Source organism: Peromyscus maniculatus, chromosome 2, assembly GCF_049852395.1.
Source record: "Peromyscus maniculatus bairdii isolate BWxNUB_F1_BW_parent chromosome 2, HU_Pman_BW_mat_3.1, whole genome shotgun sequence".
Taxonomy (NCBI): domain Eukaryota; kingdom Metazoa; phylum Chordata; class Mammalia; order Rodentia; family Cricetidae; genus Peromyscus; species Peromyscus maniculatus.
Genome location: NC_134853.1, coordinates 151462377 through 151603032, shown reverse-complemented (window position 1 = coordinate 151603032; position 140656 = coordinate 151462377). Strand labels below are relative to the sequence as shown.

General features: G+C 53.6%; 2 protein-coding genes and 1 non-coding gene across 14 annotated transcripts; 1 reads left to right on the top strand and 2 right to left on the bottom strand.

Moving 5' to 3' along the window:
• Nucleotides 1-15722: 15722 nt before the first annotated feature.
• Nucleotides 15723-15829, top strand: LOC121827713 (U6 spliceosomal RNA). Its single transcript, XR_006070026.1, has one exon. It is a non-coding gene; the product is annotated as a U6 spliceosomal RNA (small nuclear RNA).
• Nucleotides 15830-34675: 18846 nt separating this feature from the next.
• Ahdc1 (AT-hook DNA binding motif containing 1) lies at nt 34676-101439 on the bottom strand. 6 transcript variants are annotated; one of them, XM_076565331.1, is made up of 7 exons: nt 101416-101439; nt 100647-100742; nt 57405-57586; nt 50929-51145; nt 50765-50802; nt 45555-50459; nt 34676-35121 (listed from the first exon to the last, which is right to left on the bottom strand). In XM_076565331.1, the coding sequence occupies exon 6, from the start codon at nt 50383-50385 to the stop codon at nt 45598-45600; it is 4788 nt and encodes a 1595-aa protein (XP_076421446.1). In that variant the 5' UTR covers nt 50386-50459; nt 50765-50802; nt 50929-51145; nt 57405-57586; nt 100647-100742; nt 101416-101439; the 3' UTR covers nt 34676-35121; nt 45555-45597. The 6 variants fall into 6 exon arrangements, with proteins under 6 accessions (XP_076421446.1, XP_076421445.1, XP_076421450.1 ...); XM_076565330.1 differs by lacking the exon at nt 101416-101439 and adding an exon at nt 100979-101348 and having other exon boundaries at nt 50929-51040; XM_076565335.1 differs by lacking the exons at nt 57405-57586; nt 101416-101439 and adding an exon at nt 100979-101348 and having other exon boundaries at nt 50929-51040.
• Nucleotides 101440-111081: 9642 nt separating this feature from the next.
• Nucleotides 111082-140188, bottom strand: Fgr (FGR proto-oncogene, Src family tyrosine kinase). 7 transcript variants are annotated; one of them, XM_076565324.1, is made up of 13 exons: nt 140023-140188; nt 126112-126174; nt 124324-124532; nt 123505-123607; nt 121933-122031; nt 117027-117130; nt 116726-116875; nt 114832-114987; nt 114560-114739; nt 113824-113900; nt 113389-113542; nt 112400-112531; nt 111082-112312 (listed from the first exon to the last, which is right to left on the bottom strand). In XM_076565324.1, exons 3-13 carry the CDS (start codon nt 124517-124519, stop codon nt 112104-112106), a joined length of 1560 nt encoding a protein of 519 aa, XP_076421439.1. In that variant the 5' UTR covers nt 124520-124532; nt 126112-126174; nt 140023-140188; the 3' UTR covers nt 111082-112103. The 7 variants fall into 7 exon arrangements, with proteins under 7 accessions (XP_076421439.1, XP_076421443.1, XP_015849976.1 ...); XM_076565328.1 differs by having other exon boundaries at nt 124324-124529; nt 140023-140120; XM_015994490.3 differs by lacking the exon at nt 140023-140188 and adding an exon at nt 135727-135864.
• Between the last annotated feature and the right edge of the window lie 468 nt (nt 140189-140656).

Below are 140656 nucleotides of genomic sequence, written 5' to 3'. Positions count from 1 at the left end.
GGCTCTTCTCATCCCAGCAGGCACAGGGACAAAGGCCTTTTCTCAGGCCTGTTCCTTCCGGCCCCCTAAGCCACCTCCTCACGGACAGGCCTGCTAAGTCACTGTCCTCTCTGGGCCTTAGTGTCCTTTCTGTGAAATGGGGGCAGTGTGTTTCCCTCACCTACTTCTCAGCACTGCTTTGAGGTTCCAAGAGTCACAGTGACAGAAAGCCTAACATTGCCGGTCTCCCTGCGGCGCCTACCTCTGCTCTGTCCCTCCAGCCACCAGGCCTGGGCCCTTTCCTGCTTTGCCCGGAAGCCCAGTCCAGCCTAGATCAGGCGGCTGTCACTCCGGGAAGCCTGCCCTACCTCCAGCCCCTGCTGGCTCCGTCAGGATATTTATCACTGTTGTAATGAAATAGTTAAACTGTGTTATTGGCTCTGTCTCCTCTCGAAGAGGGGAACAATGACGGCTAACGCCGCCGAGCACTCACTCCATTCCGGGCGTACAGGTGCCATTAATGTCCCCATCCTACAGATGACAACAAAGAACACAAAAGGTCCTATCGTTGGCCTTAAGTCATGGTAAGCTGAAGGTCGAGCCAGGACTCACCGCACGTCGGCTGCAAACCCAGACTTGCAATCCATACCCAGGGCTGTAGCAGTGCACCGCTAATGATGTCTCCCCAGCTCCCAGCCCAGCAGCCAGCATCCACTCAGTGATCCATTAAGTTGGCTGAATGCATGCACAAATGGCTGGGGGGATGTACAATGAACGTCTGGAGAATAAAGTATCTTCCTGGGTGAGCTGGGCAGGTGGCGGGTATGGGTCCCCACTCTGGACTATTATAAAGAACAATTACTAGATTCTTTCGGCGGTACGGAAGCCACCTGGGGCTTCACCTTTGGCTCTTCCCTCCATTTCATCTGCCAGAGCCAACCAGTCCCCACCAGAACCCCATCATCTGCTTGGTGTCTCCCCAGTGTACCCTTCCTCCACACCTCTTTTTATTTTATTTTATTTATTTTATGTGTATGGGTGTTTTGCCTGCATGTATGTCTGTGTACCATGTGCATGCAGTGCCTACAGAATCCAGAAGAGGGCATCAGATTCCCTGGAACTGGAGTTACAGACAGCTGTGAATTGCCATGTGGGTGCTGGGAATTGAACCAGAGTCCTATGGAAGAAAAAACAGTGTTCTTAACCACTGAACCACCTCTCCAGTCCCTCCTCCCCACCTCTTAACCAGCTTAAATTTTCTAAGTAGCAGAGGGAGGGTGACCTTGACTTCTCTTCTTCCTGCCTCCACCTCCAAAGTGCAGCAATTAACTCCATCAGGCCTAGCTCTTTTTTTCCCCTATAGGCATGTTTGTTTGTGAGGAGAGAGAGAGAGAGAGAGAGAGAGAGAGAGAGAGAGAGAGAGAGAGAGAGAGAGAGAGATGGGGGCATTGAATATGGGTCCATATGCATCCATACATGCCGCAGCACAAGTGTGGAGGGCATAGGATTATCTTTCAGGAATCAGGAATCAGTTGTCACACCGGGCGGTGGTGGTGCATGCCTTTAATCCCAGCACTCGGGAGGCAGAGGCAGGCGGATCTCTGTGAGTTTGAGGCCAGCCTGGGCTACCAAGTGAGTTCCAGGAAAGGCGCAAAGCTACACAGAGAAACCCTGTCTCGGAAAAAAAAAAAAAAAAAAAAAAAAAGGAATCAGTTGTCTTTGCACTGTGGGTTCCAGGCATTGAACTCAGACCTTTACCTCTTAGCCCTAAGCACCTTTACCCTACAAGACATCTCATGAGCCCCAGGCACAGCTCTTTCTCTTGGATTTTTGTACCAAGTTCCTCACAGATTGCCTGTCTCTAACGTGCTGTGCACCTCTAAACTGGGCGGTGGTGGCACACGCACGACTTTAATCCCAGCACTCGGGAGGCAGAGGCTGGAGGATCTCTGTGAGTTCGAGGCCAGCCTGGTCTACAGAGTGAGTTCCAGGATAGCCAGAGCTACATAATGAGACCCTGTCTTGAAACACACCCACCCACCCAAAATAAAAATAAGTAAATAAATATAGTGCACCTCTGAAAATAGACAGCTAATTATGTCACCTCTTTATCTGCCCACCTTGAATGGCCCTCCAGTGCTCTCTGTGTAAAACCCACACTTCTGGGGCTGGAGAGATGGCTCAGAGGTTAAGAGCACTGCTTGTTCTTCCAAAGGTCCTGAGTTCAATTCCCAGCAACCACATGGTGGCTCACAACCATCTGTAATGAGATCTGGTGCCCTCTTCTGGCCTGCAGGGGTGTGTGCAGACAAAACACTGTATACATAATAAATAAATAAATCTTTTAAAAAAAAAACAAAAAAACCCACATGTAGTGGGTAGCCATTCCAGCTTGGATCTGGAAGTTCCAACCCCCATTGAGACTCTGGCAACTGTCACGCCTATGAGGTGGGACGAGGGGAGGCGCCTGGAGACCCCAGAGCTGGATGGGCCAGCGCTCTCTCTGTGCCGGGACGCTGAATGGTGAAGGTAGACTGTGCAGAGCTCCGGAGAACACCGCTGGACTGAAATACACCTTCCCCAGACCCTGCGACCTACCTTTCACTTAATTTGTGAGTTACGCCATTAAATAAATATCCTTTTAACTACGTGGAGTGGCCAAAATAATTTCTCCAATACCCACACTTCTCACCAAAGATTCCACACCCATAACCCTGGGTGCACCAACCAGTCTTACCTCCTGCAGTTTCCTCATGGCCCACAGGTCCTTTGCCTAAGCTCCTCTAAGGAACGAACAAGGCAACTGACAAAATGAGGCTGGAGTACCCCTCCTCCACCTGCCTGGAGCGTGGACAAAATCACAGCTTCTCACAGGGTCGGTGTGAGGGTGCCGTGGTTGCTGTGGTCCTGAGCAGTTGTTGGCTTCTTAGACTTTGCTCTGCCACCGAGAGTATGTCTTCTAAAACTACATTTGATTATTTAGTCTGTTTGTGTGGTATGTGCCAGAGGACATGGGTGGAGTCAGTTCTTTCTCCCTACCAGGTGAGTCTCTTGTAGCCCAGGATTTATTGAAACGGGGTCCATAACCTTGAGTCTCTGAACCTTCTGCCTCCATCTCCCAAGTACGGGGATCATAGGTGGGTGCCACCATGTCTGGCTCATGTGCTGCTGGGGATCTAACCCAGGGCTGTACTAGGTAAACACTCTGCTCTCTGAGGTACATCCTCACCCTGTTTCTTATTTATTTATTTATTTATTTATTTATTTATTTATTTATTTATTTATTTATTTTTCTCTGTGTAGTTTTGGAGCCTGTCCAGGAACTTGTTCTGTAGACCAGGCTGGCCTCGAACTCACAGAGAACTGCCTGGCTCTGCCTCCTGAGTACTAGGATTAAAGGCGTGTGCCATCACCACCTGGCCATTTTTCTTATTTTTTAAGGACTTATTTATTTATGTATTTTACATCTATAAGTGTTCTGTCTTTATGCACACCAGAAGAAGGAATCTGATCCCATTATAGATGGTTGTGAGCCACCATGGGGTTGCTGGAATTGAACTCAAGACCTCTGGAAGAGCAGTCAAGTGTTCTTAACTGCTAAGCCATCTCTCTAATCTTATTTATTTATTTTTTGAGACGAGATTTCTCTGTGTAGCCCAGGCTGGCCTAGAACTCACCATTTAGCTCAATCTGGCCTCAGACTACAGTCCATCTCAGCCTGCTGAATGCTGGGATTACAAATGTAAAATACCATGCCTGACTTCACCAAGGACATTTTGTCTGTCTGTCTGTCTGTCTGTCTGTCTATCTATCTATCTATCTATCTATCTATTTATGTTCTTTGACATTTTTGTACATGGATATAATGACGTTTGTTTCCTTTCACACCACCATGACCACTTCCGGGGCATCGATGAAATGACACCATTTCACAGAGTCATTGTGAGGAACCAATGGCTGCTTTGGTCTCAGCAATCACTTTAATTCTCTCTCATCCTCCTTCCCTCTTGTGCTGAGACCCTTTGTCCCTAAAAGTCTCCTCCTACCTTCTCATGTCTTGTGTGTGTGCCACTGAGCTTGTTAGAGTTGCTTACCTCAGCATGGATGAGAGGATGTTTACTGGGGCCATACTACTAACAAAAATAACATCTCTCCCCATTAGCCATTAACTGTCAGAAGTTCCTCAAAGTGTGGTCTCATGAGCTAATCCCTCATGCATGATGAAATGACCAAGAAAGCATTTTTTCAATTTTTATTTATTTATGTATTTTTTTTTCAGTTATGAGTATTACATCTGCATGTATTCCTGCAGGCCAGAAGAGGGCATCTGATCCCATTTAGATGGTTGTGAGCCACCACGTAGTTGCTGGGAATCGAACTCAGGACCTTTGGAAGAGCAGCCAATGTTCTTAACCACTGAGCTATCTCTCCAGCCCGATTTTTTCTTTCTTTTTTAAGATAAAAAAAAGTTTGTGTGTGTGTGTATGTGTGCGTGTGTGTGCGCGCGCTCATGTGCACACGTGCACATAAGGATTTGTACAAATGTGAATGTAGGCACCTGAGGAGTCCAGAAGAGGGCATTGGATCTCCTGGCCCAAAAGTGACAAGTGGTATTGAGGCGCTCCATGTAGGTGCAGAAATACTACTACTGATTTTCTGCCTCAGCTTCCTGACTGATGGGGGTTACAGCTGTGAACCATTATGCCTGGTCTCCAGGAGCATTTCTTACTGGCAATCTTCCTGATTTCTTATGGTCCAGCTCACATGGCCCCCTGTGGAGTAAATTCTCCTTGATGTCCACATACCACACCCCAGACGAAACCAGCCTTTCTCTCTAGACTCCAATGCACTTTGTACCTCTATAAAACATACGGGATGTTGCTGGCTATGGATATTGTCCTTTGCAAATGATACAGGGCCTGGCATGCAGCAGGTACTCAACAGATGCTAATTGGGTTGGGTAGGGTCACCATGCCACTAACTTTACAGTTTTTTGTTGATTTGAGACAGGGTCTTACTGTGTGTAGCTATGGCTAGCCTTGAACTCACTATATAGACCAGGCTAGCCTTGAACTCACTATATAAACTAGGCTGGTCTCAAATTTACAGAGATCTGCCTGCTTCTAACTCCTAAATACTGGGATTAAAGGCGTGCTGCCATGGAGCTATAGAGATGGCTCAGAGGTTAAGAGAACTGGCTGCCCTTCCAGAGGACTGGGGTTCAATTCCCAGTACTCACATGGCAGCTCACAACTGTCTGTAACTCCAGTTCCGGGGGATATGACACCATCACATCAATGTGCATAAAACAAAATCAAATAGCCAGGTGGTGGTGGTGGTGGTGGTGGTGGTGGTGGTGGTGGTGGTGGTGCACACCTTTAATCCCAGCACTGGAGAGGCAGGCAGATCTCTGTGAGTTCGAGGACAGCCTGGTCTACAAAACAAGTCCCAGGACAGCCAGAGTTGTTCCACAGCAAAACCCTGTCTCAAAAAAAGAAAATGAATTAAGTGATTGATTTAATTAACTAAATTATTTTTTTTAAAAGGCAAACGCCACCACACGCAGCACCGTTTTTGTGCTGTGCTGTATCTTGGTTTTGTTTGTTTGACACAGAGTCTTACTCTGTGCCTCTGGCTGGCCTGGAATTTCCTATGTAGACCAGGCTTACAGAGATCTGCTTGCCTAGCTTCCTGAGTGCTGGGATTGAAGGTGTGTACCACCATACCCAGCTTTTTTTAAAAATTAATTTATTAACTAATTTATTTTGGGTGCATTGGTGTTTTGCCTGCATGTATGTCTGTGTGAGGGTTTCAGATCTTGAATTTACAGACAGTTGTGAGCTGCCATGTGGTTGCTGGGAATTGAACTTGAGTCCTCTGAAAGAGCAGTCAGTGCTCTTAACTGCTGAGCCATCTTCCCAGCTCCCCACACCCAGCTTTTTTTTTTTTTTCTTTTTTTCTTTTCTTTTTTTGAGACAGGATTTCTCTGTGTAGCCCTGGCTGTCCTAGAACTCACTCTGTAGACCAGGGTGGCCTCAAATTCACAGAGTTACACCTTCCCCCTCCTCCCCAGCCCTGGGATAAAAGGTGTGTGCCACCACCGCCCAACTGCACCCAGGTTCCCCCCATGCCCCGTTTTTGTTGTTGTGGATTTTTGTTCTGTTTTAAATTTTATTCACTATTATTATTGTGGGTATACATGATGTGTGTGCAGGGGCACGTAGAGACCAGAGTTGGTTCTCTACCCCACACCCTACACCCCAAAACAGGATTCTGTAGTCTTGGCTGTCCTGGAGCTCACTATATAGACCAGGCTGGCCTCAAATTCACAGAGATCTTCCTCTGTCTCCTAAGTGCTGCGATTAAGGGCCTGCACCACCTGGCTGGTTCTCTCACCTTTATGTGGACTAGGGGGATTGAACTCGGGTGGCCAGGCGTGCATAGCAAACAACTTTACCCGATGAGCTCATGCCAGCCTTGTTGTTTTATTTGTTTGTTCTGGTGACAGGGTCTTGCTGTATAACCCAGGCTGGCCTCGAACCCTTAGTAATCCTCCTACCTCAGCATCCCAAGCACTGGGATCACAGGCATGCACCACTTCACCCAGTTCTGCCAGTGCCTCTCCTGAGTGCCTGGCAGAGGAGGGGATTCTGCGGGAACCTGGTGCCTGGTGCCCTCTCGATCTGGTGCAGGCTCTGTTGTGTGGGAGTGGGAGTGGGTGGAGGAAACTCCTGGCTCCCGGCTCTGCCAAGCTCTCTCTTCCCTAAGAGGGAGATTGGGCAGAGGAGGGGGAGTCCAGGTGCTGAGCACAGCAGGTGGGGCTGGAGCAGGAGTTGGGGCGTGGGTAGGAGCTGGCAGGCTGCAGCTCCTCTAAGACCAGGGCTAGGCCCTCCCTGCAGGACCGGGCCTCACAGCCAGTCCCCACCTGCAGTGCCCCACCTCGTCCTGGCACCTGGATTAAGTGACTTTTCAAGTTGTAAAACTGCATCTTGATTGCAAAGGGGTAGAATCCAAGCCTGGCCCTGTCTCTGCTGAGCAAGGAGAAGGGGGCGGGGTTTCTTTCGTGCCCCTTTGTGTTAAGGCAACACTGTGCAGTCTGTGCAGTCGCATGCACAGCAGAGAAGGTGAGCAGAATTCATCCGTAAAGCCTGGGGGGGGCGTCACGTTGTCCCCAGCCTTTGCTTCCGCTGCGGTTCCCATCACCCCCCTCCTTAAGACCCCCCCCCCATTTCTATCTCTCTCCTTCCTTCTTTCCTTCCTTCCTTTCTCATTTTCAAGACAGGGTTTCTCTGTGTAGCCCTGGCTATCCTGGATCTCACTCTGTAGCCCAGGCTGGCCTCAGACTCACAGAGATCCACCTGCCTTTGCCTCCTGAGTGCTGGGATTAAAGGCAATGCCGGGCTGGTTTGTTGTTTTCACATAGGGTCTCTTGTAGGAAGACAAGGAGTTCAGAGCCATCCTGGGTTCCCAAGTCATGGGATTTCAGGCATGTGATATCCTAGCTGGCTCTTGTTTATCTGAGACAGGATGCTGCTATGAAGCCCAGGCTAGGCTCAAACTCCTGATCCTTGTCCTCCAAGTATTGAGATTACAGCAGGCCTGTGCCTCTGTCAGACTGTGGTAAGTGCGTTCGAAGCCTGCAAAAACCTTTGCCTATCCCAGGTCATGAGGTTCTCCTAAACGGTTCCTTTTTCTTTCTTTCCTTTCCTCCTCTCTCCAGCTCCCCTTTACCTTGACCTAGGCCTTTGCACGTGCTAGGTACAGATCGTATCACCAAGGCCTTGGGGTTTTGAGATGGAGTTTTGTAATCAAGCCCAGGTTGGCCTCAGACTTAGAATCCTGTCCTCACCTCCTGAGTGCCGGGACTGCAGTCACGCACCGCCTTTCCTAACTCCATCTGTGGTCTTACAGCAGCCATGTCACGCTCACACCCGTGACTCATGGTGACTTCCCATTGGGGCAGCGTGAGGGAGGGGCTGGAAATCACTCCTACCCTGCACACCTGCTCATTTCTGCCAAGTTGGGAGTGTACTTCCCCTTCTCTAACAAGCTTCCCTTGACCACTCCCACGCCGGATCAGGTCCCCTGACCCCACAGTCCACACACCTCTGCTTTAGCATTCTCCTTCTCCCAGCTGTAATTAGACAGTTTTCAGTGTCTTTTTTTTTTTAAATTTATTTTACAACACCATTCAGTTCAACATAACAGCCACAGATTCCCCTGTTCTACCCCTCCCCCCAGCCCACCCTAGTTTTCAGTGTCTTATCTCCCCTACTACACCTCTGTAAGCTCAGTTTCTATGATTGGCTTTTTTTTTTTTATCCCATGCTGAAGGTGGAAGCCATATACCCAGCCCCTTATAACTGTTTTTTTTTTTTGGGGGGGGGGGATCTTTCAAAATGATTTTTTTTAAAATTTTTTAATTTTATTTTGAGACAGGGTTTCTCTGTGTGGCCCTGGCTATCCTGGAACTTATTCCATAAACCAGGCTGGCCTTGAACTCAGAGATCTGCCTGCCTCTGCCTCCTGAGTGCTAGGATTAAAGGTGTGCACCTGCTTCATTTTATTTTTATTATGTTTATTTATTTATTTGTGGTTTTTTTTCAAGACAAGGTTTCTCTGTGTAATAGTCCTGGATGTTCTAGAACTCACTTTGTAGACCAGGCTGGCCTCGAACTCACAGAGATCACCTGTCTCTGCCTCCCAAGTGCTGGGATTAAAGGCATGTGCCACTGAGCCCTGCTTGATTTTAAACTTTTATTAAAAATTAAAAGGTGTGTGCATTTGTGTAAGTGTATGCCTTGTGTGTGGGTGCCTGTGGAGGCCAGAACAGGGTGTCAGATCTGGAGCTGGAGCTACGGGCATTTGTGAGCCACCCAATATGGTGCTGGGAGCCAAATTTGGGTTCTCTGGAAGAGCAGGAAGTGCTCTCAACCACCAAGCCTAGTCTCCAGGCCTCAGAAACAGTTTTTAAGGAAAGATACATACAGAAGAATGCGCACATCCACTGCACATCAACACAAATCTTGATCAATTGTCACCAAGATACCTTTCCTCATTTCCTGTGCCCAGAAACCCTTCCCTGTCCTTTCAGCTTTGACTGCTTTTTTCGTTTTTTTGTTTTTTGAGACAGGGTTTCTCTGTGTAGTTTTGGTGTCCTGGATCTTGCTCTGTAGACCAGGCTGGCCTCAAACTCACAGAGATCCTCCTGGCTCTGCCTCCCGAGTGCTGGGATTAAAAACACGTGCCACCACCGCCCGGCTGTCTTGTTTTTTTTTTTTTTTTAATTTGTTTTGTTTTGTTTGAGACAGACTCTCATATAGCCCAGGTTGACCTGGAAATGACTAGGTAGCTGAGAATGACCTTGAACTTCTGATCCTGTGGTCTCTACCTTCCAAAGGCTGGGACTGACAAGGTTTGCCACCAGGCTGGATTTATTCAATGCTGGGGATTGAACCCAGGGATTCCTGCCTGCTAGATAAGCTCTCTACCAAAGAGCTACATTCCTAGCCCATATCCCAGTCCTTTTCATTCTTGTGTTCTCAGTACCAGCACAGAGCCAGGAATCAGTCAACTTCCACGGTTTGCTGAATGAATGAATGAATGAATGAATGAATGAGGTAGAGATACTGTTACTGCTTAGGGATCTTAATCAGTTATTTTCTCTGCCGTTTAAAGAATTAAAAGACGGGGAAATCTGCCAAAGAGAGGGGAGACTACAGAAAGCCAAGGTCTGATCTCTCCTTGGGGACTGGGCGTTTTAAGGGTGGGGTGGGGTGGGGATGGGGTCTTCCTTTCCCCAATTGAGGGTTGGTCAGTTTGAAAAAACACAGGGAGGGTAATAGGTCTGAAAATTTGGGGTAACCACGTGCTGATCTGGCCTTGAACTTGACAGACTGGTCCACAGGCAGAGGGGCCCCACTGGTGGCCCTACTGGGTGGAGAAAGAGCCCACTAGGCCTCTGCCTCAGGACAAGATGGTGAAGAAGAAGCTGGGCATTTTGGAAATCCAGCATCTTCATTGCCTGCCTGTGCCCCTCACCCTGTCTGTCTGCCTCTCAGAGACTCAGTCTAACTTCTAGTCCCTGGATACTTAATTCATCAAAGAAGGCCACATGGAATTCGGTGTTCTTCAGTTGGAGTCCCAGCTTGGTGTGACCCCAAGGAGGTTTCCTCTGCTTTCTGGGTCTCAGTTTGTGGGAGAAGGGAGGCTGGACTAATGATCTCCTTAGGGCTTTTCCAGATGTGGCGTCTGGAGCAAGATTAACCCCTGGGGTTCGGGCCTTACACCACTGGGAGTTATTCTGGTTTCCTGCTTGAAAATGAGGCCCTGAGGGGTTTGGAAACTTGATCTACATACAGGGTCAGAACCTGGGCCTGAGAGTCAGGAGACGGAGGATTGAGGCCTGGGTCGGCCTCCGGGTGATCTTGGCTCAGTCCCTTCCTTCCCCTTCCTGGGCCTCCCGGGGAACTTCACCTGGTACAGAAAGGGTGGCTCCAGGCCTCTCAGCTCTAAGGTTTGGTTTCTGGGGAAGGGCAGCTTTCTGGCTCTGGGTTCCATTCTGCCAGGCCACAGGGAGCGGAGAGGGAGAGAAACACATGGTGTGATACCGCCCAGGGGAAGGGAACTCGCAGTCTGGCCAGGGACCCAGTGTTCAGCCAGGAACCAAATGGAAAATGGACTGACGGTCCAAGTGATTCTCAGTGTGGGGAGTTAAAGGAGCGGACTGGGGAACTCTGAGTGGGGGTAGAGAAGACCCCAGGGGTGGTTGTGGGGGAGACAGAAATGGCTTCCTGGGGGGAGAAGATTTTTGAAATTGGCAGGGCCATCAGTCCAGTGGTGCTTCCCAGAGATGGGAGGAGGCAGGAAGAAGGGAATTGGGTCCAGGTGACCACAGAGCAGCAGCTTGGCCTGGTATGGGGGAGGTGGGGCCTGCCTGTGGGAGCTTGGACAGCAGCCACAGCTGGGCCGGCCACAGAGGGAAAGGGGGAGGGCCTGGCCTCCACTCTGTGAAAGCACCATCTTCTCAGGCCACAAACCCAGTTACAAACTGGAGGGGCCTCACTCTGGACAGCCCAGGGCCCTGCCTGGCTATCCTAGGACAAAGGTGGGAATCAGGGTTAAGCTCCGGTCCCCAGCCCCTCCCTAGCTCCTAATATAGGCGCCATCGAGACACCTTCAGTTTGGATGACAGACCCTTTCTGGCATTCCAAACCGGTCACACAGAGCATGTCTGTGTCTCATTCCTCAGGCAGACGACTGTGACCAGTGGCCGCTAGCCAGATTAGGGGAAAGTCTAACTAAGATAATGGTAATGGGCACCAGAGCTCGAGTTAAAAGCTTGACTGCCAGGGTTTGACTATGTTACTCATAAACTGCGCGACCCCAAGCGAGTCTCTCAACCTTGCTGGGCCCCTCTTTCCTCATCTGAAAAGCGGGATAATAATATTACTTCCGGGGCATCGTGCGAGTTAAAACAGGAGCTAGGTGTGTGACACCGCAGTGTGAGGAAGCCCTGTCAGCTCCGAGGCAGCTCAGTAAACAGACTTCAGAGTCACTCTAGTCTGAGCACAGGTTCCTTTATCTCCAAAATGGAGCTGGTAGTTCCTGCCTTCCGAGGCACTTGTTACTCAGAAGGACAAAGTGTTCCTTACCAGAGCACATTGGAGGCCCTTCTCCGGCGCCCCGCCTCCCTGCCCCTTGCTTTCCTCAGCACCCCCTCCTGGTGAACAGCTGCCTTTGGCTACCCCTCAGGCCCAGGAATCTACCCTGGCAGTGTGGTTTGGACTAGGGAAGGGCACGCCCACACGCTGTCAGCTGGCTCAGGGATTCCAGGATTCTTGGTATCCAGAGCTGTTTTAGAAGGGAATGAGGATGGATTCTTGTTGGGCATGTGCTCCTGGCCTCTCTGAGTCTTCATTCTGGGGGGGAAGAACCAGTGGAGGAGGGCTGGTGTGACCTTTTGAAGTATTGAGGACCCATGTCCTTGATTGCCTGGATTAAAGGGTGGTACTAAATATGAATAAATCAGAAGCCAGGGTTACACAGAGAAACTCTGTCTCTAAAAAAACCAAAAACCAAACAAACAAGCCAGGTGGCTCACACCTTTAATCTCAGCACTTGGGAGGCAGAGACAGTGGGATCTCTGTGAGTTCGAGCCCAACCAGGTCTACAGAGCTAGTTCTAAGACAACCAAGGCTACACAAAGAAACCCTGTATTGGAAAACAAAAACAAAACAAAAGAATAAATCAGAGCTGAAGAGATGGCTCAGACTGTTTTTCCAGAAGACCCAGGTTCAATTCCCAGCACCCACATGATGGCTCACAAGCATCTGTAACTCCAGTTCTAGGGGATCCAGCTCTCTCTTCTGAACTTGTGGAATAAACCAGAATTTTTGTTTAAAAGGGTAAATGACCAGGCTAGAAAGATGGCTCAGCAGTGAAGAACTTGGACTGCTCTTGTGGGGGACCCGAGTTCAGTTCCCAGAACCTGTGTCAAGAGGCTCATAACCTTCACGTAACTCCAGCTCCAGGGGATCTGATGCCCTCTCCTGGCCTTCACGGGTGCCTGCAGACTCATATATGCACACACCCACCCACAGATACACATAAACACACACAGTTTTAAAAAAGGATATAAGCTGGGCAGGATGCCTCACACATTTAACCTTAGCACGCAGGAGCCGAAAGCAGGAGGTCTCTGTGAGTTCCGGGCCAAACTGGTCTACATAGTGGGAACCTCTCTCAAAAAAACAAATAAATAATACAATCAATACTTTTTTTTTTTTTTAAATGAGAAAGCTCAGCACTGCTCAAAGACACTCGGGAAATAGCAAGAATGACAATTATTTACCTCTACGGCAGTCCCAGGGAGCAGATACTTCCCAGCTCATCCTGAAGATGAAGAACTGGAGACTCAGAGATCTGAAGGTTCTCACAGAGGTGTATCTAAAGGCAGGCAGAGCTGAAGTTCAACACAAATCTGTCTGATTCCAGAGGAGCTGCCGGACAAGGGATAGAAATACCAGTAGATCGCCGGGGGCCTGATTCAGGAGCCAGGTCCTGGGCTGGACACTGGGTCAATCCCAGGATGATGACCAGGTCCACTCAGGGTGCAGGCTACCTGTATACACCAACTTGTGGGTGCAGCCATGTCTGAGGCTCTCAGGAGCCCAAATGCATCAGCCTGGGACTGTGCCCTCCCAAGTGCTGCTAGTTTGGTGGAAGGTGCTAGAAAACTTTCCACGGGTCTCAGTGGCAGCAACCAACCTGGGTTCAAGTCCCAGCTCTGCCACTAATAACCCTTGGGAACCAGCACAGGCACTCTGGCCTTTCTGAGCCTCAGTCCCACCTGAGTAGAGGTGACACCGAGGAGCTGGCAGGGTTTTATTTTACTTTTTAGTTTATGTGTGTGGGTATTTATTCTGCATGCATGCCCACGGAGGGCAGAAGAGGGCATCAGATCAAACTGGGCTTTGAGACCATTGCTAGCTGCCATGTGAATGCTGGGACTTGAACCCAGGGCCTCTGAAAGGGCAGGCAGTGTTCTTGACTGCAGAGCCATTGAGTTAAATAAGACCATCACCATGGGACACATCTATAAAGTCCCCCGCAAAGCAGCCGATGAGCACCAGCTGTCCGTTATTCTGTGCACACGACCCCGGTTTGTGGTAGGAAGAAGGCAGAGAGGAGGATCTTACTGACAGGTCACGGAGGCTTCCTGGGGGAGGGGCACCCACGCGGGGCCTTTAGGGGTAAGTGGGGGAGAGCATTCCTGGAGACAAAGAAAAGGACCTGTTTGGGTGTGGCTGGCTGGGAGGAGCAAGCAGAAAGTCCGCTGGAGGAGCCTTTGGGGCGCTTCAAGGGCTTGGACTGTGGGTGCGGAGCCCACGCTCACTGTGGTGTGGAGCGTGAACCGGAAGGGAGAGGCTGGAGGTCATGCCTGGGAGGAGATCCTAGCATACTCCCGGTGGGAGCCCAGCCACCCCCTCCCCCCCCCCAACCTCTGGTTCAGCTCTGACCTCTCCTACTTCCTGCCTTCCCAAGTGTGTACTTGTTCCTCTGCCTGGAACATCTTCCCCTCCCTTTGCCTGGCTCACTCCTGGCCCTTCGGGTCCCAGCTAAGCAGCTTGTCCTCCTGGAATGCTGCTAGACACCCTGTCTAGGTCAGGTTCTCCTCTGCACTCACAGACCCACGGCCTTCCTGACTGGACTCTGGCCTCGGGCAGGGACCACGCACCTGCCCTTTGCTGTAGCCACAAGGTCTGCTGGGGCTCGGTGCCTGGCACCCAAGGCCCCCCCCGATCTAGGATTCAAGAGCCTGATGGGGACAGGCGGGAGCGCACGTGAGGAACGCCGCCCGGAGAGCAGAAGGAGATGGGCTAGAGCGGACAGGAAGGAGGGCTGAGGAGAAGCAAGTGAGCACAGGGGAGAAGAAAGAGGGACCATGACTCAGAGGTTTGGGTTGTCCCCTCCTCGTCCCCACCCCCACTCACTTGGATAAGCCCTGCCTTTAACCAAGATAGGAAGCAGGAAGGAGGGGTTGGCAACAGGGAGGGAAAACAGAGGAGGCCAGAGGGGCGGGAGGCTGGGGCCTGGGGCCTGGCACATGCTCTCTAGAATGCTCCTGTCTGCCCACCGGTGGAACCATATCAGGACCCGTCACTCTATAAAAATGTCTTCGGCATTATGGATATAGTCAGTTGGTGGCCTGCTTCCCTAGCAAGCATGACGCCCTGGGTTTGATCTCCAACACCGTGGTAAATTCAGTGTGATGGTGTGTGTGCACCTATAATTCCAACTCTCACAAGATGGAGGCAGGAGGATGAGAAGTTGAAGGTCAGCCTCAGCTACATATGCAGTTAAAGGCCAATATGGGGATACATAACACCAATGATTAATTAAGAGCTATTTGCCGCTGGGCGGTGGTGGTGCATGCCTTTAATCCCAGCACTAAGGAGGCAGAGGCAGGTGGATTTCTGAGTTCAAGGCCAGCCTGGTCTATACTCTGTCTCAAAAAACAAAACAAAACAAAACAAAAAAGGCCATGACAGATGTGGTAGCACACACCTATAACTCATCTGGGAGGCAGAGGCAAGGCAGATGTCTGTAAGTTTGAGGCAAGCCTGGTCTACATAAGCAGTACTAGGCTAGCCAGGGATACATAGTGAGAAGATGTCTAAATAAATAAACAGGAGGGGCTGGAGAGATGGCTCAGAGGTTAAGAGTACTGGCTGCTCTTCCAGAGGTCCTGAGTTCAATTCCCAGCACCCACATGGTGGCTCACAACCATCTGAAATGAGATCTGGTGCCCCCTTCTGGCCTGCAGGGATACACACAGACAGAACACTATACTTAATAAATAAATAAATCAAAATAAATAAATAAACAGGAGCATTTACTGCTCTTGGAAAAGACCCACTTCAATGCCTTCGGGCATCTCATAACTTATTCAGTCTCCAGCTACAAGGGCTCTGATGCCCTCGTCTGGCCTCTGTGGGCACCTCCCTATGTGTGGTGCACATAAACTCGTACAAGCATACACATAAACATAGATAAATAATTTAAAAGGGGGATGTGGGGAGATGGCTCAGCTGATAAAATGCTTGCCACACAAGGAGCAGTGAGAGTCTATAATCCCCGGGAACCGAAGACAGGAGGAGCCTTGGGGCTTGCAGGCTAGCCAGTCTAGCTGAACTGGTGAACTCCAGACTCAGTGAGAAACCCTGTGTCCAAAAGCAAGGTGCTGTTAGCTTCAGCAGCACACTGAACTTGGAATGATAAGGAGAAAATTAGCATGGCCCCCGGGCAAGGATGACACTCAAATTCTCTTGAAGCATTCCAAAAGGGGGAAAAAATTATAAGGCGGAGAGTGATGGAGAAAGACGCTTGAAGACTGAGCTCTGGCCTCCATGCCTATGAATGTACACGTGGGTACACATACACTCGAATACAAAACTGCCTCCTTAGTATTGGCAGCCTGAACTTGGCTGACTCCCGTTACTTTGTTTTGTTTTTGGGAAAATCTCACTATATAACCCAGACTGGTCTTGAATTCATAATCCTTCTGCCCCAGCTGCTCAAGTACTGAGATTATAGGCCTATGCCACCTTGCCAAAAGCTCTTTTTTTAGGGGAGGGGGTTTGAGACAGGGTTTCTCTGTGTAACCCTGGGCTGTCCTGGAACTTACTCTGTAGATCAGGCTGGCCTCGAACACATGGAGACAGGCCTGGCAAAAAGCTCTTGATTTGTATTTTATTTATTTTTATGTTCATTGGTGTTTTGCCTGCGTGCATGTCTATGTGAAGGCGTTGGATCCTGGAGTTACAGACAGTTGTGAGCTGCCCTGTCGATGCTGGGAATTGAACCTGGGGTCCTCTGTTTTGTTTTTTTCTTTTTTGGAGACAGGGTTTCTCTGTGTAGCTTTGCGCCTTTCCTGGAACTCACTTGGTAGCCCAGGCTGGCCTCGAACTCACAGAGATCTGCCTGCCTCTGCCTCCCGAGTGTTGGGATTAAAGGCGTGTGCCACCACCGCCCCAGCGAACCTGGGGTCCTCTGATTATTTGAGTTAGTGCTCTTAACCACTGAGCCATCTCTCCAGCCCTGTATTTTATTTAAAATGTATTCCCCTCATAAGATTGGCAGGTTGCCTTCCTCCAGGAAAGCAGAGAACTTGCTTGCTGCATTGACCTTGTACATCTGGCAAGCTCCTTGACCCATAGTGGATGCTCAAAAACCATTGAAGGCCTGTAGCTTAGTTAGAAGAGTGTTTGCCTACCAAGCACAAAGCCCCAGCACCACATAAATTCAGTCCCCAGCACCACATAAACTGGAGTGCTTGTGGACATCTTTAGTCTAGGGCCTTTAGTCTAGAGTGACTAGACTCTAGGCACTTGGGGGGTGGAGGTAAGGGGGGCAGTTTAGCATCATCCCCGGCTACACATCCAGTTCAAGGACATCGTGGAATACTCGGGGACACATGAGACCCTGTTTTTCGTTTTTTTTTTTTTTTTTTTTTTTTAAAGAAAGACGAGAGAGAGAGAGAGAGAGAGAGAGAGAGAGAGAGAGAGAGAGAGAGAGAGAGAGAGAGAGAGAAAGTCGCTGAACTCAGCCTCCAGGGTGTCAGGAGCCATGGAATGCTCTTAAGCAAGACAGTGTCAGGATTCAGCTCGTGTTTTAGAAACCTCACCCTGGTGGCTGTGTGTAAGATGGATTATGGATTGCGGAGGGAAGGCAGGCGACAAGAGGAGGGGGAACTGAGGAGCCACTGGGGGAGACAAAGACACAGCACCTGAGGCTGGGCCTGAATGCCCCCTGCCTGTGAGGCTCTGAACCCCCTCCTAGTCCTCCCCTCCACCCCCCAGGCCTGTTGTCTTGAGCAGCAGTGGGAAGGGACAGGGCTGGCAAAACTGACACTCACTAATCACGGCCCTCACCCCAGAGCCGCACTGACTGTCTGGTCTCCATGGAGACACGGCAACCTCCGGCCACTTGTTAATGGCAACTCAACAAGGCTGCAGCAGTGGGGACGGGCCTGACCAGTGTGCCCAGCTCTGCACCATTCATCCCAGCTTGTGCCTCGGCAGAAGACCCCAGGGGTGCCGGAGTTGGGGCACAGGAAGGAGGTCTGGTGTCTGGGAGATGCTGCACCCCTCTGCTGCGGCCCCGCCTCCCTTGGCACTGCCAAGCAGCGAGGGCAGAGGCAGTCTCTGCCCTGGCTGACTCCTCCGCGGGGCTGCTGGGAAGCTGAGCTCATGCAGGTCACCCAGGCAAGGCCAAAGGGCTGGCGGGGGATGGTGAGGAGTCCGGAGGGGATCTGCCTGCATCCCACACACAGCAGAACGGAGGGGGATGAGCTTTTCCTGCACCAACAACCCTCTGCTCCGCTAGCCTGAGGCAGGGGCCCAATCGGGAACCATCTGTCCAGAACCTCTTCCCAGAGCACTGTCGCTACATCGGAAATGCCACCATTAGCAATTCGTTCCATCAGGAGGCAGCATGGCTTAGCACACAAAACACTGGCTTTGCAGTCAGGCCAGCCCAACCTGGGTATAAAAGCCTGGCTCTGTCCCTGCCACTGAGCATTGATTTCTCCATCTGTAGGATGGGGACGATAATAGCGCATGTGTGTTCGTGCACAGCCGGAAATGCTAGGGATGTTTCCTGGAGACCGGGTCTCAATACCCGTGCCTTCCCCTTCACCAGCCTTTCCTTTTGCCTCTTCCTTCCTTTCTTTTTTGAAAACTGTTTTTGAAACAGAGTGTGTTGCCCAGGCTGATCTTGAACTAGCTGAGAATGACCCTGAACTCATCATCCTCTTCCTTCGCTTCCCAAGTGCTGGGATCGCAGGCGTGTGCTACTTCGGCCGGCGACTCCAGGCCTTTCTTTACACCACAGACCATCTGGGTCCTCTTCCACACTTCCCAGGATGATCCCACAGATGCTCCACCCTCCTGTAACTGTCCCACATTTGAGGTCCCCATAGACTGGGCCGGGTAGAGTGAGCATCAGGGACAAAAGCGGTGAAATAAACAAGCCGGGGGAAAAAGGGGAGAGATCTCTTGCCTTTTCTTTTTTTTCCGTCTTTCTTTTTCCTGCTAAGCATTCCATGGAGGTCTCTTTCCCCTCTCCTCTTCATACTGTTGTCCATCTGTCTATCCCCCCACCCCCACAAAAAAAAAGGACTGAACCCCTCCTTTATATGGGGCCCTTAGAGATGCAGATACCACCTTAGCCTCAGATGATGCAGGAGCCAGGCTCCCGGATACCAGGCATCCCACAGTTGGCTGGGGGCCTGGATACGGCCACCTCCCTACACGCTGTGGTTTTCCTTGTTCATTGCCTAGGTAATGCTACAAACCGAGAGGGTCCTGGGAACTCATCTAGTCCAATCCCTGGCAGCCATCAGGATGAAAAAACTGAGGCTCAGGGTGGCCCAGGACCCCACAGCAGCTCCATCTTGAAGCTGACAATGTGGGCCTGCTTAGGAGGTGGATTTTGGCTCTCTGGACCCTGCTGACAGCTGTGGTCCCAGCCAGTGGCAGCTGGAATGCTGGTGGGAGGCCTGTCTGACCTTTGCACCCTGACTCTCCAGGGCAGAACCAGGTGGCTCTGTTGGGGCCCAGGGTGAAGAGGTGGGGTAAGGGGCTGGCTGTGAGTGAACAGGGAGGGCATGGGATGGCGGGAAGATAAGAGACACAGCGTTGATTCTGATCCTATCTCAGCTCTTGTAAGCACTGGCTGGGTAAACCTGGTGTTTCTTCCTTTTTTCTTTAAAACTTTTTTTTTTTTTAAGATTTATGTGTACAAATTTCCCCTACATGTATATCCATGTACCATGTGCATGCCTTGTGCCTGCAGAGATTAGGAGAGAGCATGGCGTCCCCAGAAAGGGAGTTACAGATGATTCTGAGCTGCCCTATCAGTGCTAGGAACTGAATTCCCGTCCTCTATAAGGACAGTAGGTATTCTCAATCTCTGAGTCATCTTCCCAGCATCCCCCTTTTCCTTCTTATTTGAGATAGAGTGGGCCTTGAACTCATGGCAATCCTCCTGCCTCAGTCTCCAAAGTCCTGGGATTACAGGCATGCCTGCTTGAACATGTTCTCTTCTTATTAATGAAATGGCATTACCAATGCAGAATGAAAAGGATATGTCAATGGAGGCAGCTGTACAAAGATAAGGAATTTTTATTTAGGGGCTGAAAGAGCTGGAGGCCACAGAGTGAGCCTGGCTCTCCAGCCTGTGAGTTGCCTTTGTAGAACTGGAGACGTGATTTGTCCAGTCCAAACTGCGCGTTTGCTAAAGGAGGAAATGAGACCAGAGATGGGGAACAAGTTGCTCAAGGTCACACAGCCATTGTGGGACCCATGTGGGCCCAGAGCCCAAGCTGTGCACAAGGTCCCCTGCCCAGCTGCCTTGCTTGCTCATTCAGCCCCTTGGTTTTGTCTCCCCCAGCGAGTGGGCGCAGAATGGGCCCAGCTTCCTTCCTGCCGCCCTGCCCGCCGTCTGCCACGTTGGCAGCCGCCTGAAGCCTTCTCGCCCCTGCCCCTGCTGCTGCTGCTGCTGCTGATGCGGCATCAGCCGAGACCGAGACCAACCAGCCGAGAGTTTGCCCAGAGCAGCCAGGGCTGCCTGCGCCTGAGCCTGAGCTGGGGCAGGGCTGGCTGATTTTGCCAGATGGGAGGGAGCGAGGCAGCTAGCGGAGAGAGGGAACAAGAGCTGGGCCCTCTGCTCTCACCAGCCAGGGGAGGGAGGCGGAAGGCTGAGGGTGGGGGCGAGGAGGCTGGAGTAGGTGACAGCTGGGTCTGTCCCCTCTGGAGCATGCACACACACACACACACACACACACACGCCCGAAAAGGCACATTGAGGGGTGAATTTATTTGCTTCAAGTGTGCAAGCTCTGCCGTGTGTACATTTATGCTGCCCAGAGACCCACTGTGTGTTTGAATAAGCACAAGGGAAAGCCGCGTGGGTCCTGAGTTTGAATTCAGGCTACGTGCAAAGAAATGCTGTGTCTAGCAGTGTGTGCCCCTCACAACCAGTGTGTAAGGAATCCAGGGGTACACAAAGGGGTCAGTGCATGTGCCTGACTTTATATATGCCGTGTCAGGGTATGGCAGGCCTGCCTGACACTTGTTACAGCTGACAAGGGAATAATGAGGTGATTATGAACAAGACATAGCGGGATGTCTGCATTAAGAGATGCTGTGTGAGGCTGCGGTGTGTGTCTGGGAAAATGCTGTGTAGCTGTGTGGGCTGGACCAAATGTCCAGGGGTAGGCATGCAGCGTCTCTGTGGCTACTGATGGTGGCACAGGGGAACACTATGTGTCGTATATATCTGGATGAGAGTGTAGGAGGCAGGACAGCAGTGATGGCAGTGGTGGGGGTGATGGTTGGTGGTGCTGTGCAGGGCGACGCTGCTCAGGGTTTGCACTTGTTTCTCTGTATGGCGGGCCTGTGTGTGCCTGTGTGTGTGAGTCTCTATGTACTGTGTGATGGAAACCACGTGGGGCTGTGGTGAGCCGAGCTTGGAAAGGGAGGGAGTCCACGCCTGGGTTCATATTTGTCTGTGCACCCGAGGTCAGATTCGCCCCTGCCTCGTGTGTGCACGGGTGGCCGCTGTGGCCGACCGTGGCGTCTTTGTGTGTTTCAGGTTGCCCGAACGTGCAAAGGAGGAGGACATGGTGAGAGGATTGGAGTGTGTGCCTGTGCAGGCCCCTTTAACGTGGCAAGTCTAAGAAATGTCGGCCTTCTTGGCAGCAGATCTGGGCTTGGATCCACTGGGGGTGTCTGCAGAGAGGGGCTTAGAAGGGACGTGCTTGAGCGAGAGAGACAGGAAGGGAAGAGGGGGGGGCAGCCCAGCTTGGGGTTTCCAGGAGGGAAAGCCAGACATTGGAACTTGTCAACGCTGCTGCTACCTCCTTCCCTCCCCCACCTCCTTGCTGCTGCCTCCCCTCCTGGCGCCTGAAGGCTGTTGGCAGACAGACAGACAGACAGACAGTGCACACATAGACTGGCTCCATGGCACAGAGCCCAAAGCCGAGCCCCTAAATACACAAGCCTGGATACGGAGGTCCAGGGAGAGCAGAGGAAGTGGCTGAATCTTGGAAGAGTACATGTGTTTATGTGTATTGGGGAACAGGGGGTGCTGTTGGCCTCTGGTGCTTTAACCTAAACCAGCAGGCCTGGAGGGGGGGTGGCTGCTAGGGAAAGCCTCTGGGGAGGGGGCTTTTACGGCTTAAGCCAGGCTCCTCGCCCGCCCGCCCGCCCGCCCTGCCCCCTGCTTATACAACTGCTGCAGTCTCAGAACGCCAGCGCCTCAGGAATCACTCTCTGGCACTGTCTGTTTTACTGAAGCAGAAGAGGACTAGGCAAGGCCAGCAACTGATCCCAGGGTCGTACAACAGGAGCAGCATCGGAACCCGGGGCGGCTTCTCGAAAGGAGCCATGAAGTGCGCGCGGTCCATGGTCCAGTCCGTCTCACTCTTCTCATGGTTCATTTAGTTCTTTCTCCCCGCCCCCCCCCTCCCGCCCCCTGCCAGGTCTTCAGGTTATGACAATGACTTTGTTGTTATTGTTGTCTCAAGTGATGTGGAGGTGTCTATCTGCTATTAGTCCATCTGCTGATCACAGAGGCTGTTACACTTTCTAACAGAGAGCGTGGGCTCTGTACCAAGGTTACTAGAGGTTGGGGGTGGACTAGGGAGATGAATTCAAGAAGAGAGGGAGGAGGACGGAGGACAGAACCGAGGAGGAGGGGGGCTGACCTGAGCAGCAGGCTTCTCCCTCTCCACCATCAGCCTCCAGATCAAACTCTGTTTCCATCACCCTGTTTGGGGGTGTCCCCTAAGTCCTGGGGACAGAAGGGTGGAATCTTAGGGCAGCACTCCAGGCATACACCTATGCTGTATGCTGACCACACTTGCCACCACGAGAGAGGGGAGGGGCTGCGTGGGCATGTGCTGAGTAGGGGTGTGGCCTCTTGGAACCTGGTCATGGGTAGGTGTATGTGAGGTGGGGACTTTGAAAGGACTCTGCGTGCATGTGTGAGCATGTGACAAACAGGTTGGGATTGCAAAGGAGGCAGGAAGCCTTTGGGAATGTTCGTGACAGGCAAAGAATGGCTGTGTGTGTGTGTGTGTGTGTGTGTGTGTGTGTGTGTGTGTGTGTGTAGGGCTGTGAATCTTTGTTTTTGTGCTGAGCATTGTGTATGTAGACGAGTAATTTGGAAAGCCATCTATAAGAGTGAGTGTGTGCCTGGGCCTACATGTCTCCTGAACTGCATGAGTACATATGAAACGTGCAATTGTATGTGCGTATGGTGGTGTACATGAGTCTGAGGTACATGTGTTGCCTGTGTGAGTCGTTACATTTTTGTAAAGTACGTTATTTATTATTGTGTGTGTTGGGTGTGTGCCTGTGCGCTGCGGACCATATGGAGGTCAGCGGATAACTCTGGGTCTTGGTTCTCTCCTCCTTCCCTGGGATAGGATGAGCCGGCTCAGGTATTCAGACGGTCCCACAAGTGCTTTTACCCATTAGCCATTTTACTGGCTGCTCTATAACTCCTGACTATGGGTTATGAGTGTAGTTCATACATATTTGTAGGGTACTGAATATGAAGGAGTTGTCCGCACACATGGCTATATATTTTGGAGGTCTGAGTCATATGTGGATCCGTGGTCCTTTTCTTTTTGGAATTCTGTGGATTCACTGTAGCGCCTTGGGCATGCTAAGCAAGCACTCTATCACTGAGCTACACCACAGCAGTTCTTTTTGCTGTTGTTGTTTTAATGTAGGCAGAGCATGGTGGTGCACTCCTTTAGTCCTAGCACTATGGGAGGCAGAGGCAGGTGGATCTCTGTGAGTATGAGGCCAGCCTGGGCTACAGAGTGAGTTCTAGGACAACCGGGACTACATAGAGAGACCCTGTCTCAGAAACAACAACAACAACAACAACAACGTGTGTGTGTGTGTGTGTGTGTGTGTGTGTGTGCGCGTGCGCGCGCACTCACACACTCTCAGACATCAGGGGAGGTAGTTCTCTCCTTTCACTGTGTGGGTTCTGGGGACTCAATTCAGTCACCAGACGTGGTGGTCAGTGCCTTTACCTGCTGAGTCTTCTCACTAGCTTCCCAGCATTCTCTGACTTCTTATGTTGAGACGAGGTCTCACTCAATTGCCCAGGCTACTGGGGAACACATTCTGTAGCCTTGGCAGGCCTTCAACTTGCCATCCTCCTGCCTCGGCTTTCTGAGGAGCTGGGATTACAGCTCTGAATTGCCAGGTCAGACATATGTATGGCTCCCCCCCACCCCACCCCGAGACAGGATTTCTCCCTGTAGTTTTGGTGCCTGTCCTGGAGCTTGCTCTGCAGATCAGGCTGGCCTTGAACTCACAGATCTGCCTGGCTTTTGCCTCCCGAGTGCTGGGATTAAAGGCATGCACCACCACTGCCTGACTTATTTATTTATTTTTTATTGCCAACCTCCCACTACCATCGACTCAGATTATGAAGACTGCAATTTTAACGTTTCATTCAGTCTCTTGAATGAGTAGGATCCAGCTCATAGTAGGCACTGAGTATGTACTTCTTGAATGGATGATGACTGAGGATGGGTTTGGCTAGGTGTGAGAAATAAATACCCACTGTGTGTCTGGGTGTGTAAAGTGACACTTTATTGTATGTGTCCAGATAGGTGAGGTTTCTGTCATGTGTGACATGGGCACCAAACCTGTGCTCAGATGCACGTGTGTGTCTCACCATGGGACAGTATACCTGAGGCCGTGCCACGACGTGAGCATGGCTGGTGTTGGGGACATGGCTGTGTGTGCACAGTGCTGTGTGCGTGTGCGTGGGGGCGGGAAGTCGCTGTCGGCTTCTCCCAGCCTTCAGCACTCACTCAGCTTCACCCCAGGTCGCCTGCTGCGAAATGTCAGTGGCAGAGGAGCTAAAAATATCCTCTCTCCTCCTTCTGCTCACTGCTTGGGCTGATGGGACTGTGGGGCCCCAGCCGGCCCCTTGGGCCCTGGGGGAGGAGGAACTGCTGGATGAGGGGCAGGAAAAGAAAGGAGGCCCTTTTCAAGGCAGTACTCATCCTTCCCTCTTCGTTCTAGGTTCCAAAGCCAGACCCCAAGTTCACCTCTTGCAGGAAGCCCTCCGGGGCACACAGTACTGCCACACCACAAGCTCATATGTGTCTCCGTGTGTGTGTGTGTGTGTGTGTGTGTGTGTGTGTGTGTGTGTGTGTGGTGTCTGAGGTATCCCAAGCTATCCACGAGGGAGATACGGTCCATCAGACTCCAGGCTTCTGGGGCAGGACCTTGCTTCCTCTGTCAGTCCTGGGATTTCAGAGGATAGAGTTGTGCCTCCTCATCCAGATCGGGGCCCCCAAGGGAATTGATGACATCGTCTGCTCCCTAGGGCTGAGGATTAGGGGTGCAGCAGCCAACACATGAGTTCATCCAGCCCTGTCCCTGGGACTAGAACCTTCTGACTTGGAGGCAGACGTGCTGTTACAGAGAGCTTGTGGGCAAGGAGGAGTCTCAGCTCTGTCCACACCACACCCTATGCTAGCAAATGTTTGTGCCTTGAGTACTTGTGTGGGTGCAGGTGGGACATGCCAGGGCCTGTGGTCCTTTGGGGACCATGCCTTTTCATATGTAGGGCTCCTGGGTGTGTCTTCCTGTGTCATGGTGTCACCGCTGTCTGTCTCGGGCACTGTGGGCAATCAGTAAACATTTGGTGGGCTGTGTTTCCGTGGGTGCTAGTGTGTGCGTGTGGGTGACTCCGTATGCGGGCTTTTGTCTTTCACCGCACAGACCTACAAACACTAGGAGCTGCTGTGCACGTGGGCGTTGCCGGTGTTGGCGTGGGATGGCTTCTGTTCGCCTGTCTCCGGGCTTGAGTGCGTCTGCTGGATGGTCAGTGCCTTGGTGTCAAGATATCTGCAGGCATAGCTGTGTTCGTGTCTCAATCACTTGATGACTGTGTTCCTGTGTTTGTGCGTGTGTCATCATGCCTAAGGGGATTTCTGTGATGGGCTGTATTCCTATGTCACTTTTTTTTTTTTTTTTTTTTTTTTTTTTGCATCTTGTTTTGTGACAGGAGCTCATGTAGCTCAGGCTGGCCTCGAATCCTCCATACAGCAAAGGCTGACTATGGACTCCTGGTTTTACAGCCTCCACCTCCAAAATGCCAGGATTTACAGGTATACACCACCTCTCGGCATGTGCCTCCATCACTTTGATTTGGAGAGGCTGTGACCAGGTGTCCCCTGTGTATGCTGGTGTTCTCTGTGGCACTGGCATGTGGTTTCCTTCTGCTTCTCTTTTCTAAAGATACATGGTTTTAAATGTGAGTGTGGGTCTGTTCTGCCTGCTTGTGTGTATGTGTACCGTGTGTATGTGCGCGCGCACAAGCGCATATGCGCGCATTTCTTAGCGCTGTCATACGAAGGCATGCCAGAAGAGGGCGTCAGATCTCCTGGAACTGAAATGACAGGCAGTTGTGAGCGGCCACGTGGGTGCTGGGAACCAAACCTCCTGTGTCCACGGCTGGAGCATCAAGTGCTCTTCACCACCACGCCATAACTCAAGCCCCGGTTTGCTTTTCTTAGTCCCTTCCTGTTCTGGGTCGAAGGCTTCAGGGTTGTGAGGGTGCACGTACCTCTGCCCTTCCCAAAGCCTCCAGCCCTGAGATTTCTTCTGCTCTTTCCCTGTGGGACTTGAGACCTGAGACGGGAGAGAAGCCAATAGAGAGAGCAGGCAGTCATGGAGCCCACGACAGGCAGGGTTGGGGCCAGGCTGCCACCAGGGCCTTGCTTCAGCTTTGCTCCAAGCCAGCGCTAAGCCAGAGCCTCGGTTACATGTAAACACCAGCTGTGTCAAGACAGCGCTGCTTCTTCTAGGTCAACAGACAGCTGTGGGGTTGCTAGGCAACCGCCTGGCTCCCCTCCACCCCACCGGGCTCCCCCTCTCACTGCCTCTACCTGCAAACTCTTTGCTGGCACCCCCACCCCACAGGGCCTCCGGTCACCCCCAGGGCAGTTAGGAGTCAGAGCAGCTTGGGGATGGGACTCCAGCAGGAGGTGTGAATCCTTCCAGTGTGCTTTCGGGCCCAGGCCTCGGCCCTCTTCAGTTCCCACCTCGCCCTATTAGGAGATGGAAGACCTACCTAGCCGTGGTGGTAACCAACTACTCCCTACCCCAAAGCCACGCGCGACTATTTGGAGAGGCGCTAGAAGCCCATGTTGGCCGTTGACCAGGTCGCATGGGAAGACAGACGGCCGGGCCTGGGGCTCCCTTTCTTTCGCCCTGTCCTGCCTTCCCTCCGGGTGGCCGCCTTATTGCCAAGGCTGACCCTCGCTTCCTGTTGCAAAGTCCGCTTGGTGGTGCCGGCACCCGCCCAGGCAGGGAGCCCCGCAGGGCCAGGCCATCGCCCTTGGGCCTGGCTGGACCCATTGCCGCAGAGATGAGACGGTGGTGGCCAGGGACCCAGGGCCCAGGATCCGTATGGAGCGCGTGGGCCGAGGGCGCGCGCCCGAGTGGCGGCGGAAGCCGGAGGAAGGAGTGGGAGGAGAGAGCGGCCAGTGGGGGGCAGCTGTGGGGGCAGTGCCCGTGGCCGCCCATTAGTATGCGGCCGCGCTCGGCGCGCCATGGCAACCGCTCCCCCCCCCCCGGTCCCCCCACCGCAGCCCGGGGCGCAGCGCGCACCTCTCCTCCCACAGGTGGTGGCGGCGCGCTCGGGCGGGCACGCATGCACGCACGGGCACGCATGCTCGGGCCGCCTGGCGCCTGGGGGCGCGCCGAGGGCGCCAGGTGCGCTCCGGCCCTAGTCACCTCCCGTCACCTATGGGCGTGTCCCCAAGTACTCCAAAGTGAGCCCTGAGGGAGGAGTGTGTATCTGGGACTGTTCTGTCTGGGTCCCTCGGGGGTCCCTCCGTGTGCCTCTGTCTCTGATTGCCCTTGAGGGTTGAGGCCCCTGTGTGCTTTTTCCCTCCTTATTCCCGGGTAAGTGTGTGATTTTGAGTGTGTCGAGTGAGCCTGTGTGCCTGCATTTTCTAATTTGTGTCTTTGTGTGTGTTGTGTCCCAGTGCACGTCCGTGGCTCTGGGGTTTTCTCTGTCTCTGGCTGAGGGTTTTTTTTATGAAGCATATCTGTGTGAGTCGTTAATATCTGCATGTGACCCACTGTGTCTGGCATCCTTGTGTGCTCCTGGGAGTGACTGTTTAGTTTTGTACCTGTGTGTGTTCCTGTGAAAGTCCTCAGGAACCATCCTTGTACTTATAGGTCATTGTGTGTTCCTGTGAGCACTCAGAATGTGTATCCTGGAGTGTGTGCTTGTGTCCAGAGGCTGCTGGCTCTTGGCCCTCCTGGGCTTCGCTCCCTGCTGCCTGAGTGAGCCCACACCTGCTCTCTGAGTGCTGGGCCCCTCCCCCCACCTGGCAAGGACAAGGAAGGACAGAGGCAGACATGGAGGCAGAGACTGAGACATCGAGGGGACACAGAGCCAAGTAGACTGGAGAGGTGGAGACCCAGAGTCACATGATCAGCCTCCTAGCCCAAGACCCAGAAGAGAAACAGATGCCAAGATCCTGCCATTACAGAAAGGGACACCCAGAGCCACACAGAGACCCAGAGCACCAAGTCCGGAACTACTGAAACAGAACAGAGATCAAGGATGTGGCTCCCCAGCCTCCCTCCCTTCCTCTCTCCCTCCCACTCTCCAGTTTCCAGCCCCAGCTACGCCTCCCCCACATACCAAAGCATAGCTCTCTCTCCTGGTTCCAGTGGAACCCAGACTCCTCACAGCTGCGTGTGTGTGTGTGTGTGTGTGTGTGTGTGTGTGTGTGTGTGTGTGTGTGTGTGTGGTGTTCTGGGTTGGTGCCTACCTTATGCATAGATCTTTCCTATCACTCCTCCCCACTATCCACATTTTACAGGGTCTGGATTATGCACACCTTCACACACACACACACACACACACACACCCACACACACACACACACCACATAGCCAGTCAGCCAAACCCAGGCACGCACTATAAGAGTGCCTCTCTTTATCACATCTGTTTGTGTGCTTTGTGACAGGGTCTTACTATGTAGCATTGGCTGGCCTGGAGCTCGCTATATAGACCAGGCTGCCCTCGAATTAGGGACAGATTCACCTGCCTCTGCACCACAACATCCTGTTCTTCACATCTGTACAACGGGCAGAACACAGCCACAAGAGCAAATCTCTCATGTCCAAAGCTCTGCCAGTCAATCCTCATGGGGTTCCAAACCCCCACCATTCACAGGAAGAGACAACACCAAATATAATGACTCCTGGGCCAGTGTCTGGGAACGCAAGAGTGAAGGATGCTTTGGACCACTGCCGTGTACACACAGGAAAAACACCGTAGACACACTTAGGAATACATATTAAGTATGGGTGTGTGTGCACAGGTGGATACATGTGTAAATGCTCAGTACAGTAGCTAGCCTAGAGACTATCAACTCTGGCTACACACTGAGAATACTCGAGGAGCTTTAAAAAAAGAAAACCCATACCCAGACCCCACCCCAAGTTTTGACCACCACCAGCATTTTTTGTTATTTATTGAAAAACAAAAAAAAAAAACAGGATCTCACTCACAGTCCAGGGTGGTCTCGAACTTGATATCATCTTGGCTCTTACCTCCTCAGTGCTAGTTTTTTTTTTTTAATGATTTATTTTCTTTATGTACATTGGTGTTTTGCCTGCATGCATATCTGTGTGAGGGTGTCTGATCTCCTGGAACTGGAGTTCAGACAGGTGTGAGCTGCCATGTGGGTGCTGGGAATTGAACCCAGGTCCTCTGCAAGAGCAGTCAGTGCTCTTAACCTCTGAGCCATTAGTACATTAACCGCCTCAGTGCTAGTATTATGGACCAGCCCCTCCATCATGGGGCACAGGCATCAACATTTTGATGTTCTCTGTGTGGCTTCTCTCAGACATGGTCAAGAACCACCGATCTGAGTGGGTAGATTGGAGAACTGTGATACAGGCTTGAGAGGTCCAATTAAAGCCGTTTGGGGGCCTCTTCTTTCATGCTGGAGATTGAACTCAGGGCCTTGCTTTGGCTAGGCAAGCATTCTACTAATGAGTAAGACCCCAGCTGCTGGGTTTTCACTTTTAACAATGGTACAGTGAATTGTAGACTCCTGAACCACTAGATTGCTCAATTCTGGTGTCACCAGTTACTGGTTGGCCTTGGCAAATTCCGTACCTGCACTTGAGGGTTTCTTGTGCATGTACGTTCTTACCAAGGTGTCAGAGGACAACTTGCAGGAGTCGGCTTTCCTTCTACCGTGTGGGTCCTGGGGACCGAGCTTCGGCTGTCAGCCTTGGTGGCAGAGGCGTTTACCTACTGAGCCACCTCCCTGGCTTGGGTTTCTTTTTTTTCTTTTCCATGACCACATTACCTGGGCTGACCTTGAACTCCCTATGCATCCGAGGACCATGTCACCACACCTTGTTTATGTGGTGTAGGCGACTGCACTAGGGTTTCACACATGCAAGGGAAACACTACGATAACTGAGATACATACCTAACCCTAACATTATTTTCAAGTGATTGTTATTGAACCCATGGCCTCGTGCATGCTCCTAGGCAAGCGCTCTCTGGCTGAGGTATATATACCCCACCCTGTACTTGAACTTCCTGTATGTAAGATGGGATACAGTGACAGTAAAACCTCAGGGCACTGTTGTGGAAACCGTGTGTATATGTGTAAAGTGCTCAGAAAAGCGGACATGCACACACACACACACACACACACTCTAATTTTATCAGCTCATCAGCTGTATCTTGGCCTAAAACCTTTTACTATAGACTGGACTAATTTGTAGCTTTTTTTGTTTTTGTTTTTTTGTTTGTCGAGACAGGGTTTCTCTGTGTAGCTTTGCGCCTTTCCTGGATCTCTCTCTGTAGACCAGGCTGGCCTCGACCTCACAAAGATCTGCCTGCCTCAGCCTCCCGAGTGCTGGGATTAAAGGCGTGCGCCACCACCGCCCGGCTAATTTGTAGCCCCTCCCCATGCTATGGATCAAACCCTGGCCCCGTGCATGCTAAGCACTGTGATCTTCTATGTCCCCTGTGCTGAACAGATTTGTTTTTTTTTTTTTTTTTTTTTTTTTTTTTTGGTTTTTTCGAGACAGGGTTTCTCTGTGTAGCTTTGCACCTTTCCTGGAGCTCACTTGGTAGCCCAGGCTGGCCTCGAACTCACAGAGATCCGCCTGGCTCTGTCTCCCGAGTGTTGGGATTAAAGGCGTGCGCCACCAACTCCCGGCTCAGATTTGGTTTTTCATGCAGTCTGTACAAAAAAAGCAAAGACTTAGAATCAGTCTTCAGGCTGATCTACTTCTGCCATTGTCCATATGACCTTGGACAAGTCACTCCAGGGACAAGTCACTGAGAACCTGTCTTGTCATCTATAAATGACGGATCTTTTCTCGATTTCAGATTCCCTTGAAGAATGGACACCCTGGAGAAGTGTTAGCAATGGTAACCACGTAGGCACCGTCTCTATTGTTTTACTTGGTGCTGGATATTGAATGCAGGCCATCTTGCCAGGCACTCTACCCCTGAGCTATATTATATTCCCAACCCTCTTCTAACTTTGTACATTCACGTGGGCACACACTTGCGAATGGGCCTCTAGAGGCCAGGCATCAACTTCAGGTGTCTCTCTGCAGGCACTATCCATCTTGTTTTGGAGACAGGATCTCTCAATGGCCTGGAACTCACCAAGTAGGCCTGACTGGCTGGTGAGCAAGCCCCAAGGTTGTCCCTGTCTCCATCTCCTTAGTGCTGGGATGACAAGCATGTACCACTATGCCCAGATCCGCCCCCCCACCTCCCCAAATGTGTTCTGGAGATGAAACTTGGGTCTTCATGCTTAGGTGGCAAGCATTTTAGACTGAGTTACTTCCCCGGCCCCTATTTATACCACCGTGTGTTTGTGGAAGCCAGAGGACAACTCATGGGAATAAGTTTCTCCACGTGGGTTCCAGAACGAGAGCTCAGGTAGTCAGGCTTGCCACCAAGCATATCTTCACTGGTAAGTCATCCTGGCAGCACCCCACCACCTCTTTTTTTTTTTTTTAAGTCAGTATTGCTCAGCTGCCCATTTGGCTCTGAATTCACTTTCTAGCCTAGGCCTTGAACCTAAGATCCTCCTGTCTCATCCTCCCAAGTGGCTGGGACTAAAGGCCAGCACCATCAGGCCCAGGTAGGAACCATGTGGTTTTGATGCATTCTGGAATTGGGTGTGATACCTTGGCCGTGGTGAAGCTCCAACCTCTGAAAATAGAACAAAACAGGATGACCTCCATCACTACCTCACTTACCTGGGCAGAGTCTCTTGTCCTTCCCTCAGGGATCCTAGGGCCTGAAAATCTTTCCAGCCCCAGAGCTAAAGTCTGGTCTCCGAAACACACTTGGAGTCCTCACCCTCAGCGCCCAGCAGAGCCCCGGAGGCGGCTCATCCCCCCTTCCTCCCGGACACTACTTTTTGTTGTACTGGTGATCAGGGCTTGTGTAAGCAAGGCAAGAGCCCTACCACTGAACTACCCTACCCCCTCGGGACACCCTTCTCTCGTGTCCCCTTCTCCTCTCAGGGAGCACGAGGTCCTCAGCAAGCCCCTTCTCGGGGCCCTGCTCCCTCCAAGCCAAGGAGCCTCCTCCCTGTTCTCAACTCCTTCTTCCTTCACCGGTCTCCCCACCCCAGCTCCTTCAGTTACAGCTTATGCTGCCTTTCACTGCCTTCCTCCCCTTGAGATCCATCTTGTGTGGAGCTGCAAGCCCCCTCCATTGTATAATCCCCCCCAGCACCTCCCCCTCTGAGCCCTCAGCAACCCCCACCAGGCCTTACCCTCTAACTGAACCCTGACTGCCAGAGATGCCAGCTCAGCCCAGCCCCCAGCCCCTGCCAGCTCCACCTGGCTAGACTCCCCTTTCAGGCCCTCAGCAGCCACTAAACACATGCATTTTCTCTCTTCAGGCAGCAAGCGGGCTTCTTTGGGGTTGGTCTATCCCAGCAGTCCTGGGGGTGATTTTGGTTTTTTGTTGGGGAGTGGGGAATTGAACCTAGGGCTTGGGCCTGCTATGCCAGCATTTTGTCACTGAACTACTCAAACAAGGCACCCCCGCTGCCCCACAGCCCCACGGTTTTTTCTGATGCCCAGCCCCTTTCTACCAATTTCCTCTCCACTCCAGAGGGCCCTTGTCAGAGCGCTTCCACTCGGCTCTCGCAAGCACATGTCCTGTCTACTGAAGTTAGGCCCACCTAGGTGGGACTTCTGCCTCCTGCCACCCTCTCCCACCTCTGGCCTTTGTACATCTCTCTTGCTTTGGAAATCACTCATTTTTTCTGTTGCCACCCTAGGTGTGGCTTTTGAAAAGCTTTCTCCTTTGGAAAGCCCCTTCCCTGACCTGACCTCTCAGCAGGTCTTCCTGCTTCCTGCCCCCACTTCCAGCTCCACAGGGGCCTGTCAGCTTGAGTGGTGGTGTCTCCCCACAGCAGGCAGGAAGGCTAGGCCAAGGTCTGCATCTTGAGGATGTGTGGAGGGGGCTGGGTAGCAGATGGCTTTTACATCCAGCAGAGGATGCAGTTTTCAGGGACTGTGACCTGTGAATCCTTCTGCCTCTTTCAGGCAGGGGTATCCGGAAGGTGGGGGCATGCTTGCCTCTCAGTGAGTTCTCCTGATGACCCCAAGGCATGAACCTTGCTGCTAGCAGCAGGAAGGCTAAGCCACATGGAACACAGCCTGGCATCACTCTTGAGTGTCACTGAGGAAGAGGGACAGGGAAGTCACACTCAGCAGAGCTTCAAGGTCAAGTGGGTCACGGGAAAACATGCTCCTGAAAACCCTGAAGACCAGGCCAAAGTGGACATTGTGGAATGAAGGAAATGGAGAGCCAGGCGGCCCTGGTCAGGGAGTAAGAAGTAATCTGGTTAGTTCTTCCGTTAACCAACGCTGGAAGGAAACATACGGCTAGCATTTAGAATTCAGGATGAAGGAAACCTTAGGTTATACAAAAGCAGATAGGTACGTCATAGTAAATGAGGGGGTGTGGGGGGGAGATAGGGTAGACTCCGGACCTGGGGAGGAAGATACACGCAGGGGCTACTCCAGTCATGGAAGGAAGTCATGTACTCTAGTCCGAAGGTTTGTGTTTCAGAGACTGATGTTGCTGGGTGCGGCACATGCCTGTAATCCCAGCGTTTGGGAGGGGAAGGCAGGCAGATCTCTGAGTTCAAGGCCAGCCTGGGGTACACAGCAATCTCCAGGATAGCTGGGGCTACATAGAGACACTCTACCTCAATAAAATAAATTCAATATTAGCATCTTGGAGACACCATAGAAGCCAGAGACCTAGCGGCCAGGGAGACAGGTCAAACGAATAGACTTGGGGTGCTGCCCTGGGACCTGGGGTGAAATGAGGGAATCTAGAGGAAGAGGATGGAGGCCAAGGATTTAGGACAGCAATAGGGGGAATGCGGAGCAATGGTTGTGCAGTTGAGAACACTTACTGCTCTTGCAGAGGACCTGGGTTTCAGTCCCAGCATCCACAAGGCAGGTAGGTTATAACTGTCTATAACTCGAATTCCAGAGGATCCCATGCCCTTTTTTGACCTTGAAGGGCACCAAGCACACATGCCGTGCACATACATACATGCAGCCAAAACATTCATACACATAAATAAAATAAAGACATCTTTAAAGCTCTAGAGAGTAGGGTAGAGGTGCTTAAGAGGTAGGAGAGGCACAGAGTCTTGGGGGGGGGCACCCAGATATCAGGCAAATGGGCTAACTCAGAGGTAGGGAATACAGAACACACTTGGTATTTCAACCTCTCTGGAGGACCAAAGGCTGGAAACAAGGCCCAGCTGTATCCCTGTCCAGGCCATCAACCCTCACATACTCTGTTTTACAAGACACAACGTTGTTTTTTTTTTTTTTTTTTTTTTTGCTTTTTTTCATTTCTTTTTAATACAAACTTGGATCTTTGGGTGTGTCCTGCCAACAGAAAACAACAACAACAACAGAAGATAAAACCCAAAAGAGTGAAAAAGAAAAAAAAAAGGAAAAAAAAAAGCTCCCAAAAGAGGTTCTCCCTCCCCCCCACCATGCGAATTTGCACACCACGGGACCACAGCAGGTTTACAGAATGCAATATACAATCCACAATTTATAATAAAACAGTATATACAATAAATAGGATATTGTTCATTTTGTCAAACAACCTGTAGATAAATTTCTCAGTGCACACTTGCAGGGGCTCTGGACACCTCGAGGCCCCGCTCGCAACCTCTTGCACACGCGCGCTCTCGCTCTCTCGCTCTCTCTCTCTTTTTTTTTTGTCTTTTTCTAAAACTGTGTTTTGTCTTTAAGTTTTGTACATTTTAAAAAGTATTTACAATTGCTGGTTTTGTGCAGAATGGGCTCACCTTCGGCTTCTGCGTGGAGGAGATGGGCAAGGAGGGGTGGGGGGTGGGACATGGGGCTGCAGGGGGTGCAAAGGGCAGGGGGGAGGCAGAGGGGCAGGCGCTCCTGCCAGAGGACGATGTGGACGCTGGGAGGGGTCTTGGCATTGGTTTTCTGAAAGCTGCGAAGAGACACAAAAGAAGAGGCAGAAGTTAGCAGCAGACAGACACTGAACTCCAGGGCCAGGGGGGCTAAAAAGAGGCTTGGCTCAGTTCCCACCAACATTCTGGAGAAGCTAACACTGGTCCTTCTCCAGGCAGGCCCCCCGTGTGACTCTGGGGCTCTGCCTTGTCTTCTCCAAGCTGTGTCCTAATTTGGTGGTACTTTTGTTCAGTCTCATGTAGTCTAGGTTAGCCTCAAACTCACTGTGTGCCAAGGCTAGCTTGAGTTCCTGATTCTCCTGCCTTAGCCTCCTGAGAACTGTAATTACAGGTGGCTTCTCCATTTGTAAATGCCCAAGATCATACCAAGAGTGAAAGATGGGCCGGACAAGCAGATGGATCTCTGTGAGTTCGAGGCCTATCTGGTCCACAATGAGTTCCAGGATAGCCTGAGCTACAGAGAAACCCTGCCTCAAAAAAACTCTAAACAAAACAAACAAAAAAAGAAAAAGAAAAAGAAAGAAAGATGAGCTGAAAGGGTGTCAGGGTCCCAAGCAGGATGTCAGGGCCTCATCATAGAACTCTGGTTGGCCTTGAACTTAGGAGATCCACTTGCCTTTGCTTCCCAGGTACTAAGATTTAAAGGCACCTGCCATGGCACCCAGCTTACTTTACTCATTAGTGTGAAAGGGGTACTAGAAAGCCAGACATGGTGCTCACACCCGTAATTCCAACACTTTAGGAGACTAAGAGAGGAAGTTCTTGAGTCTGAGGTTAACCTAGGCTGCATCCAGACTGCCGCACACCACCAAACAGACACGGGACATATTTCATTTAGTAGAGTGTTTGCCTAACACGTATGAAGCCCTGGGTTTGATTCCCAGCATGGCACAAAGCAGGTGTGGCTGTAGCCTGTCACCCTAGTGCTCACAAGGTAGAGGCAGGAGCCAGGAGACCCCATTTTAAAGAGCAAGTCAAAGGAGAAGAGCGGGGACCACCCTCTAGGTTTGTGGCTGGATCCAGCGTTTAAGCCAGAGAAAGGTTGAACACAAATGTGTCATACATTAAAATTAATTGTCACTTTTATTATTTTCCTGGGGCCAGATGGGCTCTCTAAACCTCCGTTTCCAAATGTTGTACTACTGAGCTTGCTTGGTGATGCCTCTAACCTCCATGGTTGGAAAGAGGGACCAGGGCAGCGCCTCAGCTCAGTACCACACAGGTGTGGAACACTGCTTCTATTTCTTTTAAATCCACCCCCCCTTCCCAGCCCCGCTCATCCGTTCTGCTCCTAGGAGAGATGAGGTGATGAGGAAGTCAGCCTGGATGAAGGAATAAAGAAATCATCCAACACAATGCCATCTGTGTTTGGTGTGAACACTGCCTTCCTGAAGCCTGGAAACTCCCTAGTCCCCATGGCCGCTACGGTACCTTCTCTTGCTAGACAGCTCTGATCATGTGTGCAGGATCACACGTGTGGAACTTATCTTCTCTATCCAGACCACCAGCCTGCCCGCCTCCCCGCCAGACCTACAGCTCTGTAGCTGTAAGGGAAGAGATAGCCAAGACAGGGCCAGCTTAGGGCATTCCCAGAACCGTGGGCCACTAGACTGCCTGCCTCTCAGGGGGCTGGGATTCTGGCTTCCCACCGCCAAGTGTGAGACTATGTCCTCCAGGATCAGGGATAGGGCTGGGGTGCTAACCGCCTCCTAGGTCGCCTCTGGGTGCCACCTGTCCTCCCACACGGCACCAGGAACCAGGCGGCGACAGAAAGCCCCATTCCCTTTGGACTTTCTTAGCATTCCTCTCCAACAGGGCCACATTGGCATTCCACTCGGCCTCAGCTGCTGTCTGCTGGGCAATCAGCCCCAGGGATGACTTTTGTCCTCTGGCTGGATTTGCCAGGACACCCCAGAGAGCCAGGGATACCAGGTGGGCTCCTGCAGGGAAAAGGGAGTACCCCATCTTGATGATTAGGCCAGAAGCATGAGGGAGGCTGAGGGCTCGGGACACTAGATCTGTACCACAGTAAGGGGTACGGGGTGGGGGTGGGGGGGAGGTGAGCCAGGGTGCCTGTGAGGTGGCAGATGTATCACAGTTGGGGTGCTAAGCGGCAAAGGAGCAGGGGTGCTGCGGGGATGAACGTCAGCTCTCTGCAGTCAGGGTGACGAGCACGACCCATTGCAGGGATGAAGGGAAGGGACTTCGGGATGTGGGGTGCCAGGTTTAGCAGGCACCGGAGAAGCCTCAGTCCAGAGGCTGGCTTCACTGCAGGTGAAGGACAGTTGCCAAGTTCTTCTGGGGAACTACTGGAGAGAGCGGGTGGGCTGCTGCAAACGACTTGGCACGATGACAGTGATGAACCCCAGTTCTGCCTGCTCCCCTTAAAGGCCCAGCGCACACATCCTGCATAAATCCCCTTCACTCCCACCCCCACCAGCCCTTAGCCACTGCCAGTGACCCTCTGCAAGCCAGGTCTCCATGGTGATCTCAGCCCAGCAGGCGGTTCCTGCCAGAACCTTCCCATGGTGCCTGCGGCCAGGCAGCAGGAGGGCTTTCTCACCCTCTGCTAAGCTACCCAGAGCACCTTACCTCCCCTCCCACCGCCCTCCCAGCTTCCGGGACTTGGCCAGCCAGGGGCTCAGGCAGAATCTGGGGGAGGCTGGTGGGTGGGGGAGAATCACAGGCTGGGGGTGTTCTTGGTGAAGGGAGAACGCTATACTGAATAGAACACAGACCTAGCTAGGCTCAGCTCTCTGAAAACTGAACCAAGCACTAAGGTGCCATGCAGCCCAGCTCAGGGACTAGGAACACGGCAGAGAACAGAATAGGTCTGGATCACCTAGAAGCCTGCCGAGTGGGGAGCAAAGCAGACAGATCCTATCCCGGCAATCTCCATGCAGGTAGATGGTTGTGCCAAGGGAAGCCCTGTGGGGCTCAGGAAGAGGAGGAGCACTCAGTCCAGTCTGGGAGGGAAGGCTGCAGCTCTAAATTTACCACCGAGTACAGAGCTCAGCGTGCTGGGATGGATGGCGCATGTGTGTGGACGACTGAATGACACCACCATGACTGATCTAAGGCTGGTCAGCATGTCAGGGTGCCCAGCTCAGCTCTCTCTCACACACCTCTAGGATGCCTCCTTAGAATGCCTTGTTGCCATAGCTACCAGTGCACTTGCTGTTCTCCACTCTGTTCTTCTGGAGCACAGACCTGTGTGTGGTACCTCTGAGCCCTGGGTTCCAGTATGTGCCCGACCCCAGGACACTGACCACTTTTTACTAAGGTGCAACCTTTTGTGCCTCCATGAGGAGTCTCAGAGTCACATTCATTACCTGCATCCTCACACTCTAGCGGTTTTAGCAACTGAGGTGCCAGGGACTTCAGTGGTCTTTGCCTGGGCAGAGATTCAAAGTGCTAGAGATGATACAGACACCAGGCTGCCCAGAGAGGGCCATTCTCCCTAGAAACAGAGCGTACACTCCTGCCTCCACTGAGCAACCATGATTCACATCCACTTCCTGCTAGGGTGTGTGCTCAGACGTGACCTCCACTTCCCCCAGTCTGCCTCCAGAAGAGGATTTCAGTGTCACACAAGGGAGAAGACAGGGAGGGAGGCCCTCCCCTCTGTAGGCCTCACTTTTCCTTCTGCAAAGAGTTTGATCAGGTGACGAGAGAGATCTTTAGGTGTCCCGGACACGAGGGGTCAAAGGACAAACCAACTGCATGAAGACTAAGCTACTTCTCTGGCATTTTCAGGTTATCAGGCCTATGAGGTACCTCGATGTACAAGGTATTTCTGTGGGGCTCAAACTACACCTGATAGGCAGAAATACCACTAGGGGGTCAGTGAAGGGTCACAGGAGGTTCCCAACTGGAACCAAAGAGGCCACGGGTATGAGGCAGCTCCTCTACTTTTGAAAATCTGTGCCTTGAACTTGGGCTCTGGAAGCCTCCTCTGCTCCCGGACACCGAGACCTACCATACTTGCTAGTGGGACCACATGGGCTTCTTACCTGTAGACGCCCACCAATCTGCTGTGACTACGCCTCCCATTTCCCATTCCATCTTGTCCCAAGAGAACAAGTCCTCATCCCCATACCCGCATTTGTACACCTTTACACGTACACATGTCTCTCTCTACCCTCCCTGCAAGGAATGTCCTATGTAAGGACAGGCGTCATTGATGATGTAGACACGCAGCCAAAGCGGATGCCAAAGGCAAGGATGATGGAGTTGGTGCTCCCCAAGAGTCACTCTGTTCTGTCACTCAGTGTTTCTGTCGCTCCTAGGAGGAGTCCCACTGCTTGGAGGCCTCCCTCCGAAAGCCACCTGGTCCTGAGAGTTGACAGGTTCACTGACACACCCGTGCGTTTACGCACCACTTTTAGGATTACTTCCTGAAGATTTGGGAACCTTCACTCCTCATCCTGTTCTTTTGTGAAGACAGGGTCTCTTTGTAGCCCTGGTTGGTCTGGAAATCAGAGTCCACATGCTTCTGCCTCCTGAGTGCTGCTGGAATTGAGGGCATGCACCAACCACCATGCTCAGCTGACCTTTCTTCTCCTAGTTCTTCCAGTGTATTAGCTTATTTTTCACACACACACACACACACACACACACACACACACACACACACACACACCCCAAGATGGCTGGGGGTGGGGTGGGGGACGCATTAACTGCTAACCTTGATGTCCTAAGCTTGATGCCCAGAACCTACATGGTGAAAGAAGAGAAGGGACCCCTAAAAGTTGTCCTCTGACCTCCACACACTTGATGTACACGTACACACACACACACCTGAAATACACCCAAAATGGTGAGATACTGGAGTCGGGGAGACAATGCAAAGATGAGTAACTAGCCTAAAAGAATTGATGGTATGCTGGGGACATTCCCGGAAAGGGCTGTCAAGGATGCATAAAGAGCTGGAGATTGATTGTGCCTGGGAAGGATCACGGAACACTTCTCGAAGGAGGTGACGCCTGAGGGAGAGACTGGCAGTGACAGGTGGGAGACCACAGTGGATAGGAGAGGGCAACCCAGGCCAGGGCAAAGCGAAGGGCACCTTCTGCAGAGACCTCTCTGATGTTCCCTCCCGACTCTGCCTGCGTGTGAGGTGGGGCTGAAAAACGGGCGGGTGCCCGGACAGAAGCCTGAAGAGCTTCTGCGCCATACCGGGCCGTTAGGCTTGTATTCTGTAGACAAGAAGGCTGGAGAGGAAGGATACAATCAAAAGGTGTGAAGCACGGGGCTGCAAGAGCAGATGCGCTCTAATCAATCCATCCAATAAATATTTTAGGGGCTCCAGACATCGTGCATCTAAAAATGCTGAACGACCAGCACTCTGGCGGCCACCATGGGCAGAACGGACTGGGGCGGGGGTGGGCCGGAGACCCAGGTGGCTGAGCAGGGCTCTAGCTGCTGAAGTCTCTCATTTGTTAGGATCATTTCCAGCCTCCAGGAAGGCCCTGCTGCCTTCCTTATGTAGCTCCAAAGGGCTGGCAGAGAGGACCCTCGCTCCTGCTGGAGGAGTTGTGGTACCTCCCCTGGACATGGTACTCGAGTAGAGGTTGAAACAAGCCCATTAGGCCTGTGGGTCAGTGGTGTCTGGGGCACGGGGTACTGGCCAGTGCAGAGTGGGCTGCAAGTTCATGTGGACTGGACACAACAGATTTCATCTACGTCCCCAGCCCAGGCACAATGGCACCAAAGACAGCAGGGACACGACAGACCGAGCTACCCAGGGCAAACGCTCTCAAGTTCTAAGGAAGGCTTCTCGGGGGCTTTGTGTCTGGGAAGAGACTGCAGATTGTGTGGACAGGATTCTAGCTGACCCGGCTGTTTGGAAGGTCCTTGGAGTAGAGCTTACTTCATCCCTGTGTCTCCACCTCTCTCCAGGAGGACTCAGCCCCGTGGCTAACACAAAGAGCACCTCGATTAGCCTGTCCCTCATCCCCGAGTTCTGTCATGTGCACAACAGGCCAAGCACTCCTCACACTCAGCTCCACCTCCAGCCCCAGGGAAATCTCAAGGTTTCCAAATGCTCCAGGCCCACAGCAGAATACAAGACCCCTGTAGGAGGGCAGGAGCAAAGGTCAAGCAAAGGTCAGGAACAGGGGCTGGAGATGGATGACTCACACAGCTTGAACTGGGGACCCAGAATTCAGACTGTGGGAAGGTATTCATCCACCCATCTACCAGCCACCAAGTAGGTGCTTTCCTGTGGGCCAGGCCAGGGCTAAGGGCTTTACATGTCAATCCCCTTAATTCTTACAAGAGATAGAGATGATGTGACTCACCAGGTTACGTGAGTCACCAGATCACCTAGCTGGTAAGGGACGGAACCACCTCAGGGGCCTATGTGTGACCACAAACGTGCACTCCTAGCCACTGCCTGCCAGTTTTGGGGCTCTGCTTTTACCAAGGATGTGGGGTGCAGGGAGAGCAGGAGCAGCGGAAGGTATGCTCATAGAGAGATGGTATTTCCAAGAAGTGGGGCCTCTGAACAAGAAGGCATGGCCTAAACATGGCTGCAGGGAAGGCAAGCAGACCAGAAGGATGACCTCAGAAAAGGGAGAAAACCTGGAGCTCAGAGGAAGCAGGGCAGGGCTGGCTGAGCCCTGACATGAGGCCTCTTGCTCAGAGCCAGAGGCAAGATCAAGTGACCTCTTAAGGATTCAAGACTCAGAGAGACAAAGCCCAGAGCAGCCGGGCCTGGCCCAGGCCTGGGCATGCCTGCTGACCCTGGCTGGATGGTGGCCTTGGAAACTGCCTCCTGTTCCCGTCAGGTCCCAGCTGGTGTAACCTGGGAGGACCTGTGACATTTCTCTTGGCCTCAGTTTTAGAGCCAAGAGCTAGCTGGTAGGGAGGGGGGAAGGATTAGAGATTCCTGGATATATGCGGGCCCTTCCCACCTGCTCACCTCTGTTCCCGGGGGCTGCTGTGGTTGATCTTTGGTTCAAGGGTCCCAATATAGAGCCAGTTTGTCTAGCTCTGCTTTTCATTTAAGGGACCTGAGAAGATGCCTGTATGGGCCCGAGGCCCCCCTCCTTTGACCTGTCCCTAACTTGCTATCAGCGACAGCACTCAGGACACACATTCCTTGCTGTCTCCTCTGACCTTTCATTCCCCAGCTCTCCCGGGGATGACACCTGCCTCTGCCCTTGGTCCCCACTGCCTGCAGTGGCCTTCCCTAGCTCCACATCATGTCGTCTCTTCTTCAAGCTCAAGTGCAGCTTCTTACCACACATCCACAAAATTCATCTAAAACGCTAGACCTGCTGGATACAGTGGTACATACAAGCCTGTAACTCCAGCCCTCACAGGGCTGGGGCAGGAGGAAGCAAGTTCCAAGTCAGCCAGGGCTACAACATAGCAAGACCTTGTCTCACAAAAACAACTCCTGGTCCCCTAAAACAAAACTCAGCCCCCTAAAGAACCATAGGTTCACCTAATGTCACCCATCATTTTGCAGCTGCGGAACCAGGGGGCCGAGGAGCCGGACATGTGGGTGACGAGCAGCCACCCACATGTGGCAAGCTTTGAAAGCCAGGGATGGCTCCATGTTTTATAAACTACAGATTCCTGGGCAGATCTTGATTGTGCCTGCTTCCTTACTTCTCCAGCGAAAGCCAGGAACATACTCTCTGCCCAAGGTGCTGTGAGCAGTCCCTGGGGTAGTGTCACACAAAGGGACAACATGGACGTGTACAGAGGAATGACTTCCGATGCACTCTTTGCTTCTCCCTGACTCTGGGCACCTGCCATGTCCTACCCGGTGTCTCCAGGTTCTCTGTGTGCTTGTTTTAACTTCCTGGGACAGATGCTGATCTCCACACAGGAGCCATGTCGGCTTTGTCTCCCCAGCGCCTGCCACACGGGGTTAGTGGGAAAGGGCTCAAGATGAGCAGCTGAACTGAATTACGGCTTCCCAGCGCCCAGCACTAACGCTGCTCACTACCTGTTGGGAGTGAGCACGTCATTCTCTGCTCAAGCCTTCTCTGGACAATGGGACGCCCTCTACTAATCGTACTTCCTCGCCACTCTCCTCTCCGCATCCCCCGACCTTTCTCACTCTCACCATTGGCACGAGAGGGCCGTCCTCCACGGAGGTGCTTGTATGCTATCCTAACTAAGGAGGGGAAACCACCCAGACCACCTTAGTCCAAGCCACCATCATGGCTGGCTGCTCGGGTCTCCCTCCTTTCAACACTTGCCCGGGTTCGCTGTGGCACAGCCTTCTGTGGCTCCCCGTCCATCTTGGAATGATTCAAATTCCTTGCGGTGTCTTACAGGATCTGGTTCTGCCTGCCTGGCCCTTGCTTAGCTCATCCGTCAGCTCTTCAGAGCCGAGTTCCTCCCCTCCTCAGGAGGGTACACCCTGCTTGCTGTCCCCTCTGCCCAGAATGGTCTTCCCCATCCAACAGCTAGGCCCTGCATCTTGCTGGTAGCCGCTGTAAGCTGGTCTGGGCAGCCTGTTGCAGGCTCTCACAAGCTCCCAGTGGGCCTTGCGCCACCCTTCCCCATGGCTCTGACCACCAAGTGCTCTGGGCCATTCTGGGCCATTCTGGGTTTAGTGTCTTTCTCTGGCACCGGAGGCCCTCTCTAAGGAGCAAGCGCCTCGTCTGTGGTGCTTCCGATGCCTGATACGTGGGGAGGGCTGCACAGATGTCTCTGGAACTGCATGTGTCCCTGCTAACTCCCAGTGCTGGGTGGGGAACAGGCTAGAATGTGGGGCTGGATGGTATCCCAGCTCCTCCCGCATTCAAGCCTCACTGGGTGGTTCCATTATGCACTGCACTGAGCTGTGACCTGCCCAAACACCCAGCCCCCACACATTCATTTTCCATCCCAGAGTCTGGGAGGAACGGTTTTGGGATTATTTCACATTTCTGGATTATCCATGAGACATCTCCCCTCCGGTGAGGAGGATCAAGAGTTTGACATTTTAAACCCTAAGCAGCTTCTCCCTGGCCTGCTTCGGATCTGCGGCCCTGCTACTTGCAGTGAGATGCACCGGGAACGGAAGGCCATTTTAATCTTCGCCCGGCTTCATTAGGAAGGAAAAAACACTGCTCCCCTCCCCCCCAAAAAAAACCTGAGGCATTGCCTCTGCCATACAGACCTGTGAGAGCCCAAGGTTACTGAAGTCAGTTTTCTCAAACAGATGGGGAAACAGAGGCCAGGAAAGGGCACGAGCTCAACATGTATCAAGCTGGTGTTCAACCGAGGCAACCGAGGACTGATGTTCCCCGGGGGCCTCCTGGTTCTCATAATGGCTCTTTGCCACCCTCAGGCACCAGGGCAGCTGGGGGCTGGCAAAGTGGGGGGGGTCATAAGTTTCCACTGACTCTGCTTCAGGACCCTGAGTCACCCTGGCCTCGAATGGCCTCTCCAGAGCAGGGATGACAGGCTAGTCCACCAGGAAGCAAAACACCCAGGAGGCTTTGGGGCAGCAGGAGTGACCAGGGCTTTAGTCAAGCTCCAGCTCCTCCACTGCCAACGGCCACATCTGGCCCATCCCGTGGCAGATCTCTTGCCCCGAGTGGGTCTAGCTGTGGCTGTCCTTTGAAATAAACTGTTGTAAAAGAAGATAATTCTTCTAACCCCATGATTCTCTTCCGTTATATGGCAACATTTTCCGCCTTTTATTTTCCTGAAAATACTAAAGCAGACTTCAACCACGAAGGCATAGCACCTGACGGGAATAATGGCCAAGTGTCTCAGACTACTTAATTGAACTCTGGAGAAGCATTTGGCTTGAGGAAAGGGACTGGTTTCTCTACCTGGACAGGTCACAGTTTCCTGGGGCAGAAATGACACTGTTCTGCACACCTCTGTCTTTGTCCCCACGGGGGCCTGACCACACGGACCCAACATCAAGCCTAAGGAGAGTCTGGGCGTGGTGACACCCATCTTTAATCCCAGCACTGAGGGGGCAGGGCAGGTGGCCTACCTGTGAGTGTAAGGTCAGTGAGTCCCTATCTCAATCTTTAAGAAAGGCCTTTGAGGATAAAAGGACAAGAGAGAGAATCCTATGGGCCATTTTGTGAAGTTCTTGCCAAGCAAACTGACTACACCAAAGGAGCATAGAGAGCCCTGAGTGGATGACTGGCCCACTCTGTCCTTCCTCCAGGGTGAGGCAAATGCCCTCTTTCAGAAGAGGGAAGTGGTGTTTCCTACCCAGGCAAGAATGAGGGGGGCGAACGCTTGGTCTTACCCAATTTATGGTTCTACCACTCCAATGACCAGGACTTCTGAATATTCTACTGGGTTCCCCACACAAGCTCCTCACCTTCTACTCTCGAGTCCTTCCTTCCTGCTGGCCAGTCCTGGCCCCCCACCCTCCCTCTCATCAAACAGCTCTCCCCCTGACCAAGCATCCTCACCCCCGCTCCCTACCCCCCCCCCCCGGGTTTCTGCCCTCTGTGCCCACATCCCCCAGACTCACCCAGGAACAAAACCTCGTGGTCCAGTCGGCACTTCAGTTGGCACTACAGGGAGGTGACGGTGAATGTGTCCTCGGGGTGAGGTTCCGCCATGGGCCCCAGGAAGCCACTCTTAGGGCCCCCACCCAGGCCAGGATGTGCCTGTGGCATAAAGCCTGGATACCTGTAGGCAGTGTCCTGCAGGGGCAGCAGCGAGTCCCTTGGCACAGGGGACAGGGTTAAGTCACTAAGGAGCGGGCAGCCATAGCCAGCAGTGGCTGCAGCAGGGCCACGGGGTGGACCCGGCGGCCGGGCCATCTCCAGTGGCTCCTTGTCGGCCTTGGGCGTGGCCGGTGGGCTAGCCAGGTGAGGGGCACTGAGGCATACAGCCTCCGTCCTGCCCAGGAAGTCAGCCAGCAGCCCTGAACCCACCTTGCCCTCATAAGGCGGGCTACGGGCAGCTGAACCCGGTGGGTACCAATAGGCTGTACCCTTGCAGCTAGGGGAATCATAGTGAGGCTGGCCCAGAGGCAGGTCCCGGCAGCTCAGGTGGGCCTGGGCTGCATGGCTCAGGCTAGCCCCCTGAAGACCGTGCTTGAGGGGCTCACAGGCAGTCAGCTTCGTAGGCGGTGGCCGCAGCTCTTCCTTGAAGCCGAGCGTGGGCGAACAGGTGGGTGAGTACGCCTTCTGCAGGCCAGCATCGAACACTGTGGGTGGGTGGGCCAGTGGTGGGAAATGCTTGCCATCAAGCTCGGGAGCGCCGAGGCTGGGAGAGTCACAGTGGAAGCCTTGGCCAAAAGTGCCGTCGGAAGGCGTAGACGGATTCATGGAGTAGGGTCCCATGAAGTCGCAGGGGTCTCGTTCTCCCACGCCAAAGGCTCTTGACTGGGAGGGCAGTGGCGACATGCTGCTATCTCCGCTGTAATAGTCCAGGCCAAGGTCTGGGCTGTCCTGGAACAGTGGATTGACTGGCTGTGGCTTGGGGATGAACTTGGCTTTAGCCGCTGTACCACCTCGTTCCTTCTTGGCGGAGCAGGCCCCGCTACCCCGGCCACCCCGCGGCTGCCGGGGCCCGGTGCTCCGTTTGGACGGGTAGCCAGAGGCAGTGGCCGAGGCAGATGTTGAAAAGCCCAGATGCGAGGCCTCAAACAAGTCCACCTTCTTCCGCCGTCCGCGGCCGGGCTTGGAGCTGCTCTGAAAGAGGACACTCTGGTTCCAGTTGTAACCGGGAGCAGACGAGGCTTCATTCCAGTCCATCATGAGCTTCTCCAGGCTGGACAAGCTGGACTGGCCCTCGCTGCTCGAGGCCTCGCTGTTGGCACGCCGGAAACCACCACCGCCAACGGGTTGATTGAACTGGGTGCTGTCGGAGGACGACTCGGAGAAGGTCTCGGACACGGCGGTCTGCTGCTTCACCTTCTGCGGCGTGTAGTTCGAGATGTCCAAGATCACGTTGGGCTCGCTGACGTGGCAGTCAAAATTGGGATTGTAGAGCTGACTAAAGGCCTCCGAGGCCCAGTCCAGGCCTCCATACCCCTGCCGGAAAGGCCACTGAGAAGACCCCACAAACTGCCGACAGTTCTCGGGTGAGGGCTGAAAGGAGGAGGAAGAGGAGGAGGCGGCAGAGGCTGCAGAAGCCGTGGTGCCCTTGGGCACCATGTAGCCACCGGGGGAGACGGTGCTGGCCCGACTGTCACAGCGCAAGGGTGTGGGGGCCGACCCGGAGAAGGGGCCCCCCTCGGAGCTGTTGAAGAAGGACGCCTTGCTGGGTGGCAGGCAGGGACCCCCAGTAGGCGGCGGGGCGTAGCCAGCGCTGTGGGCGCTGCTGGGCGAGGCAGGAAGGCTGTTCCCGCTGCTGTAGGCAAAGCTGCAGTCTTTGCTGTTAGCACAGTCCTGGCCCGAAAAAGGCTTGGCTGGGGCAAACACGCTTTGTCCTGCCCCATAGCCACCGTACTGAGGCGGGTAGGTGTTGGCAGGCGGGTGGGTCGTCGGTGAGCGGGCCACGGCTGAAGGAGGGGGAGCCAGCTTGGGGAAGGTCTCCGCCGCCCGGCAGTCTGAAGTGGCTGGGGTTATCCCGTAGCTCGCTGCCCGACCTGGTGGGAAGGTCTGGCGGGAGGGCAGGACGGGCTGGAAGGAGGGGTCTGCCCCAGCTCCACTGCTGCCCACGGCCACCGGGCTAGCCTTGGCTCCCCGGCTTGGGAAGGTGGCGAGCCCCCGCTGGGCAGGCAGCCCACCGGAGGGAGGCCCCGCATAGGTGCCCGATGCCTTCCGGGACTCGGGGCGAGAGGCTGAGAGGGCGAAGTCCAAGAGGTCAGAGGAGTCATCCGAGTCGAGCAGGGAGCGAAAATAGCCAGTGAAGAGGTTTTGGCGCTCCTGGCTGAGCTCGGTCTGGCCCGAGGGTGCACCCGCATAGTAGCTGCCGCGGCCTGAAGCTCCACTCTCCAGTCCAGTGGAGGCAAAAGCCCGGGCCTCAGTCCCTTGGAACCCACAGTTTCGGCCAGCTTGCCCTCCTGGGTGCCCGTGGTGAGGGGCCCAGCCACCACCCTTGTCCCCAGCCCACTCGGCACCTGCCTCCCCAAAGCCTGGGCCACTGGGCCCCTGCTCTGGGAACAGAGTCCCATTCTTCCGGGACCGCCTCTTGCGCTTGGGCTTCCCGGTGACAGCATCTACCTCCCCTCGGCCCCGTTTGCGTGGATGCCCCAACTCGGTGAGACCGGGACCCACCACCCCAGCGGCCGCCACTGCCACCACCTTCTTTTTCTTGCCAATGCCCTCAAAGAAGTCACTAAAGGAACAGCGGGCTGCCTTGGCTGCATGGCCTCCGCCCCTGCCTCCAAAGCCTCCCGTTTTGCCTCCCCGCCTCCGGAAGCCCTGCACGCGATGCAGGAAGTGAGAGATGCTCTGGGTGTCTGGGGCCTGGTGCACGGACTCGGGCTCACTGGGTGTCCAGCAGCGGGGTGGCGAGCACCTCCCGGCACACTGGCTCTGGCGGTTCAGAAAGGCCAGCTTGGCAAGGACGTCAGAGTACTCGGCCTTGCTGTCATTGGCGTCCGCCGCGTACGACGGCTGCGGAGACGCCAGCTTCTGTTTTCGCCTCCTGCGTTTCTTCACCTCGGGCATGGCCAGGGTGGCCGCCGCCACCGTGGCAGCCTCAGCAGCGACCACGGTCGGCTCTTTGGGCTTGCCGGGACCCAGCAGCAGGTTCTTGGGAGGGCGGCCGCGCTTCCGCTTGAGAATGATAGGCATCTCGCCTGGTGGGAAGACCACCACCACGTTCCGGCCATTGTTTTTCATCTTCAGCAATGGGGTGGGCTCTGTCGACACTCGCAAGCCCAGCTCTTTGCCTTCCACACTCAGACTGCTGCTCAAGGAAGAGACTTTGTAGGTGGTCTTATTCCTCCGCCCCAGTGACACAGGGATCTTGGCCATCTTCACCACCATGCGCCGCACGCCCCTGCACTTGCCTTTGCGGGTGGGGATCACTGGGGTTTGAGAAGACTCTGGCTCCAGCTCGGGAACTGGGCCTGGGCCTGACAGAGCGGGAGGTGGTGGGGGTGGTGGCAGCGGTGGGGGCTCAACCAGGGCAGCTGCCAGCCCCGTGGGCATGGGCAGGGGAAGCAGGCGGCCTTCAGGTCCTGAGTCTACCTTCCGCCCCCTGCCGGCTTTCCGCCGGCGACATAGGATCTTTGGCCTATCGGTGCGCCTCAAGGCGTACTTGGGGTGGCCCTCAGGCCCAGGGGGACCGTGAGGCGAGCACAAGTCCAGGCGTAAGGGCTCAGCCAGTGGGCAGTGCCCCAGGGACTGCTGGGGCTCTAGACGTCGCCCAGGAACATCGAGCAACTTGGGCAGGGGGTCGAGGGCCTGGGGGTCAAGGAGCTGGGATTCCAGGGAGTCGGGTAGGGTATCTAGGGCCTGCAGAGTCAGGCTCGGCAGCCCCAGAGGATCAGCAAGAGGCTGCAGGGGTGGTAGCTCCAGACCTTCCCCTAGAGGCTCTAGCGCCTGTGGGTCTAAGAAGCGGGGCTGGGGGTCCAGGAGCTGCGGTTCCGGTTGCGGCGACGGAGGCTCCAGGGCCTGAGCCTCCAGGAGCTGGGCCTCAGGACAAGTTAGGGAGGCCAGTTCACTGAGGATATCCGCATCTGCCAGCTCCGAGTAATCAGGCCCATCGGGCTCCGGCTCTGGGGGAAGACCAGTGGCCGTGGCTGCGGCTCCAGGACCATGGCCTTGGCCAGGCTGGGGACTATCCCTGGGCTCGGGCTCAGGTTCATAGAGGGGGTGGCTGGGCCGCTCTGCCTTGGCGTGAGGGGTGACACGTTCCTCGGGGCTGCGGATGCTGTTGGCCAGGCTGGGTGAGGAGAAGAAGCTGTACTGTAGGTCGCCGGGTGGTGGAGCGGGTGGGCGGCTCAGTCTCAGCCCACCACAGTCCAGATGCACACCACTGTGCTGCAGGTCCTGGGACAGCCGTGTCAGGTCCTTCATGATGTCAATCAGCTGCACCACTGGACGCAGGTTCACACGGCCGTTGTCCCAGTGGCGGAGGGAGTTGCTGTCTGGGGCCGGTGTGGGGCAGAGGGCCTGGGGGACAGGCCGGGCTGCCCGAGGGGGTAGCAGGTCGTCTCCTTTGGCAAGGACTGGTGGACGCCGGGTACTGGGGTCCCGGCGTGGGGGTGGGCGTGGGTTCTCAGAGAAGGTGTGGGTGGAAAAGGCCTTGTCAGGTGGGCTGGCAGGGGGCCGGGTGGGAAGCAAGGGCCGGGGGGTTGGGGGACCACCGGGGTAGTACTTGGGCTCTCGGAGGTAGTCAGGAGAGCTACACACGGCACTGGAAGTCACCACCAGGCCCTGGGGCTTCACACGCATCCTGACCTTGTCCTCCGAGGGCCGCCGGGCGGGGCCGGGGCTGACATGAGGGTGCGAGAAGCCGGGACCAGAACCTGCCAGGAAAGGAGAGACAGGAGGTCCTTCCCTGAGCATCTTCCGTTTCCCATATCCTATTCAGCCCCTGGACCATTCTCTACAGTTCCATTGCCCCTCTATGTTCCAGCCCCTGGCCCAAGCCCCAACTGCTTGCAGGTCTCCAATCAGGTATACACAGTAAACTCCTCATGACCCCTTCTATAGGCTATAGGGTCAGAGAGGATAGCATCCCTGTCGTGGACAAGATGACCACGTCACGTAAAACTGACCCATTAGGCACAGCATCTTCCCTTCTCATCCCCATTCCCCAAGGTGCACTCACCCTCGGCTCTGCCGCCTGGGCTGTCACACTGGGTATCTCTGTGGGCAACAAGACACGTAACAGATCTGAATGCTCCGCATGATTTAGGGTCCACACCCCACCCCTGCTACTCGCACACGGCCCCACCCCTTTCCAGATGCCACCCTAGGCCCCTCATGTCTGACCTGGTAAACAGAGGGCCCCCGTGCTTGGGGACTCGGCCAATCGCTGGCTGTCAGCTGGGGATGTTGTGGAGCAACTTCGGCCTGAGCCCAGGCCTTGGGATGTGGACAGCGCCTGGAAAGGACCACCGCAGCTCAGGTTTAGTGAGCACCCACTGCACGCCAGGCACTGGGCTGGAAGCTGTCCAGGCATTGCTTCATTTAATTCTTCATACCAATCCTGTGAGGTAGGGGCTATTAATAACCCCCATTTTGCAGATGAAGAAATGGAGGCTCAGACATGAAGTAGTATTCATTCATTCATTCATTCATTCGTTCATTCATATGTTCATTATTTACAGAATGTCTACTTTGCACAGGGCCTGGGTAGTCAGACATGAACAGATAATCATAAGTGACTTTATAAGTCATTGCACAGGGCCTGGGTAGTCAGACATGAACAGATAACCCTAAGTGACTTTATAAGTAGCAGACTAAGAGCTACAAAGAAAAGTGAAGGCAATACCTAGGATCAAGGGTCCAGCAGCCACCAGGAAGCTGACAGCAAAAGCCTGTACTTGAGGGACACTTTCCTATTACCAACCCCAGGCTGAGCACTTTAATGGATTATCTCATCTAACCTTCCTGCCATACAGAAATCAATTATTATCCTGCCCATTTTCAAAGAAGCCGTCCAGGAAAGGTTCGTCTCCTGATGCGCGAAGCTCCCCAAATCTGCAATAGCACATGTTTATCACACTTTAAACATTTTATTTTTTTATGTTTGAGTGTTTTGCCTGCACAGATGTGGTTGGTGTGTGTGTGTGTGTGTGTGTGTGTGTGTGTGTGTGTGTGTGTATCTTGTGCATGCCCTGGTACCCAGAGGTTGAGAAGAGGGCATCAGATCTCCTGGAACTGGAGTTACAGATGGTTGTAAGCCACCATGTGGGTGTTGGAAACTGAACCAGGATCCTCTGCAAGAGCAGCCAATGCTTTGAATTGCCAAGCTATCTCTTCAGCTATTATTTTATTACATTTTAATTTTTTTAAAATTTATTTTAATTGTGTGTGTGTGGGTGTGTGTGTACATGTGTGTACGTGTATGCAAGGAGGTCAAAGAACAACCTGCAGAGGTCAGTTCTCTCCTTGTGGGTCCCGTGGTCTGAACTCAGGTTGTCAGGCGCCCGAGACACCTCGTCACTCCCCGTCTTTCAAGACAGGGCAGTGGACGGCGGGTGTTACAGACAGGCACCACCGTGTGTGTCTCTCATGGAGTTTTTTTCCTTATTCTTTTCTAGACCCAACAAAGATGCGGAGGGAAGAACAGTGACAAGAAAAGAGTCGGGCCGAGGTGGCGGCAGTGCACACCTTTAACGCCAGCACTCGGGAGGCAGAGGAAGTGGTCTCTGAGTTCGAGGCCAGCCTGGTCTACAGAGCGAGTTCCAGGACAGTCAGGGCTACACAGAGAAACCCTGTCTTCAAAAACCAAAAAAAGAAGAAAAGAAAAGAAAGAATGAAGACCTTCATCTGTCTCTGAAGTCCTGCCTTACTTACAGCCTTCTGTCCGGCCCCTGTCTGGCCTCTTAGAGTGAGTCCCATCTAATTCACCTTCATAGTATTTATCACAACTGTAATCAATTACTTGTGTGACTGGCTATTTAGTGTGTCTCCCTCGAGACTGTGGGTTCTTCAGGGGCAGGGATCACACATGTCTTGTTTACTGCTGTATCCTCTGACCCCAGAGCCTGAGCTATGGATGCTACATAAATATTTACGGAGTGATTCTGAGCTGGTCAGGGCAGTGCTGGGACTTAGACCCAGGCCTATCTGACTCCCAAAGGCGCCTGAAGACTCAGAGCTGAGCAGGAACCAGGACCTCAGTGAGCTGCATGAGCCCCAACTGCTGGAGGGTCTCAGAGTCTAGCCTCGGATCCCTGCCTATTGTTTGGTCCTGAACTAGCGCCGGATCATCGGCTTATGCTCTATGGACAGGCTGCCATATTGCCTAGTACCGGCCCATAGGGAGAATGCAGGGCTGACTCAGGGGGAGGACACTGTGGGAAAGGACACTCTTGTGGGCCCCCGTGGTAAGCAGCGATATGCAATCCACTGAGTTCCAAGCGTCACCAGGGCAAGGCTGTCTGTTCCGCTCACTTCATCTCTCAACATCTGGAAAGGAATGTAGCCCATAGGAGTAGTGGGCAGAAAGAACTTGGCAGCCCACATACATGACCCCCCGAGTCCTCACAGCAACCCAGGAGGCATGCACGGCTTATTATCCTGGAGCTGCAGAGCAAATGGGCCCAGAGACCCTGTGAAACTTGCCTGAAGCCACACAGCTGTTCCGAGGCAGAGTTCCTCCATCTCTTAAGGCCAAGGCCTCTTTCCCATTCTCGGCTCCTGCCACCACCCTTCAGCCACTTCTGGAAAGGCTCCTTCTAGAGCCGTGGTCTAATTTAAGGCTGGGAGGAACACTGAAATTATCTAAGCCATTGGCTTCCAAGCCCTGAGCCCGGGGGAGTGGAGGCGCTGTGTAACAGTCCAGATACCCAGGCCCTAGTCCAGGAGGGCCTGACTCACACATCTGAGGGACATCTGGAAAGCTGTCGCTGTAATCTGCTCCCCCAGTGGGTACCCTGTGCTCTCATGCCATTTCACCGAAGACAAGACCAAAATGGGGAGAGCTTAGGAGTCTTCACTTGAGGCCACAAACGGTGCATGAAGGACCCTTCTGTTGTATATCCAGGTCAGTCTCCAATTCTGTCCACTGTCTTCTGCCTCCACTACACCTGCTAACTCTCCCATACCTAGCTGTGGACCTGTACCCCTTTCAGCTCAGCACTGCTTCTCCTCTCTCTCCCCTTCACACACACACACACACACACACACACACACACACACACACACACTGTAACCTGGAATTCTCTATGTGCATCATGCTGGCCTAACAGGCAGCTGTGCAACCAAGGATAACCTTGAACTTGTAATCCTCCTGACCCCACCTCCTTAATGAGACCACAGGGTACACCACCACACCCAGTTTTTGTGGGTGCTGGAGATTGAACCCAGGCCTTTGTGCATGGTAGGCAAATACCAATTTACCTACATTTCCAGCCCCCTCCCCTTCTTTCTAGGAGACAAGGTTTTACTTGGGAGTTGTGGCTGGCCTAGAAATCACTATGCAGGCCAAGCTGACCTTAAACTTGCAGCTTTCCTCCTGCCTCGGCCAGTGCTGGCAGCACTAGCATGTACCACCATACCCAGTGAGTTTAGCTGGCGTGGCTATTTTTTTTTTTTTTTTTTTTTTTTTTTTTTTTTTTTTTGGTTTTTCGAGACAGGGTTTCTCCGTGTAGCTTTGCGCCTTTCCTGGAGCTCACTTGGTAGCCCAGGCTGGCCTCGAACTCACAGAGATCCGCCTGGCTCTGCCTCCCGAGTGCTGGGATTAAAGGCGTGCGCCACCAACGCCCGGCTTGGCGTGGCTATTTTTGAAGAGAGAACACCTTCAGAGTCTAGGAAAAGCCAGGCAAGGGTGCCCGCCTTTAACCCCAGCACTCAGGAGGCAGAGGCAGGCAGGTCTCTGTGAGCTCAAAGCCAGTCTGGCCTACAGAATGAGTTCCAGGCCAGCGAGGGCTACAGAATACGACCCTGCCTCAAAGTATGGAAGCAGCTCAGACTCTGGAATGGCCCAGCCAGTTTTCTAGCAGTTAAGCTGGACCTGGCTTTCAGAGATACCTACCAGCAGCCACCATTCCTTCCCTGCTGTGGGTGTGGCTCGGCAGGCCTTCCTGCTCTAGAGGCCTCCCACTCGGGGGCCCGAGGGTGTGATCTTGGCAGAAGAGACAAACCTCTCCAGTGGCTGCTTCTGCTCCACCCACCCATGCAGACCTTTGGCCACATCCTCCTGACTGTCCACTGCTCTTTTGCAGCCTTCAGGATCCGAGGGAAGCAGCTGGCTCCCTTCCCCACCACACCCCGACAGGCAGCCATTCTCTTGGCCTCTTCTCCAAGGTACTACCTAGCCCGAGCCTGTGAATGAAAAGTCAAAAGGGTCCTCTGTCTGCGTGTCTGTTCCCGGGTCAGTGTCTGAGCTTGCCCACAGGGACACCAGCTGGCTGGAAGGGGGGCCCCAACCTGCAGAGCACAGTGCCGGGAAGCACCAGCCCACATCCTTGATCCCCAGCCCCACCCTCCCCCGCTGCGGCTGTGACCACCCCACCCCTTCCCCAGCCCTCCTCCCCCTCACCCACCCCTAACCTCCCCAGGGGAGCCAAGCTGCCAGCCCCAGCTCTCACTTCCGGCCTCATGACCCTCTCTCCAGCCTGCATGCACTCCCCCTCCCGTTTCCCTCAGCTGGTCTGAAGGCCCAAGGATGTCCCTGGCCTCCCAGCAGTGGGAAACACTGCTGTTCTGAAACCTTCCTCGGGACCTCTCTTCTCCACTGAGGCGCTTCTACCCAGGATCAGCCCCCTCCCTCTCAGGAACTTGGTATCACCCTCTAGGTCTTCTCTTCTTTTTAGCCTTTTTAGTGCCCACCCAACCTGCAGATCTTCTAGCAAGCAGATTCCAGCCCCAGGTCATAGCAAAACAATGAACCAGTCACTTATTTTTTAAATGGGAGCACAGAGAGGCTTAGTCATGCCCTTAAGGACACACAGCCATGCCATTCAATTTTGCTGTTGTGTAAATTTGGTTTTGTTGGGATCCTCCAAACCAAACTGCTTCACCACCCAGAGATTCAGCCTAGCTCGCCTTCCCTAACTATCTTAACTACCAGTTCTAACCTATCCTAGCTTCTTACCTGTCACCATGATGCACTACCTCCCCTGACCACTAGGTGTCCCCTCGGAGCCACTGATGCCCCAAGGGGAGCTGGTCCTGCCCCGCCCCCCAGCCATCAGCTCCCCCCCACCCCAGCTCAGTACAGCACCGCATACCCCACCCTACCATATCCCCAGCCACACAGAGCTCCTTTGTGCAGCCCCCGCCCACCCTCTTCCTGTCCAGAGTGGGGCACCTGGCAAGCAGGTCTGCTCCTGAACCGCCCCCTGCCAGCCCCCTGCCCTGGGTGCCAGGTGTGTGGACGCCACTGCCAGCTCTCACTGGACCGGAGGGTCACCCCACTGGCAGCCCTCCCTTCCTCCCTCCGAGGTCACCCAGGGACTGAGCTTCCCGCCCACTCCACCCCCATCCCCTCCTGCCCTTGGCCCTTCCAGACTCCTGTCCTTGTCTTTCCTTCTGTCTCCCAGAGGACTCCCTCCTCCGGCACCACTAGCACCTCCTCCCACCTCTCTCCCACCCCCGCCCACGTCCCTCCCCGGAGAGAGCCAGTTCTGCCCCGCCCCTTGCTGCCGACCAGGTCGGAAGAACTCCTCCTCCTGGAAAGTCACACTGTTGGAAAGGAAGTGACTTCAGCAATTTGGCCACAAGGCTGGGCACTGCTGAGCCCAGCTCAGCTCAAGTCCTGCCCAGCCCACCTCCAAAGCACAATGGAAGCCATGTGCTCACGCCACCTCACCTAGCGCTGCGGACCCTAAGTACACACCAAACCCACCCGAGGGTATCTGAGTCTTGACCACACACCCCTCCAGCGGCACCCTGGGTGGTAAAAAACAACCTGGTAGACCCACACCTGCACAGGACCCACATCCAGTACAGTCACCACCACGGTGTACCGCATGTGAAGGAAGCTCTTAACTATGCCCCCAGCCTGGGCCACTTACATAACTCTTGGACACACAGCCTTATGCACTAAAGACAGACAGAGAGCCCCGCACACCTGCTTGCACACAAACTCAGAACCCGTGCACTTACAGGCGCACATCCTCCCATAGCCCTGCCTCCCCACCCTTCCTACCCCTGGAGGCCCAACCCCCCTGCAGACCTCAGGAATGCTCCTTTGGAAGTTGGGTGGGGTTCTCCCAGCAGGCTAAACGCTAAGGAGCTTCCTGGAGCCCGAGGCTTCGTGTGTCAGTTGAGGGAGTTGCCTCTATAGGGCAGGGCAGCCCCACCTGGCCTCTGTGACTAGGAGCCTGGGTGGGCTAGCCTGGGCCAAGAGAAAGATGGGTCCTATCACTCCCCCGCCCCCTAGCCGGCTGCAGTCACACCTGGACTACCATACCCTCCCAGTACCTCATCCTGGCTTCCTAGCTCTGTTTCCAAAGACTCCTGTAAGGGGTGTCATGGGGGTGGGGGGAATCAGCTGAACATATCAGGCCCTCTGGTTTCCACCTCTGCCCTGAATCCCGGTCAACGTCACAACCCATTTCTCCACCCAGTTCTCTCAGGTCATCAAGGCACAGGGAAGAGTCCTCAGGCTAGAGGGCAGGACTCTGAGAGACTCACTGTCTATCCACAAGTCTCCATCCCCTTCCTGGATGATGGGAAGGTCGAGTAAGCAAGACTTAAAGGCGTCTTGACTTCAAGGGTTTCTCTTGCCTCTCTTTTTTGCCTAGGCTGAGATCCCTGAACCGCTGTCCCAGGCCCGCCTCGCTCACAGTTACCTGAGCAGGCTTTGCAGAGGTCTGGCTCAGCAGCAAAGGTCTGTCTCCACCGGCATCAGCTTCCCCAGGGCGGTTTCTGCAGAGGCCCGAGTGGTGGCCCTCACCTGGGACCCTCCGCACACACTCAGCTGGGATGGCTCTGGGGTCCAGGCCGATGAGTAGACAATCGGGCAAGCTCCCATCTGTAGAGGCAAACACAGCACGCCCAAGATAAGCATGGATGCAGGCAGCGGGCAGAAGGCCACCGAGCCGGGAGGGCCCGCTCCGTGAGTACCGGTGCAGTTCTGACTTTGTCCGGCTGCAGAACTGAGTACCTCTCCACCCCCTGGCAATTCTTTAAATATTTAATTATTATATTTTGTGTGTTTTGCATGCCTGATGACCACAGGCTAAAGAAGGGGTTGGATCCACTGGAACTAGAGTTACGGATGGCGGTGAGCCACTATATGGGTACTGTGAATGGAAGCTAGGTCTTTGCAAGAGCAACAAGTGCTCTTAACCTGTGAGCCATCTCTCCATCCCTGAGTCCCTGTCTCTTACAACCCCAGGCTCCTGTCTGGAAGAGGCGTCTTTGCATGTCTAGGTACTCAAATATGTGCACACGCTGCCCACAGGAGAGACAGAGGAGGGAACCACCCCTTGGCAAAATTCCCTCAACCAGTATCCTTTATGCTTCTCCATCTTCTCATCCCTAAAACGGGGAGGTACACCTTACAGACGAGAGGGGGAGCAAGCCTGAGGGAAGGGGGTGGGGCTTGTGACTGTGCAGGTGTGGGCTGCTGTTCTGAGTGGTAGGATGCTCACTTTCATGAAGGTGCATATGCAGCTGGCATTTGCCCATCTCCAGCAGCAACTGGTTACACCTCTTGTTTTCTTAAATCATGGCCTTTCTCACCACTCCCCTGCTTCCTGCCCATTGGCTGGCCCCGTGAGGTCTGCACTGAAGCCTGGGTGTAAGTGTGTGTCTAAGGAAGAAGCCTCACGGAAGCTTATATGTTCTGGTTGCCTGCTAATGTGCATGTGTGAGGCCTTTGCCTGTGTAAATGCACAGCTGTGACTTTCAGTCATGAGTACTTGCACACACCTGTATGAGGACTGCTCGGTCTATTCTGCCTGCTATGCCTCTCTCTATGTGCCAGTGTCGGACTGTGCATGTCAGCGGGCTCAGGTGGAGCCCGGAGGCAGAGCACTTGCCTGGCATGCACCAGACCCTGGGTTCCACTCCCAGCACCACAATAAATAAGTTTGCACACACGTGTGGGATCATGTGTTTGATCGGTAACGACTGGTGTATCGCTGAGTCTGGGCCTGTGTCTGCCAGAATCAAGCGTCTTCGGTTATACTTGCTGATGCGGGCACCATCTAAATTTCTATTCTGTTCAGCTCCCTGTGTGTATTTAGCTGAGCCTGTGACAGGTGTGCCCAGCTGTGAGTGTGCCTGTGTGTGTACACACTGTGCCCGTCTCGCTCAATCTCACTGTGTCAGGAGCCACAGCAGCTCCTGCCTGCCTCGGAGCTCTCTGGATGCGTTTGGCAGCAGGGTGGGGGCGGGCGGGCGGGTGGGTGAGCCTCTGCTGTCCCTGCAGGTTCCCAATCTCCAGGCCTGTGACCGCAGGCGCTGGTGTCACCGCGGATCAGCATCGCCTACCTTCTACCTCTGCCTTCCCTTTCTGTGGGCTTTCGGGGTCGTGGTGTGGCGGCGTGACTGGTCACAGTGTCCCTGCGGGTCTATTTTGCCACAGTCAGCATGTGCGTGCAGGTGTGTCTTTGCATGCGTGGATTTGTGTGACCTTACCACTGTGAGTCTATGCACACCATGTATTTGGGTATGTTGGTGGGGCCCTGGGTTAGTTATCCCATGATGTATCTGTGCCAGCGTGGCTGGGTGTCAGCGTCAACACATGAGAGGTCTACGTGCCCGTCAGCACAATGGTGCCTCAGCGTTCGTGCGCTACCTTTGTGAGGTTGTGTGAGTGCCACTGTTTGTGTGTGGCGTGTGCTGGCTCCCCTCTTCACTCCCTATCTCCTGAGTGCCTGAGTGTGGCTCTCTCTCTCTCTCTCTCTCTCTCTCTCTCTCAGCCAGACAACTCCCCAAGCCTGGATTAGGGACAATTTATCCACAGGCAGAGAAGAATTCCAACCTGCCAGAGCTTCCTTCTGATCCGTCCCCCCCTTCCCTGTGGTGGGGTGGGCACAGAAATGCAGTGTAACAGCCTCGGGGAGCCCCCACCTCCACAGTCCCCCAGAGGCCCAGAAAGGTGGAAAAGGTGGGACTCTGGGTGGCCTGAGCCCCCCAACCCTAGTGACTGACTGGCCCCCATCCAGGACCCAATAGCTCAGCTAATCTTGGCCCTCTTCTCCTACATAGGGTGGGTGGGTGAGAGAAGAGTCCGCACGGGATCTGCCCGGCCCTCAGGGCTGAGGAGACCTAAGGAGTGGCTGCCCTCAGAGCCTCCACATCCTGATCTTCTCCAGTTGATAAACGCCATCCCCAATAAATAACTAGGGAACATGCAACCGAACCCATTCAGGCTGGAGAGGGGGGCTGTGTGGTGAGGGGATGTGGCAAGGGGGAGCAGGGTTGGGCTGGGACTAAGGCTCCCTTCACGGTGCTCCAGGCGCAAGGCAGAGTCACATGTTTCCCATTAGCTGCTTTGGCCTCCTTGTTCGGGGGTGTTGGCTGGGGGAGATTTGTTCTGGTTGCAGACACCAGCAGAGACCACACAAGAGAGAGAAGGGGGGGGGGGTTCTCTAGCAAGCACCAGAGGCAGCAGGGAAGAGAGACAGAGAGACAAGGACAGAAGACAGAGGCCGGTCATGAGAAAGGTGAACAGAGACAGTGGGGGGACAGGGACAAGGAGGCAGGCTGGGCTAGGCCCCAGACACAGGACACAGCAGCCCAGGGAGGCAGCCTGAAGATGATGTGGTGGACAGAGCGGGAAGGCGAGGTGAGGGCCTCATAGGCAGGGAAGTGGATGCCCAGGCGGGTGGCGGGCGGGCGGGCGGGGGCAGCCAGTGCCTGAGCCTCCCGCCTGCTGACCCTCAAGCCTTGGAGATAACAGACCCGAATAGTGCTGACTTGCGGTTCAGAAATCCAATATCCTCCGCGGCGCACTAATCGACTACCTGAGCCCCAGCCCGCGTGAGCTGCCCCGATTAATCCTGCGGCTCCACAGCCTTAATTAGTTTAACAGTTTCAGGGGCAGAAGAGGCAGGCAACAGGGTCCCTGGGCCTATGGGGACACAGCCCTCATGCAAACCCTGTCTAGAGCACCTCCTCAGTCACACACCTGCGTAGGCCCCAGAGACCCCTTCCCACACCACCTGAAAAACACTGGGTCCTTTCTCCTGGGGCACAGTCCCAAGGGCTGGCACTTGGGTCAGAAGGTAGGTCATGTGACACTAAGACGCCCACCTTGTACTGTGCTTCCTTAGTTCCTCTGGCCAGCCTTTTGGGGGCCTTGTGATCTCTATGGGGAAGCTCCACACCACAGGGCAGTATGTTGTCCTTTAGGGTGAGAGACAAGCCCCTAACTCACGGGTCATCCCAACAACATGAGATAATCATACACGCCACTCCCCACAACAGCCGGAGAGACAGGTGTTGGTCACTGACCACCTCCCCGACGGGAACAACTAAGCACATTACCTGTTGCTTACTCGAAAGTGTGAGGATGGTCACATCTGATACCCCCAGATGACACAAGATGGGTGTCCAGCTATCACCCCGCACAACACTGTAACTACCACCAGGCACCTCTTACCCAATAGTAGGATGTGTGATGTGCAAAAAACCTATCCTATACAGTGTCCCGAAACAGGCCCCCCCCCCCCCGCCCCATGGGACAAAACCTGGTCCTTCTCTGAGCCTCCCCACCCCCACCATCTAGACACCACACACACACACACACACCCCCCCCCCTCCGCCTGCTCTGGACAGGTGACAGCCCACCCACATCCCTCCTCCAGCACTGTCGCCAGCCTGGGTGGTGCTGTCTGTCCTCTGCCTGCAGAAGTGTCACAGCTCACAGGGCATGAATGTCACCCCGGCAATGCTAGAACCGGGCACAGCCACACGTTGCCCCAGTGACAAACGCTACTGGCCCCAGGAGGAGGTGGAGGCACACGGGGCTCTGGGTGTGACCTTGCTCCCTGGACACCGGGAGGGGAGGTACCGTGGCCTCCTGCCTGGGTAACCCGGCAGCCAAGCAGCAGCGCTGAGAGACGAGCTGGGGAGGCAACCACCCGGGCACCAGACAACCAGGAAACTTCACCTTCCCAAGCTCCCGTGCCGTTCCTGACGAACTCCAGGAGGGAGCAGGACGGCAGCCTGAGCCCCCCCTTGGCTGGGAAGGCTGCCCCTCTTCCTTATAAAGGCCCCCTCTCCCAACTTCAGGCCACAGCACTAGGGATAGGGACAAGGAGGCCAAAGTCCAGGAGCATGACTCACTTGGGGAACAGGCCCAGCCTGCTGGCCAGAGTGGTGAGGGAGGCCAGGAGCCAAGAGGCCCGGGTTCAAGTCTACGCTCCTCCCAAGCCAAGCTGTGTGACCTTGGAGCAGCAGCTCAGCCTCTTTGGCTTAAGGGAGAGAGAGAAGAGGCCAAGGAAGAGCTGGGGTCAGGAGCAGCTTTGGAGAAGGGAGGGTGGCGGGCCCCATTCTCTGCTGCTGCTGCCTCAAGGACCCTCCTCTCCTTGCCTCTCAGCCCCCCATCTACAAAGCTGGCCTCAGAAGATCACGTGGCACACGCAGAACAACGGGAAGGGAGGGGACTAACTAAGGAGCTGGACACCCCCCTAGCTAGACCAGTGTCAGCTGAACCCTGTTTCCCTTGCCCGGCTTCCCACGGGGACTGTTTCTTTATGGCAGCCTGGAGCTGCGGGGTGGGAGTGTTGAGGTGTTGGTGGATAGAGGACAGATTGCCTTAAGCTAAGACCAAGGAATCAGACAGAAGCCTGTCCTCCCCCTCACCTTTACCCTCAACCTCACTTGGACTACCTTAGAACCCTGGATTTGTGCAACCGCTCAAAGGGAGGGAATGGACTGCGCCTTATCCCCCTGCTGCCCCCAGGACCCGCAGGAGCACCTGAGATGGCAGTGTTCAAGAGACCCTTCACCGTATGCAAGTCCAGAGAGGGACAGACCTAGCCCGAGGTCACACAGCCGGGCTGCAGCAAAGAACTCTTGTCAGCAACATTCTCAGAGCAGAGTCCTTCTAGCCCCTGGGGGTGGCTAGAGCTAGGGGGCCCTGGGGGACTTAGCAAAAAACGTGGTGACAGATGGCCTGCCGAGGCAGCGGCGATCTGGGCGGCTGGCAGGCATGCTCGCTCCCGCGCAGGGAAGCAGCTAATTTTAGCTGAGGCCTCGATGCCAGCTTTGTTCCCCCCACCCACCCGCCAAGGGGGCCCAGCATGCTTTGCGTGCAACCCGCCCCCCTGGCACCCCCCTACCTGACCCCCTTGGTGAGTAGTGTCCAGACCCAGGGTCCTAGAATTGTCTGCCTGACTAGGCCTCATCATACCAAGAGGCCAGGGTTGGGCCCTAGAGGCCTGGCTCACTACCCTAGGACTGATTTGCCCACGACTCAAAGCTCATTCCTTTCAGGATGACAGGAGGAAGGCCAGAGGCCACTGTCCAGACTGGGGCTGCCAGCTTTGAGGAGAGGTGGGCACCGCCCTCCACTCGGCAGTTAAGGAGACAGGACCCTGATTCCACCAAGACTTGGGTTCTGGTTCTGGGCAGCGGTGCACTTGGTGGTGGTGAGCAGGGCCTTTGCTTGTTCCAGGAACTCAAAGTGCTTTAAAGAAGTATCAGGTTTGGAAACTGAGGCATAGCCTGGGGTAGCCATCATATCAGGAGGAAAGGATCAGTAAGGCCTAGGTACCATACAAGATGGCAGGGCTCTTGTCTAGCCCAGCGCCCAGGACTGCTCCACTTGGGCTGGCGGAAGGATGACCAAATAGGGCATGTTCAACCTCTCAAACTGCAAAGGATTCTTCATCTGGTACCCTATTTTCTAAAGACTGCTCATTTCAAGCCCAGTGGGGCTCTCAGGGCGCAGAGTCCCTACTAGAAAGGGGCATTTCTTTGGGGTGACTCTGAAGGGACAGCCTCAGCTCCCTGGCCAGTGGTTACAAGGGAGATGGCCAAGTAGGAAACAGGGGAGGAATCTCAAAGAAATCTGCAGGTTAGAGAATCAGTGAGGACAGAAAGAGGAGGGAGAGATCGAGGCAGAGAGAGGAAGATGCTGGGTGCAAGAAAAACAGCCTAAGGAGAAAGGAGGGGGGGAAGGAAACGGAGCTGGGGAGAGGTAGGGAGAGCATGCCAGGGAAAACAGCAAGAACAAGACTCAGGAAGAGTGTGAAGAGAAGGAGGAAGAAAAAGACAAAGAGAGAGAGAGAGAGGCAGGATGATGCAGAGACAAAGACACACACAGAGGGGGAGAGAGAGAGAGAGAGAAAGAGAGAGAGAGAGAGAGAGAGAGAGAGAGAGAGAGAGAGAGAGAGAGAGAGAGAGAGAGAGAGGAGCTTGCCACAGACAGGCCTAGGCACAGCAACCCAAGGAGCAAGAGACGGGGATTGACACACCCAGAGACTAGCGGAGACAGTCAAGAGGGCGAGATACACTCACAGACTGGGGTGGGAAGAAGGGGGAGACACTAAGTGATGGATAGAGTGTGGGGGGAACAGCAGGAGTAGGCAGGGGTGGAGGGAGGGGCGCCCGCAGGAGGGGAGGAGATGTCGCCAGAACTGGGGGGGACGACAGAGGACAGAAATGGAATGTGGGTCTGGGCATGAGGCTCACAGATGCATCGACTCTGGTTTCAGCTGGGGCAGTTGGCTGCTTGGGGGGGGCAGGGCTTTGGAAGGGGGGGCTTGTTGCCATGACGGCGGGCACGGCAGGGGCACAGTCTGCTGGCACTTGGAGCTCTGGGCATGGTAGGGGGCTGACTAAGGGGAAAAGGGGTGTGTGTGATGAAGAAGCCTCGCCCCTGCCCTCAGGGCTCTACCAGGAAGTTTCCAGAGAGCAACTGGGCTCTTGGGCTTTACCCCACCCCAGGGGGGCACCCTTCCCCAGGTCACGTGTGCCATCCCAGGGTTCCACCTGTGTCTCAGGATGTCCCCTGGGGATCTTCCTCCTCTGTCCCCTTCAGTCTGCCTGAAGATCCCACATGCTGTTGCGGCTGCTGCTGCTGCTGCTTGCAGGGAAAGCAAGATTGTGAATTCAGGATCTGTAATCCTAACGCAGAGCCCAGGCCTACCGGGCTCCAGTTGCCAAGGCGACGGTGGGTCAGAGGGCAGCGCAGGGCGCCCGCTCCTCCAAGTCAGAATCCCAATTGTTAAAGCCCAAGAATAAACAGCTGAAGCGGCCGTGGGGGGGCCGGGGGGGGGGGCCGAGGTCTGCACGGGCTCAGTGTGGTGTTGTCAAGCGAGATGTCACTAATTGTCTGAAGGAACGGGCTGAGGCAGCTCTTAACTGCTTGCGTGCCACCCGAGACACCTTGGCTGCTTGGCCTCATCCCTGGGGCTTCCTTCCCAGCATTCCACTAGGCCAGCCTGTGGGTGTGTGTAGGGGGAAGAGCGCTGGGCCAGCATAATCTCTGCCTCCTTTGCACTGAACCCCCACATACTTGGGCTCCCAACACTCCTCTTTGCCCAACTTGGAACCTCCCACCTGCAAGCTAAATCTTTATGTCCCCAGAACCAGTAACCCCCAATCACTGGGCTCACGATATTTCGTGAAGTCCAGCACTGCTGCTTCCTGCGGCCTGTGAATGCTCTTAGCTTCCCCCAATCACCTCTTCTTCCCCTAAGTCAGAGGGTCTGGTACGGATGTGCGGGAGGCAAAGACAGACAGACCTAATGCTCTCCTGCTCTTTGTGCAGAGGGCTGGGGTTGAACAGTCTCTCTGGTGTGTGTGGGGGGGGGGGGGGGCGCGGCGGCTCCAGCTCTTCTGCCTGTAGCTCTCCCTCCCTCGTCACACTCGGAGCCAGAGGTGTGAGGCGAGCCAAGAGCCTGGCTTCTAGCTGTTCTGTTTTGCTTGCTGTGTGGCTCTGGACAGTTTTCCTTCCACATAAGCTTGTCGCCTCCTTTGTCCCTCGCGTCTGTCTGACTCCTGCCTGCCATGCCTGTAACCCCTGCTCAGGAGTTCCCAGCCCTGCTGTGAAAAGGTAAAATCACAAGGAAGGGGCAGCGTCTAGCACACAGTAAACCGCTTCACAGATAGCTGGGGTTGTGAGGACCTTAGCGCCTCTCCCTCTGTAAGCATGGTGCCAAGAGGAAAGGTAATGGGGGTGGGGGGGGTGGGGGCGTTTACTGGAGGTGAGGATCGATTCTGGGAAGGTTTTCTGCAGAAAATAGTATCTGGCAAAATGTGGACAGGAACTGGAAAAATCAGAGGCCTCCAGAAGTCTTGTTAAGATTTCAAAGGGGAGGCCGGGCGGTGGTGGCGCACGCCTTTAATCCCAGCACTCGGGAGGCAGAGCCAGGTGGATTGCTGTGAGTTCGAGGCCAGCCTGGGCTACCAAGTGAGCTCCAGGAAAGGCGCAAAACTACGCAGAGAAACCCTGTCTCGAAAAACCAAAAAAAAAAAAAAAAAAAAAAAAAAAAAAAAAAAAAAAAAGATTTCAAAGGGGAGCCAGCCCCACGGTCTCAGGATCCCTGTTCAGCCTCTTCCACTGCAGGAAGGGGGAAGTCTTTGAGGTCTCCCTGCCCCAAAGTCAGCCCAGCCTGCTCCAGCATCTCCTGTGACTCCACCCACTGCGCTCCGGGAGCTCAGGGGAGCAGGCAAGGCTCCAGAGGATGGTGGCACCTGGCGCGCCATCTCAAGGAGCGGGTGTGGAGCTGTGGGGACGACTTCAGTCCCTGACCCTCTTTCCTGGGACTTCAGAGCTGGTCTCCCTCTGCCCAGGGTGGGGGAGGGGGGCTCAGAGCACCCGCACCCCTTAGATGGATACCTGTGGGCAAAGACGAAAGTCCGTGGGCTGGGATCTGGACTTAGAAACAGGGGATCCCCCAGAGAGAGCCCGGCCCAGCCAGCTGGGGGCTGAAAGCGGACAAAAGGCTACTTGTTCTGGAGATGCCTGCGCCTTCTCAAACATACCTACAGGCGGGCGCACTCTGGGGACAGTTACACCCACAGAGGCACACAAAGCCTGGGATGGAGGGCGGGGTGCAGCAGCTACCCCAGAGGTCAACAACAGGAACAGCCCTCAGCTGAACCAACCTTTGCCTCACACAGAACACCTCGTCATATTCCATCCGAGTCAGTTATAGACAGCCCCACAGCCTGAGGTGCCTGACTGAGAGACCCAGGCAGTCGCAAAGCTGCCCCCCCCCCCTTCAGCCTCTACAGCTTCCCAACCTCTCTGGAGTTGGCTTGGCAGCAGTGAGACTTATTATTATCCTTTTTATATATTTATTTATTTTTCTTAAATTCTTGGTAGTGCTTGGAATTGAACCCAGGGCTTCAAGCATGTCGAGTAAGTGCCCTGCTCACATTACTTTTTACTGAGTACCTGTTCTGCCTTCCTCTGCGGACAGGTCAACATGCGTAGGTGAAAAGCTTGCTTTAGAGTCATGAGTCTTGATCTCAACACTAAGACAGAGGCAAAGGTCCGAACCAAAGCCAAGCCTGATTTCAGAGCCCAAGTTCTTGCATGTGTTATCTCTGCTTGCCATCACACCATGTCACACCCAGCACCCTACCACATATATGACCAGACAGCAGCGACATGTCTGAATGGAGGTGAAACTCTCCATCCCACACCTCTCCATGCCAGTCTGGCACCAGGCGGGCAACTCTAACTCCTCGGTGTCTACGGTGTCCCTCAGAATTACAGAGGTCTGGAGCATGAATGGGGACAGGAGAGATGGACTACCTCTAACTTCTCCGGCAGGGTCACCTCTGACTCCCCTAACCCCAGGATGACAAAGCACCACACACTGGCTGGGGTGCCTGACCCCTTGGGCCTGGACCCTCCCCTAGCCCACTGTCCCTGATGAGAACAAGTCTAAACAAACTCTTTCCTGGGGATGTCAAAGCACCTTTCTGGGGGAGGTGGTGCTGTGATCCTCCAGCCCAGCTAGGGAGAAGGATCAGGTTACTCTTTCCCTGAGCTGTGCCCTGGACTCCTTGGGGTTGACCTTTCACCTCATCCAGGCCTGGACCCAAAGGGGGAGGCCAGGCCTCACCTCCTGTTAACCCTCTGCATTCCTTATTTGATTCCTGGACTCCTGCCAGGGCCTAGTAGGTCTGAAGGAGCCTAGCCAGGCATGCCAACCTTTCTCCCGCCTCCCATCCTATCCGGCTTTCCAAAGGGCCTTAGGGAAGGCACATCCCTGCCCCCGGCCCAAGCTGCCCTGCTGGGATCAGATGCCTCGCTCGGCCCAGGCAGCTGAAAATGACCTGGGCTATTTTCGCTCCGGTGTCGTGTTACAACTCCCCCTTTGAGCTGGCTGCTGCCCACACCTCTCCAGACCATGGCTCCTACCCTCACTCATCTCTCACCCATAATCACTGACTAACAGGATACAAGGGCTCTTAACTGGCCTAAGCTCTTCATGACTGAGGCCATGGGGGAGCCAGTCATGGGCCTGGGCAGAGAACCAGGCTCCCTGAGTTCCCGCCCAGGTCTCTAACAGCCTGCTCTGTACCCTGGATGCCAGAGCCTCTGACCCAGCCAACCTCCCCCAAGCACCAGAAGTCACATTGGAGGCTACCCATAAGTCCCTGGGCCACTCCGCATGTCAGAAACTGCCCCTGCCACGCTCTTCTCTTTGTTCAGAATTGGTGTCAGGTCTGTACACCTATGGCACAGACACGTGGGCCTACCTGGAAGGTTTGCGGGTGTATGAAGTGGGAGAAAAGACAGGGAGACTGAAGCCTGGATAGGAGGATTCAGACGTCGGTCCCAGCTGCCCCCTTCCATTCCTATCCACTCAACTCCCTCCAGGCCTCTGCCCCTGCCCTCTCTCTGCCTTAAGCTCCAACCCTCCTGGGAAGGAATGTGACTGGTCAGGTCTGAGCTGACCAAGAGTGGTTACAAGGTGACAGACGCCCCCCATACTCCCATGCCCCCAGCCTAGGGGAGCTCACATACCAAGATGGGGGGCAGTTTAACCCTTTGCAGTCTGGTTTTCAGGAAGAAAAGATGGGTTCTCTACTTCCTTTGACCAATGCTATATATAAAACGGCTTCATGGAGGGTAGGTAGGACGTGTTCCTGCACAACCTCCTTGTCCAATAGGATGGGGGCATCTGTCTGCCTGGCTACTCTTTATTAAGAAATCCCTTGACACCCTAAATGTTTCGTCTCATCTCCCATAATATGGGAAAACAGCCAGCGGTGCCGAGGGCAGAGGGGAGGCTTCATGAACCCCAACCTCGGGAGCCCCTAGTCCGATGGGAGAAATACAACCCAGCCCTGGGGAGAAGACCAGGCACAGAGGCTGGGACAAAGAGCCACGGGCAACAGGGGCCCTGAGCTGCCTCCCAAGTGAGAGGAAGCCAGCGCGCAGGACAACCAGCCAGGTGGGGTCAGACCGGGCAGGGTTCCCGGAGGCCCTTGGCCTTACACCCCTCCCCCCAGGCTCTGGAATCTCGGGGGTCAGGGCTGAGGGACAGCTCCACCCCCTGCTCCCCTCAGGCTCAGGAATTCCACCCGCAAATGTGGGGGGGGGCGCGGCAGCGGCGGCTTCGGACTCTGTCCAAGTTGGGCTCCCACTGGATTGGGAAAGCGGCTCCTCCTCACCCCCACCCCCCACCCAAACCCCTAAGGCTGGCCCCCAGCCCTCTTCTCTCCCCCCTGCCTGGGCTGGCATGGTGTGTGCCAGGCGCTGGCAGAAAACAAACCCGCCGGGGTGGGTTTGCAGGGAGCGGGGTAACCTTGACACAGTTGCAGTAGTCGTTAATGGCAGACACACACGCCGCCTGTTCTGGGGGGACTGTTGCCGTTGCTAGGGAACCGGCAGCCGCGTGAATGGAAATGGGTCAGTAAACCTGGGGAGAGATAGTGTGACACTCGAACCACTGCAGCTGCTCCAGCCCACACCGAAATCCCTCCTCTTCAATATTTATCACTCCCGCCTGGGCCCTCAGCTCCTGCCAGACCCTGCACCAGCCTGGCCCTCGGGCCCCCCCAAGGCCTGATAAGGGTAGGGGGAGGAAAAAAAAAAACGATGGATGGGGTTGCTTATCCACTGTTGGGGTGGGAGGTGAGTCGGGATGGAACTGGTTCTGGAGGAGATTGAACAGGAAACAGAATCTAATCCCGTGGTGGGGAAGGGGTTAAAAGGTCAATTCACGCCTGTTCCTGACTTAGGCACCGTGGTAAAATTCCTGGGAGTGAGCGGCCTAGCGGCTGCCTGTTACCTGCACAAGCACTAGAAAAGGCAGACTTCCCGCCTCTCTTCACCCAGTGTTGGGGTCTCCCTCTAGGTGGGGACTAGAAGAGAACATGACCAGGACTGATTGGCAGCCTGAAAAATACCAATCAATAGGCCCGGACAGACAGCATCCCAAACGACCAGGGGCTGCCTACTTACAACACAGACCTCCACTGATACACCTTCCAGATAACTCACTGCTCAGGAAACCTAGACAACAGCCCCACACAGGAACCCTCACAATAGAACATAGCCTGCGAGTCAGAATAGTGTCCTTCAGCTCAACTCCCACCACCAAGGAGACAAACCTAGGCACAGGCTAAACTCTCCTACCCACGAGGCTGTCCAGCACTGACTCAAAGCCAACTCCTCCACCCCGTTTTCCCTCCTCCCCACGGCCAGCCTCCTTGTCTAGAGCACACCCCAATCCACTGGCGCGCTGTGATGACTCTTGGGCACACATCCACAAGTTAGCAGCCCCATGCCCAGCACCCCATCCCTAGAGGCTGACTGGTCCCTGACACACACATTCCTTTCCTCTCGAAGCATGCGGCCTCACAGCCCTGCCTGACACAAGCCCTCATTCTTGAGCACAGGCCTCTCTTCAGATACCAGGAACCCTGGGAGTCAGCAACACTTCTCATTTGGGTGACATGCCCCCTCCACCCACCACGATTTCCGTCAGAATCCCTGAAGGGTGTGTTTCAGCAAGGAAGGCACTCTGGCTTTCTGGGGGGGTGGGGTGGGGGGATACCTTGACAGGGATCTCCCAGCCGACTTGGTTCTCTGTGTGCTATCTCCTAGGATACATCAGTCAACACAGGCTTGGAGCCTGTCAGAGCTAGAAGGTGCCTGAGGGAGTCACTAATCCAGCCTCTGTGTCAGGCAGAAAGGAACAGAGACTCTGAGGAGAAATCACCCGCTCCAAGTCACACAGCCTAGCTGCTGGTCGCAGCTTTTTTTTTTCTTTCATTCAGTCCATTTCTGTGAGCCCTCTACGGGCATGAGAGAAACTAGCCGGATACAAGCATTGTTACCTTCCAGTGGGACCTGTTTTACAGCCTGCTGCCTACTCCTTACCACAGGCTCCAACACTTTCTGCTTCTGCAGAACAGGCTGCCCCTGTGTGCTGGGCAGAGTGGGCTGTGCCGGGCTCCAGACATGGGGCAAGTTCCTGAACTTTGTGTCCGGGATCCCAGGGCACTACCAGAGCCCAAAGATGCTTTCTCTGTTCCCTCTACCTGTCTTCAAAGCAAAATCCCTTGAGTGCCAAGGCATCCCTGTCTTGTATTATTTAAGTAGATCTCTGCCAGGATGCCTCTAGGATGATGATGAGGTATTCAAGGTATATACAGCCACATACATAATACCTGGTGGTGTTGGGGGTTAAATGCAAGCAAGGCTTTGGGCCCGAGGCAAGCACCTGAAGAATCTGCTCCATCTCTGGCCTTTCCTAAGTAGTTTTTGCAGAAAGGCAAAGCGGGGTTCACAGAGGTAGGCCTCGAGTTTACAGTTGAATGGCATGTTTTTTTGCTGTTGTTTTGAGGCAGGGTCTCACTGTGTAGCCCTGGCTGGCTTCAAACTCACAGAGATCCACCCGCCTCTGCCTCCCAAGTGCTAGGATTAAAGCCATGCACCATCGGGGCCTATTGAAATGAATCTCGAACCCCCCCCCCCCAGTACCCTCGTCTTTCCCAGTGGGCAAGGAAGGCCAAGCAAACCGAAAACAGACCTGGGGAAGGTGGGGGTGGGGAGAGGGTGGGAACAACACAGGCCCAGGTGTACTTCCTGGGCTGAAGTGGAGCCTAGGGGAATTTGAATTTGAATCTGCACATCTGGCCGTGGCCGAGTAAAGTGAGCCAGGAGCCCCAAAGGAAGAATCCCACTGACCTTAAGCCTGCCTGGGCCCTACACCTGGAGAAGCCAAGCTTTGTGTTCTGCCAGCCCCATCCCCCAGCGGAACAGTGGGAGCATCCGGAGGAGACCAGCCCCCTCCTAGGGCATCAGTTTCCAGTCCATACTTGGGGAAGGGCTTTAATTTCAAGCATAGTGGCCAGAACTCAGCTCCCAGCACTCTAAAGGTCCTCTTGCCCCAGCGTAGAGCGAGCTGAGACCAACAACAGAAAGCGTGAGTTTAATGAATAAATGAACACTCAATAAAGCCAATCTTTCCCTTCCCATCCTTCCCAAGAGGCACTGCTTACCTTGGGAAGCCACATTTCACAGGTCCGGTGGAGGGAAGGTGGGACTAACAATGCTTTAGGGGTGGCCTCTACTCTCCTGAGCCGGACTGCATGTTACTCAGGTGTGCTTACTATGGGTAGGCATCACACTAATTCGCAAGTGCCAACTGCAAGCTCCACAAGGCCCAGGCCTGCCTACTATCGTCTAGTTTTTCTGAGAGAAAAGAAAACTCAGGAGTGACGAGACTTTCCCAGGGTCACCGAACAGTGAGTGCACTAGATACAGAAGAGAGCCAGCCGGCCTACCACGGCTGCTCCGCTTTAACGCGGTGAGCTCCGTGGGGGCGGGAATTGTAACTGAACCGGGGCCTTGGGCTGGGAGTGGCCAAACGGTTCATCCGTCTCCATCTACAGAGCTCAACCCAACGGTGCTGGAATTAGGCAAAGTTGTGGGAAAACGATCCCTTAACCCTCCCCCCCCTCCCCATCAGTGCCCAGAGTGAGCCCTGAGAGGTCACTTACCAACTCCCCTGGATTTCAGGGCTCCGGCCAAAGGGAGGCCCTCCCTCCGGGGTCCCTTTTCCTGGACTCTCTGACCTGCAAGGTTCAGAGTGGCCCCTCAAAGCAAGCTGCTGCGGGCGCTGGGGAAACGATCCAGGATGTTTCCAGCGGTCCGCCGCCCACTGGCTCGGTCGTTGCGAGAGGAGGGGGGGGGAGGCCGAGAGAGGACTGCCTCGCCTCCCTCCTACAGGGGAGCCCTTCGACGGCTCAGCTCGAGCAGGAGGCGCGGGGCTGGCGGCCGGAGGGATCCGCTCCCGAGTTTTCCCGCCGCTGCCCCTCGAGCTACCTGGCCGGCCCCGGTGCCTGCGCCTGCGCCCCCGCCCCCTCCCCAGGAGGCCGCAGGGCTGGTGACTCTTGCAGAGGTGACGGGCCGAGAGGGAAACCAGGCGGCTGGGGGAGGGGCGTCGCCTGCACCTGGCCCCTGTCCGCCGCCCAGGCCGGGAAGGGCGGGCCTGGACCCCCGCCAGCCCCGAAGGAGCGGCGGGGGAGGGGAGCCTCCTGCCTCGCCCGGGGGAGGTCCGGGACCGGGCGGGGAAATCGGCCACAACCACCGGAGCGGCGGAGACGCGTCCGGGGGTCGGGCGGCTCGGCGCCCCTTCCCGAGCTGCGCTGGGCCGGCTCCCCCGGCCGGCCGCGCTCTCCAGCTGCAGGAAATTCCAGAAGCTCTCCATCATCCGGGCGCAGCGCGCAGCCCAGGCTGCCAAGGCTCCCCGAAGGAGAGCCACATGCCGGCCGGCCGACCGCGGGGCCCGCCCTCGCCCCCACCCTGTCCCACTCGGCCGGCCGGCCGGCCACGTAGCCCGGCCCGCCACCCCTTCCCGCGCCCCGGGGGCCCGGCGGAATGCGTGGCGGCCCCGGCTGGGGGCTATTTTGAGCGGGAAGGGGAGCGGCCCGGCCGCGGTGTTTTCGGCTTTTTTCCTGGCCCCCGGCCCGCTAGCCCAGGCCCTCGGCTGCCCGCGGAGGAGGGACACGTGGAAGGGGAGAGGAGGGCAGCCTCGATCCGGCTCCGGGCTGGGGAGGGCCCCCGGAGACAGCCGGCCCGACTTGCTTGGCTCTGCGGGCCGAGCGACGGGATTACTAATAGCGCCTTGCACGGGCGGTGCCTCCAGGGCGCCCGCTACCTGCACGCCCCTCCTCCGGTGAGCGCCGGCGGCCGGGGCACTCCCTCCCCAGCGGCGGACTCAGGCCTCACTGGATAGCGCCACCGAGCACCAGTGGCCAATCACCGGCCTCGATTTCCTTACCTGTAAGTTGGGATGAGCTATCTGGCTTTATTTGGAGGGTACCATATTCACTTTGCTGTGCGCCTTTCCCCGGGCAAAACACTTTTCTTTTTCTTGGGGGTGAGGGGTGGGGGGGCTTAGTTTTAACATTTACAGAGTGAGCGGGATTTAAAAGCCCCCTTTTCAGAGGAAAAGTTCCCCACACCAGAACAATGTATTTTCATACAATACATTTGCATCTAGCGCCTACTCAATGTTGGTGGCCAACGGCGTGCACACTGGCTCTGCATTATCAGAATGAATTAACTCCATTAAGGTCCCAATAAAGATACAGTGTTTTTGCTCCGGAGGAAACCGAGGCTCGGCTAAGTGACCTGCCAAAGGTTAGACAATGGCCCAGCCCAAAGTCAGACAAACTGGCTTCAGAGTAAGAGGTAATGACTGACCCAAGACAAACCTGAAACAGAGGTGGGAATCACTCAGTTGCTTTTGACTAGCGGCAGAGGAGGTCCCCAATACAATCTTCCAGCTCTTTAGCACCCCATGCAGCCCTCTGAATCTATTCAACACCTACTATGGGACAGCTAGGGGGTCCCCAGGATAGTGTCTAAAAATGGGTACCCAACTGTCCAACAGCCCCAAAGACTGCACACTGCTCTCAAACGCTCATCTCAGACTACTAGGGCCCCGTAGTTCACTAATTTGTCAAATTCTAGACTCAACCCAGCCTCAGAGGTAAGGGGTATGGAGATGTGAAGGGAGATGACACGTGGGGGGGGGGGCATCCTGTGACAGAGTCTAGAGCTGCTTCCTGCTCCCTCCACATCCCCCCCCCAGCAAGGGAACACAAAGGTTGGCAGTCACATAACCCCTCCCCTCCGCCCCGGAAACCTGGCAGTTTATTTCTGTCTCCGGGTCCCCTGTTTCCATAGAGTCAGCCCAGGAAGGCTGGCAGCAGCTGGCTTAGAGGGGCAGAGCTTCTGCTCCAAGGGTCCAGCTGCCACCCTGCCCTGCCCCCCCCCCCCCCCCCCCCCCCGCCAGGCCAGAACAGACTCCAGAGTCAGAGGTGACATTGGGAAGAGCTTAGGCTGGTGCTCAGAGGTGATGGCGAATGTCCTGAGGAGCTGGAGCCACCACGGAGGTTCCACCTGAGGCCAGCTCCTCAGAATTCTGAGGGAGGGAATCCTTTCTCCTCAACCCACCACCCAGGTGCTGTCTCCTGCTGGGCCAGTCTATACCAGTTCAAGCTGGTCAAGGGTGTAACCTAGCACTTCAACCCTATGTATTCCAGATTATTCTGGCTCGTGACTCCTGGACCCTAGTCCCAAAGGAAAGGCTGCTTCTAAATCCATGCTGCCCTATTAGCCAGGTGCCACATGTGGCTTCTGGGCATTGAGAACACCGTTAGCGTGAAGTGGGAAATGCTGTTAAGTGGAAAATACACAGCAGATACTTAAGTCTTACCCTAAAAAAGGAAAATATCTCAGTAGTTTTATAATGATTATATGTTGAGACGATCCTATCTTTGATTTGCTGAGTTAGATAAGATACGTTATTAAATGGATTTTGCTTCTTTTTTTTTTCCTTTGGTGAATGTATTAGAAGCCCCAGTCTGGTGGCACATGCCTGTAATTCCAGCATGAGTCTAAGAGAGGGTCTTGAGTTTGAGATGAGGCAAGCTTGGGCTACATAGTGAGTTCCCAGCCTCCTTTGCCATACAGACACTTGGTCTTAAAAATAAAAAAAAGTGAGTATTAGGCATGGCACACGCCTTTAATCCCCAGAACCAGCCAGAGCTGTACAGTAAGACCCTGTCTCAATTAAAAAAAGAAAGAAAGAAAGGTATTAGAAAATTTTTAATTACATATATTACTTCCTCTGTGCTTTAGTACACCACACTATTCCAGATCAGATGATGCTCTGGCTTACGACCAAAACTCTGCCAACTGCAGATCAATATCTGTGGCTGTCGCTCACCCACTTCCCCATATCCAGACCACAGCCCTACACATGGGTCTAAATCTCAATGCCCCATGCTCCCCCATCTCAGCTTTCTGTGAATTTAGGCAAAGCCAGAGATTTTTTGTTATTGTTGTATTTGGTTTGAGACAGGGTTTTCTCTGTGTAGCCTTAGCTATCCTGGAACTCTCCCTGTAGCCCAGGCTGGCCTCGAACTCACAGAGATCCGCCTGCCTCTGCGTCCCGAGTGCTGGGATTAAAGTTGTGCGCCACTACCGCCTGGCAAAGTCAGAGATTTGTAACTATTTTCAGCCACGATCTAGGTGTTACCACTGCTTCTTTTTGAGACATGACTGTATTCTGTAGCCCAGGCTAGCCTCAAACTCAACATGCTCCTGCCTTGACTTCCCCGGTGCCGGGATGTGCTCACACTTGGCCCTAGTCCAGTTTCTACTCACTAATTCCAGATGGTTAGATCACATTCTAAGTCAACCTGCCCGATACACCAAGTCTGTTTGCTTAGAGATCACTAATATTGGTTTAAAATCTGCACACCCTTCAGAAAGAATAAGGCTTTTCACCAGGAGCTGGCAAATTACAGGCCATGGGCCAAGTCCAGCCTGTTGTCTATTTCATAATTGAAGTTTGACTGGAACCTAGCCAGGTCGCCTGTTTATGCAATATCTGAGACTACTTTCAAGGTATCACAACAGAGAATGAATGGCCTACAAAGCCTTAAAATTTTTTATTATCTGCCTCTTTACAAAAAGACCTATTCTAGACAACCAAGTTCAATTCCTCATAAATCTAGATTTCAGCCTCAGCCAGTGGCCTCGTCTGATCTCTGTCTCTTCCTGCTGTGCTTCTGATGGAGCCTGATGAGACCCTAACATGGGTCCCAAGCAGCGTGGGTTCCAGATGCTACTGTAATCTCATCCGATGGACCCCAGGCCTCTTCTCTGGAATGGAAAGACTCTCTCCATTCCGGCATTCCCCTGGAGAGTCCAAGGCCCGTTGGCCCTTCTCGGTGGCCTTGGGACAGGGAGGGAGGGTAGATTCCAGAGAAAGCACTGGAGGCTGAGTCAAAGGGTCAGGGATAAGCCCTTCTCTGCCAGGCACTGCACATAATCAGGTCATGAAGTTAGAGTAGCCCACACACCACCCTTTCCCGGCAGACTCCAGTGCGGGTCCATTAGCAGTAGGATCCTAGAAGGCCAGGGAGCTCTAAATGAAATCTTCATTCTCCACCCTCACCTTGGATCACCTGATGCCTGACACCTCAGGGCTAAGCAGGCCCTTTTCCCTACCTCCAGCTCTGGCTTCTTCATGGCTTTCTTTAAAAGTCCTCCCAGGCCGGGCCTGTCTCTGCCGTTCCTCTCTCCTTGGTCTGAGAATGCTGGGCTAACCCCAATGGCCAGGTTGACAAAGTCTTTCCAGCTGTGACTCTGAGCCGATCACTCAGCCTCTCTAGGCCTCCTCAGTTTCCGCATCCACAAAACAGAGCACATTCAGTGGTATGGGTTTCTTATGGTTGTTGCACAGCTTTAACAAGACTGTGAGACAGGACCCATCTCGCAGCGCCCGGTGCAGAGTGAGCACTTATTGCCGGGTGCTGTTGGTGCTTACACTGAGCCTCCAGCTAAATTCAAAATTGGATTTTGTCAGGTTTATAGCCTCACAAACTGTTGACCAAACCATTCTTATATTTATCTGGAGAGAAGGTCCTGGCGCTGTCATCTTCTCAGAATGGATCCTTAGCCCCAAAAGTTAAAAATCTAAATGGGAAAACAGAGGTACATAGAAGAAAAGAAGTGACCAGCACTAGGAAGGACCAGTGTCCAAACGTGTCAGACCTCAGGTCTCATTCCTTCTACCAATCTATCTGCCTGGCCTGACCTCATCCCTCCTCAGGATCAGCTGTGGAGGTTCTTCAGTGGGCTTCCCACCCCATCACCGTCAAGGAACCCCCTCTACCTTCTGCCAGATATCTTTTGTTTTTATTTTTTTGTTTTGTTTTATTCAAGACAGGGTTTCTCTGTGTAGCTTTGGAGCCTATCCTGGATCTCGCTCTGTAGCCCAGGCTGGCCTCGAACTCACAGAGATCCGCCTGCCTCTGCCTCCTGAGTGCTGGGATTACAGGCGTGGGCCACCACCGCCTGGCTTGTGCCTGATGTCTTACTCAGATCCCACTCTCATGACACCATGTCTTTGCCTTGCTGCTGCCGACATCTCAAGGCCAAGGTCTCCAGGTTGACATCCGGTGGCCTTCGCAGCCCGCTGGGGCCCGCTGGTCACCTCACCCTTCCCTCTCCTCTGGTCGGTGGGCTGATTTCTTCCTTTCCAGCTGCCTGCGTGCCACCCACAGGCTCGCTCAGGTTGGGACAGTTCCTGCCCTGCTGGCCTGTCACCCAATGCTTCAGGCCTAGCCGGGTGCCCCCGCTCTGCCCTTGGGGTGATTCCTAGGTCCAGTCACTCTCAGTTCTCCTCAACCAGACCGGGCTGAGGCGTACTGACCACACGGCTGGCTCCAGGAAGTAGGCCACTGCTCTAACTATGCGGCTTGGCTCCGTGTCTGGACACTGGCTTACCTGAGGTCTCACTTGTCCTCTCCACTCTTATCTGTCCCCTCGCCACAGCGACTCCCCGGGAGTCAAGGGCATAGCACCACCCTCAAAGTCGGGACGGAGTCTCCAAGTCTGCTTTGAGTGTCAGTGTCCTCATCTGAAGATGGGCACAGCAGTATCTGCACCTCACATGAGCTTCACAAAGACTAGACTGCTTGTAGACTATGTGTGTGTGTGTGTGTGTGTGTTCTGCTAAAATTTACAAAAATTCCAAATAGTCACCACAGCCTCTATCTCTAAGTTTATTTCAAATTATCTGTGCCCAGAGAGGTGCTGTGCGCCCTGACTTCTGGATACTCGGGATGCTGAGTCAGGAGGGTGGCCAGGAGTCCCACAGCAGCCTGGCCAACACAGTGAGACCTTTGTTTCCAAAAAAATAAAAACCTACATCCAGGGCACTCTTGCAATCGTGTACTCTCTAAGCCCACCCTGTTTGCCTGCTTGGTACTTCTAATAACCATCTAACAAACCTCTCTCTCTCTCTCTCTCTCTCTCTCTCTCTCTCTCTCCCTCCCTCCCTCCCCTTCCCATGTGTGCGTGTGTGCGCACACACACACATTTGCTCTTGTTTATTTTGGAGACAGGATCTTACTATGTAGTCAGGTTGTCCTTAAACTCATGACTCTCTTGCCTTAGCCACCCTAGGGTTACAGACATATACCACCATGCCTAGCCAGCTAATAATCCATACATTCTACCTGCCTTTGTGTGAATTATTTTACTCTGTGTAAATTTGCTTGAGGGTAGAGTGTTTTGTTTTGTTTTTTAATACATCAATTCTGTTCACTGCTTTGTGTCCTAGAACAGTCTAACACCAAATATGCATTGTTAGTTGAGGAATGAATGAACGAGTCACGTCTGGACTATGTTCCAGGCACCATCCTGCTCACGGATTGTCTCAGCCTAGGGTCAGGTGCTTAAAAAAATGGGGAGGAAGCAGCTTGGTTAGGCTGTGACTCCAGAGTCTGCCCTGCTAATGACTGTGTTCTATTTCCTTTCCTGGGATTAGCTAAGCCTCATATTACTGTCACCCATCACATGCCCCTGAGGCCACCAGCCTCCCAACTCTCCTCCACTGGGCCACTTCCTCCCATTTCTCAGCTCTAAGTAAGCTACACCACTCACTCTCCCCTTGGGGCCAGTGCTTGAGCCCTGCCTAGAATGTCCTGGGCCCCCATCTCTTCCAGCTCACCTATCTCTCAAGACTCATGTGTGGGAGCATTCTAGCCAGGTTCCACTTCCTTTACCTGCAGCAAGTTCAAATTGGAGGCCAGCCTGAGCTGCACAACAAATCACTCTGTCTCTTCCCCTACTCTCCTTTTTCTGTGTTTGAGCATGAGCATGCCTGTGCACGCACACATGCATGCACACACAGGCCTTGTCCTCTTCTGTCCCTTCTTTGCCATCCCTGTCCCTCTCCTGACCAGGGCGTCCTCCTTCATCTGCTGGATCAACACCCCCGACCCCAGCCCCCAACTAGTTTGAATCTTTTTGATTAAGAAATGTAGCCCCAAGCCGGGCGGTGGCGGTGGCATATGCTTTTAATCCCAGCACTCAGGAGACAGAGGTGCGGATCTCTGTGAGTTCGAGACCAGCCTGAGCTACAGAGTGAGTTCCAGGAAAGGCTCCAAAAGCTACACAGAGGAACCCTGTCTCAAAAAAACCAAAAAAAGAAAAAAAGAAAAACACACCTTTAATCCCAGCACTCAGGAGGCAGAGGCAAGGAAGTTTCTGTGAGTTCAAGGCCAGCCTGGTCTACATAGTGAATTCCAGGACAGCCAGGGCTATGTAAAAAGACAGGAAGGAAGGAAGGAAGGAAGGAAGGAAGGAAGGAAGGAAGGAAGGAAGGAAGGAAGGAAGGAAGGGGCAGCCCCATCCTACTAGCTAGCTTTCTCTTTTTCCTTTATTTTTTCCGTGTGTGTGTGTGTGTGTGTGTGTGTGTGTGTGTGTGTGTGTGAGAGAGAGAGAGAGAGAAAGAGAGAGAGAGAGAGAGAGAGAGAGAGAGAGAGAGAGAGAGAGAGAGAGATTTTCTGATTGGCTGTGTTTGAGGGATGTAACTGTACCTCTCGGAACTCATTTCCTACCTGCAAAATGAGGAGAATACATGCTCTGCCTTCTGAACACACACTTGACACTAAGCACTCAGGGAACACCAGCCCACATCATGACATTTTATTGTGTTGCTCATCTCCATCCAGAGAGCCTCAGCCTGCTCAGTTCTTCCTTTCTGAACAGCCCCCCTACACACACTTCTTTCCAGATTATGATGGAAAGAAGACAGCTACAATGTTCAGTCCCTTACTATCTCTAGTGGTTGGAAACTTGTCTGGTACCCAGCAGGCTCTTTGTGTTACTCGTTAAATAAATTAACTAAATCCTCACCACACCCTATAAGGTGGGGAGAGTTACTATTGCATCCACTTTTCTGACAGTCGAGACCATGCACCATGAGTGGGAGCTGAAGATTTTGGTTTGATTTCTGTGTATGTGTGTGTTCTATGTGTGGATGCCTTCAGAGGCCAGAAGGTGGTGTTGGATCCCCTGGATCTGGTGTTATAGATGACTGTGAGCTGCCCGACACATGGGCTGTGAACTGAACTTGGGTCCTCTGGAAAAGGCACAAGTGTTCTCGAAGACTCTTAACCCCTGAGCCATCTCTCTAGCCATATGAATGTGACTTGAGACCAGCAGTCTGACTCCAGCACTAGGTCTGCCACAGCGCGCACACACCCATGCCCTCCCCAGCTCTTCCCACCTTCTGTGCTCTGGGGTGGGACCCTCCGGAGCTGGAGCTGAACATCAACATTGGACACTCGCTGACCTTTGTGCTTTGGACCTCAAACCCTTTGTATTTGACCTCACTGAGCTTAATAAAACCCTAAAACATCAGTCCTGTAATCACGTTCTCTTGACAAATGAGGAAACTGAGGCTCAAAGAGGCGTCAAGTAACTGCAGACACAGGATCCAAATCTAAACTCTCAACTACATCATGGCGTTTGAGATTTTTCTTTTTCTCTTACTGTGTGACACAACCCTTGCGAACCATTCACACACACCAACGTCATTCCTCCAGTGGGACCAGGAGCTTTCTGAGGCCAACCAATCTCCCATGGCCCCTTCCAGGAGTCACCATGGTAGCCATGGGGCCTGGGGCCATGTCCAAAAAGGATCCCTAGCCAGGGACACCTGGTGCTATCTGTATCTGTCCGTCCGTCTGTCCATCCCCACACACATCCACCGCCTTGATTTGCAGACTCTCTCTGCCCTTTCAAATATTTGAGTTGGTGAAGAGTCTGCCTCTTAACCCAGACAGGAGGCTCCCCAAAGATACCTTTTCTCCTGTGAGTCCAGGGCTCCCACCTCTACCTTAAAGCACCATGGTGAAGTGGAGGGGTGGAGAGAACCTGGTGGTTCAAAATAAGAGATCTTGTCCCAGCATCCCAAGTTCAAAAGTACCAGCTCTGTAGGACCTTGGGCAAGCTCTGTAGCTCTCGAAGCCCTGCTTCTGTGATATAGGAGCCCCCCTCATCTGGGAGGTAAGTTATCAAGACTTGCCCGGGTGAATGCCTGAGACTGGCAAACTGTAACCCCTACGGATACAATGTTTTCAAGTTTAGTTAGTTTGTCAATCACTCACCCTAAGAGATTAGCAACAATATAGTTGAATGCTTACAATATAATAAGTGTAACAAAAGTACTTAAAACTTATTGAAGCAGGGGCTGCAGAGGTGGCTCAGGGGTTAGGAGCACTGGCTGCTCTTCCAGAGTGACCCAGGTTCAATTCCCAGCACCCACATGGCCGCTCACAACTGTCTGTAACTAGAGTTCCAGTGGATCTGACATCTTCACACCAATGCACATAAAATAAACTATTAAAAAAAAACTTATGAATTGTTTATTTCTGGAATCTTCCAGTTAGTAGTTTTGGACCCTTAAGTGACCACAGTTAACTGAAAGAAGTAAAACTGGAGGCTGGAGAGATGGCTCAGTGGTTAAGAGCACTGGCTACTCTTCCAGAGGACCCAGGTTCAATTCCCAGCACCCACATGGCAGCTCACAACTGTCTGTAACTCCAGTTCCAGGGGATCCAACAGCCTCACACAAACATACATGCAGGCGAAACACCAATGCACATAAAATAAAAAAAAATTAATTAAAAAAAAAAGCTGGGTGGTGGCGGCACACACCTCTTACCTCAGCACTTGGGAGGAAGAGGCAGGTAGATCTCTGAGTTCAAGGCCAGTCTGGTCTAGAGAGAGTTCCAGGCCATACAGAGACATCCTAGCTTGAAAACTCCCAAAAAGAGAAGTAAAATAGAGGCCATGGGTGGCAGTGTAAACAAGGACAACAGAGACGACCGCTCTTGCTTGTAAAATTCTAAGTGTTTGCTAAGTAAAGCTGAGGATGTGGGGGCAGCTCAGTGGAACAGCACGTGCTCCGTGTGGAGAGGCTCTGGGTTCAATTCTCAGCACCAGGGGGAAAAAGTACTTAATGAAAGTAGGAAGGCTCCGTCCTGCCATGGAAGGCCTCCTATGGTCGGCCACAGAGCGCCTCAGTTCCAAAGAGGCGAGTGAAGAGCTCAGGAAAATTGAGAGGTGGCAGAAACCTTACCCTTGGGGGAGCCACTGTGGGGTTAGGGAGTAGGGGAGACCTACTCCCCAAATCCTCCCAAGCCAGTGGACCCCATTTCCTGGCCTCATCAGACATCTGGCCTAATCCTCCCACTCTAATCTCCGAAAGGTCTCCCACTGTTAACCCTTTCCACCCAAGACAGGTTACTGCCTAAATCCAGGCCTTGCTTCTCTTAGTTGCTGTGTGACCTCAGGCGAGCCACAGCCCCTCAGAGGCTTTACCTTCTTCATGCTGACCACGGGGTAATCCTGTCCCCTCCCGGTGATAACTGAGGTCATATCCATGGATGTGTCACAGGCACGCTGTCATGCTGGTAACTTAGACCCTTGACCACACAAGGAGCGTGTCATCCGGGCACCAGTAGGGCAGAGAGCTGTCCCTAAAAACTGACATCCTCTTGCCTCGAAAGTTCTCCAACAGTCTTGAAATACCACCCCAAGCAAGTTCCCACTCACAACCCCCAAAACACTGAAAGAGACAAGGGTTCAAGCCAGGCTTCTCAAGGCCACAACCACTAGAGCCCAAGGCCTGAAGCCAACCAGGGAGAGAAAAGGCGGGAAGAGTCCCTGGGGGAAGAAGCAGGGGCTGTGAAGGAAACCCTGTGGTGGGAAAGGTAAAGGGAGAAACCTGCTCCCCAGAGCCCTTCTTCCCACAGAGCGTCACCTGGCCAGACCTTCCACCTCTCTGAGAGGCAAGAGGAACTAGTGGCGGCAAGTTAGAATAAGAGATTAACTCTGTTAATTAATTAAAATAAACAGCAAATTAAATACAGCAAACTTAAAATAGCACAGGAAATTAATTCTCTACTAGACCCACCTCACAGGTGAGATGTTTCAAGGGCCCCTCACAAACCGGATCCAGGGCAGCTGAGGGGCTGTGTGGCGGATCACTTGCCTCACCATAACCCCTCACACAACATAGCTCCCTGAAGGCATTCACCTGGCTCTTCACCCCCAAAGGACTCCATGAACTGTATTCCTGAACCTTGCTCCCCCATCAATGGGAGGAAGGGCCTGACACAGCCCAGGCCGGAGGTTAGACTGTGTCCTCCTGGGCACGTGGCCCATATCCACTGCCACACAAGTTAGGGCAGGACGGAAGAGGGACACAGGCCCTCTCTTTTGGGTCCTTTCTAGGGGTGGAGTCAGGCTTTAGAAAGACCTCTGTCTTCTGGGCTGGGCTCTAGCCTCTCTTCAGGGTGCCGAGGTCCCTCTCTGGAGACCCTCACTTCATTTTCTCAGGACACTCGGGAAGAAAGCACTACCTACCGAGGCCCAGAATCCAAGCCAAAGACGTTCACTCCAGGTGGCTCACCCAACCCTCACATGAGTTTCCTCCCACACAAGGTAACAGCTTATTTCACAGATGAGGAAACTGAGGCCAGGGCAAGCACGTGGTGGCGCCTGAAGCTGAATCTCAACGGCCACACTTCATGTTACCATCAAACGTTCAGAGTTTGAGTGAAACCCAGCTCTACACTGACCCCTCTTTCCCATAACCCCACGCTACAGCTCCATCTCCATGTGGCCTCCCCGACAGTGGATGAAGGACAACAGCCTCTTAGTTCCTGCCCTCCAGCTGTTGATGGCAGATAATGAATGGTTCTACCTGAAGCTCCTCCCCCAACCTCAGCCTGCCCAGATTCTACCCGCATACCCCCAGCTCCATCGGCCCACCAGGGTACCGATGCTTGCCTCCTTCAAGCAATCAGGATTGCTCTACCTCCACCCCTGCCAGAGCACTTCCTACAGTCTGCCTGATAATGTTATCCAATGGCACTGTCCACCCCAGTACCTGGCATGGTACCCAACACTCAGTTGGGTGCTGAGTGGATCTCATCTGACTGATGTCCTCCGCCATGTCCAGCTGATACCTGACTGTAGCGGCTACTATTTACCCGCTAGCTACAAGCCCAGCACCACCTACACTGTCCCATGGTCCCATGATGGCCCTTGCTCATAGAAGCCTTACAGCCCTGGACCTGGAACCACACCGATCCTTGCCTGTACATGAATCTCCCCGTCTATGCCCATGCTTCCAGATGAGCCCTCCAGTCTGTACCACTCAGACCTCCCAGATAAACCACCTGTAATCCCAGAAGGCTGAAGCGGGATGGCAAGTTCCTGGGCTACACAGTGACTTCTGGGGATAGCCTGAATTACAGGGGGAGACCTTGTCTCAAAACAAGGCCAAGTGTGGTGCCTCACACAGAGGCAGGAGGAGCTCTGTGAGTTCCAGGCCAGCCAGGACTATGCAGTGAGACCCTGTCTCAGAAACAAAACAAACAAACAATCCAAACTTTTCCAACTACATGTTTCCAGTCTAATGATCTAATCTAATCCAGAGTCTGATGCTAAAGACTTCCTGTGTCGGGGCTGGAGCGATGGCTCAGCGGTTAAGAGCACTGGCTGCTCTTCCAGAGGACCTGGGTTCAATTCCCAGCACCCACTTGGTGGCTCACAACCATCTGAAGACTCCAGTTCCAGGGGATCTGACACCTTCACACAAGTGCACATAAAGTAAAGGTTAAATAAATTACATTAAAAAAACAAAAACCTTTCTGTGTCTTTCCATGGCTCACTGAACAAAACTCACTTCCCTGAGCAGGACAACCTTCCACCCTCTTCAAAGCTCTCCTCTGCTCTAACTGCACTCCATTCCCTCAGCACGTCAAAGTCAGATTCCCTTCAGGCTTTGTACATGCTGTTCCCTCTGGCTAGAACACCCTTCCCACAGTGTTCCTGTTATGACGTCATACACATCCCCTGATAGCCAAGATCAAGGTTTACCTTCCAATCTAGTAGAAAGAGGGAAGCAGCAAATAGCCAGGTTGGTCACAAAACTTGGAAGGAAAAAGGAGCCTATGGCTGTCTTTGTTATCAGTCTCTCTGGGGCTTCACCCATAAACAATGCTCAAGCCATATGTAGTACGGGAATGAGTGCTCCATATACACTTGTTGACTAGACAGAAAAAAAAAAAAAAAAAAAAGACAAAAGAATACAAGGCCATGGTATGCGGGGCCGGAAGTGGAGGAGAGACTGAGGCTAGGAAGGCCAAGGACACAGTGAAGAGCCGCGACAGATGCCACGAGGGCCAGATCTGCGGCACAGCTCCACTCCTGGCCGCCGGAGTGTTTGCGAGAGGCAGAGGACGGGAAGTGAAAGGAGGCTCAGGAAGTGTGTGCGCATGCATGCGTGTGTGAGAGGTGAGGATGCATGCGTGTTGCGTTTGTCAATTAACCTGTGTGTGAGAACACAAGGAAATGGGGGAGTTGACTGGACTCGGTGCGAGAAAGCCATGAAGGCTGCGGGAATGCATTGGTGTGTAAGGGAGGAAACGGTGCAGGTGTGCATACACACACACAGGATGTTGTATGTACCTGACCGAAGGTGCACATGCCTGCTGGAAGGGGAATGACCGAGAAAGACAAGGGGAGGGGGCACATGACTGAGGGGGTGAGGCTGTAAGAGGGGGCTGCTGTAAGACTGTACAGGGGAAGACGGTGTCCCCGTGAGCGTAACCAATACAGAAATGAAGAGGTGTCAGGGCTCTGCTGAGGGGGTGGCTGGGGTGGCTTCTCCACAGGCCTGGTGCCAGAGGTGGGGGCCAGGGGTTGGGGCTCAGGGAGCAGAAGATTCCTCAGAGCCTCTCAGGTGCCAGATCACTGTGTTCCCAAGCAGGGAGGCTGAGACAGAGGCCCAGATGTGCATGTGCCTCCACATCTGTCCACAGCAAAACCTCTGGGCATTTATTTGTCTTTGTCTACGTCCGGGTGTGCACGCCCGTGCTTGTGTAAGCCCTGCCAGCCGTGTGTCTGCACTTGTCTTTGTCTGTCTGTCTCCAGGGCCTTTGTCTGAGAGTGTGGCTGTTGGTCTGTGCCTGTCTGGGTGGCAGTGTCTGGTTTGCTGTGTCTAAGTTTATCTGTGTCTATGGGGTACCATGTATCCTTGACGCTGCATGTCTGAGGGGTGGATGCAAGAGACCTCTCGGGCCGCTTGTTTGCATCTGCAGATCCGGGTGGCCTTCCTCTGGAGGACACACTATTCTGGAGCTGTGGGCCCAAAGCTCTGGTGTATCTGAGTGTGTGCTATGAGTGTGTCTCTGTGTGAGCCATGCTGTAGCACAGCGATGCTTCTCTGTGTTTGTGACGCTGTGGGTGTGTGTGTGTCTCTCTACCTCTGCATGTGTGTGTCTGTGTGCGTGTTGGGTGTGAGGGGTTTGTCACAGACTGGTGAGCAAGTTAATCTCAGACTCCGTGACACGTGGAATAAAATCACGCTCCCATAATAGGATCATTCGTCTTCCTGTCCAAGGAGAGAACCGACTCTTCACCCTCCACCCTGGGGGAGCCAGTGGGGCCAGGGCCAGACTCCAGCCCCCACTCAGGCCCCTTCTGGCCCCTGGCACCTCTCTCCCTCTCTGCCGCAACAGGCTCATGCGGCCTCCAGAGTGCCCTGGTGCCCACTGTGGACTGGGCAGGGCTCCAGGCCATGTGACTGGGCCTTAGAGGCCTGTCCTGGGCCCCCCAGCCCCACCCACTGCCAAGGAGGGCTCTGCCCCAGATGGGGGGGGGGGTTGCAGGAAGGAATCTTTGAGTCCCTCCTCCTCCCGGAGGGGAGGGATGAGCTGCAGGCCCAGCCGGGATTTTCCATCTCTCAGCAACAAGATTCCTGGTGAGCAGGCTGCGGGGTTTGGCAGGGCGCCTGCTGGAGACCCGCCCTCACCCGCCAGGACGCCTGAGTCCCCAAGGCCCAGCAGCAACGGGTTCCCTGGGGAGCTGGGAGGGCCCCAGCACTCCGGCCTACAGTTGCCCTGGGCCTGTGGGAAAGCCAGACCCCCTGCCTTCCAACCAAAGATGGCTCCCCAGCCCCCACCCCGCAGGCTAACGCCACCCTTCCTCTGGCCTCCTTGAAGCCTGCTTTCCCAGGCCAGCTACCAAGCACCGCCCTAGCCTGACCTCAGCACACACCCTGCTTTGGGTTCTAAGGCTCACCTCCAGGTCTCAGGGATGCAGGACAGGGTTGTTTCTCTTCTCAAGACTTGGGGTGGGGGGGGGATTCTCAGGCCAAGACTATTTATGAGTCTCGCATCTGTGAAATCCTCTTGGTCCCAGCTCTCCTTCTGGACTGAGCTGAGCAGCACCGGCTGGGGAAACTGAGAGAAAGAAGCCCTCTCTTCTCTACCCATCATAAGCCCCTCTACCCACCCATCCAGAGGCCTCTTAATTTTGCCCATCAATGCTGCTGCGGCGCCTCTCTCTTTCCCACGAGGGCAACGTCAGAGGGGTGAGCCTCCATCGGAGTTTGGGGAGGAGAGTGGGCAGGTAGGTGGGTTCTCTCAACCCCCAGCAACATGGGATGAGCAGCTGGAAAGCTGGTTTGGTGAGAGATTAAGGTTGAAGAGGAACCAGAGACTCCCAAGATTTATGAGCCTCATTCTTCTCCCTCAAATTCCCCTCCAAGTCCCCCAGTCCCAGCCTGGTCCCTCCAGGGTTGTGCTGTGGCCCCAGGCCAATGTCAAGGCCCCAACCCATCCATCAGCTGTTGCCAGGGAGTTTCCGCCCCAACGGGTACCAAAGGGAGGGGCCTAACCGACACTGGGGACTCGGATGGATGGGAGGGGGCATGGCCCTGAAAAGTCGGCCAACAACTCTGCACTCTCCCAAGAGCTGGGGGGCTCCAAACCTCCAGGGAAAAGACTAGGCGGTGGGGGGAGACCCAAGAGGAGGTGCCCCCCAGCCCCATGCCACTCCAAGCCCCACCTTTTCAACAGGCCCGAAAGAAGACCTGGGATCCAGAGGCCCTACAGCTCACCAGGGTGTGTGACCTTGAGTGGCTTCTAGTCCTCTCTGGGCCCCAGAACACACTACCGGAAGTGGTTCTGATAGACCAGGTAGGTAGTCTCCATCCAGCTCAGCCCCTTCCACACTAGGCCCCGCCCTCTCGCCAGCAAGGGAGTCAACAGAAACTGGGCCACATGGGGTGAGGTGGCCCAGGTAACTAACTGAAAGAGACTGAGGCCACCCAAGTCAGTGCTAAAAACCTAGGATTATTCTCCCTCCTATATCCATTTTGGGGATCAGTAAAACTAAGACTCAGGGAGGGGGTCAGAGTCAGGACTATGAGGACCTGAATTAATGTACGGCTGTACCGGAACAGGCTGTGTGAATTCCCACACCTTCTCTCCGTCTTGGACTTTGCATCTGTAAAATGGGGTTGCAGCCCTCATAGGAATACTGAATCCAGTCGAGTCAATGCGGGCAAACGCCTTGGCCCAGTGCCTGACACACAGTGACTGCTCTCCCAACTGCTTAATACTATATTCACATAAATCCAAGTGGCCAGAGGTGAAGGGAAGGAGGGAATCCAGATGTGGCTGGAGGATGAAACCAACCTCCTTGGGCCAGGTTGGGACCTCCAGAGCCTCAGACCAGGAGGGCCAGCCAAATTTCCTGGAGGCCCCCCAGCTGTCTCCCCTACTCGTTAAAGGCCTCTCATTAGTGAGCCGGGGCACCTGCCCCTCCATGCGTAATAAGCCTCATTAGTATCTTAGCCCCAAGCTCTGAGCCCAGTGTGTCCTATGTGTGTGCACGCACATGAGGGTAGGGGGCCGCAACAGGCCACCAGCCAGGAGACAGCACCCTCGCCAACCACACCCCCTGCCTGTCATCCACAGAGCCCGTCACCACCCAGCTTGTCACCTGCCTGCCTCACACCCGCACCACCTGTCACCCACCCAGGCTTGTCACCCACCCAGCCCATCACCTGCACCACCTGTCACCCACCCAGCCTGTCACCGAAGCCGCCTGACAGGCATCTGGGTGGGGGGACAGGAGATGGGGAGAGAAGCCCACAGAGGTGTAGAGCTGGGGGCCCCAGAGACCCTGTGGGACCCCCACTTCTGCTCGGCATCCTGCAGTATCGCCATGGCAACCTCTCAGCCGCAACCACTTTCCCAAACATCCCCCGCCTGCCCCCCCCCCCAGGCCCTGCTCTTAGCTGAGCTGAGAAGAGCCTGAGTGACAGCAGAATGCGGTGGGAAGGAGGGGGTTCATCTGCTGGCTGGCCTTGACCATCTTGTCCGCCCTTGGACTCGGTTACTCCATCTGCAAAATGGAGGGGCCAGAAGGTGAGGCCTTGGGAGAGCAGGCCATCCTTCTCCACCGTGGATTGGCTGAGCTGGCTGCCAGTTAGCCTGTGAAAGCCAGGAGGTGGGACAAAAAGACGGGGCGGGGGGGGGGGGGGGTTCTGGGCTCTTCCATACTCTTCTGCCAAGGTCCCAGCCCAGAGTGGCTAGGCCTCTGGCTCAGGCTCACACAGCAGGAAAGAAGCAGGCTAGGGGGGGGGGGGGAGAGGGCCTCGGCTACAGGACTGCTAGCTAGAGGTACCACACTGTGTGACCCAAGGTGACTAGGGGCAGGCTTGGCTCCCACCACTGAGCTGCATTATTTATGAAACTCGGAGGTGAGAGAGGAACAGCAGCTGTGACACTGGCCCTCTGGGGGCTCGTGCCACGGTGGGAGGGTGAACCCAAGGTGGTCCTCAGGAAAGGACTTGGGAGTCCCTGGCTCCCTTCGGGGCTGGCTGGGGCAGGGTTCAGAGGGGCAACAGCCTGTCCTCCCTCCCAACCTCGCCCCCCCCCCCAATTCCTCTCCACTCCTCCAGGCAGGCAGCGATAGGATTACTTCTGCATGACTGCCCGCTCCACAGGGTTCCGAGACCCTCCTGCCTGCAGCGATCTTTAAAATTCCTCCAGCCCAACCTCTCTCCCTTTCTCCCCGCAGTGAATGCTCTGGAGTCTACCGCAGTGTACCTACTGCTGCTGCTGCTGCTGCTGCTGCTGCGTTACAGCCTCCACCAGCACCACGACCAAGCCAGCGGGGGGCCAGGTCCCTCGTGCCCAAGGATAAAGATGAGCCCATCCTCGGGGTTCGGTCCTACATCCCTCAGACCCTCTCCCCGCTTGGTGCTGCTGACCCAATCCCACAGACCACAATGCCAGCCGGGGTCAGGCATACCCAGCAGTACCAAGGCGGATGGGCACTATGTACCAACACATCTGGTAGCACTTGGAGTGCCTGCCCATGTCTGGTGTGCCAGAACCTGGCTGCTCCATCTCAGCTGTGACTCCCCTCTCTCCCCAATCCCTGCTACCCCCCGGGGTGAACAGACAGCTTGGTCAAGCTAGTGCCTGTGGCTCCCAAGAGCACGAAGGCAGGAGAATGTATCCTCTGAATTTTTTAAGAGCCTAATGTAGCCTGCAACCTAGCTAGGACTTGCTATGCTGGGACCTTCTTAGCTGGGCAGTGTTTTGGGGACCCCTCCCACAGCAATATAACTGCTTCCTCTTTTAGGACTTGGGAAGCCCTCTATGAGCCTTCTCTCAGCAAGAGATACCAGGGACCCTCAAAACAGAAGTGAGTTGGGGGGGGGCTGCAATACCCAACAGCCCCCCCCCATCTCCCCATCCCTAAAGCAGGCAGAAGCAGCTCAGGCTCTAAATCACTCCCCTCATGCTGCCCTCTGAGGCGGATTCTGTGCATCTGTAATTAGGGGGTGGAACAGATGGTGGAGATTCCGTTTAAAATCATGCATCTACTAAAGGAACTGACTCCCAGGGAGGCCATGCCCCACAGCCTAGATCTGTGGGGGCTTCCAAGCCAGCCCTCTCCCTACCCCTTCCCCAAAGCCCCGTCCTTCTCAGGTGTGGGGGGAAATCTGGCAGGGCTGAGATGTGGGAGTAACTTCCCCTACCCGCAACATGCATGCCAGAGCCCAGGCAGAGCTAGGTACTCAAAGAGTTCTTGGCTGAGAGTCCGGGGCGACCAGGTGCCAAGTGGTTCTGCCTATCCCCTAAAGGGGCTCAAACCCCCCCCCAAGCTTAGGCCAGAGTGTCCACAGCCCAGGATCTGGGGGGCAGCTTTGAACCAGATGTCCAGCCTCACTGTCCAGGAATGAAAGGCCCGGGGGCAGTGAGGGGTGGAGACGGCTCCCCAGGCAGAGGAGGCTCTGGGAAGTGGAGGAGGGCTTGGGCAGCAGACAGAGAGCAGTGCGTGTGAATAAGGCGAGGCTGTCTGGGGGTAAGGAGCCGGGTGGGGGAGGGTGTGCTGGAATGTGTGGCTGGTGGGAGTGAGGGCTGCAGAAGAAACGGAGCTGAGGCGGGGTGTGTGACAGGGGTGTCATGGGGTGCCGGGGAAGCTGAAAAGCTACATGAGAGCTCAAAGGGGCGAATGGGTCAGGGCGGTGACTAGGCAAGGCTGTGCATGTTGTAGACACGCTGAGTGTTTGGAGAAAGGTGTAGGAGTGTCCCTGTGCCTTTCCAGGGTTGAGCCTAGAATCAGAGCTAAGTCCGGGGAGGTGCTAGGGCTCAGGCAGGGTTGCCTATCTATGGAAGTGTGGGAACCTATGGGAAGTGGGGATGCACGCACATGCATGCTGGCGAAGGTATTAGAAGCTGTGGGGACCTTTGGAGGTACGCTAGAGGAAGCTTTGTCTGCAAGTTTGAGATAAAGGTGGAAATGAGGAGCCTTGACTGCGTGTGTGTATGTGTGCGTGTGTTGGGGGGGGGGCTTATTTGAAAAAGTGGGGATGCAGACTGCCAGGCTTTAGCTGGGGGTAAATGCTTGTGTGAGGGGAGATGTTGGATGTGAAATCTATGTATGTGGGGAGTTTTGAGGGCTGTAAGCAGGTCTTGGGTATATCTGGTGAAGTGTTGGGGTTGGAAAATGTGGCAGAAGCTGTGTGTGTGTGTTGGGGTGTCTAGGAGTCATAAAAATCGGGGTTCGGTTGAGTGCTGGGACTGCGCTGTGTTTGGAAAGACGAAGCGATGTTTCTGGACAGGGTACAGTGATCTTAACTGGGAATGGATATGGAGGAGCTGGGAGGGACAGAGAGGGGCCGTGGGTCTGAGAGTGTGGCAGGAGCTACTGTCTTGTATAGGGAGGTTGTGTCTGGGGAGGTGCCAGAGGCCTGAGAACTACGTACTGGGAGGGCGAGTATGGGTCCTTGCTATCAGAGATGCCGGGGTTATAAAGCACACGTGCGGGGCGGCGGCGGGGGGTGGGGGGGGGTTAATCAGGATTCTAACTGGGCTCCCGGTTGCTTGGGGAGGTGTTGCAGCTTACACGGGTAGCTGTGTGGTGTTTGTATTTGGGGGTGTCTTGGCTATGTGCTTGTGAGACAGTTGGATATCAAGGAGGTGTTGGTGCCGGTGGTTGTGTGTAGAAGTGTTGAGGCTGTGTGTCTGTAGGAATGTTTATCAGTTATTTGGAGTCGTTGAGGCTGTGAGCACATACGTGGGGCGCTTGTGTATTTCTGGGGCACTGAAGGGATTGCTGGGGAGCCGTATGGCGAGAGGAAGGGAATAGGCCTCTAGAAAGATGGAAGGCAGAATCCTAGCCTTTGCTCAGAGGCCCACCTGGGGACTGCCCCCCTAGAAGCCCTCTGCTGTGGGGTACCTGTACTGCGACCACACTGTTGAGACAGGCAGGTCCATCTGTCTCCACTTGTGCCCGGGCCCCAGGAGTAGAGCTCCCTCCTCTGTCCCTGGGGGGGGGGGCAGCAATGAACCTCAGCCCACCCACCTGCCTTCAGATGGTCCAAGCAGAAGCTTCCACAAGGCTGCCTGGAGGGCGTCACTATGTCTGAAGAGGCACTGGCTGGGGATGGGGAGAACTACCCAGAAACAGTCCTTATGGAGGCTCCTTTGAAAAACCACAGCCGCCAGGCAAGAAGAAGCAGGAGGACAAGGGCAGGCATGTCTGTCCTTGGGCTGTCTGTGTGGGTCAGCCCCCAGCTGCAAGCAAGCTCCCTGGTAGCCCTTGTCATGTTTTTATGCTGATGGTCCCTATTCAGTCATCACCAAGGTCTTGAAACCACCCATCTAAGCCAGGGCAACAGGCACTGGCACCTATGCACACCTCCCAAGTTCAGACAGACACCCACACACTTCCACGTACAATGTGCACCACTGCACCCTTACACACGTGGCTCAATCCCGGGCCCCTGAACCTGTACACATAGGCACACTGCATGTAGTTACTCAGCTCTGTAAAACCCTCTTGTCAAGGCAACCTAAAGTCAAGGTTTTCTTTCTTTTTTTCTTCTTCTGGTAATACTAGAGATTGAACCTGAGGTCTTGTGTATATTTGGAAAATGCTCGATCACTGAGCTACAGCTCCAGTCCTCTTTACACACCCTTACCTCACACACATGCATCCACATTGATACCTGCCAAGCAGTTATCTCGATCTCTGTGTCTCTCTCACACACACATACACACACATCTCACCGGTGCGCAGTCTTTCTCACATACTCCACGACAGACTCACACATGTTCATGTCCGTATACACACACGCCCTTACCCCTTCTCAGGTAGCTTTTTCCCACTATCCAATCCTCCACAGCACCTTTGTGTCCAGGCGATTGCCTCGCCTTCCTTGGAGAGCTTCTACCCACTGGGTAGATAGATCCTCTACCGGCTGGGTCAGAGTGGAGGCCCTCTCTGCTCAGGTATGACCCTCGCTATATGTGTCAGAGTTTGAGTTTGTGACACTTCCGAGACCTCACAATAGGCCTGTGTGTCACCACCTGGATAGCTAAGGAGGCACAGGCATGTTATCTGTTACATGGTAAGAGACAGAGTGAATGTAAAGGCGAGGAGGCACCAAGTCATAAAATGTGTATGTACAAGTGGGAGTCCAGGGGCACATTTACACAAAAGAGACATCCTCCAGCCAGTGGGAAGCACGGAGGGACCGTTCCTGAGAGCCAAGAAAGTCACACAGTTCCATGCTGGAGTAGGGGGCAGGAGAGCCCTCTGGGCCATCCCCCTTCCAACAGAAGAGCAGAGAGGCAGGAGCTGTGCAAGGCTTTGCTCTCTCTCTCCCTCTCTCTCCCTCTCTCTCCCTGACCTCTTTTAGCAGCTGGAAACTGAGCCGGGGGAGGAAGGGATGGAGACTTGGCCGGCCGGCCGGGGGTTTGGGGAGGGACGAGGCAGACAACACCTTCCAGATTCTCATCCAATTCCTGTTTGTGGTTTGCAGCCTCAGTCAGTCAGTCAGTCAGTCTCTCGGTGTCTCTCTCTCCTCTCCTCTCTCTCTCTTCCCCCCCCCACCCGGGTTTCCCCTTTCTTTATCTCTTCCTCTTTCTCAGCGCTCCCCATCTTTCTCTTCGCTTACCCTATCTCTGTCTCTCCTCAGCCTTTCCATGTTTCTGACTCTTCTCTCTGCCAGCACCTCTGTCTGTCCGTCTCTCCTTGTCCCAGTCCATCTGTCCGTCTCTCTCGGTCTGTCTGTGCGTGGGTGTCTCTGTCCATCTGTTCTACCATCCATCTGTCTGTGCTAGTCCTCCTAAAGGTACCCACTGGCTCTCTCAACCTCCTCTAGGTCAGCAAAGGCCTCTCCTGGCTCAGGAGGGGAGGGGGTCGAGACCTGCGGCTTCTGCCTTCAGTACCATCTGGGATGCCCTGGGAGTTGAGGCCAGCCAGCTGCAGAGGCAGCCCCCCCTCCCCTACGCTCCCAGGCCAAGGACCCCAGAGCAGAAACCAGAGTGAAAGCATGGCTGTATCCGCAGCTGAGTTCCTACATGGCTTAGCAGGGGTCTCACTTTATCCTCAAGTCACAGTTCTCCCCAAAGTCAGGCCCTGGTAGGAGAGGGCTCCTCAGTGCCCACCTTCCTTACATCCTAGCCAATGAGAGAGACACAGGGATCCTGGGAGAGGGAAAGGCTAGGCCTTGTGGGAAGGAGGGGCTGGGAGCCAGGGCTTCCTGTCAGCTGGGCAGGAGGGGCTCTTTCCCTCCTCCTTTCCAGGCAGTCTCTGGGGACCCCTCCCAACTCCAGGCACTAGGGGTTATACTGGAAGTTCCTGTCAGCTCCATGGAGCCATTTCTACCTCCTGTCGACCCAAAGGGACATGGGGTCGGGGGAAACCACACCAGCATCTCCCCAGAAACAAGCAGAGGACAGTTTGGGTCATGTGTGGACCCTAGTCCAGTCTGGGCACTGGTTATCTTGAGAGGCACAAAGCAAATTATCCACCACTCACCACTGCCAAACCAGAGGCTACCCACCATATACACATGCATACACAGTGTCTCGGTGCCACCGCCCACTCACTTCGTCCCTGCTGCAGTGGCACACACCCAGAGACCTGCTGCCTACCTTGCGTTCCCAGCAGGCTCCAGCAGTGCCCCAGCACCCAGCCATCATCTTAAGACCGCACCCCCACATTCTTCCAGGCAGTTGTGTTCACTCCCTCTCCCATAGCTCAGAGTTCAAGTCCCACACTTGACAGAGAAAATGAGGTACAAGAGGAAGGGGATGGGAAGACGCGATCCCCCCTCCTGAGACCCTGGGGTCAGATCAGCCAGGAGGCTGATGAGAAGAAGAGATGCAGAAGGGTCACACTGTGGCTCCTTCCTGACCCACCTCAGGCAAAGCCCATACTGGCTGCACCCCGCAGTGCCACTGGGCTGGGGCCAGGGGCTGGCTGCCTCCCTCCGCCGCTCTCCTCGCCCCTGGCTGGGCTCTCTCCCTCTCCCCCTTCAGAGCAACCCTCCCGCCCTCTCCCTCCAAGCTCTCTGGCTCTCACATCCTCAGCTCTTGGAAGCCTGACTCACTGTTTCCCCTCCCTCCCTCACTCCTGGCAGAAGTGCCTCCCCCTCCCCTGAGGGGGCTCTGGCCACAAGGGTGCCTGCTCGCTCTTCTCCCCAGGCTCCAGCCCCCCTCTGTGCCGAGGAGCCCCCCCCCCCCGCAGCTGATCTGGTTCTCCAGCTACAGCGACAAGACCCTGGGTTGCCACAGGATCTGTGACCCTGAGCAAGTGGCTCCCCTCTCAAGATTGGATTCCTTCTGTCATCAAGTGGGAAGGGAAGAGATCCCACCGATCCCAACTCGTGAGACAGACACCTTAGGGAGGCTAAGGTCTCCCACTTTTATAACATGGGTGTCTCCTAGCACAGGGTACCTGCCAACCTGTGGAGTGTTCTGCCGAGCCCAGGCCCCGCCCACACGTCCCAAGAACTTAGCTTGGTTCCCAGACACCTGAGAAGGACAGAGAGGAAAAGCTGCTCTGGCTGGAAGCGTTAGGCAAGACCCCTGGAATCCCCCTCTCTCCCTCATCCTGTGGGATTCTTCCCACTTCTTTTTCCCACCTGTCTTTCCCACTTCCCAGAGACACTTGCGCTTATCTTTCCGCCAAAAAACAACCCCAGCGCTCAGTCATAGCAGCTAAGCCCTCAGTGCCTCCTTGAGCCTGGCTACACACAGACAGTGGGATGTGCCTAGGCCCTCTGGGGTTCCTGGAGCTCACCACTGAGCCCTGAGACCCTGGCATCCCTTGCCTGTTTTCTCTCTCACTCTCTTCTGTGGCTATGGCCTCTCTCTCCCTCTCTTCAGCAGCATGTGGCTGTCTGGGTCTCCTCCCCCACCCCACTCTCTCTCCCTGGGGGGGCCCATCTGCTGGCATTAGCAACAATATTATCACCCTTGCTTCAACTAGCCGTCCCCAGCTCCACCACACCTAGGCTTTGCCCCTTCTCTGTGTCCCAAGAGATCCCAGCCACAAGAGACAGAGCTTGGCTTCTTCCCATAATAGTGCATCTGCTTGACCTCACCCAGCCAGACCAGAAGGGCCAGGGCATCTGGTACACAGGCATGGCACCCCCCGGTCTTGGGAGTCTGGCAGAAAATATGGAGCTTGTTCAAGCTCACACACACACACACACACACACACACACACACACACACACACACACACACACTTGCACTTAAGCACAGGCACACAAGTAGACCTGGGGGTGGAGCAGGACAAGGAGGGGAAATAAAACCCAAATCAAGGTTTGCTAGAAGGAAAGCCCTGTCCACTGGGGAACAGAGGCACGCTTCAGGCTGACATTCCTCTGGGGCTCTGCCGGTGTACCCACCCCAACTGTCTTCTGCCAGGAACAGTCTGCCCCAAAGTCACAATCAGGTGGAACCACCACCCCTTAACATCTTTCTGAATCCAAATCTAACCTCCCTACTGTATACCTCTAATTAACTCAGCAAGCAAGAGACATCTTCCTGCCAATATCTAAGCACATGGTGGCGGCGGCGGGGGGCGGGGGGGGGGCGGGGGGGGTTGCCCCCCACCCCACCCCATCCCCAATCAGTTGGGCTGGGGAACATATAATATAATCCTGGAAGCCTCGCACACTAACACTGAGAAACTAAACTGTTCACTCACATTACCTGGGGGTGTCAGGGGTGCTCTGACCCACAACCTTGGTCCAGACCCCCCCAGCCCCAAACCCTAGTAAACAGCAAAGCCTCTTCCTCTCTGACAACAGACCTCTCCAAGCCCAGCAGCTCCCTCCATCACTACCTCAGCCATAGATCACATTAAAAACTCACAGAGGGCAACTTAAACACATCACATTTGTTTCTCTCTATATTATTTCAAAAGTAACGGCATTAAAAATGGATTTTAGTACAGAAAATAAATATCAGCACGTGGGCCCGGAGCCCAGGCAGAGAAAAAAGCCCACCAGGGGAATGTCCCTGAGGATTTAGGCACAACTTAGGCACTGGCCAGGGAGGTGACTGAATGGTCAGACTGCACCCTGGGGATGCCTGGGGAGGGGGCAATGTCTGCCCGACCTGGGCACCTGCTCCAATGCCAGACCAAGTGGGAGATGAGTCATTGGTTTGGGTTGATGCCCATGGACTCCCAAAGCTCAAACCCTCACCAGTCACTGCCACCTCTGAAGGGTGGGAGCTCTGGGGCCAGAAGTTCACCAGTCTCTGGGGGTTACTCCAACTATTGACACGGGGAAATGAATTCAACTTACTATCCAGTCTGATTTCCCATTACTATAAAAATAAATAGACATCTGCTCAAAGGAAGGAGATCACAAGTGGCATGCATGTGCTACCTCGAGGGTCCCTCCACAGCTGACCACCACAACCGAGCCTGCCTGCTCCTCCTGTGCAGGGAGGGGGAGGTGGACAGGCTGGTAATCTTTCACTCACAGCCCTGGCTCACACAGCCATACACACCGGGCCACACTGAACAGGAACAAGTCAACAATAGAAACACCCCAAATGCTCCTGGCAGGACTCTGCCCAGGCCTGGGCTCATGCCCCTTCCCTGCCAGCGGCAACAGCAAGAGCGGACAGAATGTGGCCACCCTGACCCGGAGGCAAAGCTTGTCCTCACACCCTGAGCTCAGCCCAGGGAGCTGGGGCCAAGTCCCGCCTGACACCAACTGGTCCAGCGGGAAACGCCTGCCCAGCCAGACAGGCACAGGCCCCCCAAGGGTCCCTCCTTGTGCTCAGGGACCGGGCTGGTGCGGCCCAACCCTGCCTCCCAGGGTGACGCCTGGGCCCAAATTCAGCTGGCCCTGCCAGTCAGGCACTGGTGCAGAACCGAGGGCACCAGGCTCAGCCCCTCCCAGCCCAGCCCCAGGGCCCCCAAGCTGGGAGGGAGGGGAGACTCCCCACCCCTCCACATCTGGCCCTGGCCCCTAGGGTCTGCGGTAGAGAATTCCCGCCCCCGCTTCTCTCCCTCCTCCTGCTCTGTGCGATCTGTGCCCGCTGCCCGCCTCAGGGACAGCCCCAGCTCCCGCCTCCGGCCAGCAAGGCCCACATCCTTCCTCCCTCAGCTGGCCCCTTTGCCTGGCAGGAGGCTGGGGGGTCAGGCTGCTGGGGAACCCTCCCCCCAGCTCCCACCAGTCCTCATCCCCAGCCCCCAAACTCTGGGTAGCTGTCCCTTTTCCTGTAGAACAGGAAACAAGGTTATTTCCTAGTCTCAGAGCCAGCCCCCTGCCCCTCTGGCTCTGCCCGGGGACCCAGACCCAGCCGGGAAAGGCGCCCTCAGCCAGAAAGCGGAGATTCAGCAGCTCACCCCAGCTCCCGACCTAGGGGGCTGACAGCTGTCACTCAGCACCCCACCCCCTGGGGAAGAGGGGCCGATTCAATCAGAGCCCTAGAGGAAACGTATTGATAGGCGATTATTTATTTATTTATGCAAAAGTGAGCCGACTTTGTTCGCCAGGTAACCGGGCACGCGGCCCAACCCCTCTGGCCAGGCCGCCCCCAAATCCCTCCTCCGCCCCACACCCCCTCCGGGTCATTAGGTCCCCGCCCCTCAACTCCCTGAGCGCCAGCGGAACCTTGGGATTTGGGGGCTGGAGGGGAGGGGCTCCTCCCTCCGCAGTCTCCCCGTTTCCCAGCGCCTATCCTAAAATCCAGCCTTGTTCTCCGCTCCCACGGTCCCCCTACATCCCACCCCCCCACATTCTCAGCAAGCTGGAGAGCAAATTGCAGTTTTAAATCCAAAGGCGGAGGGAGGGGGAAGGAGGAGGGGGTGCGCGGCAGCGCTGGGCGCGCACCTCGCCCCCGAGCCGGGGGAGCCGCGGGGCGGCCAGGAAACCCGAGAACCCCCCCTCCCCGCCCCCCCCTCCCCGTCCACCTCCCCCTCCCCCTTCCCGGCGCTGCCTGCCAGGCTTCGAGCCGAGCCCAGCCGAGCCGCGGGCCCCGGTGGAAACAAAGACCGATCGCACCGCGGGCACCGCAGCCACGGGGTCCGGCGGACCGGACTGGGGGCGCTGGGCCCCCCCTCAGTGCGCTGCACAAAAGAGCCTGGCCGGCCGGTCCCCAGCGGCGTCTAGAGCTGGGCAGGAGGCGCTACTTACCGGAGTGCTGGGCTGCCGGCTCCGTGGGTCCGAGCCAGGCGAGGGGTTTTCGGGGGGCGTCTATCTTCCGCCAGCGGCAGCGACGCGGACGCCTGGCTGCTGGGAAGAGGAGTCGTAGAGGAGCCCTGAGCCGCCTGCCGTCGCTGACAGCATGGCTCGCGCCTCGGCTCACATTCTCCGCCGCTAACTCTGCTGGACACGGCCCCCCGCTCCCGCGACGCCCCCCCCCCCACGATCACTCCTTCTCTATCTGCGCCCCACTCGCTCCCCCAGCCGCGCACACACTCTCACAGCCCTGGACACCCCCGCCCCCAACCCCCCCAATTGCAAACCTGGGAGGGAAGGCGCCCCGCGTAGTCCTCCTGCTCCTCCTCCGCCGCCCTCCTCCCTCCCGCTCTGTCTGTCTGTCTGTCTGTTTGTCTGCCTGTCTCTATTTCTCGCTCTCTCTGCCTTTCTCTGCTCTCCGAGCTGGGTGGGAAAAGGAAATGAGGACAGAAAGCAGACGCTGGCTTTGGGTGGTGGTAGCTGGATTCCCTCTCTCCCTCCCTCCTCCCTCCTCCCCTCCCTCCTCCTGCCTTCTGCTCTCTCCGCTGCGAGCGGGGCTGAGCGCAGCCTGGCGGGTGGCTCGCTCTGCCCGCCCGCCCGCCTGTCTGTCTGTCTGGTCTGCCTCGCTCGCTCCCTCCCTCCGTCTCTCGCCCTCGCCCTGCCTGCCTGCCTGCCTCTCTCCGTCTCCACCGCCGCCGCCGCTGCCTCTGCGAGCTCGCCTTACCTTCGCTGCTCACCATCCGGAACCCCAGGGGGGAGCGCGCGCAGGGCACGCCGGGACTTGTAGTCCCCGCTCGGCCGCTCCGCGCGCTGGGCGGGCGGGGCCGCTCCCGCTGCTCCGACGGCGCGGCCCGAAGCGGACCCTGTGCCTGAGTCTCCCTGGCCGGGATGAGTCTCGGTTGATCTAGGACTGCTGATCCTCCTCAAGGGTTAGGAACATTCCCAGCGTTCCGAGGCCCCTACCCCGGACTCTGGCTGCGCCGAGGTTGCGGGTGGTAGCGCAGGGGCGGGGTCTGAGAATGGAATGAGTGGAATAGGGCATCAGAGGATGAGCCAAGAGGGCTGCGACTTTCTGGGGTGTCCCAAACACGTTGAGAGGGGCCGTGGAGAGAAGAAAAAACTGACACTCTCAATTTTGGGGACGTTTTTCCTATGAGAAGAGGCTTCTGGCGAGAAAGCCGCTCTGGAAACGCCAAAGCCTCCTCCGCACTTAGTGGCCCTTCCCCTCAAACTCAGCCCTGGATTTAATTCCTCCGGCGCCTACTTTTTGTTGTCGTCCAAGGGCGACGAGGGCGCAAAAATCCTGGGCAACTCATAGATACCATGCCTCCTCCCGAATTTGAACAATTGTTTGTAAGCCGAATTCAACAGTTCTCCAGCTCCTGCTGCGGCGTGGGGGTTGGGTTCAGCACTTTCACCTACCTCCTCTTCAGGTCACATCTGTTCTCCAGCCCCTGGCTCAGGGCCCCCTGCCTTGTCTACCCCACAGATGGGAATGTGCGCCGCTGAGGAAGGCTTTGTTACTCCAGGGAGGTGGCTGGACAGCCCTAAAAGGAGAATTGCCGCGGCTGCCATTTAACTGAGCACCCGGGCACCACGGAGTCCTTGAGCATTGCAACAACCCTCGAAGACCTTATTTCAATCACAGAAACAGGAGTTCTGAAGCCCAGGTGTCCCGATTAGAAAGTGGTGGCTCCAGGGTCTGGCTAAGTCCAAAGCTCACATACTTAACCCTTGGGCAATGACAGAGTGGCGACTCCCCATATCCCTCTTCCTGGCTGACCTTTCCGTGTGTCTGTGTACTTGGCACTTCAAGCGTTTGTTGAGGTTTGCAGGAGAAGCAGATGAATAACGCATGATCACTGCTTCGCTACATGTCTGCTGACTGGTCCTGAGCTGATCCCAACTTCATGGCTGTGGCTGACATTCCTCTGCCCAGTGTCTGCTGGCTTAGTCCATCTTGTCCCATGCCCGAAGCTTCTCTGGCAATGTCCTTACGCTTGGTCCTCCTGTTTGTCATATCGTCTTCAGTCTTTCAGGGTCATAGCTAGTCAACATGTATCGAAGATAGATAGTGACAACATGCTAACCACAGCACATTCTCACCACCGTCCCGTACCCCCACTTCCCACAACCCCCATCCTATAGAAGAATTGGAATTTTCCCAGAAAACAAGCGAACAGTTCTAAAAAGCATACCCACTGATGTGGCATCATGTGACCCACTGGGGAGACCTCTATCTAGGGGCAGCTTCTCTGACAGACAAAGTAACCCTGGGAATTGATTATGATCAGGTCAGCCATTAATAAAAGCGATAGGTACTTTAGAGGCCCTTTTGTAGTTCCAAATCCCAACTCTGAGGTTATCACAAATAGATGACATTTTTGGTGTCTTGCCATAGCTGACCCCCCACCCCCACCGCCACCCCCCTCACAGTGTAGACTTTCACACTGAAGAGAGTGAGAGAAACCCAGGTCCCCCAGTCTTTAATTCCTCACACACCCTTACCACCCTGAGGCTCTACTACAGGATGTGAAGACCCTTACTGTTGGAGTTGGAGTTAAATTTAGGGAGAGGATGGGGTGGAGTACTACAGGAGGTAGAGAGCCCCGGGAAAGATGGGACTGACTGGAGTTCGGGAAAAGCATGGAAGGAGGGAGAAAGAATGCTAGGCAGGTGGTGACAGGGCACAGGAGTTAGGTAGGGTATCCCAAGGATGTCCCTTGCACTTCAAGGGGCTGCGGGTGTCCGCTCTGAAGACGTGGTGGTAGCCCCAAAGGGTTGCGGATTACTGGGAACAAAGCGCATCAGAGTCTTCCTGGAATTTGGGGGCAGGTTTATTTATTTATTTTTTTAATGGAGCTTCTCCAAAGTATGTTGGGGGTTCCCCAAACAGCACACATGAAATATTCTGTGGGATGCTGCTGCCACCTAGTGTCCAGTCTACATATCTGCTGCGTCGGTAACTCAAGCTGCAAAGAACTGAGTCTCCCAAGAGTCTCCATCTCTTCTCTTTCTGGGCTCAGCTTCCTCCAACCACTTTTGTTTCAGTGGAAGAAAACCTGGTCTATTCAGTCCCCAGGAAATATTGCTGAAAGTCCAGATAAACCTGTGGGGGCCTGAGGTTTTAGAGGCCCTGTAAACTGGGACCCAGGCACACCTGATCTTGCTGTTATTTGTTGTGTGTTCTTGTTCGAGCGAAATAGAGTCAGGTTGAGACTAACGTAACGTATAGAAGCCAAAGTGATCTGCAAACCACACTGGGGGTCGTGGTATATGTCTATAATCCCAGCACAAGAGAGGTGGATGCAGGAAGATCAGAAGTTCAAGGTCATCTTCAGCTGTAGAGATAAACAAAGCTGACCTGGACTACATGAGACTCTCCCTTGGGAAAAAAAAAATGCTTTGAAAAATGGCAAGGTACAGGAGAGATTATCGAGTCATAAAAAGGATGCAATAATTGACAAATCCCTGGGATTCATGGAAAGGGGAGAAAAGGTGGTGCCCTGTCTCTGAGTACGGAGGTTCTGGGGCTTCTTTAGGGGAGGTCTGGATTCAAGAGATCAATTCAGCCTAGTCCATACAAGAAGAAACTGAAAGCTAACAAGCTTTCCTGAACTTTCCTGAGCCGCTGAGCTGCAGATCCGAGAACAAGAGGCCCATTGGACTGGAGCCATTAGGTCCCTGCTTTACTCCTGCTTCGGATGGAGGAGCCAGAGCTGGGGCCCAGGAGATCAGGGAAGCAGGAAGCCCCCCTCACAGTGGAGACTCAGGGCCCCCCCCCGGGCCCCCCCCCCCCGTTAGCCCTCCTTCTGCGCCCTGCCCCCCTCCCTCCCCTGTGCAAGCCCTCCTACATTCCTCCAGGCAACAGGAAACCCCAGCTGCAGCCCAGACTTCAAACAGCTCCTCCCTCTGGGGCAGGGGGTGTGGGAGGAGAGGCCAGAGGCCACAGGGCAAAGGTCAGCTTTGTTCCTGCCAGAGGTGGTGAGGGACCTGGAGGAGACAGAGGGGGCAGGGTTGGGCCCTTGGCAGCTACACTGCATGCGTGTGAATTCCTGTGCCCACCAGGGTGGACAAGGTCCCGGCTCTCTCCCTGTGTCCAGGGGTAAAGGTGTGTGTCCTTGGTTTGCGTTCAGTTATCTCCCAGACTGTAGGTCAGCACATTGTTGTTCCTCTGTGAGCGCTTACTTAGCCTGGGACGCCACTGATAAGTCTGTAGGTGGTTATCAAGTCTATTGGTATGTGGGATTCACGGGCCTGGTCAAGGCTGGGTGTCCTGTGAGTGTGACCTAGGGTGGTACTGTGTGTTCAGACTGGATATCCTCCCGTCAAATCCCTCCACACTGGTCACCGGGGTTTTCCTCTGAAAAGTGGATGTGGCCTTGTTTACCCTCAGACTCAAAACTCTACGGTGGCTGAACATGCCTGTACACTCGGCGCTCCAGAGCCTGGAGGTGAATTTGAGGCTAACCTGGACTACCGAACCAGCCTGACCTACAGTGTGAGACCCTGTTTCAAAAGCAAAACAAAAGCCGGAGAGATAACTCAGTGTTTAAAAACACTGGCTGTTCTTCCAAAGGTCCTGAGTTCAATTCTCAGCAACCACATGGCGGTTCACAACCACCTGTAATGGGATCTGATGCCCTCTTCTGGCACACAGGTATACATGCAGAGCACTCATACATAAAATATAAATTAAAAAAAAAAAAAAAAAAAAAAAAGCAAAACAAACCAGGGGACCGGAGGGATAACTCACAGGTTTACAGCTGTTCTTTTAAGAACCAGAGTTCGATTCCCAGCACCCACCTCGGGCAGTCCACCACCATGTGTGCCTTGAGCTCCAGGGAATGGCATGCCTTTGGCAACACAGACACTATGTGTATGTGTATGTGTATGTGTATGTGTATGTGTACACACCCATTTGCACAATACACATATACACATATATACATGATTAAAAAAAAAAACCCACAAAACTCTACTTTGCTTCCTGTTGCTCCAGGGTTAGAATCCCAGGCAAGTGTATGGTTGGCCAGACACTAGCTAACTCATCTTCATTTTTAGGCACTAACCCCCAGCAAAGCGAAGTCCCCTCCAGTCAACCCTACCTAATGTAGGTAATGTACTTCCTGGCAGTTTTCATTTCCTGTCTCTGGGTTTACTTAATTCTGTCTCTTGCTTCTTTTTTTTTTTTTTTTTTTTTTTTTTTGGTTTTTTTTTTCGATTTTTCGAGACAGGGTTTCTCTGTGTAGCTTTGCGCCTTTCCTGGAGCTCACTTGGTAGCCCAGGCTGGCCTCGAACTCACAGAGATCCACCTGGCTCTGCCTCCCGAGTGCTGGGATTAAAGGCGTGCGCCACCAACGCCCGGCTGTCTCTTGCTTCTTTAAAAAAAGAAAAAAAAATGTTTTTAAGTGGAGTATTTTGATACAGGGTTTCCAATAGCCCAGACTAGCCTGAAACTCACTGTGTAGCTAAGGATGATCTTGAATTCTCAATTCTCCTGCCTCCACCTCCCAAGGGATGAAATCATAGGCTTGCTGCAGCAGACTGCCCCTCTCTCGTCTCTTTCTTAATGAAACAAGGTCTCTCCTTATGTAGCTTCCGCTCACCTCAGATTCACAGTCCTCAAGGGCAAGAATGTATCACCATGCCTAGTCATCCCCCCCCACCCGCCCCACCCTTTTTACTTGTATTTCAAACAATTTTATGTGTATGAGTGCTTGCCTGTTGTCTGTGCACCATGTACATGCCTGGTGCCCTGGAGGTCAGAAGAGGCCATTGAATCCCCTGGAACTGGAGTAACACATGCTTGTGAGCCGCCCTGTGGGTGCGAGGAATCCAACCCCGGACCTCTGCAAGAGCAGCCAGTGCTCTGAACTGCTGCGCCATCTTTCCATCCCCAGTCCTTCGTCTTTGGTGTTTGTTTTGTTGGTGGTTTTAGACAGTCTTACTATATAGCGAATGTAGTTCCAGGTTGGCCTGGAACTCTCTGAGAGCAGCTTGCCTGTCTCAGAGTGCTGGCCTGATAGCGCTCCACCTGGCTGGCTGGGTTTGTTTTCCCGTCTCCTCTGAAAAGTTCCTGCGGAAGCCTATGGTGCCCAGTTGAGTTTGGATCCTTCCCTGTTCGCCAACACACCTTAGACTATCATTTTCTCTATCTCTCCTCTGAACCCTGTTACCATTAAATTTTGTGTACCTTGAGAATGGGAATTGGAACCTGACACCCCACCATCCCACCCAGATTTAAAAAAAAAAAAAAAAAAAAGTTTTCTTCATTTTTTGATGTAGTTCTCAGAGTTTCCACTAGGTGGGGGGCAAGCATCACCGCGGGGCCATCCTGGCCATGTGCGTGGGGTGGGTGGGACAGAGGGAACGGGGCTTCCTAACTGTACTGGGAAGCACCCACAGGAGTGGACAGGGGAGTCATCCAGCTCATGGGGGCTCAGGAAAGTCTCCTCTAATGTGCCCTGGACTCCCAGACGGTTTCTTGATTTCCTGCTTCTCCTGTTCTGACCGGCCATCTGTACTCTGCCAGCTTCATCTACATCCTCAACCATCTCGTTTGCAGTTGTTTGTGTTTGCCGGAATGAGCCTCCCTCTGCGTGCCTCTGGGCCTTTGCACAGGATCACCTCACTCTGTTATTTCATCTAGCCGATTTATTCCACATACTCCGAGAAATCTCCCCCGGCATCTACACTGGCCTTGCTGTTTCGTGTTGAAATTGTTTGCTGTCTTGCCTCCTGGACAAGACCAGCCTAATGGAGAGAACACTAAATGAATGCAAAATAGCCCAACAAGGTGGCAGATGCCTGTAATCCCAGCCCTTGAGAAGCAGCAACAGGGGATTTTGAGTTAAAGGCCAGCCTGAACGACATAGACCATGTCCATCTCAAAACCAGCAACAACAAAGAGCGAACTAAACCCATCAAAAACTACAAACAGCCGGGCGTTGGTGGTGCACGCCTTTAGTCCCAGCACTCGGGAGGCAGAGCCAGGCGGATCTCTGTGAGTTCGAGGCCAGCCTGGGCTACCAAGTGAGCTCCAGGAAAGGCGCAAAGCTACACAGAGAAACCCTGTCTCAAAAAAAAACAAAAAACAAAAAACAAAAAACTACAAACAGCACAAAAACGGGTGTATAGAAAATTAACAGATGGCTGGGTTGGGGCTTTTGTTTATTTATTTATTTACTATTTTTACTTATGTGTATATATGTACACCTGCACGAGTTAATGTTCACATGTGAGTGCAGGTGCCAGAGGACATTGAATCCCCTGAAACTGGAGCTCCAGGCAGCTGTGGGCCTCCAGATATGGGTGCTGGGTATTGAACCCGGGACCTCTGCAAGAGCAGCAAGCACTCTTAACCACTGAGCCGTGTCTCCAGTCCCAATAGAGGGCAATCGGCAGTGTGTGTGGCAACACTCTGGGTCCATAGCTACACCCATATCCTCCCTGGGTCAGTATTAGATTTTGTCGTGCAGCTCTATGAAAGGGATGTGATAGTGGGATGCACAAGTTCAAACCGGACTCCATCGTCTCCCTGTACGACCTTGGGTGAGGGTCAGAGCCTTTTTTTTTTTTTTTTGTAAATGCTTATAATCTCACATTGCTGCTGCAGAGCCTCGTGGCAAGGATCAAATTAGACCGTGCAAGTGAAACACCCCGCATCAGTCAATTAGGTGCCCTCCCCCAGCGTGAACTTGGAAATAAAATTGCCCTCCTCAAGTCTTAAGCCAGTAAAATCCACACATCACGGAGGAGAAGAGCCAGGTGGGGGAGTGAATGAGGCGAGAGATGGTTTTGTAAACGACTGAAGAGTTTTGTGAACGGTGCAAGCTGCAATCAAGGTGACCCCCCTGTAATCTCGGGGAGGCAGGGCGAGAGGATGTGATTGAAATGGCGAGAGCAGTGGGCTAATCAATTGCATTGTGCTCTATCTGGAGGGAACAGAAGGCGGAACTAAAAAGGGGGTGCCGAGGAGGAGGTTCATCCAGCTGCTCTGGAGGGAATGATGGGGAACCTGGAGACACAGGGAAGCTCTGGTCTGCTGAAGAGCAGCAGGGGCCTGGCGAACTCCAGATGGTTCACCGCACTGCTGGGCCTTCACTGAAACCACACAGGCAGCAGGCAGAGCCCCAGGAGGCAGACAAGAATATCCTGGTTCCAGGAAAGGGTTGTGGAGGCTGAGCACTAAATCTGGGGCCAGAGACTTGGTCTCAGCCCCTGATCCACGGCTTGCGTGCTGGACACCTTCAAAATTTTGACTTAGGCAGGGCATGATGGTATATGCTTATGAGGAACCCGGCAACGTAGAGAAAGCCTATCTCCAAAGTGGGTGGGGGTGTGGTTTGCTCACAGTGCCCCAGTTTATTAGAACAGCCTCCTGTTTTCGGAGGTTATGCGGGGTTGAAATATCAACATGCCCTTAGCAGACACCTGGCAGGGAGTTAACATTCTGTAAATGACAGTGACCGGCAGCTGACTTGTATTCAACATTTTACGTCGTAAGGGAATTAAAAACTTGCATAGAACCCCCTAGCCAGCAAGTGGGAGAGGCAGAGGTCACAACAGGAAGTACAGCTCCAGACCTGTGCTCTCAACTGTTTACTCCATGGCCGGAAGAAAGAAATGCTACCTTCTGGCTTGTACGTCGAGTTCCTGTGAATTCGGTTGATTAGGAGGCTGTGGCCTCAAGAAGCCTTGGTACCTGAGAGTTTGTCTGCAGAGCTAAGGCTGGCATCCTGTGACAATGTCACCTGGATGCTCTCCATCGTTTGATTCCATTCAACAACCCTCAACACAGACTTGGTCACAGGGAACTCTCAGTTAATGCCACCTTTCCTTTGGACCCCCAGCTTGGTGGGAGTTTCTAGGGAATCTTTCTGCCAATAGCTAGAGAACACACACACACACACACACACACACACAGAGGATAGACACCCTTTCGAAAGCCCAGTGGTAATACAGTCTGGTGAAGAGGCCAAGGGCTTTGTATAAGATCGGCTCTGCCACATGCAACAAGTGATCCAGGCACATCATGTAACCCTTGGGCCTCTGTTTTCTTATCCAGTGGAACTAATCATAGAAAACAGTCTCAGCGCTAGATTGCATTGGGGGAATCGAGGCAAAACACATCTGATGTTCAGCAGGCATGTTTGTTTGTTTGAGGCAGGGTCTCACTATGTGTCCCTGACTGTCCTGGAACTCTCTATGTAGACTAGGCTGGCCTCAAACATGGACATCTGCTTGCTTCTGCCTCCCAGGTGCTGGGGCTAAGGTGTTTTTATGTGCCCAGGGTCCCGCTCAGTGAAGGGTCCATCAGAGTCAACTCTTAGCCATTGCCTAGTACAGCAATGGCTCCAACTCCTGGACTCTTTCCTCCTCTACCCCATTAGTAAGTCAGAGGGCCAGTCTGATTGCCTGATGAGAGAGGTGGGAATCCATAGTTCCTGCTCTCCTGGTTTCCAAATAGAGGCATTCAGCTGCCAGGTTCTCCGAGGAGGACTTAAGAGGTGGGGCCATTGTTTGCTATTGTACTTAGGAGGCAGAGGCAGGCAGATCTCTGAGTTCAAGGCCAGCCTGGTCTACAGAGCAAGCTCCAGGATAGTCAGGGCTACACAGTGAACCCTGTTTTTACTCCATTTGAATCCATTTACTCTATCTGAAACCTTGTCTCAAAAAAAAAAAAAAAAGATTGTTTATTATCCCTGATCCCAGCTAATAGGTCCTCCCAGTCACGATAATAAATAAAGATACTTTCAAAGGTCTCCAAAAGCTCCCTGGGGTGGGGAAGAACTCCTCCAGTGAGGTCCCATGAGCTAGGTCTCTTCCCTCCTCCCATGCCCTGTTTTTGGAGAACCTGACAGCTACAGAGGGTCTGTTGTATTCTTCTCCATGCCTCTGCTTGGGAAACCTAAGACTGTGGTGGTTTGAATGTAACTGGCCCCCATAATCTCACAGGGAATGGCACTATTAGAAGGTGTGGCTTTGTGGAGGAAGTTTGTCATCGTGGGGGCAGGCTGTGAGGTTTCCTATGCTCAGGATACTGCCCAGTGTCTCAGTCAACTTCCTGTTGCCTGCAAGATATAGGACTCTCAGGTACTACTCCAGCACCATATCTGCCTGTATGCCATCACTGTGATAACAGACTAAACCTCTGAAACTGTAAGCAAGCAACCCCAATTAAAATGTTTTTATTTGTAAGAGTTGTGGTCATGATGTCTCTTCACAGCGATGAAAACCTCAACTAAGCTGGGCAGTGGTGGCGCATGCCTTTAATCCCAGCACTTGGGAGGCAGAGCCAGGTGGATCTGTGAGTTCGAGGCCAGCCTGGTCTACAGACCCATGACAGGCACCAAAACTACACAGAGAAACCCTGTCTTGAAAAAACAAACAAACAAAAAAAGCCCAAAACCTAACTAAGACAATGTCCCAGTGTGCCTGTGATAAGCAGGAAATTGGCTGACATCAGGTAAGGAGTTAGCTGTACACAGATTCAAAGCCACATTCATCTACTTCTAACTGCCTGTTTTCTGTGTTTCTCAGCTCATGGTAAACTGACCTGTGGATGATCAGTGGGACTTTGGGGTGTTCTGAAACTCCATGTACTGGGTACCTTGAACTTAGTAGGCAAGAGGGAACTCCTTACCACCTGCCCCCCAATAGCCAAATCTATCCTGTTTGCCTCCTGTGGAGTACCATCCCTCCCCAAAGATGGCTCAGGGAATTTTCATGGCTCAAAGTTCACATCATCATTGTTCTGACTTACACATGAATAAACACATTACACAGAGAGGTGGTGAGCCCTCACAGCTCTCTCCCCCAGACCTGGGCCTGGACCAGAGCATCCAGTCTGCAGGAAGACAGTCAAGCAAAGATGTTCCCTGCCCTTGGAACCTGGAGAAATCCAAGAGATCCAAAAGCAGTAATTAAGTTCTTAGGGCCTGGACTGGAGCAGGCTGACAGGAGGTAGGAAAGCAGGAATAAGGGATAAGTGAAGGAAGGGAAATACTGTTTTATAAATAACTAGACAAAGTATGGGTGTTTTTAGGAGACGGAAGAAAGAGGCTAACAGCGTGGAAGAGCCTGGTGGGCCAGGAAAAATGGTGCCTGGGATCAGAGTGTGTGAGAGATGAGTTCTGAGCATCCATTCACTTCATCTGTAAAAGGAGTGGGGTGCCCTAGATTTTTTGGGTGGGGCATAGGTAAGAAGGGAAGACAGATTGCTTGGGGTCGGAGAAGGTAAGAGATGAGCGCCTAGCCTCCATTTGCCTCATCTGTAAAATGGCTTCAGAGCATCTGGCCTTCTCAGCTTCCACAGGATTCCAAGTCTGGAGGCACTGGGACTAGAGAACCCTGGGGATTGGCAAGGGCAAGTAGATACTCCCAGAGGGTCACTGATGTCCAGCCAGGCTATGTCTGGTCTCCAGGCTGGTACTGTGGTTCTGTGGAGACAAAATAGTCTTCCAGGAAAGACTGCAGGTACTCAAAGGTGGGCCTCTCCTCAGGATCCAGACGCCAGGTCTGCTCCATGGCTTCATACAGGGACGCTGGGCAGCCTGGAGGGCACGGCATGTGGTAGCCATGCTCTACTTGTTCCAGTACTTCCCGGTTGTTCATGCCTAAGAGGTGGAGCTCTGTCAGGCGGTGCAAGAGCAGGGGTGGAGAAGGCCCCTCCCCTGTGACCAGACCCTCGGCCCCCAGCTCACCTGGGTAAGGAACGCGGCCCTTGGTGATCAGTTCAGTGAGCAGAATCCCAAAGGACCACACATCCGACTTGACAGTGAATCTGCCGAAGAGGGCAGCCTCTGGGGCTGTCCACTTGATGGGGAACTTGGTCCCTGGAGAGGTCGGGGAAGAAGGCAAGGTTATCGGGGATGGTGGGGTGGGGTCCATGAAAACTGCTAGATTAAGAGAATGGGGACTTTAGGATTAGGCATCTTGGGGACCCTGAGCATAGAATTCTCTGTGCACAGCAAAAAAGACCGGCTGTCCACGTAGTCAGCATCTACTGTGTGTCTAGTGCAGTGCTGGGCGCTTCCACGTGGGGTTACGCTTCTCGTGACGAGACATTAGAATGTCTGTAGCCTTTGCTAAGTTCTGGGCCCAGTTTTGTTTGTCTTGGTTTGGGTTTTATGGTACCGGGAGCAAACTCAGCCTCACTTTCCCCCTAAGCACCAAGTTGTATCCACCCCGCCCCACCCTCCAGGCCCCGTCCCGTTTTAGGCAATCTGCCTGCGTTGTTAACACATTGATCCCTCTGCCATAGACCTCGACTTACCAGGGAGGAAAAGAAGAGGCCCAACAAGTTCTTTGCCCAGCTTCACACAACCAAGTGTCTGGGAGCCACACGAGGCGTTCTGGCTACAGACCTGGCACTATTATACTCTATTGTCTTCTGTTTAAGACTTTTAGAAGGGTGTGGGGACTTAGTCAGCAGCTGGTAAATACTTATTGGTTTACTGTTGTCTAAGTATCTTCATTTGATCGGAAATGGCAAACCACAGAAGTTAGGAGCTCAAGATGCGTGGTAGCAAATGCTTGAACTGGGATAGGAACTCAGAATCACATGTGATTTACATCAGGATGGGGGTGTCTGGGATCATCAGGGGCGGGGGAAGGGTTTCTGACTAAGTGGGCTACATGGCAACCCCTTTCGAGCATTTGATCTCTAGGGAGGCACGGTGAGGCTGGTCACCTTGGCGTGGGTTGTATTCATTATCCTCTATGAGGCGAGCCAGCCCGAAGTCCGCGATCTTGCAAACTAACTGCTCCCCGACCAGGATGTTGGCGGCCCTCAGGTCTCGGTGGATGTAGTTCATGCGCTCCATGTAGGCCATGCCCTCAGCTACCTAGGAGGGGGAGGAAAGGAAGGGAGAGGCAGGAGCAACAGGGACTCGCCACACCACGATTGGACCTGAGGGGCGTGTGGGAGTCTTGATGGAACCCTTCCCCCAACCCGCCCCAGCCCAGGGCACATGGGGAGACTCAACAGCATCCTCCGGCCTCAGGCCTCATAAGGCGGCTGAGGTGCCTTGAGGTGCCGTAGTTTTAGGTATGTGAAGGCACATGGGGTTTCTGAGAGGATAATTGGCTAATTATCTGCGAGATGAAGCCTGCTGGCCTAGTTTACCTGGGCGGCCATGTCCACTAGATGGGGCAGCCTCAAGTTCTGGCCTCCTCGATCCTTTAGAAAATCCAGCAAGCTACCTAGGGAGAAGCAGCCAGAAATCAGCAGCAGGTCCCTGCTCCCAACGCGCCTTCTCTACTTTGGCTTGCCCCTGTCCTGCTAATCTAGCCCCACTTCTTTCTGCTTTCTCACCTCCGTCAACCCTCTGGTTCAGTCTCCACCTCCGAACCCCTGGACACGCCCCATTTAGACTCCTCCCCAGGTCCTCCCTTATCCCAGATCCTGCTCTGGTTTGTTCGCCTGGATCCGTCAGTCAGTCAGTGGGCGAACCTTCAAGCAAGAGAAGACGCCCCTGTCACAGGCCCCGCCTCCTGGCCCCAGTCTCTCTCTCTCTCTCTCTCTCTCTCTCTCTCTCTCTCTCTCTCTCTCTCTCTCTCTCTCTCTCTCTCTCTCTCTCTCTCTCTCTCTCTCTCTCTCTCTTTTTTTTTTGGTTTTTCGAGACAGGGTTTCTCTGTGTAGCTTTGCGCCTCTCCTGGAGCTCACTTGGTAGCCCAGGCTGGCCTCGAACTCACAAAGATCCACCTGCCTCTGCCTCCCGAGTGCTGGGATTAAGGCGTGCGCCACCACCGCCCGGCGCTTGTCCCAGACTCTTGATGGAAATAATACCTAACTGTTTCTAGTACCTTCACGGGTGGTGGCCCGGGCCCCACTCACCCACGCCTCCTACTCAGCTACTCACCGTGGCCCATAAACTCTGTCACAATATAAATGGGCTCCTCCGACACCACCGCGTACAGCTGCACCAGCTTGTCATGCCTCAGCAGCTTCATGATCTGGGCCTCCTCCAGGAAGGCCTTAGGAGACATGGTGCCCGGCTTCAGGGTCTTCACGGCCACCTTTGTGTTGCAGTTCCACGTGCCTGCTCAGCGGCCACATTTCGTCAAGCCTGGCTCTCTGCCAGCCCTGCCCCTTGTCCCAGCCCCCAGCCCACGGCTCCTGAGACCTTCCTACCCAGCCACACATCTCCAAAGCAGCCGGTGCCCAGCCTTCGTTCAAGCGTTATGGAGCTACGGTCGATCTCCCAGGCATCCTTGGCCAGGCCCAGCGTCTGGGGCTTCATGGTGGTACAGGGTGCCGTAAGCAAGTAGCACAGACCGTCATTCACTTCTGGAAGAAGGGCAGAGGGAAGGGGTCGCAGATGGAGGCTAGGATACTCACCCCGAAATCCTAACACAACCCAGCATCAGACCTCAATCGTAGCTATAAATAACCAGGCCCTAGTGGAACGTGGTGGTTCATGCCTGTAATTCCAGCACTCAGTAGGTTGAGGAAGGAGGATTGTAATGAGTTTGGTGTCAGCCTAGGCTACGGTGTTTAAAAAAAAATCCAAAGAAACAAAAGTAGTTCACAAGGCAGGATTTAAAAAACAACAAAAAAATGTTTTTAAAGTAAAGTTTCATAGTTTAGGTCACATCCGGAGAGAAGGTAATTCAGGCCTCTGAGTGGGCAATCTTGTTGGCGCCTAAGGAAGAGGATGGCACACAGGAGAGATGATCCCTGTGGGAACTTCATGGCTATTCCTAGTAGGTGGCCTCTGGCAAGGCCTTCAGGGATAAGAACTGGTTCTGACAGGTGAAGATGGAGGTAAGGTTCTGAGGCAAAACTGTGGACATGCAGCCCACTCCTGCCATGGACCTTTCCCTGGGACAAACCAGTCACAGAAACAGGCAATGATGTTGCCTGGGCTCCAGACGTGGGTTTTAGACCTTGGCTGAGCACCATTGCTGAATCCCACAACCAGGCCTCCATCTGGTCAGGTCCACGCTGCCTCCTGGTCAGTTCAGAATCATTGGCTTCTGCTTGTCTGTGCTGTCACTGATCACATGTGGCCGTTGTCGCTGCCTGGGCAATGGCCACGGCAGACCAGGGGACCTCTCCTTCTGCCTTGTCCCTGGCATCCAAGTAGCACCCAACAACCAGAGGTTCCCCTCAAAGTTCAGACCAGCTTCTACAGCCCGCTGCTTAGAGCAGCAGTTCTCAACCTGTGGGTCGCAGCCCCCTGGGGGGAGGGGTTGAACGGCCCTTCCACAGGAGCTGTGTGTCAGACGTTTACATTACGACTCACAACAGTAGCAAAATGACAGTCATGAAGTAGCCACAGAAATAATTGTATGGCTGGTGGGGGGGGTCACCACCACATGAGGACCTGTATTAAAGGGTCCCAGCGTTAGGAAGGCTGAGAACCACTGGCTTAGAGCCTATGACGGTGACTGCCTAGTAAAGACAACAGGGCCAGCGAGGGAGCTCAGCAGGTAAAGGTGTCTGCCAGCAAGCCCGTCAGCCAGGCTTGATCTCTGAGACCATATTTATGGTGGAAGGAAAGGACTGACTTCCTCAAGTTGTCCTCTGACTTCACAGTGGTGGGGAGAACAACCAAGTCCCCACCAAGTTTCCATAGACTGGAGCCAACAAGACGGCTCCTCAGACGAGTGTCTGCAGCCAAACCTGACGACCTGAGTTTCATCCCCAGGACCCACTTGGTTGAAGGAGAGAACCAAGTTCCACAAGTTGTCTGTCCTGTGCCCCCCACACCCACTCTCTGGCATGCATGCATTCACGAACCCCTCTCCCTCCAAATAAGTTGTTTAGTTGTTTGTTTTTTTTTTTAAATTCCCACTGGCTTAGGTCTGGAAGCCAGGAACTGGCCCTGCTGGAACATTAGGAGGTACTGCCTCTTTGTCACCGCCACTTGGGGCCTCAGTTTCCTCAGAATGCACACAGAGCACGATCCTGGCCTGGAGACTGTGCACACTGGGCCCAGCCAGTACTGCTTTGGGAGGGCTTTTCCTTCTCTAGGCGGCCATCTCTCCATCGTGACAACGCCTGGTCACGTTGAGCACCTCACCCATGTAGTGCCGCACCAGGTCCTGCACGGATTCGAACTGGGCCCGCGTGGTGATGTAGTAGCCACCTGTGTCCAGCTTTCGGATCTTATAATGCTTTACGTGATCGCCTCTGTTCTGGTCCCAGTCACGGATGGACAGGGAGTAGGCACCTGTGTGGGAAGCGTCACTTAGTCCTCGGACTAAGAGCAGGAAGAGGTCCCCAGGGCAGTTCCCAGAGCCCACTTCAGCTCTGCCCCTTAGGCCTGACCCAAGTACTGCCCCGCTGACCTTGATGGCTGACGGCATGGAGTACCAACGTACCTTTGGTTGTTTCACTCTCCCGAATGAGAAAGGCCCCCTGAGGGTTACCAGCTGAGAGAAGCTGCCTTTCTGCATCCTTCCTGCTGATCTTTCCAAAGTACCACCTGTCAGGAAAGGCAGACAGAATCAAGCACATTCTCTTCAAACCCCAGTTCATCTTCCTGGGAAGTCACCTTACAAGCCTCAGTTTTCTTACCCGAGAAATGGGCTGTTATAATTTGCATTATGGTATAAGGATCACAGAGAAGTGAAATGGAAAAGTGTCTGGCACGTATTGTAGATGCCTAAAAAGACCAGGGTTCTCCTCTCTACCCACTGGCATCTCTTGCATTAAAATTAAAACATAGCAAGTTCTAGGCCAGCCAAGGCTACATAGTGAGACCCTATCTCAAACAAACAATCATATTGGTAGAACCCAGTCCTCAATGACCTTATGGTCATTGCCAGAGGGGCCTTAACTCATCTCCCTAGAACTCTTCACAAGGCATTTCACAAAGGAGGAACTCAAGGCTCAGAAGGGAACTGACTTCCCCCACCAGGCTAGCTGATGTGGACTGCCTGAAGTCCTCACCCACCCTAGTTCTTTCCCATCACACAGATAACCATCCAGACCCCTGCTCCACCCTAGCCCCACATTCTTCCCCCCATTCATGTTTTCTGACACTGAACTGTAGCCCTGACCCAACTGTGCAAGTACATGGGGGTGGGGTGGGGGGCTGAAGTGACCGCACATGCTGTGAAAGACTCCGTGGTGACTCCGTTGTGATCTCACCCGATTGCTAAAGTGGCTGGGCCACGTGGGCTCAAAAGAAAATTTCAAACCAAGGGAGATGGGAACATCTGGGAAAGCTGGCATGGTCAGTCTGTACCTGCGTACTAGGCAAACCTGGGAGACAGGAAGAGCCCTTGGCAAATGGTGTGCCTAGGAGGGCAGACAGCAAGGAGAAATGAAGGCCTCAGGAGCACACTCACTGCCGGAGTCTTCCAAAGCCCCCTCCACCTACAGCCATAGCATCAGTAACTTCCTTAAGGGTCCACAAAGTAAGTCAGCACCAAGGAGGAAGACATCCTGAGTGTGACGCAGCCTGAGCTACGTAACAAGATCTGCTTCAAACTAAAAACCAAACCTCATAGCCAGGCAGTGGTGGTGTACCTTTAATCCCAGGACGCGGGAGGCAGAGCCAGGTGGATCTCTGTGAGTTCGAGGCCAGCCTGGTCTACAGAGCGAGATCCAGGGCCCGTTCCAAAGCTACACAGAGAAACTCTGTCTCAAAAAACAAACCTTAATAGGCTGGGCACTCTTTTTGTGGTAGACATGGACCCTGCACATAAATGTGCCTGCTAATAATGTTCGGAGGGAGGTGCCATGTTGAAACTCCTAAGACAGATGAGGAAACTAAAGTAACTACAACTAACTACTTAGTGGTTAAGCAACTTGCCTGAGGCCATACTGTGACTCCAAAACAGGAACCCAAGTTGTCACGACTGCTTTCAGCACGTTAGACTTTAGCATGTTGCTCAAGCTATGGACACAGCATGTTCCCCAACCCCTGGACCTTGGCATTATCACCCCTCCTCCCTTCATGCTTCCTGACACCCTCTCCACAATGGCCTCATCCCACTTATGCTCTGGACTTGCCCATGTCCCTCTGCTCAAGAAGCCCCACCTCACCCCATGAACAACGCCCTGAAACTGTCCATCTGTCAAACTCTAAACACACATACCTTCCTCCTTCCTAGGGGGATGCTCTGAGTCCATGTTGTTGTTATGTTTTAAAGATTTATTTGTTTTGAATTACTGTGTGTGCACACGCATGTGAGTGCAAGTGTCCATGGAGGCCAGAAGGGGGCATCAGAATCCCTAGAACTGGAGTTAATGAGGGTTGTGAGTCATCATGTGGGTGCCAGGAATCGAACCCTGGTCTTCTGGAAGAGTAGCAGGTGCTCTTAACTGTGAACCATCACTATAGCCCCTACTTTTTTTAAAACAAAAAATGTATTGTGTTTTATGTATTTATTTTGTGTGTGCATATGCATGTGTGCATGAATGCTATAACAAAGGGGTGAAAGTCGGAGGAAAATCTGAGCACACTGCTTTTTCCTTACACCATGTGGGTTCTGGAGATCAAACTCAGGTTGTCAGCAAGGGCCTTTACCTGCTCAGGCACCTTCTGCACATTTGGCCCTGGCTTCTCACCTTGCCTTCACTTAGACCCACATTGTCCCCTCTTGGGTCAATCTTCCCTCCTCTTCTGCTCTCTTCCTCCTTCCTGGACTCTGCTGTCAGGCCCTGCTTTTATTCCGCATGAGACAAGATTCCTTATGAAGGTCATCCCATTGCCAAGGACGAGGGTGGCCTCAGACAGCCCTCTCCTGTTTTCAGGAATTTTTCCTCCAGTCCTGGATGTTCTGCATTGGCCTGGCCTGATTTCCTCACTTCTCCAGGGGCTCTTTCTTTTCCAAGGTGTCACCCCCAGAGCTGGATGCGCTCTCTGCTCTCTCTCTCTCTCTCTCTCTCTCTCTCTCTCTCTCTCTCTCTCCCCCTCTCTCTCCCTCTCCTTCCCCCTCATCCTACTGAGCAGCTTTAATTGTCTACTCAGGTGAGTCCCAGTTCCACCAGCACAGGTACACCATCTGCCGGGCCTACAGACGACAATGAGGAGCAGGCGCCCCTTCCTCTGGAATGCTGTAGTGGCATGGTCAGACACATCTCATGCACAGCACAGCCTGGTCTAGCTTCTGGCAGCTTCTTCCACCCCTGTAGAACCCACCTGTGTCTCTACCTGCACCTGTGCCCCCCCCCCATTTTAGCAGCTGGCACCACACTTCACTTGCTTCTTCAAAAGATACTGGATCATCCCCAAATTCCTCTCACTCCCTACAGTCCAACTACAAACCAATCTCCAAGTCCTGAGGACTCTCATCCTGGTTTTGGATTGGGTTTTTTGGAGATAGAGTCTCAAGCAGCCCAAGCTATCCTCAAATTCACTACAAATGCTGGGATTACAGGCATGTGCCACCATGCACAGCCTAGTTCTTCAAAGTCTCTTCTGTCTTTTTTTTCACAAGTGTATGGGACACATCCCAAGCACAGCTTTTTTTTTTTGTATGTGTGGGAGGAATGGGGAGAAGACTGAAGATGGAATCTGGGGCCTTACACATGTTAAGCTACGCTCCAACCCCTCTCTGTCTACTTAATAAAATTAACTTTACAGTTAATTTTGTTCCCTTGCAAGCCTTTTTCATACTAAATATGTACTCTGCCACTGAACTATACCTCCAGTTCTACCAGCCTTATTTTTTTAGACTTAATTTAACTTTATTTGTATGAGTATTTTGCCTGCATGTATGTGCATGCACCACATATATGCCTGGTGCCTGCAGGAGCCAGAAGAGGGTGTCAGGTCTCCTGATACTGGAGTTACAGTTGTAAGTCACCATGCGGATGCTGGAAATTGAATCTGGGTCCAGTGCTCTTAACTGCTGAGCTGTCTCTCCAATCCTGTTTTGCTTTGTTTTTGTGGGTTATTTGTTTTGTTGTTTGATACAGGATTTCATTTCTTACAGGCTGGCCTCAAACTCACTACATCAAGGATTACCTTGAACTTCTGATTCTCCTGACTTTACTTCCCAAAGTCTGGGGTTATAGACAAGTGCCATCATGACCGACTTTTTGTATGGTTCTGGGAAATCATATCCAAGGCCTCATGCCTGCTAGACAAACACTCTATCAAGTGAGGTACATACATCCCCAGTGCCCCAGTTCCACTTTTTAGGTTCTAAAAAACCTATTATTATTATGTGTATGTGTGTGTATGTCTGTGTGAGTATTTGCTGGGCATGTACTCTGTGTGTGTGTGTGTGTGTGTGTGTGTGTGTGTGTAGATCCCCTAGAGTTCTAGTTATGGATGGTTGTGAGCTGCCTGTCTTGGGTGCTGGGGACCAAACTCCAGACCCTGGGAGGACAGTAAGCACTGTTGACCACGGGGCCATCTCTCTAGTTTCTACCCCTTATAGGTTTGAAATCTCATGGGTAGGCATCCCTGGACACACCTCCGACTCTCAGAAGTTCTTTGACTTTTCCTTTAAATCTACACTCTCTCTACTAAAATAGATAGATAGGTAGATAGATAGACAGACAGACAGGCAGGCAGGCAGGCAGGTAAATTTTGACATGATGTCACTGTTACAGAGAGGCAAGGTGTAAAATGGGTGGCACATGGTGTGTGTCTAGCTGGGTTCACACACCAGCTCTAGGCCTTACCAGCTATGAAAACTTGGGCAGGATATTCATTCTCTCTATATCTCAACTTCCCCATTTTTTTTTTTTTTTTAAATTGAGACAAAGTCTCACTATGTAGCTGGCCTGGAACTCACTGTGTAAGCTAGGCTAACCTCAGACTCAGAGAGATCCACCTGCCTCTCCCTCCCACGTGCTAGGATTAAAGATGTGCATCTCCACACCTGGCCAGCTTCCTCATTTGTAAAATAAACAATAGTGTTTCTAACTTGATCACACAGAAACCCTTCAGTTACAGAACACAGCACCTGCTGTCCAGCGTTATCTACGGTTACCATAATCGTCGGCATCTTCTGCTTTTTTTTTTTTGGGGGGGGGGGTTTCAACATGGTTTCTCTAGTAGCCCTGGCTGTCCTGGTCCTGGAACTCACTTTGTAGGCCAGGCTAGCCTAGAACTCACAGAGCTCCTGCCTCTGTCTCCCAAGTGCTGAGATTAAAGGCCTGCAGCACCACAGCTGGCTGTCGTCTTCTTTTGGCTCTATGTTATCATTGTAAATGTAAATGAGGAGACAGGCTCAGAGCGAGGCAGGCATTTCCTAAGAGATGGCCTTGGAAGCTAGACACCAGGGTGTTCTCTACAGAGCTGGCCCAATCCCACTCACTCACTCTTCAGCCTGGATGGAATCCACAGGGGCCACGTAGTTGCTGGGAATGTAGCCAGTGCGTCCGGAGCTCAGGGACCGAGCCTCCCACCAGTCACCTTCACTGTAGACACAGAACACGGGTAGTCAGCGGGGGTGGGGGTGGGGGGGGTGTCCGGCAGAGCCACATCAGCTGCAGAGTGGTTCTGCCACGCCTCACCTCCGACCCCCCCCACACACACTCAGAGAGCGTTAGTCTGCCCGTCCAGCATCCACTGCAGCTGACCTAGCTGTTCTCAACTGAAAAAGGACTGTTTGAGGATTCCTAGGCTTCTTCCTCTGGTTCCTCCATTGAGCGGCTACAGTGGAGCTGACCAGATTCCCTCCCTACTGGGAACTCCCCATGGCTACAGATTTCCTTCCGGATAAAAATCAGGCTTTACAACAGAGCTTTGAAGGCCTCTGGATTCTGACCTGCCTATGTCTCCAACTTCTGCTTTCTCTTCTAAACTGTATTCCTCCTCCTCCTCCTCTTCCTCCTCCTCCTCACTGGGAATCAAACCTAAAGCCTCACCCTACAGTCCGGAACACGGTCAAAGGGATGACGCACGGTGAACAATGCTTTGGGAACCGTGAGAAGAGGCTCCAGGAAAAAAGGGCAGAGGGCCTTTTACCTCAGGTGCATTTTGTTCCTGGATTGTTCTTGGACGTGATTTCATTCCTCCTTTGACAAATATTTACGTGTTCCCACACACTGTCACTGAGCCACACTTCCAGGCCTGCTGCTCACCCTCCCTCCTTTCCTCCTTCCTGTCCTTCCTTCCTTCCTTCCTTCCCTTTTTTCTGGTTGTCCTGGAACTTGCTCTGGAGACCAGGCTGCCCTCGAACTCAAAGATTCACCTGCCTCTGCCTCCCTAGTGCTGGGACTAAAGGCCAAAATCGCCCAGCATCTTCTTTTTTTTTTTTTAAGTTAGTTTTTACATGTATTTAGTGTGTGTGGAGGCCAAAAGACAACTTCAGGAGCTATTTTTCTCCTCACTTGGGGACCAAGTTCGGTATTCTGCTTGTATCCCAAGCCCTTCACCTTCCCTCTCCCGGCATCGTAGGGAGCGATCAGTGTTTCCTTGTTATTGTCGTTTGTTTGCAGTGCTTTAGATGGAACCCAAGGCCCATAGGCAAGGCAAGTCCTGTACCATGAGTTACGCTCCAGCCCTCATCCAGGACTTTTACTGGCATGTATATGTGTCCGTGTCCCCCCCACCCCCCCCACCCCACCCCCGCCACACACACACACAAGCTGGAGCTTTCTGGACAGAGGTCAGAGGTTACTACTGTTCTCTGGGACTTGCTTCCAGCCCAGGCTACACCCTCAGCTAGGCAGCCCAGTCACTTAAGCCCCAGGCCTCGCTCTCCCTCTCCCCTAGGCAGTCCACTTAGAGCCCAGACACCCCCCACCCCCTGCAGTTCAGTCACTTACAGCCCACGCCTCGCCCTCCCCTAGGCAGTCCACTTAGAGCCCAAGCCACGCCCCCCCCCCAGGCAGTTCAGTCACTTACAGCCCAGGCCACGCCCTCAGCTAGGTAGTTCAATCACTTACGTATTGTTCAGGATGTGGAACTTCTCGCCTTTGGTGAAGGTAAGGTCATCCCTTGTCCTGGCCTCATAGTCATACAGGGCGACGAACGTGGTCACTCCAGTCCCTGAAGAGTCAGAGCTGTTCAGCAGAGTAGGGAACCCAGGAGGCTGCGCCCGGGGAACCCAGTTCCCCAACCAGGCACTGGGCAGGACCCCCGTCATCATAATGTCCAGCTTCCCAAAGGAGTTCCAGGGACTAGTGGGATTTCTGATTTGGGCCTCACAGCTTGCCCCATTAAGTCCAGGAAAAATAACCTCATCACTCTGGAAAGTTCCTAAGTTGCTCTTTCTTCCTCTTCCCCATCAAGAAGATGTCTTGGGGCTGGAGAGATGGCTCAGAGATTAAGAGCAAAAACTGCTCTTACAGAGGTCCTGAGTTCAATTCCCAGCACCCACATGGTGGCTCACAACCATCTGTAATGAGATCTGGTGCCCTCTTCTGTGTACATAATAAGTAAATAAATCTTAAAAAAAAAAAAAAAGATCTCACCTTCTGAAGTGATACTTAAGAAGATAGAAGCCTCTGTGTGTGTGTGTGTTGCTTTTGAAACAGAGCCCCTGAAATTCATGATGATCCTGCCTCGGTCTTCCAAATGGAAGGGTTCTCTTTGCTACTTGCAATTAACACTGGGAACAGAAAAAGACCCAAACTGGGCTCCTGACTTAGCTGCTATGAACTAGAAAATAGGGCTGCATCTCCTATTCATTCTAGAGGTTTCTAAGCTTCCCTTAGGTTTTCCCAGAACCCAGGCTGCAGCTGTCTCCAGCCCTAGAGACCCACCTGAGATGCTCCTCATGTTGCCAACATTAAGGAAAACTGGGCTGGTAGGCTGAGGAGAGAAGTTCTGCAACCGGCCGTGGCCTTGAGTGGGGTCAGGGTAGTAGCGTTCTTCAGCCCCTTGGTTCCTGAAGTCACCTTCGATGCCACCATCCTCCTTGGTTGCAGGCTCTAACTTCTTGCAGAACACACAGCCCATTCCAGGTGCCCTGCTGCAGGATGGGGACAGGTCTCATTCAGGGTGGCCTGGCTGCTGTACCACCCTAAGCACACACAGGTGTGTGCATGCACAAACATTTGCACAAATTGGGGTCTTCCTGAGTAAGGTCCACCTTTGGTCTGCCTTCTAGTCTTTCTTAAATTCCCCCGCCCCCCAAGACAGGATTTCTCTGTGTAGCTTTGATGCCTGTCCTGGATCTTACTCTGTAGACCAGGCTGGCCTCAAACTCACAGAGATCCACCTGCCTCTGCCTCCCGAGTGTTGAGATTAGAGGCATGTGCCACCACTGCCCAGCCAGTCTTTCTTAAATTGGTATTTAATTTATATGCATTGGTGTTTTGCCTGCATGTATGTCTGTATGAGGGTGTCAGATCTTGGAGTTACAGACAGTTGTGAGCTGGGAATTGAACTCGGATCCTCTGGAAGAGCAGCCAGTGCTCTTAACCGGAGCCATCCCATCTCTCCAGTCTCTGGCAGGGCTCGGTTGATGCACTTTTGACTCCTGTTGCCTTGATACATTCTTTCTGTGACTCCTTTATGGTGTTTCTTCTCCCCTTAGTGTCTTTGTGTGTCTCTAAACATATGTTTGTGGGGTATGTCTCTGTGTGGAGAAGAATGTGCTGATCTTGGGACATAGCTCAGTTGATAGAGTGCTGGCCTAGCATGAAGCCTCCAGTTCAATTCCCGGTGCTGTATACACTCACCCAGCACTTAGGAGATGGAAGAAGAAAGATCAGAAATTCAAGGCCATTTTTAGCTACATATCAAGTGTCAGGTGAGCCTGGAATACATGGGAGCTCATCTCAAAAAACAATGTGACCAGGCAGTGGTGGCGCACACCTTTAGCTCTCGGAAGGCAGAGGCAGGCGGATCTCTGTGAGTTCAAGGCCAGCCTGGTCTACAAAGTGAGATCCAGGACATCCACAGCAGTTATGAAGAGAAATCCTGTCTTTAAAAACTAAAAAATAAAATAAAAATGTGTTCATGTCTGTACATGTATTTGGCTATGTGTATGCGTGTCTATGAGTTTGGTATGCAAGTGATTATGTGTGCATCTGTATGTGTGTGAGTCTGTGTCCATGCAGGTCTGTGTAAGTATGACTGTGCAAAGCTCTGTGTGGAAGTATGTGTGTCTGCATATCTCTCTCTCTCTCTCTCTCTCTCTCTCTGTGTGTGTGTGTGTGTGTGTGTGTGTATACACTTATCTGTATGTGACTGTGCCTGTACACAGCTCTGTGTGGAAGTATCTGTACCTCTCTCTCTTCCTCTCTCTAGTGTGTCTGCGTGTGTTTTGTGATTCACATCTGCAAAGCAGCACATGTTTGTGAACGTGGGAGGGCATTGAGCCTGCACCTGGAGATTCCCTGCAGAGGGGGATCAAGGCCATTTCCTGTCATGAGTCCAGCCTCCAGCCTCTCAAGCTGCCTCATTCTGGCTCCTCTATCCGTTTCCTAGCAACAGGGCCCTTGCAGGAGGAGGGGGCTGTGAGGCAGGCATTGTGGGGCCCAGGAAAGCGACCCCACCCTGTTCCCTGACCCTGAAAGCCTCGGCGTACTTCGCACCCTACTCACCCCACAGGCCCCTAGTCCTGGGTCAATAGGACTGCTGCATGGTCCCTGGAAGGTGCAGGAACCCTGAGGGTGAGACAGAAGAGCATGAAGGATGAAGAAGGCCTGGCCAGGGTTTCTGCCAGCCAGCTGCCCAGATCCTACCCACTTCAGGAAGCCAGAAGCCTGAGCTCTGTCCCACCATGACCTCTGCCTTTGTTTTCTCTCCCACCGCTCCTGGAACACTAGCACATCCATCCCCACAGAGGGCACACTGCCCGTGCCAGCTCTTGCACTCAGTCCCACCTGAGGCGTGTCGAAAAGACACACACACACACACACACACACACACACACACACACACACACCTGTGCACAGTCATGCCGCACCACAGCATGCTTGAGGGAGTGTTCTTGCCAGTACCACTGCACACCATCACACTCTCGAATGAGCTCTGGTGCACAACACACACACACATCCGTACCTATACATATGTGTATACGTGCACACCCGTGTGTGCACATGTCTGTCTGGATGCTGCTTCTCAGGTTAGCACACTCACACCATCATAGCTGTATCCAGACCCTTCTTTCAAACCGGAGCACTATCAAATCGTGCTTGGCTCACAGGACCTCGGTTATGGTCTCCTAAAAATACACTTTCCCTAGAGCCCTGCCTCTGCCCTCAGCCTGGGCAAATCCCAGCAGACCTATGTCCCCCTCTGGTCACAGAATGAAAAGTGACAGTTATCCGCAGAGCATAATCAGGGAGAGGTCCCAGTTAAAGGCTGAGACCACCACAGTCTCTTGAAGAGCTCCTGGGACAAGCCAAACTTTCCTCAGTGGCCATGTCTTCTGAGCACCTCCACAGGAAGGTCATTGAGCAAGGGGTCCTCACCCCACCCCATCCCCCACCTCATCCCCGGCCAAACATCTCCACCATTGCAACACTCAGAGAGGAACTGCCTGGGGAGAATGCTGATTTCCTAAGATGTGACACAGCTTTGTTGTAAGGTGGGGCCAGCCTAAGGACAGCTAGGCTTCTCTACTGGGTCCTGAAGATCACAGTTCCCATCCAGTTCTCCCCATGGTGTCTTCTTCTCCTCCAGTTAGGTAGAACACTCACCTCTTCCAGGAAGCCTTCCTTCCTGGATCTAATAGGTCTGGTTGCTGGTGTCTGGTTCAGTCACCTGAGAGTCCTAAACTACCTCCTGGCTCCTCTCATCCTTCACCAAAACCATTCTCCTGTGTGTGTTGAGGTGAAGGGGGAACATGTACGCGGTGAGGCAAGCTATGTCGAGAGGCCTGTCCAAACACAGCTTCTGTTCACGCAGCTTTACTGAGATCTTCACCTCAGGATGCCCCGACCCAGGGAGCGAGGGACCAGTATTTCTTCTGAGAGGGCCCAGCATTCCAGGGTGGTTCAGGTATGGAAGGGAGGTAGGGGGATAGATATGGAGGGGAGAGGCTCCCCCCCTACCCCCAAACCTAGCTGAAGGGTTTTCAAGAAGAGGAGAGGAGAGAGAGGGTAATAAGAAAGCAAGGCCTACAGCTAAGAGTGAAGTTCCTCTCACAGAAACAGAAAGAAAGCGCCACAAACCTATACCGAGCCACACGAGATTTATAACACACTCTCAGACATACGTATCTTCTCTGCAACACACAGGTCATGCAGACTCCAAGTTCATTTGAACTCATTTCCAGACACACGCATCTGTGTTTGTATCACACTCACAAACAGCAACCTACAGCCTCATCCATTGTCCGTGTGTTCATGTGCGCACACACACTACATGTGTGCACACACACCCCATGTGTACACACGCACTACATGTGTGCACACACACACCATGTAGCCTCTCCACAAGAAAATACAAAATTATACCCTTACTGTGTGTCTGCCACTGCTTTACACACTTGGCCTGTACCCCCTCATTTTATTCTCACTACAAACTCAGTTTTAAATATTATTATTATTGATGGAGCGACTGAGGCATGGAGATGCTTAGATATTTGCCTGAGGTCACACACATGAGAAATCCCATCTTTTGAGACTAGAAGCTGAGCTACCTGCCTGCATTGCTTGTCACGGGGAAAGCCTTGTCGCCATTCCTGAATTCATGTGTAAGCGCACTGCCTGGGTAGGACTGGCTGGGATAAACACAGCACTCCCCTGGAGCCGCAGCCCTACAGAGCGCTCCCCTATGGGATACAAACTTACACAGCCCAGGGGCCCTCAGTTGGAACCATGTTGCCATTTGCAATATACCCAAGAGCCTATTGCTGGGGTATATCGCCCCCCAAGGGAACTCTTATATCTGCCGGCCTGTGAGGGAGGAGGTTCAAACAGAATCTCTATGGGCGTGAGTCCTGGCAGGGTTGGCAGTGTACCCAGAAGGCAGAATTGGACAGCCCTCAGGGCTCTGTCACGCCCAGATTTTGAGGGGACTGTGGTCCTGTGTGGACCTGGCTTTCTGGTGTGAGTATACTGAAGGGCTCAGGCATGGTGACAGAGGCCGTCCGTGTTCAAGGCCCCATGTAGGGGAGAACCACACTGAACATGATCGTGTGCACCAGCGGAAAGATGGGTAGGGAGAGGCAGAGACTGAGAGAAACACAGACAGACAGAGACCCTGGGCAACTAGGGAGATGTGAAGAGACAGACAGTGTGGTGTGCTCATAGAATGATTTTCGGGATGGGGGGCAGAGACGGATAACAACAACAACATTAACAAAAATCCCAAGCCCTGATGTGTAGCATTTGCTGATTTCCAGGGTGTAAATATTCCCACTGTGGCTGATTTAAAGCTCCGGGAGCAACTTCCTGACGACTCGGCCCGAGAAGGGATGCAGAGAATGAGTTCCCCTGAGTCAGCAACAGTGAGCCAACACATCGCTGCCAGAGAGAACCTGAGACAGAGACAAAGAGACAGAAATGCCAGGTAGTGTACCAGAAGACCAGCGTAGTAGTGTACCCACCATAATCCTAGCATTCAAGAGGATGAGGCAGGAAGATAGCAGGATTGAGACTGATATAGGCTAATTAGCAGGACTTTGTGGCCCCACATCAAGGGCTGAGGATGTAGAGTGCTTGCCTAGCAAGCATAAGGCCCTGGGTTCCTGAATTTGATCTCTAGTAGCAGAGAGGGAGAGTGTGTGTGTGTGTGTGTGTGTGTGTGTGTGTGTGTGTGTGTGTGAAAGAGAGAGAGAGAGAGAGAGAGAGAGAGAGAGAGAGAGAGAGAGAGAGAGAGAGAGAAAGTGCATTGAGGCTATAGCTTAGCATGCCTGAGGCCGTAAACTCAAGCCCCAGCACTGAAGGGGGATAGAAGGAATGGGGAAGACAAGGGAGACATTTAGTTAGCTAAGTGCTTGCCACACAAGCTGAGGATGTGGGTTCAGTCCTTAGCACCCATGTAAAAGCTGGTGGTGTGTAGCTAAAATCTCAGTGCGGGCAAGTGAGATGATTCCTGGGACTCGATGGCCAGTTAGTCCAGTGCTAGGTTCAGTGGGAGATCCTGTCTCAAAAAAAAAAAAAGAAAGAAAGAAAGAAAGAAAGAAAGAAAGAAAGAAAGAAAGAAAGAAAGAAAGAAAGAAAGAAAAAAGAGGGGCTGAAGAGATGGTTAAGAGCACTGGCTATTTTTCTAGAGAGCTGGGTTCAGTTCCCACCAACCATATGGTGGCTCATGACTGTCTGTAACTCCAGTTCCAGGGGATCCAGCATCTTCTTCTGGCTTCCATCTGTGTGTACCAGGCACACACACACAGGTTGCACAAACATCCATGTAAGACAAAACACCCATACACATACTATATTTTCACCGCTTTTTAAAATGATTTATTTATTTTTAAATATGTATTGGTGTTTTGCCTGCATGTATCTCTGTGAGAGGCTGTCAAATCACCTGGAACTGGAGTTACAGACCCTTGTGAGCTGCCATATGGATGGTGGGAATTGAACCCAGGTCCTCTAGAAAAACAGTCAGTGCTCTTAACCGATGAACCATCTCTCTAGCCCCATATACTATAAATTTTTCTGAATTAAAAAATTTAAGCTGGGAAGTAGTGACCCATGCCTTTAATCCCAACACTTGGAAGGCAGAGGCAGGTGGATCTCCGTGAATTCGAAATTAGCCTGGTCTACAGAGGGAGTTCGAGGACAGCCAAGGCTACACAGAGAAACTCTATCTCAACAAACCAAAACAAACAAGCAAGCAAACACATTTAAATAAAAATGGGGAGCAATGTAAGAAGACCTAAGCATTGCCCACTGGCCTTCACATGCATGTACAGACACACTCATACCCACACATGACATGCACACACACACACACACACCAAAGAAGAAGAAATAGAGAAAGAAATGAAGTAACAGAGACAAAGGCAGAGGTGAAGGGAGCCAGAGACCAGAAGAGGGAGTGGCTCCGTCCACTGAAAACCTGACGTGACAACAGCCAGAGGTCTCTCCTCTGCCTCTTCGCTTTCATGCCCAGCGCGAACTCTTTAGGGAGTCATTGGACTCTCCGGAAGTCTGGGTGGCAGTAACTATTAGTGAAAATGTGCTAATTTATTAAATGTTTACAGTGACTGGCTGGCATCTTGCCAAGACATTTCTACACATGCTCTCTTTAGTGACCTCCTGAGGCAGGTTTTCTTTTTAACCCTTATTGGATTAGGACACTGAGGCACAGCGATGTTGAGTAACTTGGGAAGTGAGACAATACCGACCAGTTTGGCCACCTTGGGTACTGTTGTACTGCAATCTCCGAAGGAGCATGGACACATACCTCTCTGAAGGCCCACTGTGTGCCAGCCCTTATAATACACGTCTAGATCCTAGTTACAGCACAGCTCCAAAGTGATCTGTTCTCTCCCCCTTCCTTCTTGTTTTTATACTTGTTTATTGGTGTGTGTGAGTGTGTGTGTGTGTGTGTGTGTGTGTGTGTGTGTGTGCATGTGTGTGTGCGTGTGTGTAGGTCAGAGAACAACTTGTGGGACTCTGTTCTCTCCTTTCACTGTATGTGTTCCATGGATCGAACTGAGACTGTCAAGCTTGTCAGCATTAACTCCCAAGCCATCTTCGATGAGAGACAACACATCTCTCCGGCCCTCTTGTCTCTCTCTCCTAGTCTTCCTTGGCTGCCTGTTAACATCAGAAACAGCAGTACGAGACGTGGCCACCAGCATTCTGGGCAAGCCAGGGGCCCCAGTTTGTTTATGAATAAGGGAGTTAACTTTGTTCTGGTGCTAGGATTTGAACCCAGGACCTTGTACACATCAGTCGCACACTCTATCACCGAGCTGAACTCCGGCCCCGAGTAAGTCTGGTTGAAAGGAATCAATTCAAGGGCCCTATCAAGGTTGGAGGTTATGGGTATCACAACTAAGGTCTAAGCCTGAACCACAATGCTGCCCGCTTCAGTATCTGCCCCTGTGTGGTAAGCGCCTTCTTTCTCTCTCCCTCTCTTATCTTTTCCCTCTTCCCTCCCTCCCTGCTTCCCTCCCTCACTCCCTCCAAGGCATCCAGGATCCCTCTGTCTAACCCTCCCCTTGAACCTGTGATCTTTCTGCCACAGGGCTGGGATTGAGGGCTCTGCCTCCAGCTCTGTTCTTCAGCTGGCTGTAGCCTTGGATGAAAAAAGACAACACATCTGAGCATCCGTTTTCTCACCTGCGCCCTCTGTGCAGAGCAGCTGTGAGGATTTCATGAGGCTCTAGCTCAGTGTGCAGCAGCCAATTGAGGCTGAGAACCGTGGCAGCAGAAAAGCCCCCAGGGGCACTTGGTCTACCTGCCTCTTGCACAGACCAGAAAAGCGACTTCCCTGAGGTCGCACAGGCCAACTGGAGATTCTAATGGCTGTGAAATCCAGTCCACAGTTCTGTTCCTGGCATTGTGGCTGGGTTCTTCAAAGCCCAGGCAGGACCATGCTGTCCCTGGCTGGTAAATGTCATTCTTCCCACATGGCCAATGGCCGACTAAACCTGTCTTATGGCAGCTGAACACCCAACAGGAAGCCTACCTCCCACACGCTCATGTTCCTGGACACAAGAGGCCCGAGCTTCTCATCCTTTCCCAAGGGTCATATTTCCTAAAACCATGTCAAGGTGATGATGTAGACTCGGGACTCGACAACCTCCTCCAAGTATGAAGGAGAACCAGAGACAGGTTTCGGTTCCAGTTCTGTCCCTGTGTGACGGCTGGCTGGAGACACTGGGCAAGCCAGCCCACCTCTGAGAGCAGACCGCTCTCTCCCTGTTGTTCCTGGTGGTGAGATGCTGCCAGGTCCCTGAGCCCGATCAGCCACATAATGGGGAAACTTTCATTCCCTTCGGTCTCTTTGCAAAGGTCTCTCTGAGGTGGGGGGAGGTGGACAGAGATGCAGGGCTGGCCTGGCCCGAGAAGAAAGAGAAGTTCCCAGAGATGGTGGGAGGGATGAGCAAGCAGAGTAAACCCTGAGGACTTCACCAAAAAGGAACTAAGACTTTGGGCAGTGGCAGGAAACCACCATCCTGCAAGAGTTCCGGTTTCTTCTCAGAGCTTGGGCTAGGGACAGACCTGGGCTGAAGGGACAAATACAAGTGTATGGTGTGCAGGCTCTGCCATCCCCCACCGGCCTCAGAGCCCTGACTAAAGACTCCCATGCTCCCCGACAGTCCTCCACTAAGCACTGATACCCTACTAGGCCCTCAACTTCCCACTAACTTCCTATCATTTTACACCATCCTTTCCTGACACCTACATCTGCTCCAGTCCTGGCATGTCAGATTCTAGACATGCCACATCTCTGAACTGCCCTAGCTCTTCCCCTCGCATGGTTCTTAGGACATCAACTGAGTTTTCCCCACTTGTAGAAGTGGTTCTATCTGGCTGGGCACAGCAGCATGAATCTTTAATCCCAGCACTCAGGAGGCAGAGGCAGGTGGATCTTTGTGAGTTCAAGACCATCCTGGTCTACATAATGAGTTCCAGGCCAGCCAGAGTTACACAGTGAGACGCTGTCTTAGAGAGAGAGAGAGAGAGAGAGAGAGAGAGAGAGAGAGAGAGAGAGAGGCAGGCCTAACGTGGTGGTCCAGGCATTAATCTCATCACTTAGGAGGCAGAGGCAGGTGGGCCTCTGTGAGCTCAAGGCCATATAGTGAGATTCCATTTTTTTAAAAAAAGGAACGCCAGACAGTGGTGGTCCAGGCCTTTAATCCCAGCACTCGGGAGGCAGAGACAGGCGGATCTCTGTGAGTTCGAGACCAGCCTGGTCTACAGAGCGAGATCCACGAATGGCGCAAAGCTACACAGAGAAACCCTGTCTCGAACTTCCCCCCTAAAAAAACAAAGAAAGAAAGAAAAGAGAAAAGAAAGAAAAAAGAAAAAGTGGTTCCACATATCTCAGGAGATTACCCATCAGCCTCTAAAACAAGAATCTTTGGGTTACCTAGCCTGGGACTTGGGGTTCCAGCCAAGAGTGGGAGCTAGAGACTGAGTATAAATTCCAGTGTGCTCAGATGGGAAGCCCCCCTTGGTCCTGTGAGCGGAATGGGGGCAGCCTGCCCTCTTCCACGGTGGGCCAGCCTAATGTGCTGTGTGGAAGGGACTCGGGCTCCTCCTTCCTTCTTCAGCTCTGTAGTGGGTACCCAGCCTGCCAGGATTGGTCACTCTCCTTGTCACTTCAGCCTCAGGGGGCTGCAGGAAAGACCTAGAATAACCACAAGTAAGCACCCAGGCTTGAACACATTCACGTCAAGCCCACGGATGGGGGGGGGCACTCACAGCCTCGTTCACACTGGGGAACAAGAGCTGGTCATGCAGCCATGAGCCCCACCCCGTTCTAGATGCCCTGGACTTCTGCCCCTTCCTGCTAACCTAATCCGTCCACTTTCCCATTACAGGATACCCATATTTCCTACTGAAGGATACTCATAGCATCAAGTTCTAGACTACAACATACTTGTAGAGTGGCCATCTGGTGTGGAGAGTGGGGTACAGATCTGAGCCCTGCGGGCCTCCTCCCTCCACAGATTCAGAGACATTTAGTAGGTGCCAACTGTGTGCTGGTACCAAGGACCCTGTAAGTGAAGCTTTCTGGTCCTCCTTTTTTTTTTTGGTTTTGGTTTTTCAACACATGATTTCTCTGTGTAACCTTGGCTGTCCTGGAACTTGCTTTGTAGACCAGGTTGGCCTCGAACTCACAGAGATCCATCTGCCTCTGTCTCCTCAGTGCTGGTATTAAAGGCGGTGCCACCACCATCCGGCAGTCCTCCATGTTTTGAGAAGGCAAAGAACTCACTATGCAGAGCAGGCTGCCCTGGACCTCATAAAGATTCACCTGTCTCCTCTCCTTCTCCCCTCCCCTCCTCTCCTCCCCTCTCCTCTACTTCCCTCCTCTTCAGTCTCCGCTCTCCCCCCGCCCCCCCCGCCCCCCCACCTCGTCTTTCTTCTGCTTATGCAGCTCTGGTTGGCCTCAAGCTAGCGACAATCTTCCTACCTTGGTTTTCTGAGTGCTGAGATTATTATAGGCATGTGCCACTAGGCATAGCTTCGGCATGGGGGAGGGCGAGTTTCTCCCCAAAGTTCCAATGAGGAAAACAAGAATCCAGAAACGCCTCCTAACTCTGCTGCGGTCTACATAGCAATTAAGGGTCCATTCCTGTCAAGGGCCCAGGTGTCTGAGACAGCAAATCCCTGAACACCAACACACCCGGACCAAGGACTAAAAATGGGGACGAAGGCAGCGACCGAAGGTGGCTGCCAGCCATGAGCCCGCAGCGGCCCAGGGCCAACTGGCCTCACTGCCCTCTGTTACCATGGAAACAGCCCCTGCGGGCATTCGCGGTCAAAAGCAGGATTTCCGTCGGGGCTGCCAGCAATTCCCGGATCCCGACATGGACGCAGACCCAGACCGCCACCGCGGATAGGGGGAGCCACCCAGGGAGGTCTGTTGGTGCCCAGGGTGAGGACTTCCCCAGGAAACCCGGACCCACGCCTCCAGCGCCTGGAAGGAATCCCCAGGGCATCAGAGACCTGCCCCTCCTCCCCCAGTGATGAAGCAAGGCCTGGGGGCTGCAGATGCTCTTCTTCCCTCGACCTCCGCGGAATCCAGACAGCGGTCCTCCGGGACCCAGCACTGTACTCTGGACTCCGCGTTCTGCAGAAATCACCCTTTGACCCCCTTCTCAGGAACTCGGGAACTGAACACCAGATTCCCCTCAGGATCCCCTCCTGATCCTTCCAGTATCCCCACCTACAGCTCCCTCCTAAGCCCCTCAACTTCTCCCCATTTTCTTACCCTCCAGTGCTCTCCCCAGACACCTTTGGGGGATCCCACAGCGCCTTCCCGCGCCTCTTTCAGCCCCCTTCCTGAATTCTATCAATTTCACGCCGTAAGTTCCCTCCATTTCCCGCTTGAGGCTTTTTGGGGGAACTTTTGACCTGCCTTCCCCATCCTTCCTCAGCCTTCTCCCCAGGTTTTATCAGTCTTCGCCAAGTTTCCTTAGTTTTTCTCCTTCATTCTTTTTCTGGCTGGAGGCCCTTCTCTCAACTTGCTCTGCTCTCAAAGTTCAGGTTTACCTCCGAATCTTCCCTCCAGGGTGGGGGCGGGCAGGGGCGGGGAAACACCTGCCCTTCCAGCCCCGACCTGGTTTGGCCGCCTACCTGGTCCCAGGGGAGCCAGCTGCTGACGACCCGATCTGGGGTGAGCCAACTCTAGCTAGCTTACAGCAGCCAGGAGAGATGATGTAGGGGAGAAGTCGGGTACTGCCCGCTTCTGTCCCTACCACCTACTCTGGGCAGGGAGGAGGAAGCCGTTCGGACTTCTCTTATTTTGGTGGCTGCGGAGGAGGAGGCGGCGGCAGGAGAATTCACAGTCCCGCCTCAGCCCCAAGCCAGCTGCCCAAAGCCGGGAGGGGCCCCTAGATCCAAGGTCCGCTGGCTCCCACTTCCCGCCTTTCAAGGTTACCTCGGATGGGCTCTCACGGCCCTGTCCCTGCACCCAGTTCCTTCCCAAAGGTCTCCTCCGAGGGACAATGATCCTCACCCTCAGAGGCACCTGCTCCTTCAGTCACTAGAGTGGGACACGGAGGGATTTGGGCCCTCGCTCCCCACTCATCTCCCAGGTGGGAGAGCCCAGAGCCAGGCCATGACAGTCTGGCCCAAGTTCACAGAGTCTATTACCCTTACACTGCTGCCGCCAGATCTACCGTGGATCTGTCGCCTGTCACCATACTCTGCTACCCCATCTTTAGGGACTGGGTACAGGGTGGTGGCGATCGGGACCTGCCTTTGGGTAACTTTTTCAGAGAATCAGCTCCCATCAGGCCACAGCCATACAGAAGTTTTAGAAAAAACTAGGAGAGTCCTTAATCATAGTGTCTCCTGGGGGTCCCTTCCTAAACCCTCCCCAACTTGATGTCCTCACCCCGCCTCCCCAGTATTACCTCTTCAGTCATAAACCAAGGTCCAGGGAAACCCCCCTGTCTGGGGAGAGAGAGATGGAAGGGCTTGGAAATCTATGTTCAGATGGGTGTGGAGGCTACGTTGATGGTCAGCAATGACATGATGACCAGTTTTAGAATCAACCATCAGGTGTGTTTCTATGTATAGGCAGGGGTGTGGGGGGCTGTGTGTGAGCAAGTAGAAGTTCGGGGTACCACAGTGTAACCAGCAACAGCAAGTGATAGATGCAGATAAAAATGCTTCTCTCGCTTGCAGTGGATCTCTGGGATCAAGGCCAGCCTGGTCTACAAAATGAGCTGTAGGATAACCAGATCTACACAGAGTAACCCTGTCTTGATAGTCTGGCGGGGGGGGGGGGGGGGGGGGGAAGCTTCTCTCTTATGAAAATATGAGGTGGGGGGAGGAGAGAGAAGGGAAAAGAGAGCTAGTGAAGGTTCAAGGACTTTGGGATGGTGGCTTCATCCTGCCTGGGTAGCGTTGCCACCATCCGAGTTGGCCTTGGCCATTGGTCCATGCGCTCAATTCACAACTAAATGTTTTTCATGGCCCATGGGACTCCAGCCACAGGGAGCCCAGATACAAAAGGGATGGTCACACCAGCCGCACTCCAGCTTCTCAAGAGGAGTGCTTGAACCCTGTGGGTTGGAGGCCAGCCAGAGCAAAGCAGTTATTCTCTACCTCAGAGGGGGGTGAGAAGAGAGAGTGGGGGGGGGGCAGGGGAGACAGGACGGGGAAGGTAGAGGATAGGGGGAAGGGAAGAGAAGAAGACAGGAGAGGAGAGGAGGAGAGGGAAAACTGGGAAGGGAGAGAGAAAGGGGAGGGAGAGACAGGAGGGGGAAGAGAGACGGAGGGAGAGGGAGGGAATAAGGGAGAAAGAGAGGGACACCCCCTGATCTTAGGGGACATCTTCCAACTATCAGATTATTCTGCAATTCTTCCAAATCCAGCTCCCAGGCGTCCTTAGGGGCCTCCCCGACGTTCACGCCTTCTCAGCAGAGAGCACTTGTAACTCCTGCCTGGAGCACTCCTCCTTCTGCAGGTCTGGAGCTGGCTCCTTCCGGTTGGGTACCATGTGTGTTCCCTCCTCAGAGAAGCCTTCCTGACCACAGACTTCCGGCCCATGTTACCTGGTAGACAGACTCTGTCTTCCTCGGACAAGTTGTCCTTGCTTCCTGTACCTCATTTCTTCATTTGTAAAACAAGAGCCATGGTGGACCCCACTTCACAGAAGCCTTGGGAGAAATCTGGTAGCTGTCACACCAAGTGCTCGCCACATGATAAATGCTGTGTTTGTTACCATTCATTCACTTATTCCTTCCATCAAACTTCAAATTCTGGAGCCGCCCCTTGGCACTGGGCTGGATGCTGGGGCTCTGGTAGGGATTCTACCACAGTCTTGTATCACAGATACAAAGCTCGGGTCCAAGAAGCCACAGGATGAGTCTTTTTTGGGTTTTTTTTTTTTCTTTTTTTTGTTTTTTTTTTTTTTGTTTTGTTTTTTTGTTTTTCGAGATAGGGTTTCTCTGTGTAGTTTTGGTGCCTGTCTCTGAAGACCAAGCTGGCCTCGAACTCACAGAGATCCGCCTGCCTCTGCCTCCCAAGTGCTGGGATTAAAGGCGTGCGCTGCTGCTGCTGCTGCTGCTGCTGCTGCTGCTGCTGCTGCTGCTGGTGGTGGCTGCCGCCACCACCACCACCACCTCCACCACCTCCACCACTTCCACCACCACCACCACCACCACCACCTCCACCCGGCTCAGGATGAGTCTCTTGAGGCTGCTGCTTCTCCCACCAAGTCTGATTTCCTCATTGCCCTGTGTTCATGTTCCTTTAAAACAATTCCAAAAGCTGATACCAAAAGCAAAAGTCAAAGCCAGCCTGCCCTCCCCCGTCCTCCATCTCCGGTAGCCAGTTCCGTGTTCAGCCAGCTTGGGATCTCTTGTCCTTGGTCCCGTAGTCCTCTTGGCAAAGTCCCAAAGACCCAGTGCTTGCCTTGAAGCCCAGCCTACAATGATCCAAACTCCCACCTTCCCTGAGGAGGAGGGGAAGCCACAAGACCAGGGCCATGACTGCATGACCTCAGGAGGAAGCTACCTGGGCCTGGCTAGAGACACACTGTAAAAGGACTCTCACCACGCTGAACCTTCTGGGGACTCAGACCTTCTGCAATCCCTTCTCCTGCACCAACCATCTCTCCCTGTCATAGACTTACCCTCTCAGACTAGAAACATGTTCTAGAATCCGCTTCCAAACCTAAAGAAGTCATACTCATTTGTGTTTTATATGTGTGTGTGTATGTGTGTGTGTGTGTGTGTGTGTGTATGTATGTATGTATGTATGTGTGTGTGTATGTATGTATGTGTGTGTGTGTGTGTGTGTGTGTGTATGCACCAATGTACAAATGTCTATATATGTGTGTGGAGGTCAGGGGGCAACATAAGAGAGTCATTTCTCTACTTCCACCATATGGGTTCCAGGGATTGGACTTGGATTGTCAGGCTTGGCATCAAATGCCTTTACCTGCTGAGCCACCTCTTGGGTCCCTGCTTACTTATTTGTGGCAGGGGAGGGTGTGTGAGTATGGAGATCAAAGGACAACTTGTTGTTGTTGTTTTTCAAGACAGGGTTTCTCTGTGTAGCCCTGGCTGTCCTGGATCTCACTCTGTAGACCAGGCTGGCCTTGAACTCACAGAGATCCTGCCAAATGCTGGGATTAAAGGTATGTGCCACCACAGCCTGGCTGTATGTTCTGAATGAAGCTTTTTTCTCCCTGGTTTTTTGAGACAGGGTTTCTCTGTAGATCAGGCTGGCCTTGAACTCAGAGATCTGCCTGCCTCTGCCTTCCTAGTGCTGGGATTAAAGATGTGCACCACCATCTCCTAGCAGAGGGCAACTTTTAAGAGTTGATTCTGTACTTCTAGTATGGGGGTACCTGAGATGGGACTCAGATTGTCAAACCTGGCAGCAAGTACCATACCACAGAGTCATCTCAATGGCCCGTACTCTGACTTTTTATGTGTTATTTGATGGAGGAACCATGATCCATTTTTTTATGGATGAGGAAATATTCTTTGGAGAAAAATACCATCTAGGTATGAGCCCAGGGCAGGGCAGTGGCTGTCAGTAGGCCAAAAGAAGAGGCTGTAGCATGGACCATACCTGAAGACTCCATATCTGGAGACTGCTCAGTCTCCAGAATGTTCTTTGTTAAGAAAAAATAGGAGAGAAAAGAATAAAAGAGCTGAGTGGTGGTGGCGCACACCTTTAATCCCAGCATTAGGGAGGCAGAGGTAGTCAGATCTCTATGAGTTCAAGGCCAGCCTGGTCTACAGAGCGAGTTCCAGGATAGCCAGGCCCTCACAGAGAAACCCTGTCTCGAAAAATATAAATAAATAAAAATAAATAAAAAAGGAAAAGAACAAATAAACACACAAAAAGACTTGCCAATGATGCCATCTTAGTCATTTTGGACTCTAACAAACAACACAGAGTACTTACCTTAAGCAACAATAAATATGCTGTCTCAGAGTTCTGGAGTCCTCCAAGTCCCAGATCAAGGCTCAGCACAGGTGGTTTCTGGTGCGGGCATGATGTCTGAATTGCACACAGCTGCCTTCTCCCCCTTGACCTCACACAGCAAGGTTGACGGCAAGCTCTCTAGATCTCTGCATTCCCCCACCCTTAACCCTTTAGGTTAAGGCCCTATCATGATGACTTCATTTAAACATGAATTGCTTCTGGGAAGGTCCTCTTTTGAAACATTGCCTCACAGGGGAGGGAGGAAGGCTTCAGCACATGTATGGGGGAAGGTGCTAAAACCACCAAGGGGGTGGTGGTAAAGAGCAGCCTGTTCACACGGTATGAGTGGACACCACGGTATTGGCCAAGAGTGACCCCTCTTTCCACCATAGATCTGACCAACCACAGTGCTGAACTGGTGGCCAGCAGTTGCTCGTGACTGTAAAGGACAAATGGCACCAGAAAGCATTCTTCTGGGGGCAGGCAGTTCAAGGAGACAGGATTTTTCTGTGTAGCCTTGGCTGTCCTGTCTTTAGACCAGGCTGGCCTCGAACTCACAGAGTTCTGCCTGCCTTTGCCTCCCAAGTGCTGGAATCAAAGGTGTGTAGCACCA

Coding starts and splice junctions, on each gene's coding strand:
- Fgr (XM_076565324.1), bottom strand. CDS start 124,519: ATGGGCTGTGTGTTCTGCAAGAAGTTAGAGCCTGCAACCAAGGAGGAT. Junction 113,543..113,823: donor TAGTGGACATGGCCGCCCAG/GTAAACTAGGCC, acceptor TCCCCCTCCTAG/GTAGCTGAGGGCATGGCCTA. Junction 112,313..112,399: donor GGGCCGCGTTCCTTACCCAG/GTGAGCTGGGGG, acceptor TCCACCTCTTAG/GCATGAACAACCGGGAAGTA.
- Ahdc1 (XM_076565331.1), bottom strand. CDS start 50,385: ATGCGTGTGAAGCCCCAGGGCCTGGTGGTGACTTCCAGTGCCGTGTGT.